The 118,346-nt window shown below is 29.6% G+C and overlaps 3 protein-coding genes across 7 annotated transcripts; 1 reads left to right on the top strand and 2 right to left on the bottom strand.

Annotated features, from left to right (window-relative positions):
* Positions 1 to 18,432: 18,432 nt before the first annotated feature.
* Positions 18,433 to 87,253, bottom strand: LOC127288270 (cohesin subunit SA-1). Of its 5 annotated transcripts, none has more exons than XM_051315627.1 (20): positions 87,063 to 87,253; positions 62,789 to 63,004; positions 59,337 to 59,503; positions 59,075 to 59,250; positions 58,807 to 58,980; positions 58,509 to 58,713; positions 58,104 to 58,433; positions 55,711 to 56,316; positions 55,260 to 55,602; positions 54,894 to 55,121; positions 54,598 to 54,811; positions 54,319 to 54,505; positions 52,812 to 53,113; positions 52,513 to 52,724; positions 52,272 to 52,435; positions 52,124 to 52,175; positions 21,680 to 21,715; positions 20,844 to 21,023; positions 19,876 to 19,960; positions 18,433 to 19,576 (listed from the first exon to the last, which is right to left on the bottom strand). In XM_051315627.1, the coding sequence occupies exons 2-20, from the start codon at positions 62,959 to 62,961 to the stop codon at positions 19,559 to 19,561; spliced, it is 3,852 nt and encodes a 1,283-aa protein (XP_051171584.1). In that variant the 5' UTR covers positions 62,962 to 63,004; positions 87,063 to 87,253; the 3' UTR covers positions 18,433 to 19,558. The 5 variants fall into 5 exon arrangements, with proteins under 5 accessions (XP_051171584.1, XP_051171581.1, XP_051171582.1 ...); XM_051315624.1 differs by having other exon boundaries at positions 52,812 to 53,116; positions 87,063 to 87,252; XM_051315625.1 differs by having other exon boundaries at positions 52,812 to 53,116; positions 62,789 to 62,986; positions 87,063 to 87,252.
* A 5,484-nt stretch (positions 87,254 to 92,737) lies between these two features.
* LOC127288263 (uncharacterized) lies at positions 92,738 to 94,156 on the top strand. Its single transcript, XM_051315617.1, has one exon. The coding sequence runs from the start codon at positions 92,738 to 92,740 to the stop codon at positions 94,154 to 94,156; it is 1,419 nt and encodes a 472-aa protein (XP_051171574.1).
* Positions 94,157 to 105,655: 11,499 nt separating this feature from the next.
* Positions 105,656 to 110,549, bottom strand: LOC127288268 (kinesin-related protein 4-like). Its single transcript, XM_051315622.1, has 8 exons — positions 107,617 to 110,549; positions 107,430 to 107,498; positions 107,089 to 107,305; positions 106,857 to 106,942; positions 106,531 to 106,753; positions 106,296 to 106,433; positions 106,020 to 106,156; positions 105,656 to 105,807 (listed from the first exon to the last, which is right to left on the bottom strand). Exons 1-8 carry the CDS (start codon positions 108,067 to 108,069, stop codon positions 105,727 to 105,729), a joined length of 1,404 nt encoding a protein of 467 aa, XP_051171579.1. The 5' UTR covers positions 108,070 to 110,549; the 3' UTR covers positions 105,656 to 105,726.
* Positions 110,550 to 118,346: the final 7,797 nt, after the last annotated feature.

Below are 118,346 nucleotides of genomic sequence, written 5' to 3'. Positions count from 1 at the left end.
GAAAAGCCATACTTCTCAAGCAATTAATATTGCACAGAATGTTGGACGGTGACGATATCCGCGATCATGTAGCTAGGTTTTTCGATGCAGTCGACAAGCTGCAAGAAATGGAAATTGAAATCAACCAAGATCTTTTGGCGATTCCCCTTTTGTATAGTTTACCTACGTCATACGAAAACTTTCGGATCGCCATCGAATCTCGCGACGAACTTCCTACACCGGAAGCGTTAAAAGTTAAAATTATCAAGGAATCGGATGCCCGTAGTAGTAAAGTGCGCGACGGTATTGAAAATGCTATGTGGGCAAATAACGGGAAATTTAAACACAAAAATAAGTGGAAACCTGGTAATTCAAGTCGCGAGAATCACGAAGAGAAACATCAATCTTCGGACACAAATCAAATGCCTTTAAAGTATAGGTGTCACAAATCTAGAAAAATCGGACATAAAATTGCAGACTGTCCGGGAAAACGAAAGGATGATGCCGAAAAAGCAGGTCACGTTGAAGAAATTTGTCATCTTATCAGTTCTGAAGAACAAGCACATCAACACGCGTTAAAAGTGAGTGAACTTCAAAGTGAAAACAAGTGGTGCTTGGACAGTGGGTGCACTTCGAACATGTGTAAAGATGAGCGGAAATTCAAAAAGATGTCGCTTTTAGAAGGTCAATCATTGAATCTCGCTAACCGCGATTCGACAGAGATTCATGCAAAGGGAACTGTACAAGTGAATATTTTGAGTAATCAAGATCAAAAGGTGTTAAAATTGGAAAACACATTGCACGTTCCTGATTTGCGTTCTAATTTGTTGTCAGTGAGTAAAATAACTGATAGCGGACATAACGTGTTATTTATAACTGAAGGTGCTTTTGTGCAAAATATCAAAGGTGAAACCAAGTGGTGCGCAGAAAGGATTGGAAACCTCTATTACGTCCGCGAAAATGTGGAGCAATCGGCATCAGCGACAATAAATCACGAAAAATCAAATTTGGAAACGTGGCACAAACGCATGGGTCACTTAAACGAACGAGATTTGAAGAAAATTATGACCGATGACTTACAAACAAAAAGATAGTAAAGAGGGAGATGCAAATTTGTTGAATTGCAAAGTTTGTTTAAAAGGTAAATTTACAAAACTTCCTTTTCCCAAGAAATCTGATCGATCGACTAAACCACTCGAAATTATTCACACCGACGTATGTGGACCGATGAGGACGGAGTCATTAGGAAAAACAAAGTATTTCGTTATTTTCATCGACGATTGCCCAAGATGGTACGAAGTACGATTTATCAGAGAAAAATTGGATGTACTGGAAGTCTTCAAACAGTACAAATCTTTAATCGAAATTCAATTTGACGCGTCTATCAAATGTGTGCAGTCTGATAACGGAACAGAGTACTGGAATAACAAATTCAACGATTTCTTGGATCAGTGAGGAATAAAACGAAGATTAACCGTTCCACATACACCCGAACAAAATGGGATTGCCGAAAGGCGAAACCGTACTTTAGTTGAGATGGCCTGATGTATGCTGCTGGAATCAAACTTGCCCTCGACATTTTGGGGAGAAGCTGTCGCCACGGCAAACTACATCAGGAACAGGAGCCCATCAAGAAGTGTTAACGGAAATACCCCGTACGAAATCTTATTTGGATCAAAACCTGACATCTCGTACTTCAAAGTTTTTGGAAGTACAGCATATGTATGGAACAAGGATCCCACGAAGGGGAAGTTTGAACCCCGATCTATGGAATGTACATTTTTAGGATACTCGGAAACATCGAAAGCCTATATATTCTGGATTCCAGAGAAACGAAAAATAATCACAGCTCGCGATGTTAAATTTTTGGACGAGTTCGAAAAATTAAACAACCACGATGATTTTATTTCGGAAAACATCCAAAGAAAATTTCAAGGACAAAAACAGACAGAAAATTCAAAAGCGAGAGAAATCGAGATCGAATATCCTATCAATAACGTTGTTATCTAACAAGACGACATACTCTCCATTTCATCATCTGAGAATGAACTTGAGGAAATCGAAGAAGAAATTCCACCTGAAGGGGAAGAAATCGAAGAAGAAATTCTACCCGAAGGAGAAGTCCAACAACCTCAAGGTCAACAAAAACGAGGTCGTGGAAGACCGAGGATTCTTCGAACTGGAGAAAGAGGAAGACCGAGAAAAATATATCAACCACCTCGCGAAGAGGAATTCGCCGGATCAGCAGAAATTGATCTTAAAGAAGCAATTTCAGGAAACGATGCAGAAGAATGGCAACTTGCTATCGACGACGAATTTCGATCTTTAATTAACAACGACACTTGGGAGCTTGTTGATTATCCACAAGATAAAAATATCATCAACTGTCGAATAGTACTCAAGAACAAATTCGGACCGGACGGAAATTTGAAACGACGAAAATCACGGCTCGTTGCGAGAGGATTTTCACAGCAGCCTGGAATTGACTTTCACGAAACGTTCATTCCGGTAGCTCGTCTTAGTTCATTTAGGATATTAACAGCTTTTGCTATTGAAAACAATCTGATTATTTATCAATTAGACATCACCACCGCGTACTTGAACGGGATAATCGAGGAAGAGATTTTCATGAATTATAATTCGACAAAGAACTTCGCAAGTTGGGATTGAAACCTCTGAACGCAGATCCATGCGTTTACGTAGCAAAACGCGGTTCTAAAATTTTGATAGTAGGAACTTATGTGGATGATGTCATCTTGATGTCTAAAAATCGAAAATGGATTGACGAAATTACTCAACAACTTCAACTTGAATTCAAAGTCAGAAATCTCGGGGAAATTTAACAGTGTTTAGGAATTGAATTTACCAGAAACAAAGATGAGATTCGACTTTCTCAGACCCGGTACGCCGAAGACATTCTACGCCAATTCGGAATGGAAAATTGCAAGGCAGTCTCATCGCCACTCAACGCAGGCACAAAACTGGTGAAACCAGAATCCCGAGACGTAGAAGACGACAAACTGCCTTATCGTTAGTTAATCAGGTCGCTTATGTACCTCGCCGTTGGAACTCGGCCCGGTATTACGTTTGCGGTCAACTCTTTAAGCCAATATAATACATGTTATTCAAAAGAACATTGGATCGCCGCTAAAAGAATTTTGCGGTACATAAAGGGGACTTTAGAATACGGAATAGTCTTCAGAAAAACAGGGGCCGAACTGCAAGGATTTGTCGATGCCGAGTGGGGATCCTGTATTGACGATCGTCGCTCTTATACGGGCTACGTGTTTATGTTCGCTGGAGCTGCAATCAGTTGGGAGTCAAGGAAGCAACGCACGGTCGCTCTCTCTAGCATGCAAGCCGAGTATATGACGTTAACCGAGGGAGCAAAGGAAGCAATTCATTTAAGGAGATTCTTAAGAGAAATTGGAGTCAACATAAAAAATCCCACTCCAATTTGGAACGATAATCAAGGAGCCCAAAAACTCGCGCAGAATGCAGCATTCCATAACCGGACAAAGCACATCAGCATTCGTCATCATTTCGTACGCGAAGTCTTAAAGAAAGGAATAATTGAAATTGGATACATCCCGACTGGCGAGATGATGGCAGACATCCTAACCAAGGGACTTGGAGGTCCTAAACATCTCGAACATGTAAAACGAATGGGGTTAAGTGTTTTGTGAGTTTCGAATTATTGTTACACACGTTTGAGGGGAAGTGTGGAAACATTTCATGTTTGAATCACCCGCGTGTTCTCTTGATATCTAGTGGTGGGGACAATCTAAATCACGTGACTTATACCGACGTTACTATAGTCGAGTTCTACTCTATAGTCTTTGTAAACCATACGCGGCAGAAGCCTTATTAATATTGTCTCTTAATCATTCATTCAATTTATGCTAATATATCTATTTTCTTTAACCTAATAACCATTGTTTCTTTTATTGAGGTTCCATATCCTCTATAATAATATATAATCACTTGATATGTGCAAGTGGTACGTATCTGTAGGTTCCCTGTGGGCAAAAAACCATGTTCGTTCTAAAACGTTTTAAGAACGTTTTTAGAGCGTTTCATGTCCACCAAATAATGTTCTGGAACACTATTTGAAGATCCATGTTTTTAAAATGTTCCAGAACATTATATGGCGGACATGAAACGTTCTAAGAACGCCCTTAAAACGTTTTTAGAACGAACATGGTTTTTTGCCTACAGGGTTTTTACTCGTCAGTTTTCACCATATTTTCAAACGCTTCCTCATTTAAACTTAATATTCTTAACTTCATTTTAAGTTCGCCGATGAGATAGTCAGACTTATACATATCATTAAAATTGAGTTTGCAAATCAGATAAAGTGATATGAGTCTAAACACCCGCATTTAATTTTTCCACCAGATTTGTCTCCAAAACATCTAAATTTTGCGAAATTTCTGGTATTGAGGCAATTTCTTTTGTTTCCATTAAGCGACTTGATGAGGAATTTTCAACAAATAAATCTGCCTCTTGAACATGTGGAATACTTTTTTCGATTAAAATTAACATGTTTGATAAGCCTAAAAAAATAATTTCTCAGTATCATAAAATTAACAGAACACAAAATCAATATATTTTATAGTAAATGTCCCCTAATTAATACAAAAGTTGAAGAAATAAATTTTTAAACATTAAAATTAGAGATGAATTTAAAAAAATTATATTTGAATTTTCTAATAACATTTTGATTATTTGCCAATATAATTTGTTGATCGTAAATAGTAAAAATTTTGAAACCAGCTAAGTGAAATATTTTTGAACTTTATTATTTCAAATTTTTATTGTCAGAAATTATTTAAAAATTCTATAATTTTTTGTTATAATGTATTAATTTAAATGAATATCTTAAAATTAATCAATCTTTTTTTATACAAATTTCACAGCTTTCATGAACACTACAATTACTGTCTCAATTGAATTGTACATAGAATCCTGGAGAAAATAATATAAAATTTAGTTATGTCTTTATTATTAACATTATTTGTTTATTTATATATTTTCTATACAAGAAACCAAAGATAACAAAAAAATATATTTTTCCTAAATAAGATTTTATGAAATTTGTAGTTTTCATTTTACATAATCTTTGTTTATAAACCAAACCTACACAAATAAACTAAAGTTAGTTGTGTTTTTATTTGAAAAATGTATAAGTTAAATGTATTGCATTGAATTTTAAATACTTAAAAATAATAATAAATTGGATATTTATTCTTTTCTTCGTCCTCTCGTGTCTCTGTAAATCCGAGGGTTTTTTTAAAAAAACACCTATACTGTATCCCATATGTTGATTCGGCACCCAATCAGGATGGTCAATATCATGGAAAGCAGCAGGTTTACCTTAAAAAATTAATAATATTAATAATTAATGTTATTATTATTATTGTTACGTACTATGATAAAGATTAATGTTTAATTTTTCTGACATTTCTCGTCGTAACCCTCGTAACAATACAATTGTTTAAAACGAATGTATAATTACAATAACACTAATATGTTATAAGTTTAATATTCAATTAATAATTACCTGTAATGAAATGTTTTGAACAAATTCGTCCATTTTTTAAATCCATCTCGGATAAATCACATTTCAAAACACGTAACCACTTTTCTCGCCGGTCATGCATCATTTTGGTTAAATCATCTGATTTTAAATTCCTAGCCACTGGCAACCGGAAAAAAGACACGAGATTGTCTCTGTATCGACTTTTACAGTCAAACACCAAACAAGAAATCGTCATTTTAGTTTACTTTATTTAAAAATAATTACTTTTTTGTAAAAATGCCATCCCAGTAAAAAAAAAGAATTAGGAGTAAGCGAAAAGAATTGGTGGTAACTTAAGCTGAATGCGGTTTGGCGAAAAAACCGAATTGGAACGTTACGGTGAATTATTTTTTTCTTACCGTGAATTCTTTTCTCTTAAACATTTGAATTGACGTTTGTTTATTCGAGTTTGCATTATAAATGAATAAGAATAAATGTTTCGAAGTCTAAAAAAGCCGATTTGGAATAAGAAATATATAATTTTTTAAAAAGAAATAAAAGTGAAATGTGATAGATTTACCGACAATTTTACCATGTGAGTACTACTCATATGGTAAATTTATCATATGAACACTACTCACTTTATAAAATCGTCGGTGAATCTGTCACACTTCGCTTTCATTTATTTTTTTTTAATTATATATTTCTTATTCCAAATCGGCTTTTTTAGACTTCGAAGCGCATAATCTGGCGCGAAAATTCAAATTATATTTTACAACTTTTTGATAATTTTCCTAATTTCACTTGTAAATTTATTGGGAAAATAGTGTTTTACAATACTATGTATATGAATTTCATATATTATCATATAATAATTAAAAATACTATAATTATAAAATTAACATATCTTAAGAAAAATTTGAGAAACGTTTTAAACTTTTTCACTAATAATTACCAATCTATAAAAGTTCACTACCAAACACCACAATTCGACCAACAATTGATACCAACAAAATTTTTTAAAAATAATTATTGCCGAAAAAGGTGCACACAGATATATGGTACGACAATCAAATAATGTTAATTTAAAAAATTAAATATTATCTCAATTTTAAATTTTTTATACCACGAGCAGACATTTTTCTTTCTGTGAAGGGGAGGAGTTTAAATCTTAATTTTTAAGGAAAAAAACTACACTTTTTATTTAGAATATAGGACTAAATAGTGTCCAAATAAAAAATTTAATTTTTTCTCCATTTTTGATTGATCCTCTGTAGAGAGGAGGAGTTTAAATCTTAATTTTCATTGTCAAAAAATCTCAATTTTTTATTGAGGGGATGGAATTTAATATTGTAAAAACTAAAAAAATTAAATTTTTCTCCATTTTTAATTTTTGAAGCCACGAATAGAAATCATTTGTTCTATAGAAGGGGGGTGTGTTTAAATCTTAATTTTTATTGGCAAAACATCTCTATTTTTTATTAAGGGGTTGGGACTAAATATTGTTTAATTAAAAATTTTATTTTCTCTCCATTTTGAATTTTTGAATCCACGAGTAGAAATCTTTCTTTCTGCAGAGAGGAGAAGTTTAAATCATAATTTTTATTGGCAACAAATCTCCATTAAATTTTTTAAATTTTCAATAATGAGTTCCATCCTCTCAATCAAAAATGGAGATTTTATGCCAATAAAAATTAAGATATAAACTTCTCCTCTCTGCAGAAAGAAAGATTTCTACTCGTGGATTCAAAAATTCCAAATGGAGAGAAAAAAAAATTTATTAAACAATATTTAGTCTCATCCCATTAATAAAAAATGGAGAATTTTTTCAAACAAAAATTAAGATTTAAACTCCTTCTCCTACAGAGAGAGCGATTTCTATTCGTGGCTTCAGAAATTAAAAATTAAGAAAAGTTTAATTTTTTTAATAATGTCTCATGTTCAATTGTAATTAATTAAATTGTCGACATTTAGTCGACTGGCGCCGGGCAACCCTGATAATATTTTTCAAATTATCTTTGAACTTTGTTTATATTCTGTTAACTTGAACCCACACAGCTTTGAACCCAGCCGCGTGTGGTGAAGGAATATTAAATTTTTAATAATAGTAAAGTAAATTATTATTTTTTATTATTAAATTATTACTATTTTTTATTATTTTTTGCTGTGAAAATTCAAGTTTTATTTATGAGTGTGACAACGAACGAGTATGGGAACTTGGGATTAAAGGTCATGATTTTCATAAAAAATAAACACAGCACGATTCCAAAATAACAAAATTACTATATTCTAGAAATAAGATAAAGTTAACATAAAGAAAATGAGTTCGCACTAATTACACATCGCACCTTTATCGTTTATAATTTCGTTCCGATTAGTACCGTCGCTCAGCGTTCTCCGTCTTCATTCCGCATGCATTACTATAATCGTAATTCATCGGTTTATTTCGTACCTTTCCGAATTTCGCACACATTCCTTCATACTCACACACAAAATTACTTTTCAAATGATCGTTCGTTATCAAGTGAAATTTTCCGTCTTTTATTTTATATAGTATTTAGAAGCAAGGTAAAAGTCTCTAAATTCAAGTCGTCTTATTTTCGTGTTGTGTTATCTTGTTTATATACCAATGAGTATGACGAGTTACATTGTCCTTGTGTTTATAAACCCAGATCCATTATTAGGAATGTGTGTTTGACGGACAACGAGTTTTAAAATGTGACGATTTATTAAATGATAAAATAAATGACCAAAGAAAATTATTAACTTGAATCCGGTAAATTAAATATAAAGAGATTATTAATTTTTTAGAGTGTGAAATAAATCACGATCCAAAGGTCAAATTTTATCGTCGATTAGAATTTTATTTTGTATTTTTTAGTAATGAATATTTTGTTGTAAATTGCTTGTATGTTGCTACAGTGAACGACTTTATTTTTTATTACTTTGTAAAGTTCTCCCGTCGAAGAAAAAGGAATTTTGGTGAAAATGTTCGAGTGAACAAATATTAGTCACTTATTGTGCCCGCAGCCACGTGTTGAGACGTTATTCCTTCACTGTGTGTGTCGACTTTATATTGCGGGCACTATACCTATATCGGATGGTTGAAAAAGTTGAAGCCACCCGGTGTAAAGATAAATTCGTGAGTGTTTTGTCGAAGGTAGTGTCAGTGCTTAATATTTGAATTTTTCCGTGCAATTAAGATGTTGCTCTGATTGTACGGATAGATTATAAATTTAATTTGGTAAATTTTGTTGTTTGAGGGTTAAGATGTTGCTCTAGCCATCACACAGATAAAATAAAATATTTTATGGTTGTTTTTCGTTTTATTAAAATTTTGACACGTTTGAGAAATTTTAAGTAAAGCATATAATTGTCGGGTGGCTTGAATTAGTATTGCCTTCCGATTGTTGTAAAAATTATATGTTATTGCAAGTTTTGTTTTATTATTATTGTGTATTTATATTATTTATATTACGTATTAACATTGAATAATTATTTATATATGTGATTTGAAATTTTGAAAATTTATATTATTGTGTTTATTAAATTGCAAACTGTTGATTTTTTTTATTATTGAAAATTTTTAGGTATATTTTCGCTGAGTGATAATCTCGATGAGAAAGGGAAACTGATTAGTTTTCTTTTAATTTTGTCGACATAATAGAAATTTTTTTTCCCCTGGTGGGGACTCCCATCATAATTGACACTATAAAAATTTTTTTTTTTGTTTTGACTTAAATACTTTGAAAATTTTTTTTCTGACTATAATTATTGACAGAACGATTGGGAGTTTTAACCGAATTTTAAGTGTATTTCTTTCTTCTAAAAGAAAAGAAAAGTAATTGAAATTATTTAAATAAAAATAAAAAAAAACTGTAATTATTTAAGTAAATAAAAAAAAAATTTTTTTTGAAAGAGTCGACAAAATAAAACTGGGTTTCTTGTCGGGTGAACAACCTACAGAATTTTCGGGTCAGTTAAGGGAGGTTTTCTTTGCTTTCTTTAACTTTCTTTATTTTTGAAAGCTTTCCTAAATAACCGATTAAATAATCAACTGACCTTCAATTATTTTTTAATGCTGAATTTTGGATTGGCTGGATGCCTGCTGTAATAAAATTTAAAAAAATAGAATTTTTATAAAGTTTTTTTTTGAGATTCGTCAATGTTTCATACGCCACCTAGGGACTCGGCCTCCGGTTGCCTTCCACAGGATGGGGCAAATAATAGTGACCTTTTAGAATTTCATGGTTTTTCAAATAATCGAGATGACCAAACTTTTGCATTAAATAATCATCCACCGGGAGTTGAAAGATTATCCTTGGAAAGTTCGACATCAGGGCTCGGAAGAGGAAGGGGACGTGGTAGAAGGTCCTTTACCCCTGAACTTCGCCCCGGGATTGATAATGATCTCTCTTTAGAAGTGGGAAATTTAAATAATAAAGTTGGAGAGTTAACCACCCAAATGAACTGTGTTCTTGAGCAATTGCATATTTTATGTAATAAAATCGGTCCGAAAGGGGAGAGATACACCCCTCGCCCCAGATGGTTGCCGCAAATAATGAGCAAGTTTCTCAAAATCCATCGGGAACAGTTGCATCAGTTAATAACGAGCAGCTCGATCCTGATTTTTTAGATCGAGACATTTTAACGAACGGGCGTCAATCCAATTTGAATCGCGAGATTTTAGACGATTCTCATGTGTTTCGTGATCGTGATGACGGATCAGTACCGAATCCACTAGCGCTGTCGGTGATCAGGAAACGAGACGAGTTCATTTCGGAAATCAAGTGATTTCTGACCAATCGTCGACTACTGATACCCCGAGATATATTCATATTGTTGTCGGTAAACCCTTGACAGATGGTCGGATCATCGACGAGGATGTTTATTTAACCGAAACTGAATATAGAGATATGACTACAGGTTCTCGCGCATTTAATACGAATAGAAGCGGTAATAATCAACAATATAATCGAACTTCCGGTTTAGACTTTAGCGAAACGTCGAGTCCACGAGTGGGTTCGTTGTTTTCAGGTCGGAATGACGAATCAAGCGAAGATGAAATGACCAATGGTGTCGATAATAGTCGTAATAAGAGAAGTAGCCGAACGAATAACGGAATAGATAACAATGGGGGCGATCCAATAAGAATTGAAAAAATTGTCGATTCATGGAAAATCTTTTTTCCTAAAACGGAAAAAGACCCCGATCAATTTTTATTAGTTCTTAAAGATCACCTCAATTATAATTATAATAAAGACTGTCCTGACCTAACGGGAAACGAATAGTGCCCTCACTAGTTATTCCTCAAGCTATTTAAGAAACGGGCACGATTGAGGAAAAATTGCTTTCCGAGAATAAGTGTCTTGAACAGTCAGACAATAACGCGAGCGTAAAAGATTTCGAGAGGTCTGAAAATCCTGAAAGGGTAAATCAGAATCCTCTTTTTCTCGAATTGTTGGATAATATAGATTCCGATTGCGAATTTGAAGATAGGGACGAAGAAGTCGAAAATATAATCTTGCAAAATGCCGAAAGTAGCCTTCAAAATGAAGTTTCGATTTTGACTTTGAGTGAGAATAACGGCGATGTCACTTGTGATCAGAAAATTAGTCACAAAGTTTCGTATAAATCGTGGAGACCAACTCTTTTACCATCTCACCTTTATTGTCGACTTTCCCAGCGAAGAATTTATGGTTCTGGTGATCCACTGACAGAACCTAAAACAACGGTTAGAATTCCGATGGAAATTATAATTTTTGGCGAAAAAATTCGGGAAATTATCGACAGCGGTAGCGAAAGATCGTTTTTAAGCAATTCTGCTTATCAGAGAGTTAAACATTTTCAAGTCGACGATTTAAAGAACGATTCTTCTTCGAACAAGGGTGTACGATTAGGCGATAAATCGGTTGTAAAATTCGAGTTAGAGTCGACGGGTTTAACAGACCTAGTAGAACATGTTATTGAATTGGACGATGAGACACCTCATCGGCAAAAACCTTATCGACGGAGCGAAATAGTACGTAAGTTTCTCGAAGAGAAAGTAGATCGGTTATTGAAAATGCGTTATATAAGACGAAGTAATAGCGATTGGGCGTTTTCCCCTGTGGTTGCCCCAAAGGCTAATGGAGGCTTGAGATTTTGTGTAAATTATCAACCACTTAACAAAAAAAACGAAAAAACCAGCCTATCCCTTACATAATATGCGATCTATTCTGTCTCAATTACAGTGCGCAAAATTTATTTCGACTCTCGATTTTAGCGAAGCCTTTCATCAAATTCCGATGGAAGAGAATAGCTGTAAGTTGACAGCTTTTGCAGTCGAGGGGAAGGGATTATTCGAGTATGTGAGAATGCCTTATGGTCTGACGGGAGCCCCTGCGACGTTTCAACGTTTAATGGATACATTGAAGCGTCGCATGCAAGAATTAATTCTTTAAAGAGGTTTACCAGGAGGTTGGATAGACCAGATTTTCACGTATCTCGATGACTGGATTATTATAAGTCAAACTTTTGACGAACACTTTGGCTTTCGAGGTTTTCCGTTAAGCGAAGTTATTAATAACTCGCGCGAAAAGTAACTTTGCTTGTAAGGAAGTAAAGTTTCTAGGATATATAGTCGATGAATTGGGAATGAGGCCAAATCCGGAAAAGATTCAGCCAATTGTCGACTTTCCCTTTCCGAAAGACCGAACACAATTGCGTCAGTTTAATAGCCTAGTGAACTGGTATCATAGACACTTAAAAAATATAGCAAGAATTCAAGGGACCTTGAATAAGCTTACGAGCGTTAAGGTTCCTTGGAAATGGACTGAAGTCGAGCAAAAGTCTTTCGAGAGTGTAAAGAAAGCTCTGGTCGAAGCTCCTCGCTTGCATGTGCCGATACCAGGTCAGCCTTTTGTTTTGTACACTGATGCAAGTGATTTTGGCTTAGGCGCCATTTTGGTACAAATCGATCCTAAAACTGGTAATGAAATTCTTATCGAAGTTTTAAGTCGAGCACTGAGGGGTGCAAAATCTTGCTAGATGGGCAATTTAGTTGTATCAACACAATATGACAGTAGAGCATCGTCGAGGTACCTTGAGTGAGACATACGATACACTTTCTCGAATGTTCAATGTCGATGTCGATCCCCTCGGGTGGGAGAAGGTAATCGAAGAAGCGGTTTAAGGTCGAATTCGATTGAACACGATTTGCGATCGGGATTGGTACGTAACAAAATTTGATTTAGTTAAAAAACATCCCGAAAGGTTCGTTAATTGGAAAATAGAAAACGCGCTCATTGACGATGAGAATCCGTAGAAAAGGGTAGTTAGACCGGACGACGTTGCTGGAGTTTTGCGTGATAATCACGATTTACCGCAAGCCGGACATCTCGGAAGAGATAAAACGCTTGATAGGATTCGACAGAATTTTTATTGGCCAGGTATGACTTTGGACGTCAGAAATTATGTCGACGAATGCGAAGTGTGCGTTAAGGTCAAATATAATCAAAATCCGGTAGAAGGAAAATTAATGACGCGAACGCTGCATTCACCTTGGTCCCAGCTGTCTGTCAGGTGTGTGAACTTGCGACCGCCACATTGAAATTTAAAAATTTTTTTTTATAGCATTCAATTGTCCACAAAAAGTCCACCTTTGTCCAACAAAAGATTTTAATTGTCCACCTTTTGTTTAAATAAAAAATGGAAAAAATAATTTTTTCAAGTCGAAAGTTTAAAAATTAGTAATTAACATTGACTAGAGCACTCATCGGTTATTTAGCGTTAATAGACGTTTGTCCAACAGGAAATTTCTTTTCTAAATAAATATAAAAAAAAAAAAAAGTTTATTTTGGGTAAAAATACTGAAATATGGCGAAATACCAATTTTACCGTTTCCACTACATTTATTGTTTGTCCACGGTAAGCTCAAATAGACAATCAAAGTTATGCCCTAATTATCAATTCATTCATTCCTTTAGACTGCAGAGATGAATGAAACTTAAATTTGATAGTATTTCACTTGTAACAAGTTTCCTAAAAATTCAAAGGTTGGACAATTAAATCCACTAGTTGGACAATTAAATTCACTAGTTGGACAATTAAAAATATACACTAAATCATTAATTTAATTATTCCTTTGCATTGCAGAGATAAAGGAAAATTAAATTTGATAGTATTTCACTTATAAAGCGTTTCCTAAAAATTCAAAGGTTGGACAATTAAATCCACTAGTTGGACAATTAAATCTACTAATTGGACAATTAAAAATATGCACTAAATCATTAATTTAATTATTCCTTTGCATTGCAGAGATAAAGGAAAATTAAATTAGATAGTATTTCACGTATAAAGCGTTTCCTAAAAATTCAAAGGTTGGACAATTAATTCCACTAGTTGTACAATGCAATCTACTAGTTGGACAATTAAAATTATGCACTAAATCATCTATTCATTTATTCCTTTAGCCTGCAGATATGAATAAAACTTAAATTTGATAGTATTTTACTTATAAAGCGTTTCCTAAAAAATCAAAGGTTGGACAATTAAATCCACTAGTTGGACAATTAAATCTACTAATTGGACAATTAAAAATATACACTAAATCATTTATTTAATTATTCCTTTGCATTGCAGAGATAAAGGAAAACTAGTATATTTAATTGTCCAACCCTAGAATTTAAAGAAATCGCGTTTCCAGTGAAAAACTATCACTTTTAACTTTTCTTCTTCTGTACGGTCAAAAAATATGGATTCATTAATGAATTTGGTATCAATTTCAATTGTCCAACTAGTACTAAGAATTGTCCAACTAGTATATTTAATTGTCCAACCCTAGAATTTAAAGAAATCGCGTTTCAAGTGGAAAACTATCAATTTCAATTTTTTTACGGTCTAAAGGAATGAATGAATTAATGTTTTGGGCCATAACTTTGATTGTCTATTTGAGCTTACCGTGGACAAACAATAAATGTAGTGGAAACGGTAAAATTGGTATTTCGCCATATTTCAGTATTTTTACCCAAAATAAACTTTTTTTTTTTTTTTTTATATTTATTTAGAAAAGAAATTTCCTGTTGGACAAACGTCTATTAACGCTAAATAACCGATGAGTGCTCTAGTCAATGTTAATTACTAATTTTTAAACTTTCGACTTGAAAAAATTATTTTTTCCATTTTTTATTTAAACAAAAGGTGGACAATTAAAATCTTTTGTTGGACAAAGGTGGACTTTTCGTGGACAATTGAATGCTATAAAAAAATTTTTAAAATTTCAAAGTGTCGGTCGCAAGTTCACACACCTCTGTCTGTCGACACGGTTCTTACTCAAACGCGAACGAAGAAGGGAAATACATGTGTCCTAGTAGTGTTGGATTTATATACAAAATGTTTAGAGTTATTTCCAATACGGGCAAAAAAGGGTAAGGCAATTGTAAAGATTCTTGATGCGTTATTTGATCGATGGGGAACTCCGAAAATGGTACTTACAGATAACAGTAAGGAGATCGTCAACGGGGAAGTAGCATCATACCTGATAGCAAGGGGAGTCAAACAAATAACAACGCCGATAAAACACCCCCAAGCTAATCCGGTCGAACGGTTTAATCGGACTGTTAAACCAATGATCGCCGCGTTCCTTAAGCATGATCATAAAGAGTGGGATGAGAATATAACGAAACTACAATTGGCCTATAATACTGTGCCACATTCGGGAACTAGAGTTTCTCCCTTTTTCTTAAATCATGGGCGGGAAGCTATTGTCAAGAGGGAATTAGATGATTCCGAGATTGATTTGAGTGAGTCGCTGAGTGACTCTGTTTCATTTTGGGTAGGTCGTATGAAAACAATTGACGAATTTCGACATAAAATTGAAAGTCGACTGAAAAAATATTCTGATGGGCGTCTTGCCACTGCAAATGCAGGTAGGTCGACTTCAGTCGAAGTTAAAGAAGGAATGTGACGCTCCACGAGAGAAGGGACCTATCTCCGAAATAATATTAGGCTTAGTTTTCATGTACGGTGCACGGAAATCTGAGCCTAATGTTATTTCGGGGATAGGTCCCTTCTCTCGTGGAGCGTCACGAATGGAGGTTTACTACCCGAATAAGAGGCTACGTAATAAAGCCGAGAATTACTCAGCGAAATTAGCCTATAAATATTTGGGACCGGTTAAAATCAGTAGAATTCTTGGTTCGTCGACGGTGGAATTGAAAAATGGTTCTGGAAAAATCATAGGAAAATATTGTATTTCCGATTGAAAGATACCCCGGAGAAGTTGTCGAAATTTGAATCTTTTTTCAGATTGAACTGTCGACATCATGAGTAGCAAGCAGAGTTCGTCCAACAGCCTACCAGCGGCCGATAGGGAAGCTGCTGGACTCCAGATGGAGAAATTAAGAATTGCTTAAGAGCGAATTACTAATATGATGGCGGCTCTTCAATCGCAATTCGGCGATGGCATTGACAACGATGAAACAACGTCGACGAGTGCTGTGGAGGTTCCTGAGTCCTCTACTAATGTCCCCGATGATCCGGATGCTGTGGCTTTGGAGTCGACTGAAAAGATAGGTGAACCATTTTTTGTCATATTGAACAATCTGCGGCGGCTGCAGATAGTCAAAATAACCGATCAGTGTCGACAATAACCTCCGTTAAAACAGAGTCGACAATTGCCAACGCGCAATCGAGGCTTTGTTGGCCTCAATATCGACCGATTCCATCGAGGAGGTGATAAGGAAGCGACCAGAACTCTTTGACGGACAGGATTTGAAAATCATCGTTCCGACGTAGTTCAAAAATTCTTCGGAATAATAATGTGGACGTTTTCCTAATCCAAAGATTTTTTTTTATATAATTTTGATATTTCATTACTTTATATTCTTTTGATTATTTTTTATAAGATTTGAAAAATTGTAATCTGAGACGACAATACGATGAAAAATCTGTATATGTTAAATGAAAAGTCGAATAAATGGAATTTGAGATTAAATTTTACAGCACATTTAGTGTCCATGAGGGATGTATCACAGGTGATCTACCTTGGATGTTATTTTATGTTTTGTTTATATATCGATTTTTTCAGAGGTTCTAGTGTATTTTAAAATTTAAAGTTCTTTTACAGATAAAATTTTCCTCATATATCGACACGTCTGAAAGGGGATAGTGTAACAGGCAGTATTTTCGCGTCTCCTTATTCGTAAAAATTTAACAAGTGTTGATAAACTTTATTGTTATTTTATAAATATTTTATTGAACCTCTAATTGATTATCGATGTATGATCCTGGCGTTGTCATGGTAACGACGCATGCGAGACCGGCGTCAAAGCAACAAGTCGCATCATGATCACTTTTGGATCGAACGCCGATACGTATACACGTTTTTCATTTTTCTAAACTTATTTTGTCGACTATTCTGTGAGAATATTATAGTGTGTGAGTCACGTAGAAATTGCCCAATTCGGGTGTTTGAAGAGTGCATCTCTCCAAAATGTAAGTAGATTTCTTGTGAAAATATATATCTTTCAGTCGACACTCTTGGTATTAAATTTTGGGTTCACACATTTTACCCCCCCTTTTTGTTCTTTTGTTTTATAATTAAATGTCTCATGTTCAATTGTAATTAATTAAATTGTCGACATTTAGTCGACTGGCGCCGGCAACCCTGATAATATTTTTGAAATTATCTTTGAACTTTGTTTAAATTCTGTTAACTTGAACCCACACAGCTTTGAACCCAGCCACGTGTGGTGAAGGAATATTAAATTTTTAATAATAGTAAAGTAAGTTATTCCTGTTTCAAGGCATACGTTGGTGATTTCTACACGGGGACCACCTTTTTTAAAAAAATCTTAAAAAAACGTGCATTTACACGAGTTTCCCCTTTTAATTATCGTAGTGTTCTATCTACGATAATTTCATCCCTTTGTTATAAAGTTGCCTTATGATAGTTTTTCCCTTTTTTTAATTATCGCAATGTTCGATTAACGATAATTTAAATACCCCTTTTATTTTATACTGTGTCACTTATTTTTTTTCATAATTTTATTGTGGTTTTTATAATAATTATGTGTGAAAACTGTAATTTGTGCTGACCACGTGTAAATTGATTTTGACCATTTAACCTGGCAAATTATTTATCAAAGAGCGCGATTTCTTTTCTTTATTTTATTGTAAATTTTTTTTGGTGTTGCGTTAATTTCAGTATAGAATACACTTAAAATAGCTTTTCGGATTAGCTCACAATCGTTAAATGTCGGGATATTAGAAAATTTTATGTAATTCTTGTGATATATTTTTTTTTAATGATCTCTTTTTAATAAATTGACAATTATTTTATCCTATATGAGAATTGTGATTTTCTCTAACTCATCCTTCTCAGTTTAAGCAAGCGGCATATTTCCCCAAATTTCTATCTAATAATTGGATTTTCGTGTATTTTTGCTATTTTGTTTATTTTGTCTGTATTCCATATTAGAATCTAGTTCTATTTATTTTATAAAATATTATTTTGTTTTATTTTTGAGAATTGTCCCAAGAAATGAGTGGCACCCAAAATATTGTTCATTTAAGTGATTTTCTTTATTTTTATAAGATTAGAAAACCATATTAATTTTTGGATATGTAATTGTAAAAACTAAAATCTGTGAATTTTATATAGTTTATTATTGTTTTTATTTAGGCTTCTATTTGTTTATTGTCATCCTGGTCTTTAACAATTTTTCTTTGTTATTATTTATTAACTTATTTTATTAAAATTTTTTATTTATAAATTCAAGTTTTGTTTTTGCTATTTAATTATATATTTTGTTTAATTAAAAAGTCTCTTACAAAGTATACCTTGTATACTAAAGTTATCTACTTGGTTCAATAAACTTTTGGTATAACAAAATTAAATCGGGATAATATCAAAGAAATTTTAACATTTTTAAGAGTTTTTTATTAAAATATTGAAAAATGGATTGAAAATGATAAATAATTATTATATCACAACCAAATAAGATAAGAATAAAAATATAAATAAATGAAATACTCCATGCTTTGATTCAAATCGTAAAAAAGCTATTTTTTAATCATTCGAGACCATACGATTATGTTAATGTATGATTGCGTTTTATAACTACAAAATAAATATTAACTATAAGATAAATTTTAAACATAAGTATAAAATCAAAATCTCTCTTTATCCTAAATTTAGTTATTAGCCCTTGGAAACTAAAACCCTGCATAAAATTTTCTGATTATAAGTATAGAAAGATTATAAGTCTAAAAAGATTTTATTTTTTTAAATCATTTAATTTAAACATTGGGGAGATTTTTATGCAGAGTTTTATTAGGCCACTGGTTAAATTAATATATATTACACATGGATACATTTATGCACCATACATTTTTCCTATGGAAAACAAGCGGACCATAACATTTTGTAACTTATTTTTGTAAAATTTAAAAATACATTTTAAAGAGAAAATAAAAATGTATTTGCGTAGAATTTTTTTTATAATTTTTGAAAGAAAATTAATACTTATGCTATATTAATAATTATGTTGGAAATCTTCTACAAGTATTATTTTTTTGCGAATTTATAATAATTTAAAGTAGTAAATATTGAGATACTTAATTATTACATATTATAGTCGAGTTAGTTTTATAAACAATAGTCGAAGATAACAGTGTTAATGTTATGAATAACTGTTGTAATTTAAAAAAATCTTTACACTAATTGTAATTGTTTACAACATACTAATAATATCTTCTGTTTTAATCATACTTAAAAAAAGTAACCTTATTAGTTTATAAAAGAAGTTAATATAATTAAACATTTTATATATATATATAAAACAAAAAAGAACAAACTAAAACGAATTCTTCGTATCCGATTGCACACATAAGGTCTATTAAAGTTTTTAAAACTTGTATTAAAGTAGTATGGAAGTTTAATTTTTATCCTAATCTTAAATCACATTTAAAAAGAGATTTTGTGCAATCAGAATTTTTTCTTTGAAGAAGAAAGCGATCGTAACTCTTTGATACAGTCAGTCTCTTGTTAGCGTGAGTGTAGAACCTTTTTTATTCTTATTCAGAATCTGACTCCTGTAGAACAAATTAAATTGTGGTTTATTAATTAATAATACGCACTTAGAGCATTTGCAAAATTCAAATTCAAACTAATTGTAATGAAAAAAAATTTCAATTCAAATACTGCAATAGAATAAATTCTCCGCATTCGCAAAAATGTACTTTTGGAAAAAGTAACTAGGATAAATGTTGAGGAACGCCACAAAAATTTTTGCAGTTCTAATGTGGGGAATATTCACATGTCCCTAAATATTTTTTTAGAATTTGCAAATAAATAAAAAAAAATTTTTTTCAATTTTTTATATATCACTTACCATATATTGACCTTGAACGTATCGGCCAGAATTTCTAGCAGTCCTTCTCAGCTCTCTAGGTTCTGATTGATCCACACTTTTTCGCCTATAGAAAAAATAATTCAATGAAAACAAATACCTACATTCTTAAAGTACAATAAAAAATAGTAGTTGAATAACAAATTTTTATTATTTTAAAATTATAAAAAAATGAACGATATATTCATCTATATATATTAAACTGAAATTTTAATTCATCTTAAATTGTTGCGCATAGTAATTTATTAAAAATTTTTTTTAATTAAATAAGATTTTTACGTAAATGGTAGTTTCTAAAAATTATTTTAAGACTCTAAAAATCCTAGTAATCTTTAATTAATGAGTGACAGATTTTTTTAAGCACTCTTATATTTGTTAAATATAAAGAGTGATTGTTTGAAACTACTTAAGTTTTACAATAAGGCTTCGTGGACAAATTACGTCACATATTTTAGGGAAGGAGTGGGTTTAGTAAAATGTGACTGATTGTGACAAAGGGAGAGGAGGGGATGGATATCTTATTTTACTATGTCACAGGGTAATCACTATACAGGGTGATTTCTATGTTCCGGACCCCCTAAAAAAATTTTTTTTCTCATTTCTTTTTCGTTTTTTAAACAAAAATAATGAAATATTCAGCATAGTGCTGAATAAAATTTAATTTACAATAATAAAAAAATATTGAAAAAACATTAAATCATTATTAAATCCCGCCAAAATTTATTTGGTTAATGGTACTCTACAGTAAAGGTAAACGCACTAAAGATTCTTAAAAGAAAATTAATTTTGAAAAAAATAATTATAGGGGTATACAAATTGTGACGTAATTTTTGGACGAAGTTTTAAAAAGAGATTTAATCTTAAAATAAATTATTTTAAGCATTCTGGATTTAAATTTAATTTGCACTTATTAAAAAATTCTTTATTTTTACATTTAAATATTAACTTACGGTCTTGGCTGAATATGTAGACTTTTAAGTCTATTATCTATGTCTTGAGGCGGATTTGATGGTGAATCTTCAATTGAATGTGTAGGGGAATTCTCATTTTCGTTTCCATGTGTATCGTTCGTTTCAAAATAATTAGATAATTTAATGCTACGTGGAAGAATTGTTTTTGACGCCGATAATCTGAAGCATAATATTGAGAATATTAGAAAAATTCCCTATAGTATATCGTAGACATTTTTTATTTGGAAAAAATTCAGTACAACTCTTTTTAATTGATATAAAAGTGATAAAAAAAATTAAGTAAATTTGAATAAAGAGAATAAAAAAGATTTAAAATTTTAACATTTTTTATAATAAGTAATTCATATCATATATCCTTATTATATTGTTAGTATTGTAATGTCTCTTCTCTTGCATTAATTAAAATTTTTTAAAACCCTTAAATATTATTTATAAATTTGTAAAGTGACTTTATATTGTAAGAAATATGTGACGTGATAATGAAGAAAGGAACCTAAAATCATGATTAAAATTTCCTTTTTACTCATGTAAAATAAAAATCAGTTTTTATTGAATATTTTGGATGTAATGAAAATTAATGGATTGTATTGAGAGTAATTCACTTTGTGTATTCTCACTTTAAAGTTTCAAAATATAACCTATTATTTTTTGCTTCTTAGGTCCCTTTCTTCAAATCGCATTAAGAAGACGATATTATAAAAATTTGAATTTAAAAATGCGAAATTTTCTTACTCTCGATCGACTCGATCAAATACAAGCACCAATTAATGGTACATAATATTATTGTATAAAAAAATAAATTAATTATTACTCACTGATTTTTTCTAGGTCCCCTTTTTTTCTTCGGCTTGCTGCAATAAGAATTTTAGTTTTGTATAATTATTCGAAAATTAAAAAACATTTTTAAGAAATACTTATTCTCATACAATAAATGCAGCAAAAACTTAGTTCCTCAAATTTTAATCGAATTTTGCAGAAGACAATACAACATAAAGTGTTTTAAGCGAATATGATGATATTTAAAAAAAATCCTCTGTATTGGATCCGCCTATTTGTATCTTTAAAATCTGATGCTAGATAAGTAATCAGCTACTTCGAAAACCCCTGAGTATCAAATTTTAAGTAAATCTGATAAATTTTTAAAAAATCTTCCGACATATTGGAACTACCATTTTTAAATAACCCTTTTGTGTCCTCGAAAAATCAAGCAATGATATTTTGTTAAAACTTATTACCTAGGAATTTTTAAGGTTACTAATTAAAAATCTGGTGTTAATTTATAAAAATTGATACACAAAATAAAGTGACCTATATCAACTGTGCGATTCCAGGTGAGATTTTGACTTTTTCGGAGTAGGTTAACCGATTGCAATGAAACTTTGGAATTTTGTTATATATAGTAAGACTAATCTTTAACGTAAATTTTAGCTTAAAATATTTGTTAGTTTACGAGAATTGCAATAATAACAAAAAATTTTAAACTGCTATATCTTCCGTTCTAATAATCGGATTGAGGTCTACTTTTTTTTAAAATGTCAAGGAAAATTAGAGGAATAAATCTCTTTCAGAACAATTTTTTATAATTTTACAACTAAAAAAATTATTAAATAATAATTGAATAAATTTCACGCGACAATCTAAAATTCAATCACTTAAACGCTAAAATGATCTTATCAGTGTTTTCTTTAATGTTCCAAAGGAATCCAATTGTAAATGCAAGTTTAACTTGGTTAATTTTAATAATTTACGAGTATAAACAATTGCGATTTCTGCTAGTTGACGTGCAGACGACATTGCGCACGCAGCATTCTCATGTAACCAGCTGACTTGATTCGTGGACTAAATTGGCTACGTGAGAATGCTGCGTGCGCAATGTCGTCTGCACGTCAACTAGCAGAAATCGCAATTGTTTATACTCGTAAATTATTAAAATTAACCAAGTTAAACTTGCATTTACAATTGGATTCCTTTGGAACATTAAAGAAAACACTGATAAGATCATTTTAGCGTTTAAGTGATTGAATTTTAGATTGTCGCGTGAAATTTATTCAATTATTATTTAATAATTTTTTTAGTTGTAAAATTATAAAAAATTGTTCTGAAAGAGATTTATTCCTCTAATTTTCCTTGACATTTTAAAAAAAAGTAGACCTCAATCCGATTATTAGAACGGAAGATATAGCAGTTTAAAATTTTTTGTTATTATTGCAATTCTCGTAAACTAACAAATATTTTAAGCTAAAATTTACGTTAAAGATTAGTCTTACTATATATAACAAAATTCCAAAGTTTCATTGCAATCGGTTAACCTACTCCGAAAAAGTCAAAATCTCACCTGGAATCGCACAACTATACAAAAATTTAAACGAACAATCCTAATGAACTTTAATATATTACTAAATAAAAAGAGATTTAAAAAAATATATCACCTTCGGATTTTCGCCATTTACAGTTAAATTTTTCAAAAAAAATTATTTTATAGAAATGGAAATATTAAAAACAATAATTTACTTTTAAAAAAACTATTTCATTTACAATTTCTAATGAATTTAAAAAAATGATACATTCTCATTACACGCTTAGAGCTCGCAATCCCGCGGGATTTCAAAATTTTCAAGTTGTCTATTTTATCACATTTCTAATACAGTGTGTTATCTTCTTATTAATTATAATTAACTAGTGCGTATCATACAGAGATTTGAATTATCGGCTCGTGGCGTTTCATGTACAATATGGATACTGTCCGACAATATTGTTATTGAATGTCATAAGCAAATGTAAATCCTCCTGTAATCATATCAAATAGTGTAAATTTTTATCATATCGTCTTGAAGAAGAAACTGATATTAAAACTGTATGGAATTATTTTGCAAAAGGCGAGACTAATGAAAATGCACAGTATCTCGATTAATTGCGAAAGATGGCTTTTCTTTTAATGTTTTCTCGAAATCATTGGATTTAAGGAAACTCTTTCTAAAAAGACTATAAACTGCCAGATTTATTCAATATAATAAGGTCAATAGTTCTTTCGCTTGCAGAATCTGTCAAAAATAATATAAGTGAGATTAATAAACTTCGAGAACAAAATCGAAAATTCTCAGTGACTTTCGATGAATGAACATCTCCGAAAAATAAAAGATACATCGCCGTTAACATTCATCGCAAAGAAAAACTTTTGAATCTTGGTTTAGTTCGAATAATTGGATTTTGTACAGCGGAATATTTCGTTAAATTAATTGAAGAACGTCTAAACCGTTTTCAACTGAAAATTAAGGATATAATTTGTATAACTGATGAAGCAAGTGTATGGTATATACAGCTTGCAATCGTTGACATTTTGTATAAGAAGAAGTCAAATGTTTAAGAAGAAGATCAGTCAGTAATTGAATTACCACTTCAACTTGAATTGTCAAACGAAGAAGACGAATTAGATTTTGAAAATGAAGATTTTAATCTTCATCGTATGTCCTTTATTGACAGAAGTGTAATTGATGTCTGATTATACAGATCTTGTTTTAAAAGTGTGAGAAGCTGTGAAAGTTTTTAGAAAGTCTTTAACAAAAAATTATCTTTTTACACAAATATGTACAGGAAGAGAGCGGTAAAAAAACTAAGACTATACGTAACCAATGCTTTAATAGATTCCAAAAATTTCTGCAGAAACGACTCCTCGATTTATAGTAGAAAAATTAAAACAGAAAACTTTTATTTTGAATGATGATTTGACCACAGTACTTTGCACAAGGGTAAAAAAACGACGCACACATTTGACCAGAATATTGTAATTTACAAAATCTAAATAAATTTGAAACTGATTCGAAAAATACAATAGACGATTCGTTTGCTATGACCAAAAAATTAGCAATTCGAAAAGAAATCAAGAATTTGTTACGTAGAGTTGCTCCGAACGAAGATAATAATTTAAATACATCAGATAAATCTACGATTTTGGAAGAGAAGCAGGACCGAGAGAAATGTACCATTTCCTTAAAAGAAGAATTAGAATTTAAATTGCAAGAAAACTATAAGGAAGCAGAGGACTCACAGTTTGCATATTCCCTAGAGGAAAAAATGTGGATATAATTTTGAAGAAAGAGACATCAAGAGATGAACAAATGTTTTTAAATAAAGATTTAGATTAGAAATCACTTTTTAAATAATTATAACAATGTACTGAATAAGGGTAATAAAATGTGTTTCGTGCCTTGGCACCGATTTTTTTGTAATTTTTCCTGAGTGGCGGTATTTATGTGCAAATGAAATTTTCATAGGGGAATTAGTTTTAAATGCAAAAATAGAAAAAGTTGATTTTCTCAAAAACAGCTAAACTGATTTTGAAGAAAAAATTATATGTTATTGCTGTCAGTAAAGCAATTAGACAAAAAATTACCAAATTTTTTTTAAAAAAGTATGAGAAAAAAAGAATAATATAATATATAAATTGTTATTTAATATGTTATTTAATAAAGTTTTTATTTTGAAAATATGTGTTTTGCAACCTTCTACTGAAAAAATTATTGAGGGAATTTTCATTCTGGAAAAACATCTCGTGACAAAGTATTTCCTTACACATTTTAAGAAGTTTTTCCAAAAATTTTCAATTAATTCTATAAAAAATAAAGAAGTTATAAGGAAAATAGTGAAAAACTATTTTTCCTTATACTGCAGCAGTAGCCATGACACCTCATGGCTTAGTTTCTTCAGGGGCATTCTTATTATATAATTCGCCCTACACTCGATCATGCTAAATAATTTGGCATACAAATTTTTGATTTTACTAACAATGAAATATTTTTGTATTCTATTTCTGTTAATAAACAAAAATACATCCAAAATACATATTAAGAATTATAATTATATTTGAAATCAGTATTTATATATTTTGAATAGGAAAAATAATAATTCAATCCTCAATTCCACTGTTTCCACAACTTTTTGTTAAAATTTTTATACGCTTTTCTCGTGATTCTGAATAATTATATATGTATTTTGGAAAATTTTAATTTTTTCAAAAACAAAATTTTAAAATAAACAAAAGTATTTTTTCTTCAATTTTAATAATATATAATAATTTTGCATCCTAAATAATACCAGAAAAAAATAATTGATTAATTTTGACAGATGAAAATTTAACCAATCTGACCCCCTTCCTTAAATATATCCTGTGAATGGAACACACTTGTAATAAATACTAATTTTAACTATGAGCTACCTCTCCAATTCTAACGAAAGTTTGGTTACTGTTTTTACAAAAGGAAGCGGATTCACAGACAAATTTTGGCGATAGTACCAAAATATTTAATCCGAAAAAAATTTTCAAAATTTTTCTACAAAATTCTTTTTTTTAATCGCTTTATTGACAGCAATAACATATAATTTTTTCATTGAAATCGGTTCAGCCGTTTTCGAAAAAATCAACTTTTTGGATTTATCCCTATAACTCCCGCATTCTAGTCCCGCGGGATTAAATTCAGTGTGGGATGCAAGCTCTATAGCGCTTCGTGGCTCTTTTTAATTACAAAATTGTAAATTGAATGTTTTATTGATATGTTTAAGTTATCGTCGAGTTAATTTTCCTTATACTGACAAAGGCAAACTTACGTTAGTTATATTTTTTAGTCATCAGGTGATATCAAAATATATAGATGTACTTACTTTATTTCTTAAAGTTACTACGTCTTTAAGGTTTCTTACAGTAAATTACTTTATGTGAAATAACTGTTTACAGAGGAATTGCAAAATTCAAAATGTGAGTTTTCATTTTTAAAAAATTTTAAAATTTATTATTTATTATATTATTTTATGTGATTTTTTTTCATTAAAAATTTTAGTTTTTAAATTATATATTCTAATAGAGAATTTTAATGTCCATATTTTTTCTTACGGACAAAATTATTAATTATTTTTTGTTTTTATGATAATCTTAAAAAACTACTTTTTTTTCGCGAGCAGAAAATTTAATTATTTTGTCTTCAACTAGTGATAAGTTTAACAATATTTGAAATTTCTAAATGAAATTTTCACTATGCTGCGCCTAGAGTCTGCTAATACATTTGACACGTGTAAAAAGTGTCGCAGTAGAAAATTAATTGTCATTTCATTAATTTAAATAGCAGCGATCTGTAAATTTTCAGAAAACTTCTTTGAACCATCCTCGAATTTTGAGTACTGATTAAATTTCGAATCATTAAAAAAAGCTCGACTCCCCAAACGTTTGAAAGTTTCAGTTCCTATTAAACGCATGCTATCACTAATTAATTTTTATAAATATTTAGGAATTTATTATCTAAATTTGGTAAGCACTGCTGGTTTGTAGATAAAACAGTGCATATTTCCTAAAAATTTCATTTAGAAATTTCAAATATTGTTAAACTTATCACTAGTTGAAGACAAAATAATTAAATTTTCTGCTCGCGAAAAAAAGTAGTTTTTTAAGATTATCACGAAAACAAAAAATAATTAATAATTTTGTCCGTAAGAAAAAATATAGGCATTAAAATTCTTTATTAGAATATATAATTTAAAAACTAAAATTTTTAATGAAAAAAAATTACCTAGGGTCCAACTAAAACGACGGTGTTTCACGCGTAAGCTCTTTTGGTCGCCGGCGGTAAAATTTCAAAGAATACTAAATAAAAATCGAAGAATGTTTATTTTTATTGGACAATTTTGAAGAAAAATTAATAAAACTCTTTTATAGAAATTATTTGTAAAAGAAATTGAATGTCATAATATGAATTCAGCGAACGAAAAATATTAAACCTAATATTAAATTGCAATTTTTAATATTATTAAATTTAATTTTTGATGAATCAATAGGGTAAATTAAGTTTTAATTATCAATTATCCTATGACAGCAATCATAAAAAAGTTACTACTCATGCAACAAAACAGTTTGTTAATAAGCTGAATATTTGATTTTGAATTAGTTCAAAAGAAAAACACAGTCATCAGCAATTCAATACTTAATCGCGTGATTTCACACAAAATATTTTTTTATCAATCACGAAATAAATAGAATATATAAGATAATTTAAAACAACTTAACTTAGTGCAATCCATTTATTTCTGCAGTTCACATAATTTAAATTGACAGATATTTTATTTACATACATAATTAAAGTAAGTTTTTTATTTAAAAAATACTAATTTAAGTGTAAGCAAGAAAAATCTGAAACGAAAATGTAACATTCAAAACATATATTTATTTAAATTTAAAAAAAGTATTTAATTTTTTGGTTAAATTCTATTGTTCTCCTTTTAATATTTACCAAGTGCACAAACTAAATAGTTTAAATTATGTAGATACAATTATATGTAAATGTATTTTATTATTTTAGCTTTTAGGTGATAAATAATTAACTATCAAAGAGATTTATAAAGTTGGATATAGGAAAAGGATTCGAATTGGATAAGAATATTTACTTTGAATATATTAACAAGGAAGTGAAGTTAAATAAAAGTGTTTAATAATTTGAGTTTATTTTGATTATATAAAGATTAGTTACAAAAGAAATCGTAGTTTTTTTTCATTTTAAAATCTTCATCAAATCGACATCAGTAATCGAGCGTCAAATATTATCGAAGGATTAAAATACAGGGTATATTAACATAATATTTCCATTTTGAAAGACTACTCAAGCAGTCATGTAGTGTTTGAAGTTATAATAATTTTATAGAATACTCTCCAAAACGCCCCTTTGCAAGAATAAGCAAAGCATGAAGATGAGCGAAGATGATTGTCGCGTAGGCACAAATGGTAAAGCACTAATAGTAACTGAAAAATTAAAGGTTTTTTGTCAAAAAGAATCTTTCCTTTACAAAAATTAAAAGAATTAGAATGATAATAGAAAACATAAAAAATCCAATCACCAAATATCTACATTGTGTAAGGATTGTTAATTTTAAATTAATTTTTTAGTCTAGCAAAAATTTTTAATTTATTTATATTGAAACAAAGAAATAATTTAATTGTAATAAATTAAAATGTAAGCTTTCGTCAAATTATCTGCTATAATTGTGGTATAAAAAGTACTTTTTTTATTTACTTTTCAATAATTCTTCAATAAAACATTAAAAATTGGTAATACTTAGTGAGACATTTTTTGTCATAAAAATGTTTCGAAAGTTCGTAATGAAACTGGAGATAATATTCGAGGAGGAATTGGTAAGTCGATTTGTCCGACTATGTTAAATAAAAAGAAAAATTAAATTCAATAAATGTAAGGAAAAACTATTAGTTTGTTGTCGGAGTCAGTAGATTTCGACTAAATATTATTTTTTGTTTATTACATTCTAAATAAGTTCGAGACTTGATTAAATTAATTACATTTTTTTCTTTCAATTTATTATGTAATTTTTTATGCCCTCGGTTTTGCCTTATTAATTAAATAAAAATGGGCAATATTTTTAACAATAATTCATTTAGAATGTCATTATCTCTCTTTTTACTAAATAATGCTTTTAATCAGTAATTAATTATATTTTAAAGAAGCCAGGCGCTCTCTAAATCGTATAAATAAAGGCCTTTATGGCCTGCCATAAATTGAATATTTCCCGAAAATTCTAGGTATTATTTAATTGTTAATTTTACAATTCAATAAACAACAGGTTATAATATTTAATCCAAGAAACCAAAGTATGGTATTTAATCAAATAGACTATTTAGTTGAGTATTTTTGTTAGTATAACAAGAATGTTTGTTTAGAACAACCAAATCAGGTAAAGATGGCTTGCTCATCGACATCGGTGTAGGGGACATTTTAGATTGCGTTCGTCAGTCTATTTCTGACATCGGTCTTATAAACTCTTTAAACTTATACACTTTTATCTTGTTCAATAATAATTATTATTTTTTAAATATTTATCGATTATTGCCTTATACTAATGGAGTTAGTTACGAATCAACTTTCACCGGTTTCAAGGAATTAAAGAGGCCAGGTAGTAAATTATCTGTTATTACATGTTTTTGAATATTTTAAAAAAATATGTATCTCCAGAAATTAGGGGTTTATATGAATAATTTTTAAACAATTTTCAGTTTATTGGGAGTCGTATAAAAACAATTGCAATAAACATATTCAAAAATTTGGAGGTAGTTAATCCTAAAGTTATGAAAAAGATGCAATTTCGCACATAAGTAAGAAAACTTCAATTAAAAAGAAATCATATGAACTGTCATTTAATTTTGTTTAATTGTGTACAAATTCAAAATAGTGTTTTTGGGATGACGTAATTTAAGGTATGCTACAGCGCTAATATACATAATAGAATAAGTATTATAATAATTAGTATACATTAGAATAGATTAAGTAGTATATACATAGGGGAGACTAAGGCAAACCGGCCATGTGGGTAATCCGGCCAGGTGTTAGTTTCTCAGAATTGGTCAAACTTTAAAATATGTCAATTATAAATTTAAAAAGACTATATTAAGAATAACTTATTTCTTCAATTTTTTAATTGTGTTTATGCAATTTTATAAACAAAAACTTTGTTTTTTCACTTCCGCTAGAAATTTTTACGAATCTGTTCATAAGCAATTTGTGAGAAAATCGTGTAATATTTATTAAAATTGTTTTGTAGGAATCTTTGTCCACTTTACGGAGATTTACGAAGTTTTACAAAGTTTACCGACAGACGTTTCTTCGTGAACGACAACAATTAGTTGAAAATATTTGTTTTATAATGAATAAGATGTTTCTTTAATTGAAATTTAATCCTATCTTATTATTTTCCTTATTAGGTATATTGTTTATTGATTTTTTGTATTTAGTGACGTTTTCCTTACAATTAATTCTCTAAACAAACAAAAATAAATAATCTGGCCGGTTTACCTCGGGGGTGAGGCAAACCGTCCAGTTTGCAATTTTTTTTTAAATTGATGCAGCAGCTAAACAATATATTTTAAGGTACAAATGTCTCTAGGAAAAAGTTGCGCAATTAGATGACCTTTCCAACAAGCTATTATAAAAGGTTTTTCATTAGTTTCTTTAGTTACTAGAGCCTTACAACTGTTAACATGTCCGGTTTGCTCCAGTCTCCCCTATGCAATAATGAAATACATATGTATATACTCATTATAAGAATATACAATTTTTTTATGAGCCAAAAAGAAAATTAAAAAAAATTTTTTTATAGATTGCTCTAACTATTAAAGTTAGTCAGGGGACCAAGACTGAGTCCTGGGGAAAGTCAGTAGAGGCAGGACATATATCAATCTCTGCAACTGATTTCAAAATTGAAAATAAAATAACAACAACGTAAACGTCTAACAAAACAACACAAACAAAAAGGGAGGAACAAAAAACAAACAAAAAAAGATATGTCTTATGACAAAAAATAAAACAATTAAACAAAACAATAAAAAAATCTAAAATTACTGAAATTAAAAATATTAATTTAAATATTTAAAAATATTTATTCAAAAACAAAATAAAAATGTACTAGAAAAAGAGGAACCTTTTCCTCTATTCGTTAAAATAAATGGTATAATTCATCCTAACATCATAAGACTTCACGATTATAAAGAATAAAAAAATTAGTGAAATTATTTTTTTAGAATTTATTTATTTTCTCTTTCTATAATAACTAGAGTTTAAAAATCTTATTCATCCTAGGTGATTTTGAATTCAGTATGTTTTTATCATAGCGTAATAAAAAATATCGTAAAAAATAAAGTATTATGATTATTATTATTTTTTCGTTCTTTATTTTTTCAAGATGCAACGTCAATCAGAAATGAATATTATGTAGTGTGTGGATATGAACGACTTCCCGACATAGTTTTAAATAATACATCATGTAAAATGAAAATAATAAATGCTGTTAATCCTTCATCGATTTAAGTAAATTTATATGATAGAAAAGAAGAACTGGAGTCGATGTAACACAAGATAAAGGAATATTATGATAGAACTGATTTATTAAGAGTAAATAGCTTGACAAATCAAATCCTGGTTGTTCCGATAAATTTTTTAGACAAGAGAGGAGGAATATGGAAGGGGATTCGTGATTTCATTTAACACATTATTTGAAAATAGTGTAATGATATATGATGTGGATGATCCTGCTCATAGATATATTATTAAAAATTGTATTTTCCACATAATACACAAATTTTTAATTGTATAAAAATTCTCTCTTAACATAGCATTAAGCGATATTTGCCCTCCAAATCTTTAATTTTGGGAATTTAGAACTAATTCTAGGTTTCATAGCTTCATTAAAAATATTACAATGATTTTTAATATTATTAAAGATTTACTGATAATCATTATGTTGGTTGGGTAAGGCTGAACCTATTGTATTCATTGGACGATTGGTTATCAGAAAGAGGACGGGCTGAGTCAAAGCCGGACTCTTGTGATTCATATATTAATTATGATGAATTAGTGAGGGAAGAAGATGTCGATGAGAAATTGAGGAGTTAATTTTTTAAATTTTTCCTCATACATTTAAATTAAATTTTTTTTTGTTTTTCTCTCTTTTTGTCAAATGAAATTTTATTTTTTTTAGTTAAACAAATTATTTTTTTATACCAACAAGATTGGTTTTCCAAAATTAACAATAAAAATTACTTGCTGAGGAAAGTCAGTTGTCAGGAGCTTTCTGATGATTTCTACCAACACAACTGATTTTCCAAAGCAGTAATATAAATTATTATTCAACAATAATATACAAATTTAAATAAATATAACACTTTAAAGTCAAGCCACGGAAAATCAATGGTCAGGAGCTTTCGAAAGATTTCTACCAACACTATTGATTGTCCAAGAGTGGTAATAAAGATTAAATCGTAATTCTTGTTTAATATTCTTAATATTCTTTCTGTGCATTGCAATAGCAGATTTACATAACAGTTTGAAAAATTAAACTAAGAGATGATCCCAACAAAGACAAATATTAATAAAATTTGGATATAATTAATTCATTTAAAATAATTATCTAGTTTGGTTTTCCAAAGATGAATCTTTTAAATTTTAATGAAAATTTAATAATTGTTGGAGTGATCAATTCGCGCTCTTAATTCAAATTGAAACTTTTATATTATATAGATGGCGTTCTTTGTCGCCTTTTAGAAACACGCCATTTTCTAATTCACACTGACACACACAGTTCAATTCTCTCACCCGAGACGTAAAATCAGACATTTCTTTGTTCTGTATAATTTCCGATTATTCTCATTGAATGTTATTTTAAATATATTTTCGCGTATCTCATGTCATCAATGCCAACCAACTCGAATAATACTTTAACAATTTATTGTTAAATTATACAGACCGACAAGATTTACTTTCCAAGAATCAGACAATACTTTTCCGTAGGTTTTATATAATAAAATAGAACTACAAATATCTAAATTTCAAATAGTTCTGCAGATTTTTGGTATAACTGAACACGAATTCGCTGTCAGATTTTAAATATCTAAAAAAAACGATTTTTTAAAAAACCGATTGTATTTTCATGTAATTTGTTACTCGAGCGTTTGTGGAGTCGCTAAATACAAATTTGATGACAGATTATCAAAAGTCAATATGGATTTAATATAGCGGACAATTTTTTTAAATATTGAAGAATTTGCCATACTCAGAAAATTGAATGAACGATTACTCAGAGACAAATGAAGATTTTTTAAATTTTCAAAATGGGGTTTAAAGGGGAAGAATAGCACTTTCATACGCAATATTGACCTTTTGAAAAAAAATTGTTTCTTGATGTTGCATCTCCTCAAATGTAATTAAAAAACGGATTTTTTGCACTATAAGGTTAGAATAACTCGAAAACCTGACATGCATGGTCAATTTTGAGGCCCAATTCGGATTCAGCACGTCGAAAACCTTCGGGAAAATGTTGTCTGATTCTTGAATAGTAAATTGAATAAAATTTTGATGGCCTGTGTTAGGGGCTGTTAACAAAATACGTAACGATTTTTTAAGAAATTTCAACCCTCCCCTCCCCCCCATGTAACGCGCAGTTACATACATTAGCGCCATTTTTTGGCTGACCGTAAAAATAGCTTGACCCCCCCTCACCCCTGGAAGCGTTACGTATTTTGTTAACAGCCCCTTATGATAAATCATTGAGATTAATTTTTTTACAAGAACAGAAAAGTTAGATTAGAAGTAGATGAAACTAACCCTTAAATTTTAATTAGGTAAAAATTGTACTATTTATTGAAAATAATTTATTTTTAATTTTTCTTTTAGATTTAAACATTCTTACTATATTTTCAAACAAGCAAAATTTTTGCAAGTGATCAAATCACAATTCCAAGGTGTGTTCATATTTATTTTTATTTATGTGTAAAAAATTAGTTAGGGATGAAGTTTATTCTATTCAGAATTAAGACAATTTAGCAAGAATTCACAATTATTTCAAATAATAAAGACTATATCGTCAGATTAATTGTTTATTTAAAAATCTAAAAAATATAATTCTTTTATTTATTAGGTAAACTACCATCTGCATAAAGCAGCTAACTGAAAATTCCCAAATGAAATTCTTTATTGTTTCCTTTGTTTAATTCCATGTGAAATCTTAGGTAAAACCTAATTATTGTTGACGGATTGAGTAAGTTACCTCGCCAGCGTCAAGATTTAATGACAAAAATGCTGTAGTATTGGACACCAAAGGTACTATAGCATCTATGCCACAAGGCGGATGAACCACAAGGGAATCGGATTTTTGTTGTTTCCACACACCCAGAGAAATGTTTTATTTGAATTAAATAAAATATATTTGACTTAAATAAAAATGGATATTTGTCTCAGAGCCTACTAAAGTTTTCTTTGTCTCAAATAAATTTTTATATTTAAATTTGAGACAAATAAATTTTTATTTGCTACAAATATATTTTATATTTAGGACAAATAAATAAAAAGTTTTGAATGTAATATATTTAATTGCAAAATTGCCTGGTATTCAGACAAATATTCTGGAATTGATATAATTAAAATTTATGATTCAAATTGAAAATCTTAAATTTTTACATTTCGTGGTTATTTTTTTGTATGTTCCGTGGATATTGTTGAAACATAACAATTTCCATTTCTCTGCGTCAATGATAAGTTCATTTGAATTCTGCTTCACATTTAAGACACAACAGGGAGAAAGGCACTCAAAATAAAAGGAAAGTGTGATTTAATTAATAAACACTCGCGAATAAAAACATTTCTTTAATTATCCTGAAATTAGTATTTGTTTTAATCAAATAATAATCAATCCTTGTACAAACAACTGCTTGGTCGCGTTAATCTGTCACCTCGTTTTCACTACGTCCGACATCTTTAAAGTTATATCGTATACAGTATTCTGCGCATGCTTGCGTTCAACTCGAATAAACTTTTATTTGAATTAAATATATTATTTATTTGCCACAAATGTACCTTTTTAAAAAGTACTAATAAAATTGTTTATTTGTAAGAAACATATACGACAATTTCAAACAAACATTTATTTATTTAATTTAAATAAAATATTTATTTGAAATAAATAAAAATGATTTAAATATACGTTTTTATTCAAAACTAATAAATTTTTTCTCTGGGTGCATATTATTGTGGAAAAAGATGAAAGTAGAGAGGATGCGTTTCAAGCCTTTCTAGTGTCAGAAGCAAAATAAGTTTGATTTCGTAGAAGACACACTCCTAGACAAAGAGACAATCAAGAAGGAACGCAAGAAATGCGTGAAGTGTAAGCAGGAGGAGGCTGAATTGCACGTTCAAAAATAACTATGAAGTTAAAACCAAGATTTTCTATCACTTGCTAGTAGTACTTGCTTTTTCAATTAATAAAATTATATTGACAAGAAAGTGATAGAATAGAGCAATCTCGTGTTAATTGCATTTGGTAGCATACTTCGAATTGTAGGTTAATAATCTAGGATCATATTCTACATATAGTATACTAATTTTTAAAGCAAAAAAATACATAGTAACATTTTTTTTTTATTTGTCTAAAATTGCAAATAGTTGAACAAACTACCGACAGAAAAACTTTGGCGGGATTTTTGAAATCAACCAATTAAAACTTAACCATAAAATTGAGATATGTTGATTTTAAAAATCTCGCTGAAATCTTTCTGTCGATAATTTGTTCGGCCATTTGCAATTTCTGACAAATAAAAATTCTGTCAAGTGAATTTTCGGTTATATAAAAATTATGTAATATGGAATATCGGTTTAATGAAAATTCTGCAAAATAATAACAAAAATTTACCCCCAGGTTAAAAAAAATTGAAGAAAACTACTCCCAAAAATTAGAATTGAAATAATTTCCCTGTAGATAGACCAAAAAATATTTTTTGACGTTATTACAAGTAATAAAATGATCAAATATTTTAATATATAGGTATGGGTCAAAATAATAACAGTTCGCCCGTGCAACCTTACACCGATCACAGCGCCAGTAGTTCGATATATTATCGCATTGCCAAAATTCATCAGGACTGCTATTTACTTTTTGTCCTACTGTTTATGTGGTGAGATGGCTTCTCAAGTGATACTTTTGAAATTAATTGACATTTTTAACATTTTTTTAAATTTAGTTATTTAAAGTAAAAATTTTTCCAATAATTGTATGGTGTCGACGTTATTGATCTAGGATATTTTACGTTATTTTATTTTAAAAGATAAAACGTCAAAGAGTTAATGTTCAACGTTCTTCACAAGTAAGTAATTGATATTATTAATTTTGTTAAATTAAAATTTTGTTGTTCGTGGAAGTCGCTTAATTGTTTATTTTTATATTTTTTATTAGGCTCATCATCTTTTCTTCCAGATCAAAAAATTATTTTATGTATTTTAGTTAAACTATTTTATTAAATATAAAAATTATTCTGTCTCAAACTGTATATTCTAGAAAACAATTTATTATTATATGAGAATTTCATTATAATTACTAATTTTTTCTTGGTTAGGAATGGTATATTTAAAAAAAATTTAATTAGTGCATTTTAGGCTTATTAAGCAACTTATATCACGGTGCTTTTTTGGCAGCAAAAATAAGTTTTTATTGATGATTCGCGTACAAAACTATAAAAAATTGACGAAATACCTCTGTCATTCTTTTGTTGTTAAACTAATTTTCTTTTCCCCACTTCTTGTAAGCATAACCTAACATAAAATGTTATTTTTATACTATTTTACTTTATGCGACAAACGTAATAGTGTCTTTTATTAAACTAAAAGAAAGTTTACAAGGTAATACACCAAAATATAGTTGTTTAAGATAGACTATTAATTTATATACTTAAATTCTTTAAGATGTTCCTTACGTATTATAAGAAGTCTGTGAACCACATTAAAAATCGTTTAAAATTATCTTAGGTTTGTTGCAAAATAAGAAATTGCTTAAAATTCAAACGATGCCAGAGGTATTCCTGGATCAAATTGATTTTCCTGAAAAAACCATTTTTTATCTTTTAGTGTATATAAATTAATAGTCTATTTTAAACAATTATATTTCGATGTATTATATTGTATACTTACTTTTAGTTTAATAAAAGATAAAATTACGTTGGCCGCATAAAGTAAAATAGTCTTAAAATGACATTTGATGTTAGGTTATGCTTACAAGAGATGGGAAATAGAAAATTAATTTTAAAACAAAAGAATGACAGCGGCATTTTGTAAATTTTTTAGTTTTGTATGCAAATCATTAATAAAAACTTATTTAGGGTGTCTACTACTTTCGTTCAACAAAATTCCCGGTTATTTCCTAATTTTTCCTGGTTTATTTTATCTTGTCAAATTTAAATTTTTTCTTGTAAGCATGAAAAAATCTACAAATATCTACGAAAATTGATTATATTTTACGAAAATAACTGTTTTTTAAGTTTATATATTTATTTTATTCTATTATATTATTCTTTTATTGTAGTCAATTCAGAAGTTTTTTTTAATCACAATTCGGAGTAAACTAACGAATTTAAATAAATCTTGGTAGTATGATACCAGGAAGCAAAAAAATAGCCATTTTTAAAAAAAGTTTTTCCAAAGAAAGTTGTTAATTTATTAAAATAAATTTTTTTCCATCGGATGATGGAAATTTCAATTCATTCCTTAAAAAAAAGATTTGATCTTATATTAAATAAATATTTTGCTTTTTTTAATTTCAGATGATCCAGTTAAAAAATATCTTGCTCACCGTAAGACACTTTTTTTAGAAAAGCAGTGGGCAAATTGTAGCAGCAGACACGAAAATCGATATTTTTTGCAAAATTAAAAATATTACTTTTACTTCAAAAGTTACAGAATCCGATGCAAAAAATCCCATTTTAATAACAATTTAATAACAACTTTCTTTTAAAAAATTGTAAAAAACCCTTTAATGTAGACCTCGAAACGAAATAACTTAAAGTTCACAATATTCCTTATTTTTCCAAATTCAATATCCATAAAGAAAATTGATGCACTCTGTGTTAACTTACTCAGTATTTTGAAAATTGTTTCTCGTTATTTATTGAAGTAAAAAATAATTTTTTAAGACAATTTAATATATTATTAAAATAATAAAACTTGATTTAAACATAAATAAGAAAAATCCCGGTTTGACGAGGAATTATAGGTTAGTAAACACCCTGCGTTATTTTTGCTGCCAAAAAAGCACCAAGTGGAGTTTTTTTCATCCTATTACCACCTAGAAACAAAATTTGCTTCGATATTTTAGTTATTTAAAAATTTTATTTACATTAATTCAGGAGCACCGCAACTAAGGTCCATAATTGGTATTTGTGTTACTTTAAATCAAACAATTTATAAATTAAAAATATTTTAATTAATCTAGCTTTTAAATATGTTTGCTTTTTCTTGAAGGAAGCTTTGCAGGCCTTTCACTTACAAAAATTTTAAAAATGTTCAAAAAAAATTTTCCTGTATATAGAAATATGTTATGTGAGATTCTCCACGGAGAAAAATGGTGCTGAGATTATAGTAAAAATTCCTATGGAATAGTAATAATTCTACTTTTCTAGTAAAAATTACTATTAATTGTGAAATTTTCTAAGCATTAGTAAATATTACTATTTCTGGTATTAAAAATGACTAATAGTAATTATTACAATAGTGTTTTTAAAAATTGCTTTAGGATTTCTAAATTTTATAACGCCATAGTAAATTTTATTAAATTGTCAGGGTTGCCAGAGTTTCAACGCGCCGAACCGCGGATAGACGGCACTGACGTAGCTCAAAAACCGCGGGAAGCTTCAAATATTTACAAATTTATAAAAACTTGTAAATAATTTTTTTTTAATAACAATTTTATATATATATATATATATATATATATATATATATATATATACGAAAAAATAGATGTAAGACTAATTTAAAAGTTACTTTTTTTTATTGCTTTTTATTATTATGCTAATAAAATTTTTATTTTTATATATTAAATAACTTTAATAAAATATATATTAAATAACTTTAATATACAGGTATCGCAGGTATTAAAATTTTTCAATAAAAACTGAAACAACATTTTAACATGAACAGGAACGTAAATTTAGAAAAACGTAGCACTGGCAACCGATGAACACTTTTCGAAGTGATTTTCAAACAAATCCACTACAAGGCGCCAATTGGTTTTTGGTCCATTTGCCTTTACTTCTTGTAAATCTTCTAAAATGTCGTCATAATTGTCCTGAGTTAAAATTTTATACTTATTAGTATCACTCACTGCACTATAAAAATCGGCCAGCCACTTATTAGAATTTTCGCTTGTCATTTTCAAAGATACGCGTTAAACGGAAAGTCGAACGAGACACTGAATAAAACTGTTCAATAAATACAAATCGCTACATACTCATTGATTAACATTTGTCTACTTAATTCTAGTTATACGCTTTGTAAACTGTTTGTTTACGTTGATACACGGCTCATTATTATTAAATTTCCAATTTGCCTAAATCGGCTTTGGCATTTCGCGAAGTGACTAGTTATTTCGCGAATTGCCTAGGTAATTTGCGAAATACCTAACATTTTCAGGAATTATCCAAGCTTCCTGGCGATTCATAGGAATTTCCAAAATGCTTAGGCAGTTCGCGAATTGCCTGGTCTTCGGGTTTTGCCGGTAATATATATATATATATATATATATATATATATATTTCTCTTTATAAACGTTTTTAGTGACAAAAGCGCAGGCGCGCAGCTGCACACGCGTCGGCATTCCCACCACCCGTCGGTGTGAAGCGCGTCGTTGTAGTGGTACGAATTACTATTTTTAATAGTAAATATCCTTACGAAATAGTAATAATTGGTCCGCTTCATAATAAAAATTGCTTCGCTACTAGTATTAATTGCTCCGGACATTTTAAATGTTACTCAGTCTTTAATAAAAGTTATTATTTCTTGAGCATTTCCCAAATTACTATTTGAAAGTAATAATTTTTAATAGAAAATGTTACAATTATTACTCTTTTGTTTCTCCGTGTGATCAAATGTCCGGATGTACTTTTGTGTGTATTGATCCTTCTTTTGTGAACACGATAACTCGAAGAGGTTTTAATGAATTTTGGGCGAAATTTGGTAGGAATATTTATCACATTAATATCTCAAAATAAACATAAGGATTTTAAAAAATACCCAAAAAAATGTTAACGTCTTTTTTTTTAAAAAGTCCTGTTTAATAAAAAAAAATTTAATTGCATAATGTAAGGTAATATATAATAAAATCTTATTCCTTAAGTCAAAACGAATCGATTGCTATATATATATATATAGAAAGTATAGAATTGTTTTAAACTTTAAGAATTAATGAAAATTAAAAAATCAAGAATTCACATTTTAGCTAAAAAAAATTTGTGTTTATTTAAAAGTATAAACAGAAAATAATTAAATTCCTTCCATTAAAACGAATTTATTAATATATATAAAGTATATGTTTTACTCAAAATAAATTTACTAGAAAGAATTTTTTTTACTAATTTTTTCTCAGAATCACCAAAAAAGTGAATTACGTTTTTTTGGATCTTGTGTCCTTCTTAATTGTTCAGATCACATATATTTATTATATGGAATAAAAATTATTGATTTATTTATTTCATATGCATTACATTTTTTTTACTAAAGAAGTATACTTTTTTATATAATTTAAATTTTTTTTATGAAATTCGAATTAAGTAATGGAAAAAATTTACTGTCAACTGGAACTTTTTTGGGATATACTTCCGAATAAGTGAGACATCCGATTTTTATAAAACTTGGTATACTAACGTATTTTGATGCGCTGATTACGAGAATGATAGTGAAAATTGGCGAATATTTGATTATCATTGTAAAAACCATTAAAAAACACCATAAAATCATAGTTTTTGCAATTAACTTCTAAAAAACGCAAAATTTCGAAAAATGATTTAGACAAAAGTTGTATGTCTTATAAATACATACATTTTATATCCTATACATTTTATATGAAAAGTGATTGGTTTTTGAAAAAAATTTTAAAAACCAAAAATACTATGATAACTAATACATAATATATCACAGTTATTGTTATACAGATTATTTGACGCGTATATAGTGTCATATGCACCATTTCTCAGGATCCAATATGATTTTTTGCACAATACTATTATTATCCCTGTCCAGTCGAAACCTTCTGATTTAAATTAAAATAATACTTTCCTGGTCTTGAAAAATTCAACTTTGTCTGCATAGCACTCATATTGACACAGATTTGTTTCTGAAAACATGGGTCGAAAGTAAAATATTTTCGCTTTAAGTGCCTCTTTCTAAAATAAAAAATCGACGCTGCAATGGTTACGTGACGTTGAACTAATCCCTAGAGAACGTTTTTGTTCAAAGCATAAGAAGAATGTGACTGTGAAAAATCATTGTTCACTTGTGGTCAGTTCGTTAGCGAAAAGAAAGGCAAATATCGGCTCTGTCATAGAGAATACGTGGTTCGAAAAATTCCACATCTCTGTGGCCTCTTGTATAATAGTGACAGATTGCATTTCGATGAAATTTGAATTTCGAGAAACAAAATTTCATCTGAAATCATTCCACATCGATTCTCTTTTTGTCGGGAAATCTGCATGATTGCTCTAGACGAGCACTTCTTACAGGAGGGTCGCATTGGAGGTCCAGGCGAAATCGACGAGTGTAAAATCGGTCAACGAAAATAAAAGGGACTTCAAGTAGTGTAGAGTGCATGGATCCTTGGAATGATCCACAGAGGAAACTCTTCCGACTGTAGGTTGATAATTTGTCCTGACAACAAACGAGATAAAAATACTTCAATAAACTTGATTAAAGAACATGTTGTTGTCAGAACAGAGACTCACATTGATTTTTAAAAGGGCTACATTGATTTGGAACAGAGGGGCTACATTCACAAAACTGAATCATTACGAGTGTAGTTTAGACTCCATTACTAGTGCCCAATCCCAAAATATAGAATCCTCTTGGAGATGGATGCGACGATCTCTCAGCAAATAAAATGTTTGCAAGTGTAATCTTGCAGATCACCTTTGTGAGTTTTTGTGGAGGCGAAGAGTTCGTAAATTAAATGCTATTGCTTTTTCACAATTAATTGCTAACATTAAACTTATCTACCCTGGCCACAAAAACTTAAAAAATGGTACTTTTCTCAATCAGCCTTTTTCAAGGCCACCAAACTATTGCGCTTTACAACGTATTATCAATTGGCCTTTTTTAATGCCACCAAATCCTTTTTATATATATGTCGGAAAATATTTATTTTCATAAAAAAATTTGTAGTAGAACTGGTAAATGTTTTCTAGACAAAAAAGTTCAAGAATTTTATGTGAATATGATGATTAATGCATGTAAGGAGAAAGTTCAAAAACAATTGTTACTTTCGAATATATTAAGCGTACACAATCTGTTTAAAATCGAAAATCCAGAGAATTTAATTGGTTCAACAAAATTTGAAGAACTTCGACTTAAAAACTGCATAACAGATGGACCAAATTATACACATAATGTTTTGGTTTGTGTTATCCATTGAAACTTCCAAATGACGTTTAATGCGGCAAACCTTACAAGAATTACAAAAGGTTAGAAACAAAACTTGTAGTAACACGAAGTACTAGTTCAATGTGACTTTACTGAAAATTACGCATACGTTGCACAAAATGCTGCGCAAGCATTTCATTAATCATGAAAAAGACTTTGGCGTTAAAGCTGAATGACATTATCGTGCAATAGCTTATGCCAAAGGAGCATGCGATGGATTAGGTGCTATTATAGAAAGGGAAGCTACGCGTGCTAGTCTTCAGGCAAAACCGACAGAAACAACTCTAAATTCCATTGCATTATTTAACTGGGTGGAAACAGAATGAAAAGACATTAAAATTTTGTATTATGATAAGCGAACGATACAAAAAACCTCCAAGACATCTTGTAAGAAGATTTTCTAAAACTCCTGATGTTAAAAAAATACAAAGTTGTCACGCATTTGTCATCCATTATAGGTTATATTGCAGCCTCCTTATTGGATTTTTCAAATTGCCACGTACTTTTTATAACTACATAAATATATACGAACAATTTCCAGGTATAACTAATTTTTTTGAATGCTCCTATTTTTGCCTATCCAGGTGACACGGTTGACGCGGAACGTCTTATTTACAATATTTATCATAATGATCCAGACAATGAGAATATGTTAAATAGACAAAAACTCAGCAATTTATTGAAGTGAAAAGCTGTTAACAATTCCCCTAATCATCCAGTAAAAATTATACAAAAAGAATTCAAAAAACGTGATATAATTATTACAACAATCAAGAGTATTCGCGCTGTTAAAAGTAAAATGTATTACGCGAGGAGAAAATTAATTCCGACATTGCCGACAATCATGGACTCGTTACATGGAAGTTTGAATGACTTTGACGTTAAAACAAACAATGACGAAAACTTTTTGTTATGTAACGACAAAATTAATAATATAATTTTATTTTCGACAGCTCAAAATTATACCTTTTTGTGTAATTTAAATACAGTTTTTGTTGACGGAAAATTTAATAGTTACCCAACACAATTTAAATAATATTTTATTTTATGGACAATTTGAAAATATGTATATTCATCTTGCTTTTTTTTGCTAAAAGATAAAAAAAACTAGAACATATAAAAAAGTTTTGAAATTTTAATATTAGAATGCAATAAAAATGAATTAAATTTCTCACCAACTGGAATTTACATTGACTTTGCTATTCACAATGCAATTCGAGTTGTTTTCCGAAATGTAATTATAAAAGGCTGTCGTTTTCATTTCAGACAAAATTTACGAAAAAAAATTCAGAATTTAAGGGGGAGTTACACCTTTGACTCGAAAAAAATTCGATTTTTTTTTTGCTTAAACGATACTTTATAATGTGTAGAATAGAAATTATATCATGCGAAGTGATTTTGAAGTTATTTTATGTCAAAAAAAATCGAAAACCGCAGAAGGTGTCCAAGAGCGCTTAGAGTGCTTTTTAGCGCTATCAACTATTTTCTCTTTTATCGTGGTTTCAATTGCGTTCTTTTAAGTTTTAATGTTTATTTTTATTTTTGGCAATGTGTAAAACAAAATTGTACCCTGGTTATAAAGGAGGCAGGTCCATTGATGTACATTCAAGTCGGAGTTCCATAAAGAAAAGGAAGCCTAAGAATAAATATTCCTTAGAAGGCGAAAGTGAAACCGTGAGTACGTCGGCGAAAAAATTGAAAATGAGTGAAAGTGATTACAAGATAAATGTTGACAATTCATTTGGATACCGTTTGATTAATTTTGTGGCAGTATTTAGTGCTATTAAACTTGACTATTGGCAGCTCGTGTTATAATTTCTGCACCGAAGCTGACGCTCTCCGGATACGCGCGGCCGAACAATCAATGACTCCGGCAGCTCACGAAGCTCGCAGACAGCTCACAGGCGCTCGAAAAGCTGAAGATGAAGCCAATATTAATGTAGAAGGCCAATTATATAGTGCAGGCATCGCAGATTAACGGTTAGTTCATTTTTTTATAAGTTTTCATATGTCAAAACTTTCAACGCGTTTTTCTCATTATGACGTCTTTCAAAACGGTGGACAGTCTAGCTCGAACAGTTTTGATCGGATTGACTTCGGCCAAAGTTTTTTTTGTTCATCATTTACTAATCCTTTAGAATACGTAGTGGATTTTTTTTGGTTTGTTTTTTTTTTGGCAATAGATTTTTTGAGAAAATTTAGCCCTAAAAACCGACTTTTTCCTTCAAACAGCTGCCAAATTCACAAAAATTAATATTTTTAAAATATCCTACGTACTCTAAAGCTAAATCTACCACAGATTCAGAAAAACTTTGAATTTTTGTTTTAGATTAAACGGTCTAACAGGAATATTGTCCACCGATTTGCTCTGCAGAGAAACAGGACCAACTTTGGCGCCCTCTATAGGCTACAAATTTAAACATTTTTTAAGTGTAAATATATTTTTGTAAACTTCAAATCATAACAAATAAAGTCCCTGAAACCAAAGTTTCTTTACTTTATTCCTGTGTCTTAAAAAAATTCTTGATAAACAGGTTCAAAAGAGACCTCAAAGGTGTAACTCCCCCTTAAATTCAGTGCGGGAATATAAAAATGAAAATTCATGAATTGGAAGATTTTTAAAATTATTTTTTGGCTCCGGCAGATATTAAAAATTGTTTTATTGAAGATCTCATGACTATCATGCCACCCCAAGGCACGCAATCCAACTTTTACCAGCCATCCCTTGGGACGCAAATCAACCAGGCGCACGCAATTCTAATTTAGCCCATTCTCATTGGTGCAGATCTGCACTTCGTTGGTTTAGAATGTTGGAATTCTCGGTAATTTCATTCAATGATCATTAAGTGTCACTAAATCAGTGGATTCACAGTGCATTAAAACTTGTAATTGACCTAATCAAGGTGTAATCTTTTATGATTTTGTTTTTTTATGTATACTACGAACCAATTAATGATTTAATGTGATTTATGAACAGTTGTGATTAAGAGAAATAGTAAATTTAATTCTACCCTAATCTTTTTTCATTCCATAAAAAACAGTCTAATTTTATCTCCACATTTGTTCATCATATCTAATTTTTTCAATTTAATTATATCATCGGACATAAAAGGTGTCTGTAAGGAAAAAAAAGTTTGCCTACGATGCCAAGAAAAATCATGTTATCCAGTGGTTTCTTAGCACCTCCTAAAACGAGAAAACTTAACCCGCAAATCGTAGCTGTTCATTTAGGGAAGATTCACCCCTTTCCACAGTGGAACCGGATAGACAAAAAGTAGCCTAAACCCCTAAATGTTTTCAAAATTGGATGAAATTTCGTACAGCAGCCAAAATGTTGTCATTTTCGGGTAGGGCGAGTAAATCAATAACCTCACGAGGAAGAGGTAACTATTTTCATTTGTTTAAACGAGAAACAAGACCGACACTTGATATAACAGAATCAGTAGTGTCCATAGATCTATAAAATAGATCTTCTAACGTATATTCTCTAGAAAACTTTCTGAAATGTTATAGTTCTTATTGCGTGCTTCGGATGCTTCTTCGCCTAAAAATTCTACAGGCAATACACTAGTACTAATAATTTCAAATCTATGAAACAAGATTTTGTGTAAGGTCGTGGGCATGTAAAACCAACTGTAATATTTTATATAAATATCAGCGGTTGAAGAGCATAGATAAATGAGAAGACAAAGCAATTAAAATGGTTTTAAAATTACAAACTAATTGCCTGTCTAATCCCAGGCACTCAGCAAAAACATCTGGATCCTCAGATGCTCGACGTGCAGTGTTACCATCGTTGGTAGTACCACTACCACCTGGTTTTGGTAGATCTACTTTGATCCCTATTTTTTCTTCTAAAGTTTTTTTGAATTTTTGCATTTTGACTTGCGTATTCAGTTTTATCTGCCGACGATCTTATCTGCCATTTTTTTAATAGTAAGTCTGTAGGATAAATTCAAGCAACATTCAAGAAACTTAATCCAGTCATGATGTGGACTTATTCCAAAGTGAAGACTCACTTTATTTGCCAAAAACGTACTATTGTTTTTATTCCTAAAGTCATTTAATTGCTTTGGTGTAGCATGACAAATAGGACATGTTTGCATCGATTTTGTGTTTGTAATAGTTGATAAAACTTTACCATCTGTTAATGTTAAACATAAATTAAAATGTCTTCGTAAGCAAACTTCTCCAATGTTAATATGTACACATTATAATTTTTCTTTTTCTATTAAACGTTTCTGTTTTAAAATAAGCTCCGAAGTTTCTTTGGCACACTTAATTGACATTGGTCGACACATTCTCTTAGATTGAGAAGCTAAGTTATTCCACAGAATAAAACCAGTTGAAGTTGTTAATCTTAATGGCTTACAGGTTGTAACAAACAAACTTCCGTCAACTCCTTTAATATTACTGTCGGCATCAACTTCTTGAGATAAAAAACGTTGTTGGTAAAGAGACTGACCGGGGCTTCCATCAAAACCCCAGGAAAAAATGAATACTGATTTAAGCATATTAGAATTTGATTTTTTTGCAGCTTCAATAATAACTTCATTTTGAAGTTGAACAACTCTTTCTGCTGTATGTCTTAAAATTGATTAAAGGTTTACTTTGGCTTCTTTTTTAGTAATTATAAAATACTCTTTAGGGGGCCTTCATTGAGCTTTAACATCTTTGATTTTATTGTAAGTGGGCCAAATATATGTTCCACTTGATTTTGTTGCTAAACGCAATTTTGTAAAAACGTTCCTTGATAAACTATTATCTAGTAAAAAAGCCCGTGCTTTTTCAGCAGATTTTGGTATTATGCAAGATGGTGAGGTTAACTGACGATTGATTTGTTTTTAATTCACGCAAACTAGAAGAATTTACAATGCTAGGATCAATATTAATTTTTTGCAATATATACTGTACACCCGCTTCTGTATCACTATCATAAGAAATATTTTCTAAAACTTCTCTCTTTGTAAATATAGACATTTTAAAATTTATTAAAAATAATAAGTACTTTTAAAACGCTTATGTTAAAATAAAAGTAAAACATTAAATCCTGTATGTAACTTTATTTTAGTACGTTTGGATATTCATAATATAAATCAATAAATGAAAAAAAAATTGTACACACAAACCTTTAATAAAACAACTCCTTGGAAGACAATTTTTTGCAAAATTTAACCATAGACAAAATAGCTGGTTCGTACCTAGAATCACATCTGAGGTAGAAAACTACCCAAAAATTTTGATTTTCTTTTTTTGAAAAGTAAAAAATGTGGATTTTTACTACAAAAAATACTGATATGTCCTTTTTTGTTTTTTTGAGATTTTAATTAATTAATTATTTAATGTTAATAAAAAATGAAATATTTATAAACAAATAAAGTTATCGTAATTCTGAAGTTACCAATTGAAAGCTGACATAAATAATAATTTAAACAATTATTTTAGCAATAAACAACCTCCAACACCTTAGGCTGAAAACTGACTTTTTAGCAATATTTTTTATTAAGAACTTTTTTGGGGGGTTAGAAAACGTCAATATTTTTTGTGGAATCAGATGGATTACTTTTCTTTTAATGCACTTTTAACAAAATGTGTGTAATATTGCATATAAGAAACATAAATGTTTGAAAGGTGTATCAAAAAATAATAGAATATTCTATGCGCATGAGCAGTCCCTTCGAAAATAGCACAGAAACAACCTTGCGTAAATAACAAGAAATCCATGCTGATTTTTTATGGCTTTCGAGCAAAACTCGTACAAGCTGTACAATATTAGAACAAGCCTTTGCGATATTAACAAATGAAGCTCATGAGAAAAGCGCACGCGTAAGTCTTGTGAGCTAATCGTAGCAGATTTCTCTCCGTGTGGCTACTGCAAAAATAAAGGTTTTGCTTCTTATAACTTCAGCATATTTGCTACTGTTACTGCAACTACTACTACTACTGTTTCAGTTTCAAACGAAACATTACCACCAAAAGAAATGGAGATGATTGATCATAATAAAGATTTTCAAAATTATTTAAATGTTTTAGTTTCAAATGAAACATTACCGCGGAAATAAATGGAGCATACAAATGATAAAATTTTTTTGATATTTGCAGTACCTTGGCAGTTTTTTAACAAGTACAAGATTAACAGTTTAACATTAAAAGCAGGATGGACTACTTTTCTTTTGACTCGCTTTTAACAAAATATGTGTTATATTGCATTTAAGAAACATAAATGTTTGAGAAGTGTATCAAAAAATAGTAGAATATTCTATGCGCGTGGTTACTGCAAAAATAAAGGTTGAGTTTCCTATAACTTCAGCATATTTGCAAAGGTAAAAGAAGGAGAAAATATATAATAAAACAACGGAACCTTCTTCTTTATAACAATTAAGAAATTACGTGAATTGCAAGAAAAGTACTTGACAGAAGTTACATTTTCTAAAAAAAATAATAGGATTTATTTAACATCTTGGATCCCATCTATTTGAAGTACCTACTGATGTTATTTGAACACCAACGAATTGATTATCTTCTACAATTGAGTTAAAAAACAAAGTTCTTTGTTACTTATCTTTTAAAAATATTTTTTGTATGGACAATTTTCTTGACGAAGAACGACCAAAATATTGGCCTCTGCTTATTCAAAATGGTTAGCATTCTACGCCGTTACATTTACTAGACATTATTACATCTAATAATAAGAAAAAAAGCTTAACATTTCATTTATTTCAATTTATTTATCAATTAAAATGCCATTCAATACGCAAAAAGCTGTATATAACAATCGTTAAGTTTCATTTTGACCCACAAACAATTGACGTATTATTGAAAAATTGAATAATATGACAACAGAATGTTATTTACAAAGTTTGTGGGATAAAATGTTATCTGACGATAAGGAAATTCATAAATTTGTCTCGCGATATATCCTTGTTCAGGTTGTTTCATCATATATGATGTATACAGCCAATCAAAAGATTGACAATTTTTCTGTCTCAGAAAAATACAAGGATATCCAAAAAAAAGTTGTACAATCAATTATTTATTCTTGTAATATTGAAAAGTGAAACAAATAAAAAAAATGAGTTCTTTCAAGTGTTAGAAAATGAAGCGTGTGGTTTATCTGTGATAGAATTAATCGAAAACTTACACTCTGAGGTTGAAAAGAATTTTGGAGCAAGTGAACAAAAAAACTAGAAAATAATTTGTCGCAAATTAATTCAGTTTTAAGTTCTGAGTTATCAGACTCAAAATCAATCCCGGAGTCTGATGAATCAGATATTTCAGATGACGATCCTAACTTTTCTATAGAAGTTTGGAAAGATCCGAAACGGCAAAATTATGATTTGCAAGATACAAAAAGGCTTAAAACTTGTAAATCACCAATTTTCATAGAAAAAGACCAAGGAAATACTAAATTTTTAAAGTTAAATAATAATTATTTGATAAAAAAACCGTGGACTGACGCTGCAGAATTTAGAGAATTAAATATCAATAATACAATTTATATATCAGGAATCCAATTAGACAAATGCGGTCTAAAATCATTGCTTCCAACAAACTATTTGGACGATAGTATCATTAACGTCTTGGCTTATTAATTTTAAAACAAAGTACTAACACAAATACATTGATATTTAATACGCAGCATGTAATTGCTATTATAAATGAAAAATATTGTGATCAGGATGCTATTAAATGGTGTAAACAAGTTCGTGCAAAAAAATATGATATTTGGCTTTTTCCAATTCATCATAGTCAACATTGGACAATGCTGATAGTCATCCCACAACAATTCTGTGTGGTTTACCTTGATAGTCTTCACAATTCACCAAGAGACACGTGGATATCTATGATTTTTCGGAATGACAAAAAAAATACTTGAAAAATTTATTGATTTTTCAACATGGACGATATTTACACCAAAAGATATTCCGAAACAAAAAGAGACAAAAAAACATTGGAAATTGTGGAGTGTACGGTTGTACGTGGGAATACATAACAGTTACAGGTATCAAAACTCAATTTCAAGAAAGTGAAATGGACAAAATCCATTCATGGGTAATGTCTTCACTAATTAAAAGTGAATCATTCTAGGACACAAAATTTTCAGACGTTATTTCACAACTAGGAAAGCCTAGGAATATACATCGATCCAAAACTCAAATGCAAAAAAAAACCTAAATAAAAGAAATGTTACGAATTCGAGCTTTTTTTGTAAATTTTGTTTAATCGATTGTATCTACAAAATGAGGTCCTACAAACACACTCACACAAATAAAAATCATTAAAATAATTTAAAACTTTTTTCTGATCCTTAAAAAGCAATTTAATCTTCCCTAAATGAACAGCTACGATTTTCGGGTTAAATTTTCTCGTTTCAAAGGGTGCTAAGGAACCACTGGATAACAATGATTTTTCTTGGCATCGTAGGCAAACTTTTTTTTCTTTCCAGACACCTGTGTCTTCTTTATTATACAAGACTCTTCCCGAATTGACATTTTTAATACACTGAAACCTTGCTGAGTTTGTTCGGTCATGCTAACCCACCGATCGGGGGCCATCGAAATGTAAACACGATTCGCGACTTTTATTCTATATGCAATTATGAATCTAAATTAGTAATGACAAACATCCAAATAAACCCTAAGCTAATATAGTGTTTTTATCAATTATATCCCTCGGTTTCATTTTTCTTAATCAAAAATTAAAGAATTGTATACCACTTGAAGTTGTGAAAAATTAGTTCAAGAAAATAAATTTTTAAAAGATTGTTTTTAAAAATTGTTAGAAAAGATATATGTTTTACGTAAATGTATATTATTTTAATAAAATGACCATAATATCATAAGAAAATATCATCATAAATAAATAAAGACACAAGCTAACGTCATAGGAGATTTGTTTTTTAATTTGTACTTAAAATTTTAAAAAAATAAAAGTATCACCATTGACCGTATTGTAAATGCAAATGTTGCTTTTCTAATTATAAAGCTTTTATACTTCTTTAAATATAATTAAGACTTTTGATAGATTTATACAAATAAATTAATTTTTACGAAAATTATATTTTTTTATTTCCATATAAATTATGTGAACTCAAATAATTTCAGGCTTGATATTCTTAATTACTTTCTTTTCTTTTGTAAAACTAATTCAACAGTAAACAAACATTTCATGCATATTTTTAAGGGAACATTTTGTTATGGAATCATTATAAGAAGAATTGCAATCCACAAAACTTATTACGCATGAAAGAAACAATTATTTTTGAAATTAACTTACCCTATAAATTCGTGGTCCGAACCGTCATCGCCATCATCAACTTCGTCTTCTTCTAAAATTTTACAAAAATTAAAATTAATAACAGATAATCTATCTTGTTATTTCGAAGAAAATCACGAAAATAATTAATGAAAATAATTTAAATTACCTGCATGATCCTTTTTGCGTCTCGTGTATGCACGTTTGCTAGTTACAGGTACTTGATCAGTATCGCCGTGTAACAAACTATTTCTATACAATAATAAAGGCTGCCAGTCTTCTGTTTTCGAGGAAGGCATTCCAGCATGAAGACGACCATCCATAAAATTTAGTCTAAAATAAATTTCAATTTGATTTTATTAATTTTTTTTTTAGTTTTATTTAATTTTTAAATGTAAAATATCACGTACACAACACGTTTATCCTGCTTAAGAAGCTTATTCGTAAATTCAGAAAGAATTTCAAGAAAGGAAAGATTTGGTGGAGGTCCCGTTGGATCTAGTTCAACACCATCAGGTGGCGTAATAGCAAAAAGAACTCCCGCTCGGTGTAGAGCAGCAATAGCTTCACGATTCTTCACAGCGTCTAGTCCAAAGGATAAAGCAAATCGTTTTGCTAATTCCTAAATTAGAGAAAAAGTACAAAAATTTATTTAACATTTTATTATTATTTATCATTTAACAGAAGAGGATTATTGAATTTTCTTTACCTTGATTGCAGTAAACTCGTCGCTATTTCTGTTAATTTTTCCTTTTTCAATAACACTTTCATTGTAAAGTATATTCAAACTGTGTTGCATTGTAAGTGCACAATTAGTTTTATTTATATCCCTCGCTTTTCCTAAAGTTGTTTTAATAATATCTCCATAATCATTGTAGTATTTTACATAATGTTTAAAAACATCTGCGGCTGCTTTCGTAGGAATCATGTTATAAACAATAAGCTTGCAATAACTCGCAAGGAAATTTCTTCTTTTATGCAGCTCTTCAATCTTTGAATGTTCATCTAATTCTTCTTTATATTTTGTACATGAAATAAATTAAGTATTTTGTAAAAATGTATTAAAAGTTGTTACGTTGCACAATTTTTCATGATTGTAATTAATTTTTTTTGTAAATAAACATAAATAAATAACTATATCGCGAATATAAAATTGTAAATAAACAATCGTTACCCAAAACCCCGAGCAATATTTTATTATCGTTATCATATTTAATTTAATGTTCAATTTGAGGGAGTATTTCCTGTCATTTCTCCGTTTCAGTCAAGTCCGAGTAATTATACATTTTTCTCGACCTTAATTAAAATCTTTGATTTATGATAAATCATAATTAAGAGAGTTGAGTTCGTCACTAAACTCTCGGAGGTTTGCAACATAAAAGACAAGGATGGAAATTATAGCAAAAGGAAGCAGAAAACTGTGTGTGTAGTTTGCTTTGGGATATATGTATACTTTTACCAGCAACTACGCTCCTGGCGTTTATTTGTCTTGGCGCAGTAACACATGTTGCCTTCATATAAATTTTTTATTAAATTCATTTTTTGTATTTTTGTAATTTACTTTTTTCATAGAATATTGTGAACTTAGAGTTTTTTTTGAAAGTAATTGAATAAACATTGTAATTAATTTATCAAGAATAGTATATTTTCTTCGGACCCCGACGCTTTATTCCTTTGTTCATGTAACCCTAACTAGCCAGCAATTTAGTATCCCCGTATTTTGAATTTTGGATGTTCAATACCGTATTTTGGAATTTCGTTCCATTTAAAATTTTTGATTTTAATTGCTTTTAAGAAAACTTCCAAGAAAGAACTGGCGCCCAACTTTTGCTGAGTTTAGCGCTACAGAGTTGAAAAAATATTGAAATTGTTTTCTCCTCAATAGTTATGGACTAAGAGACTTTGGCTTAATTTATTGATATTTTTTTAAGTTTTGTTTGTTTATAATTCTTTTGTTTATTTAATTTTGCTGGTTTATTTTCTTTCAGTTAATTATTATTGGTTATTTACAAATTTTGATAATTTGAACTTTAGTATATATTTTGTTTATTAATTTCTAGAGTAAAATATTATATTTTTATTTTTCTTTATTAAAAAATCCATTATAAAGTTTTTAAATAATGTTAATCAAGTTAACTAGCTTCTTTTTTAAAATTTCTAATCCAGTAAATATAATTGAATATATGTTTGAAAAAATGAAGATATTAAGGGCTTACCGTCTTCTTCCTCAACAAAAACGAATTCCTGTACGAAATTATTTAGCATGTTCTGCATCGCATGGTCTGGTTCGTACACTAATTCATGCATCAGAGGATTATGATTGGATAATAACTGATTACAGAACACTACCAGTAAATCACAAATGACTGTATAAGCATCTTCACGAAGAATCACTGGTATTGGCTATTAAACAGATTCGTAATCAGTGTAAAAAATCTATGGAAATTGAATTGAAAAGAAATTAAATTCTAAAAAACGATTGATTGTTTACTCACTGCATTGCAATTGTCACCACTGACAAAGTTACGCATCAATCCCATGAAAGCATTCAAACGTTCTTTCAAGCGACGACAGTCCTCTTCACCTCGAGCACCAGAATCAATTGTTTCCATGAGATGATGTTGACCCCATAAAATTGAAAAATAACAGGCAGTGATGCAATATTTAATTGCCTCTTCAGGAAGTAATCCCTTTCGGGAATCTTCAGTTCTGCAATTCAATATTTAAATATTCTTACAGTCAATATTCTTATTCTTACAGTCTACTATAAAAGTTCTTTAAAAAAACTAACTTTGAAAATGCATCTACAATGTCCTTGTAAAGCGAGTCCCATATTTCCCAAGGATTCATATTGTGACTACTGTAAAATGTAGCAACTTTTTTCAAAGATTGAGTAACGTTAAACAAATCATCTTCGTCGGGTTCTTCATTACCATCAACGGTTGTTCTGTAATCTTCAATTGTTGCCTTATATTTATTAACTATCGCATCAATTAAAGTGGAACGAGCAATATCACATCTAAAAAATAAAATGTATTTAAAATAATGATATGATTAATGTTTTTCAGATATTAATATTGAGCGATATTTTACATAATTTGAAGTTTTAAATATTCTATACAATCTAGAAACACTAAATAAAAAAAAAATTTTAAACCTTGTGAATATTGCATGACCCTCAACACACATGTACTCCAGAGTTCTTGCAGCCGTATCAAGAACTTCAGTATCATGAACCTTTTCTACTATTGTTTGTATTTTATTCAATAAAGAATTTAAATTTTGCTCTTGTCTCGATTTTGTATAAATATCCAGATCAAAATATTGTGGAATAGCTAGAAGATTTGCAAGTTTCTCCGGATCGGCACTATAATTATCCAATAATAAAGGCAACGTTTGAATAAAATGTTCGGTAAGTCTTTGTTTATCCTCTTGAACTTGTTTCAATTCTTTTACAGATAAAATTTTACGTGTTGGCCCTCGACCAACTGGCGCTTCACCTGAATGCAATAGTTTACTATTTTAAATTTAAGTCAATAAAAAAATACCTGAAGGGAGATAGAATAAGAGAAGGGAATAAAATGTAAAAAAAGAAACAAAAATCTTACCTGTAGCAGCTTGCTTTATGCAACAAACCATCAACTCGATGAGAGATGTTTCTTTTTGATTGTCTAGTGCTTCTTCTTCTGGTCCAGCTTCTTCAAGCAGCAAATCAGTCATACACTCCCAATCTTTCATCATTTGATTGGTCTCAATCAAAGAATCCACTAAATAAGCACCGTGCTCGTGAAGTTCAGATTCAATAAAAAATAATACCAAATCTCGAATTAAAGGAGTATTCGGCAAACGCTTCTTGCCACGCTTAGTTTTAATTCCAGCAAGAGCCTCCTCATCTGGAGTAAATAAACGTTCATTCAAAAATTCTCCAGCTGCTTGAGCAACTGCTCGATGCGATGAATACACAAGTTCATAAACATGTTCACAATCTTTGTCGGTAAGAATTTCACGATGATGTTTCAAAATAGAAATAACAAGCTTTACTGCTTGTACAGCTACGTCGTATTCCTTATCAAGAGTCATATTCACTATTCGATCTTTAAATTTACTTGTGAAGAGCTCTAGTTTTGTTTTCAATTCTTCTGACGCATATAATGGTTGTAATGCTTGAAGACATTTTAATCTTACTTCTCCTACTTTATCATGAAGTGTCCATCCTAAAATATTCATTTTTATTAGTAATTTTCGAAAGGGAATATTACAGAACCTTCTTTACATAAAACAGGTGAATTATTTTTCGAAAAATGGTGATAAAGACGGTCGTAACAAAGCTTAACCCAATCATTATGACACTGTTTCTACAATGTTTTCTGAGTAATTTAAGACCAAAACGAAAAAAATTGTTAGACAAATTTTTCAGAAAATTGTGTTTTTATATTTTTCAGTATATCCCCTTTTTTTCTTCTCTCAAATTAATCACGTATTTATTCCACTTTTTCCATCTTTTCAATAAATGTCAATTTTCATACTCTTCCATTAAATTAAAATTTAAGAATTACTTCTTAACAACTATTTATTTTGCAACTTTCCAAATTTCTATTTACAAGAATTTTATAAAGCAGACAATATTGAACTGAATTTTCATATACAAGAGTTTTTATTTTAGTGATTTCTTACTTAATAACCCTTTCAGTCACGCATAAAAATCGCTACAGATTCAATATCGCGGATAAAAAAATTAAAAATTACACGAATTTACTTTAAACTTGTTACTCAAGGGGTTTTGGGATCACTGATTACGAATTTCATGTTAGATTTGTGAAATTCGCACTGACCAAAACGAAAACCCCTCAAATTGCAAATTTCACAAATCTAACATGAAATTCGTAATAAGCGACCCAAAAACCTCCAAGTAACAAGTTTGAAGTAGATATGTGTGATTTTTAATTTTTGACGTCCGCCGTATTGAATTTTTTAAAAGCAGATCTCAGATTCGTAATCAACGACCGCGAAAACCCCCGAGTGACAAGTTTCAAATCAATCTGTGAGATTTTTACTTCTTTCTCCGCCACATTGGATCCGTCATTTTGAATTTCGAAAAATTCGTAAATTTTGCCAATTTTGACATGAAATTCGTAATATTCGTAGTCAACGACCCCCAAAAACTCCTGAGAAATATGTTTCTAGCGAGACCGATTATTTTTTTAATTTTTCGTTCGCCTTATTGGATGTAACTTTTCGAATTTTAAAATTTTTTGCAAATCTGATATCATATTCGTAATTTTAATTATTTTTATATTTTTTTTATTTCCATTATTTTTAATTTTAATTATATCATAATTGTTTTTAATGGAATTTATACTTACTTTCTTTCTACTTTCTTACTTCTAAAAGTCAAACTTCAAAAAAGTGAAAAAGTCATTTCCGAAAATGTCAAAATTATACTTGGTTTTTTTTTTAAATATACCTATTTAACCAATTTTTTAAATTAATGAATATTGAAAATTTGAATGGCATCTTTTCAAAATATCAAATCATTTTCAAAAATGTAAATAAATTTTTTAAAGAAATTTGTGTAAAGTATTTCAAGCATTTAAATATTATAATTTCTAAGTGAAAATCTAAAATTTTATTGCTGTAAAAAAATTAACTGATAATATTCTAAAATTTAATTATTTTAAAAAATGTTAATTTGAATTAGGCACCAATCTACCTATTTACTTTCAATAATTTTAATAAGATTCTTTGAAAATTAAGTAATTTAGAAAAATTTTTAGTTAAATTTACAATATTTACGAAAATACTTGAATATTATGCCTCAACTTATCAAATTATGCCGTATTATGCTGCTTAGGAACCTAAATTATATTTTTTAATGCTTCTGCAAATTGCAAATATCTTTGTCAATTAATATGTTTTAATACATATTTTAAAATTTATGCTTTTCTGCTCAAAGTTACTGTCTCTAAAAATTATAAAATTAGACATAAAAATTATGATTTACCTATATACTTCAAGTATGAATCATCAAGGAAATTCTGATGGAATTTTTTCATCCAAACACCAATTTCTGCCATACAAATAGCACGTATTTCAGGAAGAGTATCACGATATCGATGAACGAATACAGATTTAAACATATATGTAAGCATATTTTTGATTTCATCCATATTTTCCTCGAGTTCTTTTCGCTTAGACATGAGAGATTCAAGTCTGTCAGCTGCTCGTTTTTCTCTTGCTTTTTGTCTTTCTGCTTCATACTGTCGTTGTGTATTGTCTAAATTAATAGACACTGTTAAAGCAACATCCACCAATGCTGTCATAAGTTTCATAGCTGTGAAAATATAAAAAAATATTATTAAACTATTAAGAATTTATTTACTATAATATAATGCTTTAAATTTTTCACCTGCAAGTGTTGCAGTATGTCTGAAGGCACGCACTTGAGAATCAGAAAGACCAGTTAAAAGAGAAATTACATTATCCATAAGGAATTGATCGTAAATTATTGAATATTGACATTGACGAACCAAAATTTGAACAAACTCGCAAAAATTGGTTCGAAACTTTTTCCATTGTTGTCCTGCCATTATTAATGGATATTCTCCACTTTCCTATGAGAAGAAACAAAAATTTGAAAACAGAATAAAAAATGAGTTACTGAAAAATGAGAGATTCTTTTTAGAGAGATAATAAAAGTAGCTTACTTCATCGAATTCTTCTGTCATTTTTCGTATAATTTGTACATGTTCCATTGAAGTTTGCATATCAGATGTAATACGTCCTTTACAACCACTAGCGTTTATAAAAAATTGCATCAACATCAAGAGAGCATTTTCTCTATTAACTTTGTATTTTTCTATCCAATCGTCAACAATATTCTATTAACAATATAATTATTAGAAAAATGATTATTTATTTACATAGGAAAATATAAATAATTAAAATTAAATTGAAAATATTGTAAATGCGTACAGTAAGAGATGAACGATTGTTCTTTATAACAAAGTATAAACTAGCTTCATCTTCCAAAGACTGTGCTTGATAAACGCGTCGTCCTCGACCGCGACCTCCTCCTCTTCCTCTTGTAGATGTTGTTGGAATATAGTCTGTATCAATTTCTTTGTACTTGGGTTGTTGAATTGGACCACCTGTTATTAAAATGAGCCATAGTACCATCTCCAACAAAAATTACCATGTAAAAAAAGGTTGTGATAATAATTATTATTATATTTACCACGAAGGCGAGCACGAGTATTTCGAGTAATCCTCATATTAGCAGGAGTTACTGGAGTCATTGGTTGTTCAAATTGAGATACATTTTCAAAATTTGTAGACTGTTCTTGGTACAATGGTTGCGATAATCCAGGAGAACTGTATCCTTCAGAAGAATAATGCTCCGGTCTACATTGAAATAAAAATAGAACCAAGAATTAAAAAGGTAAGAACATTCCGTACATTAGAAAATTTTAAAAAGTGTTCCCTAGTAAATATGCCTAATAGATATTAATAAAAACGAACTAGATCTTAACAGACAGCAGATGAGATTTCTATGAGGTTTAAAATGAATTTCGATTTGATTCTGTTTTTAGAAATTATATCTGCTATCCTCTGTAAGGTTCTAATTTTTATTTGGCTTCAGAAATTTAATATGTTAGTTAGAAATCTTTAAGGAGTTAGGTGTTTCGGAAGCCCAAATATGCATATCTTTACGAATTTTTTTTTCTACTAGATAAAATGAAATATTTTATTCAAACAATTTACATATCAATAGGTCATATTTGAAGAGTAAGTTGTGAAATTTTCGTTAAGAAATATTAAAAATTTAGCCATTCGGACTTCGTCTTCTGTGACGCTTCAAAAAAAGTTATTTTGGCGTTGTTAGTATAAGCCATGACAGATTCATCAGAAATTAAAAACCAAATGTTTTCTGTTAGTAGATGCCTATAGCTCGTGTTTGAACGAAGAAAAATGAAAAAATTAAAATTTTTGGTGGTTTTTTTTAAAAATGCCATTTTATGGTGAAATTTTCACCACATTTTGCCATGTAGAATTAGTTGATGTTCAAACAAAGATAACTCATATAAAAATAAATATTTTTGAAAGATCTAAATTGAAAATTGTGAACGAGGATATGAGCTTTCATATGCATATCACGAAAAAGTCAGAAAAATTTTTGTACCGTTATAAAAAATCAAAAAGTACCCTAAAAACGGCATTTTTTCAATTTTCATGGTCAAATTTCTCGAAAACCTAGGATGATGGAGCAATTCTGATTATAGATTTGTGTTTAGCATCAAAAAACCTATAGGAATCACCCTATGTGGTCCCAGAAATAAAAAACAAGGTGTTAGATTCATGACCATTTAGCTTCCTCATCATGATACACTTATATTCAAGATTAAAAGAAGGATTACAAATAAAATAGCGATCAATTTTACAAATATTGGTAAAATGTAAACTTTATTTACATCAATCGATTCTTTTTCATGCCAGAAATACGGTTTTGACAAAATTTATTACAAATTTTCATTAAAAAATGATATAATTTATAGATTTTAAGTAAAATATAGACTTTATATAGGTTAATCAATTTGTTTTAATGCGAGAAATCAGTTTTTTGGACAAAAAAATTATATTTACAGTGTAAAAAAATTTTTCGTTAAAAAACGTATTTTCGAATTTTTAAAAAAGTGACATAAAAAAATTATGTGGATATTTTAGGAAATCCTTGTGTCTGATTTTAGGTATTGATAACTGTAATAAGCCTATCAAATTTCAGGACAATCCATCAAAGTGTATTAGAGATAATTTGTACACAAGATTTTGTGTGTCTGATGCGCCAGAATGTGATTTAAATAAAAATGAATTGGCACTTAAAAATTCTTTTTGATTATGATTCTTAGATGAATAAAAAACATTTCTCAATAGTTTTTAAAATCAGTTTACGTGCCCGATTTAAAAAAAAAAATTAGTTTTTATATAAAAAACAGTAATTTTATGGGAAATCAGAATTTATTTAATCTAATAAATACTTTAATAAATGATAAAATAATTACTTATTTTTAATTTTACATAGGGAACGTTCACATATGACGTCACGCTAATTTTCAGCTTTTTTCACCCCTACCCCCCCCCCTTTGTCACGCTCTGTCACGATTTGACAAGACCCCCTTGATAATGGACGTCACGTTCTTTAAATACCCCCCCTTTTTTTTGTTTTTTTTAAATCTTAAAAATTTTCTAAGGTATTAAAATTGTTTTTAAAGAAATAATAAATGTTAAGATTACTTAAATGTAATAAAAAGGGTTTCTGATAAAAATAATTTATTTTTTCTTGCAATTATATACTTATAAATATTTTTTGCTTAAACAAAGTTATTAAACTTAAAGTTTAATAACTCATTTTTCCAACAATGAAAATTAATTTCATTATTAAAAGTAATACTTGATTTTTAATTATTAATAATCACAGCGGAAAAGGTATCAAATTCAAAATTCTACTATAAAAGTAGTAAACATACTTCATGACATCACGAAGGAACTGAACCCCCCGTACGCCATGTCACGTTTTGTCACGTTTGACCAAGACCCCCCCCTACCCCCTAATGCGTGACGTCATATGTGAACGTTCCCATATAAATAATTATATTGCTGTAGTGTTTGTATCCGATTTTAAATAATTTAATTATAATGTTAAAAGAACTATTTTAAGAGGGACAAAATTTATTTAAGATAGTCGAATGGTCTCTGAAATTCTTTGGAAAGAAGAGACTTTTAATTATCGCCCTATAAAAACGGCACTAAACGTGAAAATGATAAACATTAATTTTAAAATACTTTCTTCTTGAAAGACGGACACTTTTTACAAAAGCAGCTAGAGATCCTTATCTTATATAAATTTCCTAAATCCTAAAGATTATACGAATCCATACAAAAACACGATTGCAAAACGAAAAGTAATATAATGACAGGTACATTACCTACTGCCGCCGTCAGATGGCAGTAGCATGCAGGGCGCACAAAGTCGCAGCTGTTATTAGATTACTGTTCTACTTTTTGTTTTGCAACCATGTTTTTCTATGGATTCGTACCATCTTTTGGATTTAGGAAATTTATAAGATGAGGATTTTGGCTGATTTTGTTAAAAGTGTTTGTGTTTCGAGAAAAAAGTATTTTAAAATGAATACTATTTCACGTTGAGAGCGATAGTTAAAACTGTCTTCTTGCTACAGAATTTCAGATACCGTTCGACACTCTTAATGCATAAATATACAAACAAAACAAGAAAATAACTTCAATGTTAATAAATTTATATGAACCCAAATCTAAAACATCTATTATTTATCTATACGCATATAAGTATACATTAAATAAATTCTGGTTCCTCATAAAACACTATTTTTATATATTTAAAACTCAATTTTTTTTAAATTTGGCACGTAACTTGATTTTAAAACCTATTGAAAAATGGTTTTTATTTATTTAAGAACCATAATCAGAAAGAATTTTTAAGTGCCAACTCATATTTATTTAAACCTCCTTCTGACGCACCGTGCGTGAAGAGAGAAAGCAAAATTAAATTTTGTTGTAGAGTGATATCTGTGCCTCGAAAAGTACAGATGCTGAGCTAAATTTCTCTTAGAATTTTATATACACAATGTAATAAAGAAATAGATTAATGCTTACGTTGGATTGTGAACTGGTGTTTGTGAAGCTTGATGGTAAGGAGTGTAAGGCGTATAAGTTGTATCTTGAGCATCACCTCCAGAATTATCATGCATTGGAGTCATTGGTGGCTCGTATTCTGGAGGTACTGGATCGTCCATGCGGATCCGCTTACCTCCTCTTCTTTGCATCATCCTCCTTTTCTTTTATATTAGTTTCCTTCACAAAAATTCAATTCTGTTGAAAATAGTAAAATTAAAATTTTAATATATATATATATACAAAAAAATGTAGTATAGTTTTTTATGTAAGTATACAACATTCCTTTTTTTTAAAAAAAATTTTTTAATTTTTGTCTGAAATGTATTTTTTATATTAATTTATTTTGTAATAGCTTTGAAAGTCCATTTTCAAGACAACTTGATTTTGAGTAATTATTGAATATTGAATATAATAATTCAATTATTATATTTACGAATATAAGCCGTATTCAGTGACATAGAAATTTCCAAAGATAAAATCGAAGACATTAAAAGTTTGTTTCGCTATTAGTCGCCAAAAGATAAAAACTTCTTTTTAAAATTATTTTAAAAAACTACTGTAAAAAAACCGGTTATTAAAAACACTGCTGTAGCAAAAAATTATTTAAAATAACTTTATTATAAATAATTTTCTTCCTTTTTATAAGGAAGAAGATAGCGTTTTTTGATAGCATCAAAAATATGGCCAAAAAATTACAAAAACCACACCAAAAAACACAAAATCTGCAAAAAATACCGAAATTTGAATTTTTTCTAGGGTAGTTTTCTACTTCAGATGTGCTTTCTAGGGTTAAATACATTTTGGTGATAACTTATCATCTTCCGGTAGCACCAATTTAAGCAGATTCTAACTTTAAGAATATTTTCTATGTACTAAATCTTCTTCTTCTTAAAACAAGAATATGTGCTAGAATTGACGTGCTGCTAGCTTGTTCGCGTCGCCATTGACTAACGAGTCGTCGTGCGCGTCGGAGTGTTTTTTTTGACAATCATAGTGAAAAATGGAAGAAGTTACCGTTTAAGTTTGTATAATTTTAGCGTAATAATTTTATCTTAATCTTATCTACGTAATTTAAGTTTTTGTGATCCCAAATTGAAAAAAATGTTCGACAATTGGTTAACATTGTCTTTAAGTATTAAAATTGTGTTCTTTTTTGAAAACTTTAATAAAAGTTATATTTTTAAAATAAAAATGCTGTACTTTTTCTTTATTTGAAATTATGTATATTTTGGTTTAAAATTGAACAGCCGGATCGTAGAAGGGCATACGCGTGAAATCCAGCGCTTTAAGTTGGCCCCTGACATGAAAAAAAAAAATTTTTTAATTTTGATTTTTGAATATTATATCCTTGTAGAGAATAAAATTACGCAACTTTTTTCTCAATAAAGTTTTTTCTTAAAGTGAATTGTTTTCAAAATAATTGCAAAAAACTTGATTTTTTTATACCGTAATATTTCATTCAATTTTATGTTCAACTCGTCATAAATCCGAAGTTTTTTGACTTTTTGACTTCAGATTTGGAGGATTTACTCATCAAAGTGTCCCAAAAGTGTTAGATGAACAATAAATAAATTAAAATAATAACTAACATTTTTATTAATTTATTTATGTTAAAGGCCAAAAAAAATTATTTAATACTTTCAAATGAAAAAAGTCTGTGACGAACTTTCGAATTGGAAAAACTTCCAGTGGAAGAATTGTTTATAATAGTTCAATAAAGTTTTTCCAAAAGGTTTTAAACTAATTTGATTAAACATTTAGAATTTATAACAGTTTTACTTTTTTGTACGCCGCGCGTGGACCGGCCGTGAGTATAGTAATAGTGGCGTGATGCTTTATATCCTGGATATTTACTTATTGTAAAGACTTTTAGTTTTTAAAAAATTATTTGAATATTTTTGAATATACATTTTTAAACAATTTTTAAAAAATATAATTTTTATTTTTTGTATGTATTATATTTTATTAATGTTTCAAATTCAATATTTATTATTTTAAAGTTTTTGATATTTTTCTCCCGCTATGTTCTTTTACCCAGTCCGTCCTCTATTTGTAAACATAAACATAGCTATTCCTATATTGTTGAGTGTCTATAGAAAATAGTTTTTACGTACAATTCGTTTTTTAAGAGTGCAATTATTTAAAAAGTATTCTAAAAAGGAAGGTTTAATTCAAAATGCATTTTGAATTCCTTCCTTTTTAGAAAGGAATTAAATTCTAAATGTTTAATCAAATTAGTTTAAAACCTTTTGGAAAAACTTTTTTGAACTATTATAAACAATTCTTCCACTGGAAGTTTTTCCAATTCGAAAGTTCGTCACAGACTTTTTTCATTTGAAAGTATTAAATAATTTTTTTTTTCCTTTAACATAAATAAATTAATAAAAATGTTAGTTATTATTTTAATTTATTTATTGTTCATCTAACACTTTTGGGACACTTTGATGAGTAAATTCTCCAAATCTGAAGTCAAAAAGTCAAAAAACTTCGGATTTATGACGAGTTGAACATAAAATTGAATGAAATATTACGGTATAAAAAATCAAGTTTTTTGCAATTATTTTGAAAACAATTCACTTTAAGAAAAAACTTTATTGAGAAAAAAGTTGCGTAATTTTATTCTCTACAAAGATATAATATTCAAAAATCAAAACTAAAAAATTTTTTTTTTTCATGTCAGGGGCCAACTTAAAGCGCTGGATTTCACGCGTATGCCCTTCTACGATCCGGCGGTTCAATTAAGTATTTACTATTCTTAAATTAAGTTTATAGTATTCTGAAAACTGCTAAAAGTATATTTCTTGATACAAGAAGAAAATATACTTATTTTAAGATTATATTCTAAGAAAATATTCTTAATATAAGAAGATTCTATTCTTAATTTAAGAATATATTCGTGGTGCCTATTTAAGTCTCGCATATTCTTAAAATAAGTTGAAAATTCTTAAAATTAGAATATCGTTTTTTCGGTGTACCTGGTTCAACCATGAATATTTTTTTTTTAATTGACTATAACTCCGAAACTTTTGGTCAAATATTTTTACAATGTTTAGCAAAAACATTGCATTTTAGTAGATCTTTCGAACCATATGCGAGAAATCTCAAAATTTGGCCTACAGGGGAAATTTTAGTAAAAAGTTAAAACTATGTCCAACCCTGACTACACTTCCTTTATTAAAGAAGCTTTAATTTTATTTAATTTTTTAAAATTTAATTTTAATTTTATTCGCGCTATATTGAAAAGCGCGCGATATTATTGCAAAAATAGATCCATTAAACGACTTAAATAAAGTGGTAGTAAGACTTGGAGGCTTTCATCTCTTGCTTAATGTCGTATTTGGCTATCATAGGGTACTATATTAGGTATGCAAGTGGACTTGAAGATTTGATAAAACTTATTTACGCAGAGAACCGTTCATAAAATCTTATCGGGTCATGCTGTTCGTGCACATATTTTGCTGCATCTTTCTTTAGTAATATTAGTTTTGGACTAATGAAGTCTTTAAACAGATCACAAATCTATTTACATTTTAATAGAAAATTCTATAACAATGTTTCACGAATTTTAAGTTTTCTTGATGGTGACGAACTAGTACTTGAACCATACCAATTTATGAATTATGTGCAAGAAAATTATACAAAAATTGAACATGCTTTCAGGTCTAGGGTTCGTATCCCCCATTGGTTAATAATTTAATTCGTAAATGTGCGGTTATTCTATAAGTAGTGTGTAATAATAATTAAAAGCATCTGTATAAAATAAACGCAGCTTATAGAAAAGTTTTATCTATATGCGGTATATACATAAAATATACCATTTTATCTCTCAAACATGAACATGGCGCTTTTAGACACCTGACGTCCGGGTGTAAAGCCAATCATTTATTCTCCCGTCTGAAAATGGTGTCCATATTTGCCCTAGGGTAAAAATGGACTCCATTTTCAAACGGCAGAACAAAAGAATGGCTTTTTCACCGGGCCGTCAGATAACCTAAAAGCGAATAAAAAATAGCGTAAGTGACATGGGTCCAAAGGCAGCTAATTGTTTACGTTGACGTTCGCTACCACGAGTCTATTATCCATTGAATATAGGTGTATCTTACTTATTTTATTAAACTGCTTTCTATTTAAATGGATAACACATCTATATTTCTATGGATTCCTTTCCCATAACTATGGATAACACAACCATATTTCTCTTGTTGCTCTAACCATTCAAAGCCAGCCATTACATATGGCTGCAGCATCCATGACTATGGATATCACATATTTTTCAATATAATATGGCTGTGATATCTACATATCTTGTAAGGAATTTTCTATGTTTGTGAGTATGGGATGACGAATGATATAAATGTATAATCGGGAACCATCGGAAATCCGAATGATTGTCGCGTCTTTTCGTCACAAATATGTAAATCACTTTCGTGAGAGTCAGTGGACGGAGAGCACGTAATCCCGATAAGCGGGGTAAGTCTTAAAGTATTAAAATATTTTGCCAATATAACACATATCATTCTTATTTATAGTTTATGTGTGTGGAGCAACATTGATATATTTTCGATCATTCTGTAAATTGAAATTGTGGAGATATTTTAAATAAGGAAAGAAATTGTGATTATTTTAACGAGATATTTTTTGACTAAACTATCTACATTAGCAAAATCCTAGGAAATTGGATTTATATTTTGACCCAAGCACCGAGTCCAATTTGGGAAATGGTCGTAGTTGGATGTCCGTAGTATAGTTTGTTTTATATAAATAATTAATTGTGTTATTAATGAAAAATTTGTGTTTGTTTGAAATCGTTTTTAAACTTGGTTTTGAGCCAGGCGTGAAATAATTGTAAGAATACGCAGTGAGGAATATACTAATAATCGTGGTTAGATACTATCGACTCTTCTCGGCCACATGTCTGACAACAAAAATTAATCCAAGCGCATCGCAAATATAAATAATCAGATCTCATGATAATTGGATATTTACTAAATTATTACCGAACACTTTCTGAATGGAAAAAGATTTTTTAACTGTGCAGATGGAATAGAGAAAAAAAATTATCTAAGGAAGTGTGATGGTCTCATAACCTTAAATTGCCGGTTGATAATCTGTGGAAAAATTTGTTATAAACATTTATACCAAAGGAAATCAGGTATTAATTTTGGAAATATTTATTCGGCCTGGCTGATTTGTACTTTTGGAGTTTGCTGTTTTTGGATTTGTGCTTAACTAGTATATGCATTCCTTCAATTTATTCTCTACATATAAATTCTTTATTTGCTTGGCTTTACTCCTGCTTAAACTTAATGGTTAAAACCATAGTCTCCATCCTGCCTGAGTGAGTATATTTTTATTTTCTTTTTTCTTGCTGATTTTGTATTTGAAAAAGGAGAAGAGAGAGGAAAAGGAGATTAAGGGAAGGGAAAAGAGATAAGGGTTGATTTTCTTTACAAATTAGCGTGTTAAGCTTGGATATGCCTTTCCTCCTTTTTTTTCTTATGCCGGGTAAATAGGAGAATTGAGCAGTCAGTCTCTTGTAATTATTAATCACTAAGTCATTGTGCGTTTTAAATTTTGGGGCTTATTAGCAAATTAAGATTTGCTTTAAAATTATTTTTTTTGTTTTGTTTAATCAGTTTGATTATTAAATAGTAATTGATATTTTGGTATTGGATGCGAAAATAGGGCTAAATTGTTTCTCTCTATTGTGTTTGTTTTGCTTACTTAAAATTTTTTTCAGATGATCCTGCTTAATACGAATAAGATGGAGTCCTTGAGGGAAGAGTCTGCCGAGGAGGGTATTCCGTCTGGAGGCTTGGAGCGGCCTGGTCACAGTAGAAACGAAATTCCTAATCCTGCGGTCACGAGTAATGTTCTGGACGCGGATATAGATCTTTTGACGGGGAATAATATTCAATCGGTTGGGAATGATACTAATTCTTTTCTTCCTTCCCCAATTAGACCATCATTTAATGCTAAGAAAAGGAACATATCTGTTAGGAATAATAATCAATCAGTGGCAACGGGCTCTTCAGATGGCTCATTTGGTCATATTTCAAAAAAACTTTTAATTCATGACAAAAATTCTTCTCGGGAAGTACGGGCTGATCGGCAACTACATCCCACGGACAATGGTGCGGAAAATTCAAGTACTCAATCTCAGTTCGAAGATGTAATTTGGAATCAACACGATCTGGAATGGAATAATAGAATTCTTCCTCCACTTTACTCCGCTTCTAGTCCTCCTCCATTTATTGTTTTAATGGAGAGCACCATTCGAGGCAAAAATGTTGGCAAATTAGACCCCATATGCGTAATTGATCTAATATCGCCTATTATTGAGGGGGGAATACAAATAACACGTAATGGGAAAAATCAGATAAAGTTTGATTGCGCAAAATGGCAAGATGCTAACGCTTTAGTTGGTGCCAAAGAACTAGTATTGGCGGGTTATATTCTTTTTATTCCAGATTCCTTTTTGAGAAAAAAGGGGTTTACTAAATGGTTCCCCACGAACAGATCAGTTAAGGATATAGTCAGGGTATGTCGAGAAGGGGACTTGGATAATATAGCTAGTATTCGTCGTATTATAGATGATAGGAACACTATTCTAGAAAAGGTAGAATTTACTTTCAATTCACCTATTGTCCCCCGTAACATTGTATTGGGCGATTTTGTTATTCCAATAACTCCTTCCTTACAGAGACCACGGAGATGCTTCCGCTGTCAGCGTTTCTGTCATGTGGCCAACCAATGTCGTTCGACCTACCCGACATATGAATTTTGTTCTGGAAGGCATTTGACTGACCTTTGTCCGAATAGTCACCTGCAACCAAAATGTAAAAATTGCAAGGATTCCCATGTGGACTCTTCATCGGAGTGCCCTGTATTTAAATTTGAATTTGGCATTTTAAAATATCGTTATATTCATAATTGCAATAGAGAAGAGGCCAAACTTCTGTTCTACGCTGAAAATCCTGACTTATTAAATAACATCGAAACTACAGGGGAAACACCTCTCCCTTCGCCGACGATCTGTCAGGGTATGACATCAGCCCAGTATTGACACTCTAGATAAGGGAAATAATCCTATACCTGATCCAGTTTTAGAAATATCGAATGCGCTGAATCAGCATCAACTGTCTCAGAAAATATCTCCTGTAAATACACTTATAAATATCAACCAGTCTCGTTCAAATTTAATTAACTCAATAAATTAGAATCTCTCTACAAAATGAACCCTTCGAAGAGTTCAATTTCTTAAAATACTAAGAGATGTATTAGTTTTATTATTGTTAATTTTAAGTCGTTATAGTTCTTCAAAACCCCTATCAATATTTTAATATTCACTGTGTTTCATAATTTGAGTCTGACTACTCAAATATAAAATCGATTAAAATAATTTGTGTTATTGTTTTGTTTACTATAAGAGGATACGGGTTGTTAAACACCTCTTACTAAATTTGTTAGATGTTTAGAAGGATTTGGCAAAATTAATCGTATTATCTTTGTTGGAGGAATATTAAACTACTATTTATTCAACTGGTTATACTAAGGATAATTAATTTTATGGTAGTTAATCCATATTAAATAATCCTTAAAAAGGGGAGAAAAGGAATAGGTTTTTATAAATTGTTCGAAGTTATTTTTGCTTTGTTTTGATTTTATATTCTTTTTGTTCTTTTTGCTTCGACTAATTAGGTATTTAGGTACTCGAGATTTATCTGTGAAGTTTTATTGATTAAATTTTGATGAAGTCAGTGATATTTGGATTAGATGGAAGTGAGAAAATAGATTGCCCGTTGTTTCTCTGGTGCTATGAATTATAACTGTAATCTGTAATTGGATTGCTGTTCCTAACTATGTCTTCAACCAATAAAACTATTAAATATAGGATTTGGAACGCCCACAGTGTGTTAAATAAACGTGCCGAAATAGAGTCGATTTTACATATTCATGAGCATGATGTCTTGGCCATTGCGGAAACTTGGCTGACTGTTGGAACTAAAGTTTGGCAAATTCCTGACTATTCCACTTATCGCTGCGATCGGCTTGATCAGCGACATGGGGGTGGGGTCTTGATCTTGGTCCGTAGCAGGTTTATTGTTGCGCCTATAAAAGTCAAACATTCTATTTTAGAATATATTGATTGTGTAGGTGTAACCATTGCTTCTGACATGGGGAAAATCCAGTTTTTCTCGGTCTATGCCCCTCCTAACGTTAAGATTCCCTCTCGAATTTGGAAACAGGTGATTGACTGTGGTATTAAAGAAAATCCCTATATTTTATGCGGTGACTTTAATGCCCACGCATGGATGTGGGGGTAACCAATTGCAATTTGATGGGAATCCAACTGAGCGAAGTTGTGGAAGAGGCAAATTTAGTCCCATTGAATGATTGTGAACCTACGTATGTTAGTGGTAGGGGTAAAGTTGGGGGAATATTGATTTAATATTTGTCTCTGCTGACCTGTGTAGACTTACATCGGCTGATGTCACCTCTGACACCTTTACTTCAGATCACTTCTTGGTTGTCGCTTGTACGGATGTCTCTGCTAAATATCAAAAGGCCTCAGTCAAAAGACTGAATACAAATAAAGTTGATTGTGCGAAATTTTCCTCTGGAATTAATTCTTGCGTGAAAATTCTGTCACAAAGACTTGAGGTTGAGGATTCCCCGGAAACGATCTATGATCAGTTGTTGACTGACATAAAAGATCAGTTGGTTATTGCAGAAGCCTATTATCCTTCAGGACTTCCTGGTCTAAGAAAATCAAAACCACTCTGGTGGGATCAATCCTGTGAGGAAGCTTTTGAAAGGCGTATATGAAGTCGATAGCGAGGTTAAATGGTTCTTGAGAAACAAGAAAAAGACTTCTTTCGTTGATTTTTGTAACTCGGTTAGTCCGGCGATGGGTTCTAAAGAGATTTGGTCAAAAAGTTAGGGCTTTCTCGTCTTCAACGCAACCCTTACGTACAGGGATTTGCAATGACCCTGACTCCGAAATTTTTAGCAAACTTCAAAGGAATTTGGTGAAAGAGGATATTCTACCTGTAGACCTTCCCCTGATTCATAGAGTTAATGATGACTCCCTACTTAATGGTCCATTCTCAAGAGCTGAATTTAAATCAGAAATGTGTTGTGGTAAAAGGGATTCCGCTCCAGGTCTAGATGTTATTTCTAATTTAATTTTGCGTCAACTACCATTGGATGCCCATAACTTGCTTTTGTCTCTTTTCAATGAGTTCTTCTTTAAGTCATCCTTTCCAACGACTTGGAGAAACACTAAAGTGGTTTTCATTCCCAAACCGGAAGGAAAGGGTTATCGTCCGATTTCTTTGACATCAGCGGTTAGCAAACTGTTTGAGCGGATGATTCAACAACGACTAGAACACTACCTAGAAAAGAAAAACAGTATTCCGATAGGTCAGTTTGAATTTCGCAAGGGGAAATCAACGATTGATTGTGTTTCCACTTTTATTACGGACATTCAGCAGGGTTTTGTCGGAGGGCATCATACTGTGGCTTTGGCCTTGGATCTCAAGGGTGCATTTAGCAATATCCTTCCTAGTGCAATTTATAGTCACCTTGTTGAACTGCGTGTTCCTGACAGATTGGTGAATTTCGTCTCGTTTATCGTTTCGTCGAAGAACTTGTTTTTCTCGGCAGATTCTTGTGATTTTAAGGTTTCGCATGTGGGTGTTCCACAGGGAGGGGTGTTATCGCCCCTGCTTTTTAACTTAGCTTTAAGTGGAATAGCCTCTGTCATTCCCTATAGAGTAAAATGGCTAATGTTTGCCGATGATCTCTTTCTATACGAGAGATCGAAAGACGTTAAAGATGCGATAGATTTGATTGAGGAAACTGTTGCGGCATTAACACCTTGGCTTGCAGAGATTGGTTTCAACATCGCTCCGGGCAAGTCACGATTAACTATTTTCTCCAAAACACGAGATAAGTTTAATGATATATACCTAAAAATAGGAAACACTAGAATTAAAAATCAGGATGACTTGATCTATCTGGGGATTCACTTAGACCGCAGATTGACTTGGTCACTGCACATAAGGAGTATAGCTCAAAATGCATCTAGAGCCATTAACATTCTGAGAGCTCTGTCAAAGATATCATGGGGAGCAAATCCTTCCTCAATGATTCTAATCTATAAGGGTTTAATCAGGGCTCACCTGGAGTGGGGTTGTCAACTCTTCGCAAATGCCAGTCGATCTAACTTGGACCTTTTAGATAAAATACAACTGGCAGCGTTGCGCGCCATATTAGGTTGCATGAAATCAACCCCTGTCGGCATCCTGCTATCTGTGATGAATGAGTCACCACTGGCCCTGAGACGCTCGATCATTGGCAAACGGCACATGCTCCGTAACCTTGTGACAGAAATTGCGAATCTAATGGCTCAGGGCAGCGATATGCGCATAATGAGGGGGATAGAAGCGATAATAATGTAAATTATATTAATCATCAAATGGAAATCATGTACGATCTAATGTGCGTGGGATTCAAAGATCAACTGAATCTGATTTTGTTGAAACCCTTTGTTGGGATGTTAAATCATCTGACGAAGATGAAAATAAAAATCAAATAATGCGTGTTGTGAGTCCAAAAATATTAATTGATATTGATGATATGGAATACGAAATGATGATGGACTCTGGTAGTGAAATAACGTGAATTTCAGAGGATTTATACAATGAATTTAAAAAAGATAAAAAATTAATTGAATTGGTTGATTGGCAATCGCAATTTAAAATGATTATAGATTTCGAGAAACATAATATGTAGAAAACAGAAATACATTAACGATTGAACAAAAATATATGATTCGAAATTTATTGTTAACGAATAGTCAGGTGTTTTCAAATTAACCGGGTTGTACCTCTACATATGAACATCAAATTTATCAATTGTCAGAAAATTTTTCTATTAAAAAATCATATCCTCGTCCTTCGATTTTGCGTCAAGCAACCAATAACGAAATTAAAAGAATGGAGAGATTAAATGTTATAGAGCGAGCGAATGCGAGATTTTGCAATCCTCTGCGAGTGGTCCAAAAAAAGGACGGGACAGTAAGAGTTTGCTTGGATGTGCGTTTTCTAAATAGAGACATTGCGTCGGATCATAAATCTAACGCACCGATGGAAGATTAAAAGGCCTACCTAAATCCTCGAAGATGATCTCCAGGTATACCCGTTATCGGCACCGCCTACTTTAATATTGTTTCTTACAAAATTATTGTTGTCCCACTTTCATATTTACATAGCTCATGGGAAAAACCTCAGCTTTCCAATGGAAAAAAAATACCCGAAGGGGTGAAAACCGAAAAATAAGGGTTGATTTTGAAAAAAGGGGTCAAAATTTTTACATTCTCATCATAATGAGAAGGTATTACATTTGGGCGATTTTGAGCATTCTCTAATTTTAGTAAATCTCGACGTTTTGAGACTTTCTGATGCCGAAAAAATGGGTCTTAAAAAAATGTCTGTCTGTATGTATGTCTGTAGACAAAATTTGGTCCGACGATAACTCGAACAAATTTTAATGAATCGACTTCAAATTTGGTATACACCTTAAGTGTACCAAAATCTCGACTGAGTTCGTTGGCCAGATGATTTCGTTGAAAAACAACAAAATAATTCAAATTTTTAGTTTTTAAAAAGTTCTAAAATTCGCATTTTTCAAAAAAAAATTTTTTTTCGAAAATTACGACTAAAAATAAACACTTCCTTCCTTTGACAATTTTTAATAGCGATTAAAACAAAAAAGTTATACCATTTTTTTATAAAAAGACAAAAAATGACAAAAATGGATGAAAAATGGGTAAAATGCAGGGCAAAATTACTTTATTTTGAGAAAATATGAGCAACTATGTATTATTTCTCTTTAAACCACCTTAAATTAACATAAATTAAAGTAACTTACTCATAAAATTATGAATTTTTTTTTTTTTTAATTTTTAATAAAAATTTATTTTTACATTCTCATCATAATGAGAAGGTATTACATTTGGGCGATTTTGAGCATTCTCCAATTTTAGTAAATCTCGACGTTTTGAGACTTTCTGATGCCGAAAAAATGGGTCTTAAAAAAATGTCTGTCTGTATGTATGTCTAGACAAAATTTGGTCCGACGATAACTCGAACAAATTTTAATGAATCGACTTCAAATTTGGTATACACCTTAAGTGTACCAAAATCTCGCATGAGTTCGTTGGCCAGATGATTTCGTTGAAAAACAACAAAATAATTCAAATTTTTAGTTTTTAAAAAGTTCTAAAATTCGCATTTTTCAAAAAAAAATTTTTTCAATTTTTTTTCGAAAATTACGACTAAAAATAAACACTTTCTTCCTTTGACAATTTTTAATAGCGATTAAAACAAAAAAGTTATACCATTTTTTTAAAAAAAGACAAAAAATGACAAAAACGGATGAAAAATGGGTAAAATGCAGGGCAAACTTACTTTATTTTGAGAAAATATGAGCAACTATGTATTATTTCTCTTTAAACCACCTTAAATTAACATAAATTAAAGTAACTTACTCATTAAATTATGAATTTTTTTTTTTTTAAATTTTTAATAAAAATTTATTTCTACATTCTCATCATAATGAGAAGGTATTACATTTGGGCGATTTTGAGCATTCTCTAATTTTAGTAAATCTCGACGTTTTGAGACTTTCTGATGCCGAAAAAATGGGTCTTAAAAAAATGTCTGTCTGTATGTATGTCTGTAGACAAAATTTGGTCCGACGATAACTCGAACAAATTTTAATGAATCGACTTCAAATTTGGTATACACCTTAAGTGTACCAAAATCTCGCCTGAGTTCGTTGGCCAGATGATTTCGTTGAAAAACAACAAAATAATTCAAATTTTTAGTTTTTAAAAAGTTCTAAAATTCGCATTTTTCAAAAAAAAATTTTTTCAATTTTTTTCGAAAATTACGACTAAAAATAAACGCTTTCTTCCTTTGACAATTTTTAATAGCGATTAAAACAAAAAAGTTATACCATTTTTTTAAAAAAAGACAAAAAATGACAAAAACGGATGAAAAATGGGTAAAATGCAGGGCAAACTTACTTTATTTTGAGAAAATATGAGCAACTATGTATTATTTCTCTTTAAACCACCTTAAATTAACATAAATTAAAGTAACTTACTCATTAAATTATGAATTTTTTTTTTTTTAAATTTTTAATAAAAATTTATTTCTACATTCTCATCATAATGAGAAGGTATTACATTTGGGCGATTTTGAGCATTCTCTAATTTTAGTAAATCTCGACGTTTTGAGACTTTCTGATGCCGAAAAAATGGGTCTTAAAAAAATGTCTGTCTGTATGTATGTCTGTAGACAAAATTTGGTCCGACGATAACTCGAACAAATTTTAATGAATCGACTTCAAATTTGGTATACACCTTAAGTGTACCAAAATCTCGCCTGAGTTCGTTGGCCAGATGATTTCGTTGAAAAACAACAAAATAATTCAAATTTTTAGTTTTTAAAAAGTTCTAAAATTCGCATTTTTCAAAAAAAAAATTTTTTCAATTTTTTTTCGAAAATTACGACTAAAAATAAACACTTTCTTCCTTTGACAATTTTTAATAGCGATTAAAACAAAAAAGTTATACCATTTTTTTAAAAAAAGACAAAAAATGACAAAAACGGATGAAAAATGGGTAAAATGCAAGGCAAAATTACTTTATTTTGAGAAAATATGAGCAACTATGTATTATTTCTCTTTAAACCACCTTGAATTAACATAAATTTAAGTAACTTACTCATTAAATTATGAATTTTTTTTTTTTTTAATTTTTAATAAAAATTTATTTTTACATTCTCATCATAATGAGAAGGTATTACATTTGGGCGATTTTGAGCATTCTCCAATTTTAGTAAATCTCGACGTTTTGAGACTTTCTGATGCCGAAAAAATGGGTCTTAAAAAAATGTCTGTCTGTATGTATGTCTAGACAAAATTTGGTCCGACGATAACTCGAACAAATTTTAATGAATCGACTTCAAATTTGGTATACACCTTAAGTGTACCAAAATCTCGCATGAGTTCGTTGGCCAGATGATTTCGTTGAAAAACAACAAAATAATTCAAATTTTTAGTTTTTAAAAAGTTCTAAAATTCGCATTTTTCAAAAAAAAATTTTTTCAATTTTTTTTCGAAAATTACGACTAAAAATAAACGCTTTCTTCCTTTGACAATTTTTAATAGCGATTAAAACAAAAAAGTTATACCATTTTTTTAAAAAAAGACAAAAAATGACAAAAACGGATGAAAAATGGGTAAAATGCAGGGCAAACTTACTTTATTTTGAGAAAATATGAGCAACTATGTATTATTTCTCTTTAAACCACCTTAAATTAACATAAATTAAAGTAACTTACTCATTAAATTATGAATTTTTTTTTTTTTAAATTTTTAATAAAAATTTATTTCTACATTCTCATCATAATGAGAAGGTATTACATTTGGGCGATTTTGAGCATTCTCTAATTTTAGTAAATCTCGACGTTTTGAGACTTTCTGATGCCGAAAAAATGGGTCTTAAAAAAATGTCTGTCTGTATGTATGTCTGTAGACAAAATTTGGTCCGACGATAACTCGAACAAATTTTAATGAATCGACTTCAAATTTGGTATACACCTTAAGTGTACCAAAATCTCGCCTGAGTTCGTTGGCCAGATGATTTCGTTGAAAAACAACAAAATAATTCAAATTTTTAGTTTTTAAAAAGTTCTAAAATTCGCATTTTTCAAAAAAAAAATTTTTTCAATTTTTTTTCGAAAATTACGACTAAAAATAAACACTTTCTTCCTTTGACAATTTTTAATAGCGATTAAAACAAAAAAGTTATACCATTTTTTTAAAAAAAGACAAAAAATGACAAAAACGGATGAAAAATGGGTAAAATGCAAGGCAAAATTACTTTATTTTGAGAAAATATGAGCAACTATGTATTATTTCTCTTTAAACCACCTTGAATTAACATAAATTTAAGTAACTTACTCATTAAATTATGATTTTTTTTTTTAATTTTTTTTTTATAAGTCCAACCATTGTTATCCATTTCCAAACATTGCAATTGTTTTATAAAAAATCCTTTATTCCAAAATAGTTTATATTGCGCTGTTTATACGAGATTTTTTTATGTTTTCGGTTACTAACTCCCTGAATCCAAATTTGAGGTAAAATTTAAAAAATTCAAAATTGCAAACCAATATGGAGGAAATTGTAAAATTGCTTCGATTTGTTCAAAATTCGGTACTGGTGGATTTTTGGCGTCTATGAATCCAAATTTAGTATCTGTTAAATCTATCCCCAAATTTGATTCATTGACCCCAAAAACCCCCTAGCACCGAATTTTGCATGAAAGGAATCAATTCTAAATTTTTCCGTCGTATGGGTAGCCATATTAGGTCCGCTATTTTAGATTTTTTTAAATCTGACCTTTTTGGATTCAATGACCCCAAAAACTTTTAATACAATTATATGATATTTCTGTGGAAACTTTTTTTTGGACCGTTTTGAGCCCACAAACGATTTTTATGCTAGATTGCTTCTATTTGTAGAATTCCAATTCTAATTTTATATTAAAAAATCTTAATTTTACTTTAGAACTAATATGACATACGTAAAGAAAATAAAAAAAGAAAATAAAAACACATTTATTGACCTATTTTCAAGGCAATTTTCGTTGAAATACATATATCATAAATTTCTAATTAAAATTCTATGTACAATCTTTTATCTAACATAACTAATCAGGAAAGAAATGATTATTAAATGCACCGTCTAGTGAATCAGGAATTTTAAGAATGCGGATTCATTATTTTAACTTTTTGAATTGGAATGTAAGATTTTAAATAAAAATTCATTTCAATGAATAATTTCCTATTAATAAAAAATGTATTGCATCTGTTCAGACAATTTTGAATTGTATCGAAAAATTTTAAGTTATATTGTCATATTTCACACAAAATTTAATAATTTTTAATAAACGAACTTTGTAAATAAATTTTACGCTGAAGTGTTAGATTTGCTGCCTTTAAAATTGAAAAGAAACATACCACTGTATCTCAACTTACAGGTAACCAGGAAGAATAGCTTGAAAAATGTAAATATGATTTAAATCAAACTCAATTAGAGATTTATTTTTAAGAATGCGAATTCAATACAGCTTCCGACTGATTCAAAAATATTAAATAGCTTTTAATTTCCTTGGTAGCTTAATTTATTTTAATGCAGAAATTTCTTTAAATGGAAAATATATATTCTTTTAATAAATTTTCTTGTACAGAAATTTGCAAAGGAAATTTAGTAACTAATGTTCCTGCACAAGTTCCTGTACAGGATCCCTGTTCCAATATCCTGCAAGTGATCCTAGTGTGATCCTGTGTAGAATTCTTAACAGGATTCCTCAGGGAACCTATAAGAATCCTATATAGTAATCTCTAGAAATCCTTTAAGGATTATTAAATACAGGAATTTTTAACTAATTGTAAGTATGTTTCAAAATTCAAGACTAAGGTTTTATTACAAGTGTTTAGGAAGTAAACTTCTTTCAAATTTTAGTGAATCTGTACGTTTTGAGACCTCTCGATGCCAAAAAAGTATGTTTTGAAATCCTGTCTGTCTGTCTGTTTGTCGTCTGTAGTCTGTCTGTGGACTCATTTTGTCCCCACGATAACTTGGACATATCTTAACGAATCGCTTTGATAGTTGGTACACGCTTTCAACATGTAAAAATGAAGCCTGAGTTCGTTGGACAGACTAATCCGCCTAAAAATTCAAAATGTATTCAAATTTTAAATTTTTAAAAATTTCAATTCTTCTTGAAAAATTTTTTTTTTAATTTTCTCTTAAAATACTCCCAAAAGTAAACTTTTTTTCTTTAACCCTTTTCGATACAGGTTAAAACAAAAAAGTTAAAAAAGTTATGTTCTATTACGTTTAAGGTAACAAAAATTTTAAATTTTTTTCGATGTATTATTTTACTCATTAATTTTTTGCGGCACAGTTTTAACCTATTTTGCCACCTTTTCTTTTAGCAACTTTCCTCTCTATAGATTTAAAGTTTTTGAAGCAGTATTCATAAAACATTTTTTCCACTATAACGAAAGCATTGTGAAGTGAAACAAAAATAATAAGTGTAGCTGGCAAAATTATAAAGAATTATAAATTAACTAAGTATAAACATTGCTATTTTTTAAGAGAAAATTCATTTCTCAACAGTCTTTTAACAAATTTAAATAAATTTTTCTACTCCTTGGTTTTTTTAGGTCGCTCATTACGATTCTGAAGTCAGTTTTTAAAAATTCAAAATGAATGGGTTAATGCATGCCTACTTTTCCTATTGTATGTTTCTAATTTTCGAGCGTGAAACGCGAGTGTCGTGATGAGAATGTTATCCTTAAAGTCAAAGTACTTTAAGAAAATGAAATTTAATTTATAAAAAACCAAAGATTTCACTTATATAAATTGTACAAAAAAATTTTTATGAATAAAAACATGAGGGCAAAACCTCATATAATAAATTTGTTAATTTAAAAATGCATTTACTTTAAAGTTCTTTTTTTTAATGTTTTTAAATTTTCAATTAATTTTTTCTTTTACTCAATTGAAATTAGTTCAAAGCGGAATATCTTATTTTAGTAAATAATTTGGTTTGTCGATTTTCGTTAATTACAAAGACCTGGCCAATCCACGGCGCAATATTAAGGAACTAAGTTTGAACAGCTACAGTGCCGTCATTCTCTTCTTTTTGCCCGATAAAAAATTTATTCTAATACCTTTAAACCTTACCTATTTCTATAATTTAATTTAACGCATTTTAATAAAGAGTATGAGTTGTTTCTAATAAATTTTTCAAAACAAGTCGATTATATGAAGATTCCCTTTTAAAATAACTACTTTTGTACTTATTTTAACTCTGTGTGTAATTAATTTTACTCTTTTTAATAAAATTAATAAAAATAATTTCTTTCTTCTTGACATTTTACTTCAAAATTAATTAAATCAACTACAAAGTCTGAAACAACTACAAAATCTCATTCTACCAAATGGATTCTTGGGTCATTCAACTACTTTCTGGTAGTATAATTAATACAATTTTCGAATGTAATTGAAAAATTTTTGAATTACACAGTGTAGTTAAAAAGTAATTAATGCTACTAGGTTTTGAATTGTAATAAACAAACAAAGCGCATAGCGCGATGCTTAAACAATGCGCGCGAAGCGCGTATCAATATCGAACCGCGAATCGGGACAAAGGTCTTTCGCGCGCCCCGGGGCGCGCTCAAACTAGCGAGCGAAGCGAGCCCCTACGCGCGAAGCGCGTGATGAGAATGTGGCCGCCCCCGCAGGGGGCTGCCGGATTTTTTTTTTTAATTTCGTATATATTTTTGAAAAGTACATGAAAAATGCATTAAAATTCATTATAGACAAATTAAAATCCATTAACTTTTGTCATAGTTATACGGATTTGAAAATGACAATGTTACCCTTAACGTCAAAACTTCAACCCCCTCTACTTTCTACAAATATTTTTTTAATGAGTTTATATTTTAGGGATTTATTACTATCATATAGGAGAACAATTTACCAAAGTATGAAGCCAATCCCAGAACATTGACTTTTTGGGCTGGGGCGATTGAAAAAGAATCTCTCATATGGGTTTTCGCAAAGATTTGTTCATAAACACTCGGATTATATGTCACCGTTCCGGGAATTGTTATCGTCAAAAAACCGATGGAATGGTCGATCATAAATGTTGCTCTCTTAATCTGAATCATAATAAGTGGGTCTCTGATTTAAAATTAGTGAAAAATTCACTGAGAAAAGTGAAAAGTGAAAAATGAATATATTCACTTTAAAATAAAATTCACAGTGAAATTTGACTGTTTTTCATTCAATCTTCACTAAAAATTAGTGAAAAGTGAGTCACTAAATTGCAATTTTGACGCAACCTTAATGTAAATTAAATTAATATTTAGTTATTTTTAACAAAAAAAATTAGTAGAAATATTACTATTTGAGTGAATGACTTTTTTGCTATCAATTTAGTTACTTTTAACTAATTCAAATTTACAGTAAAGGGCATAAATTTTGAAAAAATTATTTTGGATTCATTTTTTTTTAATAAATTGAAAATTAATTGTTATTAATTTTTATTACAGTTACATATTTAAGGTTGAATAACTCAAGTATATATAGTAGTCATAAAAGAAAATAATACTTTCAAATTAATTTTCGTACCAATAAACATTAATGAACATGAAGAAAATTAATTCCACGCATTAGTTGTTGATTTATAAAAATTTATAGATTTTCTTAAGGCAAATTCAGTATGCAATCGTGAAAAATTTGATATATACATAATCCTAACTCTGCTTCCTCATGTTCACATACACACAAATATACACTATTGAAACGTGAGCGCGGAGTTTGTGCGCATATCTTTCTTACGGCAGAGTTCGGGAATTCTTCCGGAATTGTAAACGTAGGTATTCCGAATAAGGTGATTGTAAATATTCCGGCACAAGAAACGTAATTTCTACGGGAGAATTCCTCAAATATTATGAAATAGTTCTAGACTTTTTCAGGAATTCATTTTTATTGATAAGTTTAAAGACTTACAGATACAGTTCCGGAATTCTTTCAGAACAGTTAGATAGATTTTACGTAATATTCCTGAAAAGTTATGGTTGTTTGCACAAATCCTCGATTTCAGTACAAATTCGGTAATTCTTACGAAATTTTTTTTTCCGTGTAATAACAAGCTGTCCCCATTTACCCTAAGAATTTGAAAACTCTGTGTAAATGGGGACAGCTTGTTATTATTAAACAAATTAACAAAAATGAAAAATTCAAGTGAATTTCTGTTATGGAAATCATAAGGAATAAGAAAAAAATTTTGTATGATTTTTAAGTCTGATTTCTTTGAAATGCGAGACAAAATACTGAAACAGTTTCACTTTGATTTTCAAGTTTTTAATTTATCCATGGAGCGATAACTTAAGTTCTCTTGTTGCAAATTGTCAAGATAAAAGCTTGGCAATACTCAGAACCTCTTGTAGGTAATCTGAGGTTAAAATATTGACGTTGAACTTAATTTTAAAACTGTAAATTAAGCTACAACATCAACACCTCTTGTCCCCATTTACCCCAACTGACCCAATACTTAAATTCAATTAATTATTATAAGATTTAAATCACATGGTGATTTAAATCCTCTTAATAATTATAACAACAATAAATATAATCATAAAATACTTTTAAAATTTCTTTTAGATTTTTAGAAATTAATATATTTGTATGCATGACTTATATCTACCGAATTACATTTTTTAAAGGACAAATATATTTATTATATACACATATATATAATATTATTTTAAATAATAATTTAGTAAAAAGTTTCATTTTTGAGGAATTTTTTTTATCCTTTTTGTGGTTTATCGCTGTTAACGAGAGGTCCTGATGCCAATAGAATATAAAACACGATATATAACTCAAGTGAGGGTTTATTACGTTCACAAAATACAAAAGAGAAAAATGGTAATTGAACAACGAACAGACTTGTACGAAAGGCAAAAATGTAGTGACTTATATGGTAATAAAGAACTAGAGTCTAAAAGTACACGGAAAGAAAAGGTATCGTTGTCCCAACCATAAAAATATTGTTGGTCATAATATTGTTGAGGCATCCATACATATAGCTGAAGCAGCTTTCAGTATGGATACATTGACAAAAAAGAATGGTTGTGGCAACCATATAATATTTGTACCTATGATATGGATATATCAACCATAGCTTTAGTTGAGGTAACAATATTGGTTTGAATTTTAACAATTTTGTTATCCTATCCATTTTTGAATTGCTAAGGCCCCTATAGACGCCTGCGCACCTTGTCTGCGCGGTGATGCAATATATTACGTCTATATTACTCGCATTAATTCCAAGCGTCGCGAAACGTGTATATGTCCGCAGTCCTAAACATTTTCTATAATCATTTAACAATTATATTGATCCCAGTTAATGTGTTTTTTAAGTTAAAAAATGGAAGCTGAGTGCATTGATTTCCTTAAAAAAATAGGCTTCGAAGTTGACTGCGTCCTTTTAAACAATTTACATTCACCTTTCCCAGTTATAATTTGTAAATGGGAAAATTCTTCAATGTTTGCGACACTTAGGCACTCACTATAATTATAATACTATAATAAAAGGTGCTATACGATTGTTTATTTTGTTAACGAATTTGTATTTGGCGATTATTTCAAAAAAATAAATACGTTTTTATGGGACTCAATGTTTTAAATTAATCAAAAATAACCTTATTGATAATATTAAACAAATAAAATAAACATAAATTGTAACCATATAAAATGGTTGCTTCAACAATATTAATATGGTACACTAAATAATGGTCGAAGCATCAATTAAAAATGGTTGTCACATCCATATTAGCATTTGTATGTTTTCCAAATATATGGTTCCCACAGCCATATATTCTACTTGTGCTAACAATTTAAAGCTAGCTATTTAATATGGCTGGAGCAACCGGAGGTATGGTTGGGACGTATTTTTCAATATAATATGGTTGAGACAACCAAAGGTATGGCTGTAGCAACCATTGATTTTTTTCCGTGTAAAGTTTCAAATTTTACGCAAATATGTTCATTTTTTAACCTATTATAACATTTTTCTCTGATTTTTGTATTATAATACTTAATATTTTGTATTTGATTAGAATTTACGTATGAGGCATTTTACGTGTAATGTCCTAAGTTAAAAAATTGATTTCTCCAAAAAAAGGGAAACTTGGGGAAATTGTTGTCCTACCTGATAGTAGATTTTTGGATTTTGACCTTGATTTTCTATAATTAAACATAAATTTTCTATTTTCACTAAAATCGGTGCTTTTTTTGAAATACATAATTGCAAACGAAAGCTGAGGTTCTTTCCGATCTGTATGTAAATTTTCAGAATGCTGATTTTTTTGTTTTCGAGATATTAAATATCAAAAATTTTATGTCCGCACGTGCCAGTGTTAACAGCTACCGCGGCGCGGTATAAATGGACCGCCTCGCCGCGCGCGCTGACATAAAATCTTTGATATTTAATATCTCGAGAAAAAAAAATGGGCATTCTGATAATTTATATACAGATCGGAAAAACCTAAGCTTTCGTTTGCAATTATTTATTTTAAAAAAAGCAACGATTTTAGTGAAAATAGCAAATTTATGTTTAATTATAAAAAATCTAGGTCAAAATTCAAAAATTTAAAAAAACAAAATTCACCATTGGAAAGACCATGAAGAAACCTTCAAAAAACACCTGCCAAAATTTTTTTTATTGCATTTATAGACAGAAAAAATTCAAACAGTAGGCGGTGTCAGGAAAACTGATAAAATTGACCCCTCTCTATCACCCCCAAAATTTCAAAAAAGTCAAAAATTTTTTTGGGGATATTTTACTATCAGGTAGGACAACAATTTCCCCAAGTTTCACTTTTTTTCGAGAAATCAATTTTTTAACTCAGGACATTACACGTAAAATACCTCGTATATGAAAATCACAACCTTCTTAAAAAATTAATTTTTTTTTATGTAAAATACAAAAAATATAAAAAAATAAAAAGAGGTTCAAGTTTTAAAGTTTTAGAATTAATGTAATATAAACCAACTCCTCATGTTTTACATTCAGTGTAGTGAGACCTAAACATTTTTTTAATTCATTTAATATTAAATAATAATTAATAACAAATTAAATTGATAAGTAACCTAAAATTTTATAAAAGATTTGTAATAATAATTAATTAAAAAATAAATTGATTTAAGTAACTCGAAGTCGTAAACAAAAATTTAATTTGAAAGGTGTGACATTCATTTATTAATCACTTGTTTTACAATGTTAATTATGTTACTCAAATGTAGAAAATGATATAATTAAATGCAAATTAAAAAATTATTTCTAATTGCTTCATCATAATTCCATTAAATTTTCCTCAGCTGTTTAAGTTTCAAATCCTCATTTGAATCTATTAACGACTTGACAAACTTTTGTTTTTTTATTTTTATTTAAAATAAAATATTTTAACCCTTTCACTATGAAAAACACAACGTTCGGTCGTGAACATATTACAAAATAAATAAAATATTTGTTGTATTAATTGCAAAATAAATTCTCCCATATATACAATATATACACCGAAGGGGTTAAAAAATACGTTTTTTTAACCTTTTAACACTATTTTTCTCAAAAATTAAACGTGCCTATAGAGCATTTTTATTTGCAGATTTTTATATTCAGCGTGAAAAAAATTGATCAAAAGTGATAAGAATTATACTAGTGGCAGAAAAAAATACATTTTTGTCGGACAGTGTAAAATATAAAATACGCGTTTAGTATAAGGTGGAGAAACTAAATAAAAGTAAATTTTCATAATTTAATAAAAAATTCCACAACATTTCTATGATTTCATGAATCAATTACATTTCAAAATTGAAAAAAATACATTGCTTTGAATAAAAATAACAATTATCTGACAGTAGGAAATTATTTTGGTAACATAACCTAAAATTTGATAAACATTTCTTTATGTTAACAAGTTTACCTTTATTTAAATGGAACTATTGATGAATCAAAGTTTTAAGAATAAAATTTACCAAACTTTACTAAGACAACTTTTTAGTTAAAAATAGTATTTTAATTTCAAAAAACACAAAAATATGAAGTTATACTAACATTTGTTTTGACTGCCGTTCAATGTTTCCTTGATCACAATTACACTTAAAAAATGTTCTGATCCTATGTATATTAAACATTTGGAACTTTTAGTATGTATATATTATACATACTTCATTATTCGACAGGTAATTACTGTTTAAAATTATTTAACGGGCAATAATTAATGATTTCAAAATAATAAATATTTAAAAGTATTAATTGGGTTTAGAATTGCAATTTTTTTTGCATAATTTTAAGAATTTTGAAAAAAAAAATTCACAATACCTTATCTCCAATATAGCACTATTTAAACATTAAAAAAACAAAAATAAGAATATATATATATATATGTAACGCATAAAACATACAGCATTATTTAAGCAAACTGAGAAAAACATAAGTTAAAATTGTTTACAAATTTTAAAAGTTATAAGGCAAGCCGAGAAGACCCGCCAATATTACCTGTTCTATTTTTAAAGGAATTAAACTCACCAAAATTGAAACTTATAATTGTCCGAGTTTATGAACAAAAGAAGTTAATACATAAAGTAAAAAGCACTATTTCACACAACACCACTTATTTGATTACATTTTTTTATAAACATTTAGAAAATAATACAATTTAGCATCATATAAACCTTCTTGTTCCTGAGGTTACGTTTGTACTATAATTGAACTGTGTTTACATGACTGCGTTCGAACGCTGCGTTTGCGCTAAACAATGAGGCAGAGAGAGATAGAAAGAAAGACATATAGGGTCAGCGCACAATAGCTTCAGGAAAATTGTTTGTAAAGGCCCCGTCCCATGACAACGTGAAACGCCGGCGTTAAAGCGGAAAGCATGAGAACGAAAGAGATGAACATATCTCACTATCTCTTTCGTTCTCATGTTTTCCGCTTTTACGTTGGAGATTCGCGCTGTCATGGGACGGCGCCTTAAATGAGATGTACGGAAGCTTCTACGCGCCACCACAAAACCAAGTTTATACGGAAGCCTGTATGGCTCACGAGCGTTTCGGACGCAAGTGGCGGTGTTTCGTACCACAAGTGGCACGAAGTCCGTCCAACTTGTGGCAAGTTCGTTAATTCGTGCCACTTGTTGGACAGACTCCGTGCCACTTGTGGAAAGTGGATTTTTTGAAGGGTCATTCACAAATATGACAATTCCGTTGGATCCTGTTGCTATCTGTCAGTGCTTTTCATTTCAATTTCATGTGAAGGCCAACGCACAATAGGTTCGCGAACGAGATGCATGAGATAGAAAAGGATACGAATATATCTCTGTCTTTTTCTAACTCATGTTTCACGTTCGCGAACGTCTTTCGCAAAGCTATTCTGCTTAGGCCTTAAAGAAAAAGAAATGAATTTTATAAGATATTAGTAATATTAGCATATTAGTAAATGTCATAGAACAAACTTTTTATAGTTCACACATAAACTAAGGATAGTTATTCATATTAATAAACTAAGGATTCCACTAAGAATTAAGCGGAAGTTTTTTCTTAGTTCTTTTAATTTTTCTTAGTTTAGAATAAAAATAAGATTTTTTGGTTATGTTGTCATTTTTTAATTTAAAATATATGAAGAGGATTTTATTTTTTAAAATCAAAAGTATATTTTTATGAATATTTAAGATTAATTAAGATGTCAATATCATTTGTTTACACTGAAATGTAATCTTTTACATGTATTTTCAATTAAAAAATAACAAATTCATTTTTATTCAAAATAAGAAAAATTAAAAAAACTAAGAAAAAACTTCCGCTTAATTCTTAGTGGAATCCTTAGTTTATTAATATGTATATTTACGTTTGGAAGGAGTATTTATGTGTGAACTATAAAAAGTTTGTTCGATGACATTTACTAATATGCTAATATTACTAATATCTTATAAAATTCATTTCTTCTTCTTCACATGAAATTGAAATGAAAAGCAATGACGAAATAGATAGCAACAGGATTCAACGGAATTGTCATATTTGTGAATGACCCTTCAAAAAATCCACTTTCCACAAGTGGCACGGAGTCTGTCCAACAAGTGGCACGAACTATCGAACTTGCCACAAGTTAGACGGACTTCAAGCCACTTGTGGTACGAAATACCGCCACTTGCGTCCGAGACGCTCGTGGGTAGTGTTTTAAAATTCTCGGTAAAATTGAAACCTGAGAAGGTAAAAAAGAAAATTGCGATAAATTACCGAAAAAAAGAGAATTTATGAGAATATATGAGAATATTCATTTAAGTGATTGATAATTGCCTTTTTTAAATTTAAATATGTATTTTTATAGTATGTAAGTTATAAATAAACGACCGACATGTTATTAAATGAATAATTTGAACAATGAATATAATAGACTGTAAGGGTGCAGTCCCATAGAGCAGATTAGCAGAATAGATTTCAGCCAATCAAAAGTTAGTCTCTCGCGGCAAATTTTTGCATTTCCGTTAGAGACTGTTTTTTTATTGGTCAACGTCTAATCTGCTCCATGGGACTGCACCCTAATTTTCTCTGTGTTCTTACTGACAAGATGACAGTCGGGTATATATGCCTGCACTTTTATCATTGTCTAACACGTGAGTCGTCATGGCAACATGTGTGTTAGACAAGGATAAAAGTGCAGGCATATAAATGTACCTGATTCAATATAATAATGTAATATTATATCAATATTAATATATTAATATATATATATTATATATTGTAACAAAGATATTTTTCATTATAATAATAATTGAGCTGCCGGATCAAAGAAGGGCACATAACTAATGTAATTCAAATGGGTTATGTGCCCTTCTTTGATCCGGCAGCTCAATTGTACAGTCAGGAACATATGTATGTACTTTTATCCTCGTCATACACGTTGTCATGACAACGCACGTGTCAGACAAGGATAAAAGTACAAGTAAAAATTCTCAGAGAAAAAACGATCCGGTAATTTACCGGTAAATTACCGTAATCTTCTTTCTCTTCTTGACGTAATTTACTGTCTTTAGAACACTACTCGTGGGCCGTACAGGCTTCCGTAAGTTTATGCTCGATTCATTTTAGCCTCGAAAACTAAAGAACCGTTTGTGATTTCGCTGTTTCCATGTTTTTGACGTGAAAAACCGCGAGGTGGTTCGGGTGTTCGGTCGTTCGCAGATTCGACAATTTGTCAAAAATCGTGTAACATTGTTTTTTTTGTTATATTTATAGATAAAAGTAAATAAGTTGATATTTCAATTCTTAAATTTTATGTAAGATTTTATGATGTCCGCAATTAAATAAAGTTTTTGCTTTTATTTTGAGTAGAAAATATCGTGTAATTTCGTGCGGGGTTTTTTTATTTCTAAGTAAAGTCATCCCGCCAAGAAATTGCTTTTTGACAGCCTTAGGTATTTGATAAGCATGATAAACAACGCTTCCAAATAAACAAAGTTTTATAAAGAGGGATCAGTCCAAATTATTTTGAAACATGTTGTTTTTTAATACTTAATATAATATTGAATGTAACTAACAAATTTTTGATTTTCAACAATCACTGACACATAAAATGTACAAATTTTTTACAAAAATGAATGTCTGTCTGAATTGCTAAAGTCTTTTTTATGAATTTCAGCCAATTTATAAAATTTTTTTATTATATATAGTACATGATATATTTCGTTTTGTAAATAAAAAAAAGACGCATGTACATTACTTGAAAATGAGATTCTTTTAAATTTATAAAATTTACGAATAATGCGAGATTTCATTACAAATAAAAGAAAAAGAAAATTGTAACTCTTAAGAGCTAGAAGTTACTTAACAAAAGAATTAGAATTATTATGACATATAATTACATGTGAATTCTTTTTTAGACATTTTATTTCTAAATTAATACAATAAATAACTATCAATTCACGTCAAAAACATGGAAACAGCGAAATCACAAACGGTTCTTTAGTTTTCGAGGCTAAAATGAATCGAGCATAAACTTGGTTTTGTGGTGGCGCGTAGAAGCTTCCGTAAAGATGCATGAGTTAGTAAAAGACAGATATATTTGCATCCTTTTCTATCTTATAAACAACATTCGCAAATGAAGGTGCTTTTATACCTCAAATTTCGATCAGATGAACATTATTTCTGGACCGTGAAAATGCGTGAAAAGTCATTTTCACGGCGGGTATTTTTGAATTGTTTTAAACAAAAAATGTTTTTTTAAGAAATATAATATTAAATAATTGTTTTAATATGTAAGAACACTTTAAAATAGTGATAGAAAAATGATTTGATTAAAAAATATAGCAAATTTTGCTTTAAAAAGTTTCTGCTACAAGAAAGTGTAAAATTACGATGTTTGTGAAATGGTTTGTACAGTGTACATGTTTCTTTCAGTTATTCGAAACGATTAGTAGAATTTAAATTTATTTGATAAATATTTCAACTTACCGATTTATTTTCAGCACTCATTATTTATTACAAGTTAAAAAGAAACGACATAACATAAACAAAACTCTGAGAGACACTCACAAGGAAGAAGCACTGTACAAACCATTTCACAAACATCGTCATTTTATACTTTCTTGTAGCAGAAAACGTTTTAAAGCAAAATTTGCTAAATTTTTCAATCAAATCATCTTCCTATCACTATTTTAAAGTGTTCTTACATATTAAAACAATTATTTAATATTATATTTCTTAAAAAAACATTTTTTGTTTAAAACAATTCAAAAATACCCGCCGTGAAAATGACTTTTCACGCATTTTCACGGTCCAGAAATAATGTTCATCTGATCGAAATTTGAGGTATAAAAGCACCTTGACTTTCGTAAAATACTACGAAATTTACTGAGAACTTTGGCGAGTGGGCACAATGGAATCCAACCTTGCACTTGGAGTTAGACGTATTGCAGAACACGAAGTTTAATGCCGGCAACTTTCTCAGTCGCACTTTTCCTATTATGGAGCATTTACACCTTTGGTAAAAAAAATTTTTTATTTTGATTTTCGGAAATGCAAAGATCTGATTGGTTGTCCATTATCAATCAGATTGTGAACAACCAATCAGGTTTGTGTATTTCGGAAAATTCAAAAATAAAAAATTTTTTTACCAAAGGTGTAAATGCTCCGTTAGGCTGTGTCAGTTCATCGAGATATTTCGAGTTCATGATATAACGTCAGAAGGGGGACTCCGTTCCAATCTGTCTAAGTGTTCAGACGTGTTTGTAAACACGTCATTTACAGTGTAATAAATAGTCAGTTCGAAGGACATAGTGCTTATAATAAATTCAATATATGAAATAACTCAGGATACACATTGTTATAATATGGTTGTCGAATGTTCTAAATAATCCCCGAGGGTTCATCATAAAAAAAGGATTAATCAAAGTAAGAGATTTTTGTCAATATATTCAATAAAAATCACATAAGGATTAGTTGAGCTGAAATCACTTTTGAGCACGTGCTTCGCAATTAAATGCTTCCTATTCTTCCTTTTCCTTTAATTGCTTTCATAGTTAAAACAGACAGTTTTATATTTAAATAGTAACTTTACAGTTTACTTGCATAAAATAAAAATTAATAATCTTAAATTTAATTGTTTGTATTAATAAGGATTACTTATTGTGGATTTAGCTAAAATATTTATACAATATGAATTTTTGCTAAAGAATTAATTTTATTCATTCCTGTATTTTCTATTGCAATAATTGATCAGTTTTTGTTTTAAATTAATTTTATTTGATATTGAATATTAAATGTTTGAACATGCACGTGGGATGATTGGATTAGGGTTAGAATAAAGTAAACAAACGGTTTTGATTGTTCGATGCTAGGCCTATTGTGATGAAAATAAACAAATAATGGGAAGGCAATCACTCGAAGGTTTTTAGAATAGATAATTAATACAATTATTTTAGTTTTAAATCGATATTTCTCTTTATTGAATAAATAATAATAATAAGAAATATATTTGAAGGTTTTTGCCTTGGGAAAATTGATTTTGACTTTGATCTAAGTGTGTGTTTGATTTGAGCATGTTATATTAAAATTCTGATTCTTAAAATAAAAGATAAAAGAGGGAATGTAAGAGGAAGAAGGAAAGAATTTGATTGGTTAATAATAATAATAAATAAATTAAACCTAATTTCAAACATTATTTTATTTGTTGAATTCTTTATTGTTTTTTTTCTTCCTGAGAGGGTTATGAAAAAGGCTATTAAATCTTCGGCAGGTTCTATTTCACGAGATTTCGATTTGAATAGTTTTTCATCAGTGTCTACTGATTCCTTATCACTGATATCATCGGATATTAGATTGCTCACTATGAATCATTTGCAGAACAATTTGGATGAACAATTGCGAAATTCCAGACAAAATGAAGGGGATCAGATTATTTCAGCAGATGAGTTCCTTATATGGAACAATGCGGAAAACCTACCATCTCCACTTTTTCCACCAAATTCATTGCCTCCATATATTGTATTGATGGAAAGTCTGAACCAATCTCTTAATATAGGTAAATTGAATCCTATAGCTGTTGCCGATCTGATACATAGTGTCATTAAAGGCAATAGATTAATCCAAAGAAGTGGCATCAACAGAGTCAAGATTACTTGCGATAGTTTGGATGATGCTAATGTGTTGCTTGGTTCATCTGAACTTATTGAGAATAAATATAGGGTTTACATTCCTAAATCTTTGAAATTCGTGAAGGGTATGGTTAGGGAAGTGGACTGTTCCTTATCAGCAAACAATATTGCTGACAGGATGAACCGGGAAAGTCTTAAAAATCTGGTATCAATTAAGCGTCGCATTACTTATGATAATCATATGCTTGATATTATTGAATTGACTTATTTAGGTTCAAAATTGCCGTCGACAGTTCAACTTTCGTATTTTGAATTCGCTGTTGTCCCGATTGTTCCTCGCCCAGTACGTTGTTATAAATGTCAGAGATATAGGCATGTGGAAACGCAATGTAGATCGAGATATTTCCGATGCGAATACTGCCTGGAATCTCATGAATCCAAGGATTGTCATAATAAACTTAGATCTGTCATATGTTGCAATTGTAACGGCCCTCATTCTGCTGCCTCGGTTGAGTGTCCGAGGTATATAAAAGAAAAAGTAATAATGCAAATACGTCTAGATCATGGTATAGGGTACCAGGAGGCTGAAGCTAAATTTAACGAAAATTTATCTGAAGCTGAATCGGACGCGCAAGAAAGTACAATTAGAGACATAAATAACACCGATACATCACATCCTATGGATTTATCATTAAATTCTGTTAGCTCGCATGATTCTCATCACGAAGAGGAAGGAGATCAATCACAAATTTCAGAATTCGATGATACGCAAATAGAGAATAAAAATATTAGAAGTATTACGCGTTCTAGGTCTGAAGAAAAAATAACTCACAATATTCTATTGCAACAACCAAAATTTGTTCCTCCTGGATATGGTCAATTCTTTTTGAACTCTATGGGACATGATCAAATGAGTTTTGAGTCTAACTCCCCAAGTCATTCAAGGACCAAACCAGGAGCTACTAGCTCCCCCCTTGATGAACTTAATGAAGCTAAAAGAAAGCGTTTGGAAGACACTAATTCAACTTCATGATGTAATGGTAGAATTAGTTATTAATTCCAAAATTTTATGTCAATTAAATTTAAATATATGTTTATAGTGAATTCTGTAAAAATGAATATAGAAACTTAGAAAATTAACTTGAAATTTAGAATTTAGAAAACTAGAAAATTAAATTGAAAAGGTATAAAAATTGGTTTGATTTGATAGCAAAAACCGAATGCTATAGTTAAGAGATTTTGTATTTATGGTTATTGTTGAAAAAGTGTAAGGCGGATTTTAATTCTGTTATTATTAGTTTTACTACAAATTTAATAGTTAATTTAATAAAGATAATTATAAATAAGTAAAAAAATTTTTTACTGGTCTAAAATGGCTGATTTCCAGGAATAAAAAGTCGATCTAGAGTAGCAGCTAAATTCCTTGCGATATAGTTATTTGTTTAGACGGATATGCAGGAATGAATATTTTAATAGAATAACTTTCTCTAAATTAAAATGATTTTAAAATTGCGTATTATTAACTGGAATGCACATAGTCTGGTAAATAAGAAAACAGAACTAGAGCAATTGATTCAACAAAATCGCCCGCAAATAGTATGCGTCACGGAAACCTGGCTCAAACCAGAACATAAATTTTCAATTTATGGATTTAACGTATATCGACAGGATAGATTAGTTGGTAGGGGAGGTGGAGTCATGATTATGACTGAAAGGGATCTTGTCACTTCTTCTTTGGATCTGAAGTTTTCTGATAGCAGAGATTTCTATCAAACGGAAATCTGTGGAGTGGGAATACATACTCCTCTGGGTATTACGGAATTAATAGTGGTTTATTCTCCAATAAACTCGAACCCAGAACTGTTGAGCTGGCAAGAATTGTTATCTTCATCGGAGTCGGAAAATCACAGATTGGTCTGTGGTGATTTTAATGCGCATTCTCCTAGTTGGGGGGCTAATCATGCAAATAATAAGGGGAATTTGTTAGCACAGGCTATGGACTTAACTGACAGTTTACCGATTAATGATCGTCTACCTACTTACATTCCTAGATCAGGGGATGTAAGTAACAATCTAGATTTAGTTTTCGTTCCTATGAATATGATAGGGAATTTCGGCTTTAAATTAGCTAGTGATTCTTTCGGTTCAGACCATATACCAGTAATTGTTGACTTTTATGTTAGACCAGAGTTGATTGATACGGGTTCCACTAGGTTTAAAGTTCGGGGAGTCGATTGGACACAATTCATAAACACACTAGAGGAAGAATTTAGAGTTTTGTTTAGTGAATTGGATTGTGCAGAACCTGATTTACTATATGAACGATCAATAGAGGTGATTCATCGAAATTTGGTTGATAGTGGAGCAATCCGTCCAGGGGGTAGAAAGGGTAAAAGGAAGCCTCAACCATTGTGGTGGAACGAACTGTGTTATTCCTTGGTAAGCGAACGATCTGAGGCTATGAAACAATACTTAGCTGATCAGACCGAGGAAAATTTGGTTGAATTCAAGAGAGTGACTAATAGGATAAAAAGAAAACTGAGGAAAATTAAAACAGATTCATTTAAAAGTTACTGTGAAAACTTAAATTTTTCCAAAGGTATTCAGAATGTCTGGAAGTCAGTCAAGGGTCTTATTTCCAAAAACCAGGCAACTTCTAACAGTACATATACTGATCCAAATAATCCTGCTCTCCTAGAACTCCAGAATGGTCTTGTCAAAGAATATATTCCACTTAGGACACACATCTTACTTCCTGTAACAGAACCTGAACATCCGATGAATGTTGAGTTTAGTATGACAGAATTTCAGTCAGCTTTAGAAATTTCTAACTCAAAATCGGCTCCAGGTATGGATTCAATTACATTTGATATTATTAAGCGATTGCCGGCTAATGTCAAAAAATTTTATTTACAGCTATTCAATAAGATGTTTTATCTAGGAAATTTTCCGGAGTCTTGGAGGGACACTTTAGTGAGATTTATCCCCAAAGGAGGGGGAGGTTTTAGACCTATTTCGCTCACTTCTTGCTTTTCTAAATTGTTCGAACGTCTAGTCAACAGAAGGTTGGAGCATCTGTCGGAGTCACGGGACTGGCTGCCGTGTTTTCAGTTTGGTTTCAGGAGGGGAAGATCGGCTGTTGATGCGGTATCCTGTCTAGTCTCTGATATTTATCGGTCATTTGGAGAAAAAAAGAACATGGTTGCTCTTGCCTTGGATATCAAGGGGGCGTTTAGCTGTATTTATCCAGATAAAATAATCCAAGAAATGATTGACCTGGATGTTCCTGGTAGGTTGATAAATTTTGTAAGTTTTTTAATTACCAAGAAGAATCTTCATTTTTCTCTTGATAGAAACAAGGTTAGGTATTCAGGAGTGGGGTTACCACAGGGTGGTGTTCTTTCACCTTTTCTGTTTAGCTTGGCGTTAAGAAAAATAGAGAGATGTTTGGGTCGAGATACAAAGATTCTTATGTTTGCGGATGATATTTTTGTTTATGTTGTGGATGAAAATGTTGATAGTGCAAAGGCGATGATAGTGCAATCATTTAATTCGGTGTCTAGTTGGTTACTGGAATTCAGTTTGGAAATATCAATTCCTAAAACCCAATTTATTATATTTACAAAGAGTACGAAGGTAGCCGCTTCTGAACAGTCCATAATATTAGATCATCAGATTCTAAAGGCTAGTAAGAAAGTTAAGTATTTGGGAATTATATTGGACCACAAATTGTTGTGGAATCATCATATAAATTATCTGATTTCAAGAATTTCTAGGGCAAACAACGTAATAAAAGTTTTGGCAAAGGTTTCATCAGGTCCATCACCGGAAGTTTTGCGAGTTGTCTGTAAGGGATTAATGGAGGCAATTGGCAATTGGGGAGTTTCACTGTTTTGGAAGGCGGCTCAGACTCATTTGAAAGGGTTGGATAAGGCTATATTTTCTTCTATTAGGGTGGCTACTGGCCTTCTGATGTCTACTCCAATTGCGATATTGCTGTCCGAGTTTGGTTTCATACATCCCGGCCTGGTTAGGGCAGAAAGAGCCCAGCAGACGGTTTTGCGTAATGCACAGTGGCAGTTCCACCCTACTCTGACGAGCTTAAAGTCATTGAGTCGAGATTTGGACGGTTTTCCATTGAAGTTGCCTAGGGAAAGCCTGGGAGTATTGTGTTCGTATTGGGCGGCTGAAGGGCTTATGGATATGATGTGGCCAACAGAGCGAGCATCTTATTTTGATCTGGACTGGTCAAGTATTCAGTTCGGTGAGCAGGCAGACTCAATTACAGGTCTTCTGTGGAAGGAGGATCAGAATCCAGAAATACCTTTCCTGGAATGTATTAACGAAGAATGCGGAAACAATTTGCTCATATATACTGATGCTTCACTAAATCCAGGCACGCTCAGGTCGGCCATCGCATTTTATATTCCCGAAATGAACATTCAGTATGGAGTTAGGGTATCATCCTTCCATACGGTCAAGTCATTGGAATTATTGGCTATGCTCGCTGCGGCGCAATTTTCAAGGACTTTTGAGTTAAAGAACATACTATTGATTTCAGATTCTAGGAATGCGGTTTCTGAAATGGGCAAACCCTTGTTGGGGAATTATAAGGTTTCAAGGATCGTCCAAGAACTAAAATTAACATTTGAATTGTATCGCAATCAGGGTTTAGGTGAGGTAAAAATATTATGGATACCTAGCCATAGCGGAATTACTGGCAATGACAGAGCGGATTATTTGGCAAGAACAGCTACTGAGTTTCCAACAGTTGCAAGAAATAAAGTAGATTACGCTGATCTTAAATTATCAATCAAGAAGGATATTGAGTTTTGGGGTGTTCTTTGTTGGCCATTTGGTTCTATTGCGGATTCTAGTAATATATATTATGAATTTGTTAATGTCAAAACTGCTAGGCCATGGTTTAAGAACCTTAAAATCTGCCGAAGAATGGTATGTCTAATTAATAGAATTAGGTCAGGTCATTTTCTCACGGCAGAATACTTTCAGAGATTCAATTGGAATGTTACTTTTGATTGCCTTTGCGGATTTGAATATATGGATATAAGACACCTTCTATGTGATTGTCCTCTTTACAGGCGCGGTAGAGATCGTTTCTTAAGATTCTTATCGGAGACTAATACAACGACAAATGATCCAGTCTTTAATTTAAGAGAGACCGCCCTCTCTATGAGAAATGGTACAGTAACTGAAGTTCAAAAATTTTTCTCACAGACAAAATTAAATTTGTAAAAAGGCGGGATTGTCTAATTGATCATCCGCACGGCTGGCTATGCTTTTTATGTAAATATTGTTTAATCTAATTTCTAAAAATAAAATAAAGGAAAAGAGAAGAAAAATAAATAAAAATAAAAGTAACAATAGTAATAGTAATGGGGATAGTGGTAATGGTAGTAATAATAATTTAATAAATATAAACGAATTAAAATATAAGTTTAGTTATAAAGTTAATCTTTCACAGGTTTTGTTTTTTATTAAGCTTTTGCTTATGGCTTTGCTCTATCAAATGTGTAACTAACTAATTGTTAGTCAAAATAAATGAAATTTTTAGGCTGTCTTCCTTTCCTTTAGATTCTAAATAACTCCTTACCTATGCATTCATTTTAAATTGGAAGGCTCTCTATTGGACATCATTTATTTGGAACTTGTGGAGTGAGCTTAATATAACATACTGCACAATTATGCTACACGTCTTCAAATCTAAAAAACGGAATGCAAGTCACAGGATGTAAAATATACAAAAGTCTACAATCTATATAAATTTTTTCATGGCTATTTGACCCTCGGGGACAAGAGGCCAATAAACATAACCAACCAACCAACCTAACGTCAGAAGCCTGGGGGGACAAAAAACAGACGACACAATGTTATTCTTATGGGGAAGAAAATTTGTTTCCACTTTCATCAGTTTTATTTATAATTTAAACATGGAAAACGCTTGTTGACATATAATAAAATTAAAATGTATGTTGATAATTAATTTTGTTATATATTTGATTCAATTGCATTTATAGATTCTCTCAATTCGTGATAATATATAAATTTTGAGGTTAGGGGTTTATATTTTATCACGAATTCAGAGAATCTATCAACGCAATTGAATCAAATATATAACAAAATTAATTATCAACACACATTTTAATCTTATTATATGTCAACAAGCGTTTTCCATGTTTAAAGTATGAATAAAATTGATGAAAGTGGAAACTAATTTTCTTCCCCATAAGAATAACATTGTGTCGTCTTTTTGTTATCCCTCCAGGCCTCTGACGTCATATCTTGAACTCGAAATATCTCGATGAACTGACACAGCCTAATTAGTTAGAGAGAGACACGTATATTACACTGCTGTAACGCTGTGCAGTTACCAACCATCGAGTTGGGTAACTTGACGTATTTTATCTTAATAAATAATTATAATAATATTTCATTTTATTTATTTAAGCACTAAGACATAGTTATTAGTTCCCAATTGACAGAGAGAGAGAGAGAGAGAGAGAGAGAGAGAGAGAAGGAAGGAAAAGCGAATTGACTGGATAAGAATAAAAGTATATATGTGTAGTATATGCATAAGAATATGTTTATGGGTATATTTGTGTATATGTATATATGTGAGTTAGTATGAAATTCGATAAAATGAGTATGTGTATATATGTATATATATTGAGAGACATGAGAAAGAGAGAGATAAAAATAATGATAAGGAAATGATAAGATTTAAGAGGTACTTTGGAAGGGTTTTCTGCAGTTTCCCCTATCCTCTGAAAGGTTGTTCAGGTGAATGCGAGTACCTATTTAGAAATCGGCTGCAGACGTTAAAAGGGCATAAGAAATAATGTATTTAAGGTCCTTTTACAATGAATCTGAGTTCTTCTTTTTAAACATTTTTAATTTGTAAATAATTAATTATTATTTGATCAAACTTTGATAGAAGGGTTAAAATTTGTCAAAATGAAGTTCTTTCTTTTTACGATCAATAAATACAAGGTCAAAAACTACTGTTAGATTTAAGGAATTACTTTAACTAGATGAGTCATCTCAAGAACACCTGCATATTCCAAGGTCAGAGGTAGAAGGTTATGTATGACTCATGCAGTTTGTAAATGTCAAGGACACTCTTTAAAATACGCAAACAAGAACATGACTCGTAATGCGTATTTTAGTACAAAAACTGCGTTTTATGAACACCTGCAAGCACACCTGCATCTATGATCAAAATAGAGAAGAAAAATTGGACAGATCAAAACCAAGAACTTGACTCTCATTGGTGGCATTATTCCGAGTGAATCATTTCTCTGAAACAGGATTGGCTGGGATCATAGACCCAAGATCGGGAGAAGAGTAGGAATACTCCTATAAAAGAATGAGGACCGAGAACAGAATTCAGAAGAAGAAGAAGAAGAAGAAGGAAAAAAAAAGAAGACTAAAGGCGCTTATACAGATGACTCCGAGTTGCTCGATAATTCACGGTTTTCGTAGCAAACAATATTCTAAGTTAATATTGCATAGTGAAATGTCTTGAGAGAATCTTAGAAAGATTTAATTTAATAGAACTCAGATTCAGTTAATTACTGAATACAACAATTAGTGATTTTATATGAAATTTAATTGTGTTTTGTTTTTATATTTAATTCCTCTCAATAATTTAATACTTTAGGATTTTAATGAGATTCGGACTCAATTAATAAAACTGTAGTGAAGTTAAAGAATTGGTATAAACAATTAACATTCTTAATAAGTGAACTATTTAAAATGTTTGTACTAATTGTGTTGTGAAAACACCTTTAAACCAACCTTTTGTTGTTCCTACACTGCTCCATCTATAAAATAAATCATATTCCTACGGAAGCCTGTACGGCTCACAAGCGTCTCGGACGCAAGTGGCACGAAGTCCGTCCAACTTGTGGCAAGTTCGTTAGTTCGTGCCACTTGTTGGACAGACTCCGTGCCACTTGTGGAAAGTGGATTTTTTTGAAGGGTCATTCACAAATATGACAATTCCGTTGGAGCCTGTTGCCGTCTATTTCGTCAGTGCTTTTCATTTCAAGTATAATTTCATCCCGGCAAGTACGTTTAATGTCTTTGAATAAAAATGAATTTGTTATTTTTTAATTGAAAATACTTGTAAAAGATTACATTTCAGTGTGAACAAATGATATTGACATCTTTATTAATCTTAAATATTCATAAAAATATACTTTTGATTTTAAAAAATAAAATCCTCTTCATGTATTTTAAATTAAAAAATGACAACTAACTAAAAAATCTTATTTTTATTCTAAACTAAGAAAAATTTTAAAAACTAAGAAAAAACTTCCGCTTAATTCTTAGTGGAATCCTTAGTTTATTAATATGAATAACTATCCTTAGTTTATGTGTGAACTATAAAAAGTTTGTTCTATGACATTTACTAATATGCTAATATTACTAATATCTTATAAAATTCATTTCTTCTTCTTCACATGAAATTGAAATGAAAAGCACTGACGAAATAGATAGCAACATGATTCAACGGAATTGTCATATTTGTGAATGACCCTTCAAAAAATCCACTTTCCACAAGTGGCACGAACTAACGAACTTGCCACAAGTTGGACGGACTTCGTGCCACTTGCGTCCGAGACGCTCGTGAGCCGTACAGGCTTCCGTATATTCCTGATCATTCAGTTTTGTGTGGCACGAAGTCCGTCCAACTTGTGGCAAGTTCGTTAGTTCGTGCCACTTGTGGAAAGTGGATTTTTTGAAGGGTCATTCACAAATACGACAATTCCGTTGGATCCTGTTGCCGTCTATTTCGTCAGTGCTTTTCATTTCAATTTCATGTGAAGAAGAAGAAATGAATTTTATAAGATATTAGCATATTAGTAAATGTCATCGAACAAACTTTTTATAGTTCACACATAAATACTCATTCCAAACGTAAATACACATATTAATAAACTAAGGATTCCACTAAGAATTAAGCGGAAGTTTTTTCTTAGTTTAGAATAAAAATAAGATTTTTTAGTTAGTTGTCATTTTTTAATTTAAAATACATGAAGAGGATTTTATTTTTTAAAATCAAAAGTATATTTTTATGAATATTTAAGACACGGAGTAATAATAAGGAGACTGCACTCCGCTTCAGATTGTGAGCCAAATGTCTGCCTTCGTTCACGGATAGTAATCGCCTTGTAAAATTGTACGCAAGCGCAGTGCGCACGTTCCATCTTCGTCGCTCTTTAAAGAACGATGAGAGAGATAATCTTTGTGTGACAAAGTCTCTTAAATGTCAATAAATAGGGTTATGTTGTAGTGTTGTCAAAAGCAAGTGACATTAATAAAAGAAGTAGAAAATAATAATAAAAAGGACTTCGTAGTAATAAAATTAAGAAAGGAAAAGTAAGTACATTTTATCATGGAATTACAAAAAAATCGTTATAAACGGGGTGATGAGTGAACATTAAAAAGCAGATTGTTTACATGGACACAAATTGATAATTTATGAATAGAATGCGATATTAATTTTTTTTCTTATTGTTCGAAAAATAATGCAAACCGATGTTATAAATAAAGACACGTTATTCGTGAAGGGAAATAGAAAACGCGTTATTCATTTGAAACATTTTATAACCTAATTTTCGTAATAATTGTCATTTATTTTAAGTTCATATCAGTTATTAAAATTAAGTATTTATAAGATAAATTTAATTTAGCATTATATGCACATTATTTATTACAATAAATAAATAAATAAAAATTATGTTATCATAAATTATCAATTTGTGTCCATGTAAACAATCTGCTTTTTAATGTTCACTCATCACCCCGTTTATAACGATTTTTTTGTAATTCCATGATAAAATGTACTTACTTTTCCTTTCTTAATTTTATTACTACGAAGTCCTTTTTATTATTATTTTCTACTTCTTTTATTAATGTCACTTGCTTTTGACAACACTACAACATAACCCTATTTATTGACATTTAAGAGACTTTGTCACACAAAGATTATCTCTCTCATCGTTCTTTAAAGAGCGACGAAGATGGAACGTGCGCACTGCGCTTGCGTACAATTTTACAAGGCGATTACTATCCGTGAACGAAGGCAGACATTTGGCTTAACTTTCCACTGCTGAAAGCATTGCAGTGCAGTCTCCTTATTATTACTCCATGATTTAAGATTAATAAAGATGTCAATATCATTTGTTTACACTGAAATGTAGGGTAAGTGTACTAATTACGGCGAGTGCACCAATTACGGCGCGTTCATAAAAAATAACTATTATTACTATTATATTTAATATAACTGTTGCCAAATGATTAAAAAAAATTATTTCAATCTTTTTTTGATACAAATACTTATAAAGATGCACATTTAAACAATTATTAATTTAATTATTTGAGATCAAATTTTTTTCCGCGCCGCAATTGAAACATTTTTAAGATTTCCATTGGCTTCAATTTCGGCGGGCAAAGTATCTTCAAAATACACGTAATTTTGGTCACCGAAATTGATACACCGACACTGATACAAACTCGCCGCAATAGAAAATTACGGTATTAGTTTTAATTTCTCATATTTGTTTAAATAATCGATTTTTATAGAGTTAAATTTTTTTTTAATATCTTAATAACATAAGCTTTAAGTTTAATAAGTCTTAAATTGAGTTTATACAATAGAAATGTCGAATTTTCTATTTCGAAGGTGTTTTGACTCGAATCTCGCCGCAATTAGTGCATTTACCCTAATCTTTTACATGTATTTTCAATTAAAAAATAACAAATTCATTTTTATTCAAAAACATAAAATGGACTTGCCCGGATGAAATTATACTTGAAATGAAAAGCACTGACGAAATAGATAGCAACAGGATCCAACGGAATTGTCATATTTGTGAATGACCCTTCAAGGAGCTTCTACAATAGCTCCCTTTGGCAACTCCAAGTCCAAGTCGGTTGGAGTTGGTTGCGCACGCATGGTGTTGCCAACTGTCACCGAGTTGAAAATGAAAAAAAAAATTGTGCGTGATCTCGTGCTCACGAAATAGTTGAGGTTATGTACCTTTGAAGCTGTAAACACGCTGTAAAGTTTAATAAATTATTTGTTGTTGTTGCTGTTGATGTTTCCGCCGTCTCATTGTTTTTAAAGGGAAGAAAAATATAAATTAAATTAAATTTTTCTTTTATAAATAACAAAATTTTTTTCCCCGAATAATACACAGGCATGCAATGAATTTAATATTTGTAATATGTAAATATAGTAATAAAGAAATATACAATAAATGAGATGAACTGTCAACACAAAATTTTTTTTATGTTTTTTATTGACATTATAATAAAAGTTTTTTATCATTTTGATTTCACAATATATTAAAAAGGTATTGTCATGAACATAACCTTACAATATTTTTACATTTTATCACATGAGAAGAGCGTAATCATAAAATGGAATAATTACCCTGCTGGAAGTAAAGTTATAAAAAGATATAGAAAAAAGGGAATAGGAAGAGATTAAAAGTTATATTGTTTTGGAGATGCAGAATGGATACTTAAAAGAGATAGACTTTTCCTATCTCTTTCTATCGCTCCATTTATCTTTTTAAATGAATATACAGCGATAGAAAGATATAGAAAAAAAGGAATAGGAAGAGATAAAAAGCAATAATGTTTTGGAGATGCAGAATGGATACTTCAAAGCGATAGAAGTTTTATATCTCTTTCTATATCTCTTTCTACATCCTTTTTTCTATCTCTTTCTATATCCTTCTATATCTTTCTACATCCTTTTTTCTATCTCTTTCTATATCCTTCTATATCTTTTTTTATCTTTTTCTATATCCTTTTTTCTATCTCTTTTAATATCTATTTTTATATCCTTTTTTTATCTCTTTCTATATCTCCTTTTATATCCTATTTTCTATCTCTTCCTATATCTCTTTTTATATCCTTTTTTCTATCTCTTTCTATATCTTTCTATATCCTATTTTCTATCTCTTTTAATATATATTTTTATATCCTTTTTTTATCTCTTTCTATATCTCCTTTTATATCCTATTTTCTATCTCTTTCTATATCCCTTTTTATATCCTTTTTTCTATCTCTTTCTATATCTTTCTATATCCTATTTTCTATCTCTTTTAATATCTATTTTTATATCCTTTTTTTATCTCTTTCTATATCTTTCTATATCCTATTTTCTATCTCTTTCTATATCTCTTTCTATATCTCTTTTTATATTCCGTTTTCTTCTTTTTTCTATATTCTATTTTCTATATTTTTCTATCTCTTTTCTTATCTCTTTAAATGAATATCCAGCGATAGAAAGATACAGAAAAAAGGTGATATAAAGAGATAAATAGGTATTTTCTTTTGTAGATACAGAATGGATACTTAAAAACGATAGATGATTTCAATATCTTTTCATCTCCTTTTTTATGTCTTATCTTTTAAATTTTAATTTATTAAATAACAATTTATTAAAATAATTTAAAAATCTGTTGCATGTTAGGTTGTAGAAAAACATAATTGATTTACTTTTTGCACTTATTTATTATTAAATAATTTGTACATAAATCTTAATATAAAAATTATTTTTTAGAATTAAATTTCATTAAACTGCAGCACTTTTTCCTGAATAGACAAAATTTGTGGTCTTTCCCTCATTACTGCAACATTATTAATCTGCACAAAATGAAAAAAATAAATAAGAAAACTTAAAATCAATTTCATATAGTGAAAAAACTGAAATATTCTTAAAAATTGATTTGTTGAATTAAAAAAATTATCATTATTCAAAAATTTATGAAAAAACATATAAACAAAAATATTATGTTTATTATCTTTTACTATATATTAATTAACTCTATATATAATACAAATATAAAACATTTTACCAGTAAATTGTCATCCAATTCATGAGGTGCTCCTTCATTTTCCTCACAGCTTTGTTGGTCCTCAATCTCTACAAGGTTCTCAATATGTAATGGATTGTCATTGATTACAGAGTCCTCCTCCGCAGAAATCAGAACTTCTATAAAATATATTTATCTTTTCATTAAAATGTGTTAATTATTTAAATTTGAATAGTTAAAGATTTCTGTTAAAAAACTGGACTTTAAGGTTTTACTGTATATTAATACATAGTAAATACATGTATAATTAAAACTCACTAGTAAATCTTTCGCAGTGCCGTTGTCTCAACTTCGTAATATACTGGCTAATAGTAGTCGGAACATCATTTTTAAAAACTTGTATCGACACCTTATCGTATGGCGGTGTGCATTGTTTAGCCCAATTTTCGAAAGATTCTGAAAAATTAAGTTCAACATGTTAAATATAAAACTAAAGTAACATTTACTTTTTTTTCTTACTTTGACATACTTTAACCTAAATACTGTAACTTACCTTGTATAGCACATATTTTTTGGGGATCGAGGCGTGGACGTGCCATAGAATTAGTTTTTCTAGTTCTATTAGACACCTTTCCAGTAACGCTACTGTTTATAAGCGTTTGGAACCCGAAACATGCTTCAGCTAATTTATTTATATAAATTTTTGGTGACTTTGAAGAAAGTGCCACTACATCATATTTACATTGGTCTATCCAAATATTGTTGCCTAGATGTACCTGGAATAAAAAATAAGTAAAAAAATTTAATTTTATTGAATTGAAACATTTTTTGTTATAAAGTGAAAGAGAGTTCTTCGAGTACGACGTAAATATTAAGTACCTTGTTCTTTTTTATTGCCCCAACTTTTTCAAAAGTTCGCTTTCCAGAAGCTTCGGCAGTTCTAATTTCAATATCCTCAACATTTTCTGCAAATAATAAAAATAAGCATTAACTTCAGTAAAAGAAATCAAAATATTTTTTAAATTCTACAAATAATGACTGTCAAATAATATTTTATTAAATATTTTAAAATTTGTAGTTTGTTAAATATGAAATACTATTAAATACATACTATCCAATTCATCTAATCTTGAAAGTAGTTTATTTTGAAGACCAACATTTCGGCGATTTAAATCATGTATTTCTGCATCTTTTGTTTTTAATGTATTTTTCAAATCTTCTATTTCTTCATACTGCTTTTCCACTTTCTTTTTCAATATAGACATCTGTTCTGTTAATCTTCTAATGTCACTTGAGTAATCATCATTCTCGTAACAGGACAATTTTCTCTATTTTTATTTAAAGGAAAAGTATTAATTTTTGCAATACACAATTAAAGAAAAATTTATATTTTCAAGTTCATCAAGTATAGATTCAAGTTATTGTAGAAGAATTTTTACATTTAAAATTTACCTTTTTCATTTCTCCCATAGTTGAATTTTCAGTGTTGGTTCGTTTGAAAGCAATCATTTTCGCTAGTTTCTGTAAAATATAAATAAAGAATTAATTAAATATTGTGAATTTCAAAGAATAAAAAAAATTGTGAAACATATTTGATTCTAAATGAACCTTCGTATATTTATAGAAAATAATAACTTACATTATTTTGTACCAAGTTATCATCATCTTGAAAGCCATTGTTATCTTCATGATCATTATCATCATCATCATCATTATCATCATCATCATCATCATCATCATTACCATCATCATCCTCAAAGTCATCCACGTCATCGTCAGTAGAATTAGGATTAAAATTATTATTACTTATAATTTTGGTGTAATTGTTGGTCGTAGTTTCTTTTCTCGTGTTAATATATTTTCCTTGCATTTTGTTAACTTTCGACTGAATAAGCTGAGACATTTCTTCTGTCGGACTTTTGAGGACACGTTTCACATTTTTTCCAGAATTGTCCCTTTTATTTGACTTTTCAGTCTCAGATTCAGATGATGATGGTGGAATGCCTATGCTAATTGGAGGATATTTTAATCTCTCCGTTTTCATTTTCTCCAAGGCTTCTTTCTTCGTATCTGGAATATGCAGCGTTTTCATAATAAAAATTTGACATGTACATACTTATGAAATAAGCAGAAAAATTGAAAGTTAGATATACAATTAACTGTACAACCTTCTTGTTATGTGTAATATTGTCTAATACTCTATAATACCTCTGTATTAGCCTATAATAATTGGTGATAAGTGTAATATAAGTAATACTTTTTATACTGCGATGCTATCCTCACAGCCCGGGATATCCGCAGAACATTTTAACCCCTTCACAGCCCAGTGAAAATAAAGTTTTCATGTCATAAATGTTCAAAAAAATTTTTTTAAATAAAACATCGTATTGTATGTTTTCAAGGTCGCTGAATTCGAATTTTCTGTAAAAAATTAAAAATTAAAAATAGCGGCTAAAAAATTTAAAAGTCAATTTATCTGACTAAAAATTTTCAATTTTTTTATCGCCATTTTTTATTTTTTATTTTCTACCAAAAATTCGGATTCTGCGACCCTGAAAACCCCCGACTAGAGGAGATCAGGTGACTTCACTGCAAAAAGAAGTATCTTAATATAAGATGTTTTACTAGTCATTTTTAAGAAGTTTTGGTAGTAACTTTTTATTTATTTGAAATATCTTAGTTTAAGATGTTAATAGTATCTTTGCCAAAGTGCTTAATATATTTTTGATGAAAAAAATTTTGAGGTTAACTATGGCCTCTTATGTAAGATGCTTAATGTATATTATATTTTAGTAACTTCAAATTCTGACGTATCTTACAATTTACAAGCATCTATTTTCTAAGCAGCATATGACTCCACACATATCTTAATTCAAGTTACTTATAGAAACTTATCTACGTAACTTACATTTTAAGATGGAAGAAATATTTTAATTCTTGTTAAAACGCAAAAAGCATCTTAAATATTAATAAGATACTTTACAAAATATCTTTTTTAAGATGGAAGATACCATTTTTCCATATTACATCTTATTGTAAGATACTTATTGTAGATATATTTTTGCAGTGTTGGCTCACTTTTCACTCTTTGCTGTGTAACTCACTCATTTTTGCTTTTTTAAAAAAGTTATTATATAGAGAACTTGCTGTAACATCTCAGCTTTAATTTAAAAAAAAGAATGTTCCAATATTTTCACTCATTTTTGCTTTTTTAAAAAAGTTATTATATAGAGAACTTGCTGTAACATCTCAGCTTTAATTTAAAAAAAAGAATGTTCCAATAGTTTTCTTTTTATAACACTTTGTTTGAAGCTTTGCTTGGCGCAGAAAAGAAATTAATTAAATTATATGATTTAAATTTTAAACAATATAAAACTTAACAAAATAAGTCTTGCACTCTAATTTTACAATAAAATTATTATCAAAATGAGCAAATTTCATATAACTTCATTTAATCATTTTATTAATAAACGAAATTTTCAGACATGTACAAGTTCTTGTACATGTTTATCAATGAACATGTACATTTTCTTGTACATGTTCAAGTAATGTTCTTGAACAAGTTCAGCATCCGGAATTGAGACATGTTCTTGTACCAGAACTTGTACAAGATCCTGGACAAGAAAATATACTTGTACAAGAAAATGTACATGTTCTTATACATATTTTTTGTTCAGGTTTCATGTATCAGTACTTTTACATGAACACGTTTATGTTCTTGTACAAGAACATTTGTTTAAAAATGTTTTTGGAAAAATTTGAAATTTTAAAAAGTTATAATTATTAAGACTCTTCACTTATGCATGCTAAAAATTATTGCTCAGCTGTAAAGGCTTAAGAAAACTACTGCGCAGCATTTAAAGTTTTTAATTTAAAAAACATAAATGAACATGTACATCTAATCCCGAATGTACATTTGATATATTTGCTAATTTTTTTTTATAAAAACCGTTAATATAAACAATTTTTTTTTTGTTTTCTTAATAACAAATGTTAATTTAAAAATTTTTTTGGTCGCTATTTTGAAACTGCCATTTTGAATTTTTTATTTTCGACCAAAGTTTTGTATTCAGCGACCCCCAAAACCCCTTTTTTCGATGCCGCTATGGCACAGTTACAGTGAAGAGTATTATTGTGATTCTGAAGCTACTCTCTAAATCTGAATTAGTTAAAAATAACTAATTAATAGTAGAATCTTACTAATTCAAAAAGCAAAAAGTGAGTCACTAATAATTAGTAAAAACTTACTAATTCAAATAGTTATTTTGGTTTAACTAATTCAATTAGTAACTTTTTAATGCGGCTCCCGGAGGCGCAAATTACTAATTGATTAGTTAAAACTACTAATTGTTTACTAATTCATTAGTCATTATACAATTTTACCGCCAAATCGTAAATAATCAATAAAAATTTATCAACTTATTCATACTAAAATTTTAAATTTGAAAAGTCGAGTTTCAAAGATAAAATTTTTCGCATGTAGTTTCTTCATGATTGTATAAAAAATATTTTATTTTTAAAAGTTCATTTTCATGGGTTAAATTGCATAATATTGGCAAAATTCATATAAAATTTTTTACGTTCTGGTGGTTCATTTGATATATTATTTCCGATTTTTTTTGAGTAAAGATTTTATTAAAATGTTTACTTTATAGTAATTTATTAATTTACTTAAAGACAGTTTAGATACACATACATAGTTACTTTTGGTGAAATAAAATTAATAAAAAAATTTTAACGGTTAGTTTATATCAAAAAATTTTTTGAAAAATAAATAATTTCAAAAGTAATATTTAAAGCACCAAACAAAATATTTTGAACATAGTACAAGCTATAGTATCACATAATACTTCAAAAAAACAGAACAATAATTTAAAAATAATAAATGCTTTCAAAAATAGTATTTTAAGCATCAAACAAAGTATTTTGAATAGATTACAAGCTATAGTTTCACATAATACTAAAAAAAAAAAAAAAAATATTTTAAAAAAAAACCCATGGAAGATGACATACGTCATATAAATAATAGAGGTTACATTCAACTGACTAATTCAATTAGTAACTCGGGTGTAATAACTAATAAAATTAGTTAATTTGATTACTATTTTAAATTAGTAATGTTCAAATACTAATTTTTTACTATTTTATTAGTAAAACTTCCAAAAAAAACTAATTCATTAGTTGAAATTTAATTTACTAAATGAATTAGTTAATTTTTTACTAATTCAGATTTAGAGAGTACTAATTAAAAGCTGACGTAATTTCTTATCCAAAGAGCCTAAATATGAACTATTTTGAATTAGAGGATTTTTTATAAACTATAGCAATGTTAGCTAATTGATAATTAACAATCTACTAATCCCAAATATTTCATATAAGTTTGAAATAAATTTTTTTTTATTTTCATGGGCACCCTAACCTCCACTCTACCGGCCGGGACCAAGCTCGTACCCCGAGTGAAGTATGCATCGCGGGGGGCCTAAGTGTCGTTTTAGATACTATTTTATAACTCTTAATGAGTTTTTTACAAAAATTATAAAATTTTTAAATATTAACATTTAAACATTTTTTTTGACATATTCAAATTCTTCGGAATTTCATGGTTACGAGCATATGTTCTTCCAGTTAAAAATGTTAATATTTAATATTTTTATAATTTTCGTTGAATGGGCATTTTTTTATATTAAAAATTATTATTTATAAAAAAAATGTAATACGTACATTTTAATGATCTCGTAAATAAATGGCTAGCTAAAAAGAATTTGACAAAATTATGAAAGATAGTCGTAATTAGTGCTCAAAAAAAATAAGTTTTAAAAAAGTCGTAGATGCAATTGCAAATTGATGTCATATTTGTCGAGAAATACATCATATATACCTATATACAAATTATAAATTAATAAATTCTTTCAAAATTATAAAACTTTTAGATATTAACATTTTTAATTAAAACAATATATGCTCGTAATCGTTATATTCCAAGGAATGTAAATATGTTAAAAAAATATATTTAAAAATTTTATAATATTTTGGAAAAACTCATTCAGTCATAAACAGAAAATGTGGGAGGGGTATGGTTCGGCCGGTATACCACTTCCCCTCAAGGGAGTGAAACGGTTACCACCCATGAGGACATCGACCGAAAAAGTATTCTTAAAATGTAATAAATTATTAAAGTATTTCAAACTAATTCAGTATTTAGTGTGAACAAAGGTAACACTCCCATAATAAAGATGAAAAAGATCTTTTATAACAAGTTGTAGATTGTTTATTCAAGGAAAAAAGGAAAAACCCATACCCTTAATGTCCTAAAATTTATTAGACCACGCTAACCCAATACTTCTTTGACAAATTGGTTGAAAGTATAATGTGTAAAGCACGACTACCCCAATAGACAAATATCCCTTTAAATTAAACACCACTGTAATAAAACATTACCTGAGAAAAATGTTCACAAAAACCTCAGAATAAATAGCACAAAAATATGGAATATACTACGATAACAAACAATGAAAAATACAAATATGTGTTGAGAATGCTTCAAGTATAATGAAAGTATTAAAACTAAATTAAAAATGGCCCCGCCATTTGCACTAAACATCGTTTGATATAATTTACAAATTACACATTCAGGCCTCGGATTATACGACTTTTTTCAACTTACTTTAATAAGATGCGACTTTTTTTACATTTTTTTTACAAAGTGTCGATTTTGAGAAAACTAAATAAAATGCTAGTAAAATGAGAACTTTTTGTTTTAATCTATAGTTTTAATTCAATAATTGTTAAAAAATTTAATAATTTATTATTTTCAAAAAGGTTTATCTAAAATAATTTAATAAATTACTTTTAATTCTATAAAACTTAAAAATTGTCTAAAATTTAATAAAATCTTTAAAAATCCAATTATTTTTTAAAATTTCAACTGTAACTCTTGCGCATTTTAATTAGTTTTAATAAATTTAATATTTCTTTTAAAATTATTTTAAAATGTTTGAAATAAAAAACCTAAAATTGAATTCTTATTTTAAAAAATGTGAATTTTATTTCATATTCAGAATACTTGAAACACATAGCTTGGATGCTGTGGATAATGGTCATAAAATGTAATTTGAGATTGAGAAGTAAAAGAAGACGTACGATGTTATGTTTTCAGAAATCTTAAAATATGTTTTAAAACATTTTCCTTTATTTTTAAACATTTTTTTTCTAATTTTACATACTGAAAGGGATTTTATGAATTTTTCTCTTAATTATTTTTCTAAAACCAACTGTTTTTAAGTTATTAACATTATTTATTAAAAATTTAAACCTTTAAATATGAATATTAAATTTTTTTTATTTCTACACATTTTTTCTCATTACAAATTTTTTTTGGAAATCAATTGTTGTTAAGTTATTAACATTATTTAAAAAATAAAAAACTATAGAATAAATATAAATATTTAGGATCATAGTTGGTGTAAATATGAACAAACCTTCATGAAGTTGGCGTTGACGCTCAGCGTCGAAAATTATTTTTACAGGATCAAAAATATCAAATTATTTTTTTAAAAATATATTTTCGGTCCAAATAATACCTTAAGAAATACTTTTCAAGGTATTATGTGGCCCCAAAACGTTTTTAAAAATGATTTGATATTTTTTGACCCATGAAAAATAATTTTCGACTCATGAGCGTCGACGCCAACTTCAGGGAGATAGGGACAAGAGGTGTTGGTGCTTAATTTACAATTTTAAAATGAAGTTCAACGTCAATATTTTAACCTCAGATCACCTTCATGAGGTTCTGAGTAATACCGCAAGTATTTTGTCTCGCATTTAAAAGAAAATAGACTTAAAAATATCATACAACAATTTTTTCTTATTCCTTATATGACACCCATAACAGAAATTCACTTGAATTTTTTATTTTTGTCAATTTAGTTAATATTTACAAGCTGTCCCCATTTACCCTGAGTTTTCAAATTTTTGGGGTAAATGGGGACAGCTTGTTATTATTAACCAAATTGAAAAAATCAAAAATTCAAGAGAATTTCTGTTATGGAAGTCATAAAGAATAAGAAACAATTTTTATACGATTTTTAATTCTGTTTTTTTCAAATGCGAGACAAAATACTGAAATACAAAAAAAATTCAATTAGTTCAACTATTATATATCTACTACAAATTTTTTTCAAGTTTTTTTATCCCTTAATACAGTAATATACTTAAGGAAATTTTTTTTCTTAAACGTTCCTTTAGAAACTATGCTGTCCCCATTTACCCAAATTTTTTTAAATTTTCTAAATCTTGGGGTAAATGGGTAAAATCTTGTTTAAATTTTTTTATGCTGCGTAAAATTAATCCTGGAAATGTAACTAAAAACTTAAAAAAATAAACCCGCAAATATTACCTTTTAAAGGAAGAAACTTACGTAATTTGTGAAAAATAGGGATTTTCTCCCCAATTACCCCAATTGACCCTATAGACTACATAAAAGCACTTACTTGTTACAAAGATAATAAAGGCAGGACATTTTCCTTTCGTAGCACATTTAATAAAATAAAGTTTTTTATTATCAACGTTTACACGTTCAGGATCAAATTTGCTTTTCACATCTCTTACACTTATCACTTCTAAATCTTCGTGTCCTGCACAAGGTCGAGAATATTTGACACACGCAAACATGTTTAAATAAAACACATACACAATTTTTAACAACACGAAAAACTGGTACGAAAACTTAAAAAAGTTGTTTAAATTTTTACGAAAGTTTCCCGCGCTGTATTTCTTAATAGATACATACAAATAGATATATAGATATAACTAAGGGAGATTTGTGTCCTCTGCTGTCCTATACCTCCACACGGAGAAGTGTTGTTCCCCTTCTACTCTTTCACGGCTGCGCAGTTGCAGTATTTTACATTTTTTACCCGCGTAGAAAACAGACATCTCTCTCTATTTAAAAAAATTTATATTCTCTGCTTTTGCTCTTTACGATTTCAATTTTCAAAGTTTGGAAAAAACATGGATGAAAAAAATCAACTTTTTTCTGTTTTTTCACTTCTGATAATCCAAATAATATTGTTAGGTTACCCAAGTGTCCGCCTCATGTAACTGTAACTCTATTACTGTAATATTATACAGCAATATTACTGTAATAATACAACTGTAATATTACACGCTTATTTCAAATACATAACAATTTCAAATTTTTTTATGATAAAAAATACTGTAATGTTACTGTAATATTACAGTAATATTACCATGAGGCGGACATTTTAATATTACAGTAATAATACCGGGAAACATTACTGTAATATTACGTGCTAATTTGGTATACACATTGTCTGATATTAATATTTTTGCATAATGTTTGCCGAAAATTGAAATAATTTTGAGATTATGCATTTTAAGGTGCGTATAAATGTCCCATAAAAGTCATTAGATAGAATGTTCATTTGACAGAATTTCTTTTATTTAGACTAATTTTTTCATTTTTCGAATTATCATTTGAGTTACTTTCTTTGTCAACGAAATTTTATTTAACATAATTTTAGGTATCGAATTTTTATTTGACATAATTTTTATTTTAACAAATTTCTTTTTATCCACCTTTTGTTCAAAAGAATTATTATTTAAACCAATTTTATTTTATCAGAATTCTCATTCAACAGAATTTTCGTTATTCGAATTGTTTAATGTCAGAATTTTTAATTTATCGAATAGAATTCTTAAAACAGCGAATTTTGGATGAAAAAAACTCAAATAAAAATTATGAGTACTTAAAATTATGTCAAATAAAAATTCGGTACCTAAAAATTAAATAAAATTTCGTTAATAAAGAAAGTAACTCAAATGCTAATTCGAAAAATGAAAGAAATTCATACAGACGAAAATTCTAGCTAATGATTTTTATGTGATATTCATGCGCCCCCATTTTAAAGTTGATGGTTTATTATATGTTTTGGACAGAATTGATAAAAATAGATTTAATTCATTCTTGCGCAGCTGTAAAGGCTTAAGAAAACTACTGCGCAGCCTTTAAAGTTTTTAATTTTTAATTTAAAAGAACATGTTCCACATCTGGTACAAGAAAATGTACATGAAACCTGCACAAAAAAATATGTACAAGAACATGTACATTTTCTTGCACAAGTATATTTTCTTGTCCAGGACCTTGTACAAGTTCTGGTACAAGAACTTTAATTGATTAAAATGTATTTACATTTAAACAATTCCTAAGCACGTAATATTACACTGAAAAAAATTTATCCGAAATCTTCAACCATCTTTGGGTAGTTAAGTGAAAAGAAGTTAAAACAATTACTTTCTTAGTTAGTTTAACAATGTTTGTGTAGTTAATTTCACTATTTCTTAAGTAGTTAAAAATTAGTAGTACAATTAACTTAAAAATGTAGTTAGAATTTAAAACTAACTACAAAATCTTATTATATCAACTACATTCTTAGTTATTTTAACTACTTTTTAGTAGTTAATACAACTTTTAAAATTGAGTTGAGGACCTATTGTACTATATAGGGTAGTTAAAAAGTAGTCAAATCTACTACTTATTTTTTTGAGTGTACAGTAATTTACAGTTGTAAATTATAGAAAAGACCTAATATTCTATTTAATTTCAGAGATTTTATCTAAAGGATACAAATTAGATAATTGCAAATTTATTAAGTGGATTAATCTTAAGTATAGGATTGTCCTCTCATATTAAGAGTATATCCTTTTAAGCCGTATTTTATATTGAAAAATATTAATAAGCCAAGAATTTTAACTAACATTGAATAGTTAACTGGAACTTAATTAAAGTAACTACATTTTTAGTTAGATTAACTCTGTATGTGTATCCTCTCAAAACAAAAATATTTGTTATTCGGTGCATTTTATATTCTATAAATATGCCGAATATTTTCTGTAAAGAACATACATATCGAAAAGAGTATAAATAAAAAATCGCTTTTCGCTTGGCTGGATATTTTAAAGCAACATGGTTAAAAAAATTGTCCATGTCGAAATAAATGTTTTATGTGGTCTTTGGACGACAATTTGTATTGTTAGTAAAGATCCGTATTTTCTCCTTCGGAAAGGTTCGTTACATCTGGTTTGGCTTAAGCCATAAAACGGCTCGTTTTATGAGTTTTCCGGTCCCTTTTTTCTAATAAACTTTTTCAAACAAAAAGTTTGTTCAGTTTTTCTTAAGGAAATTTTAGTATGTGTTGACATCTTAAAAGAGAAACATCTCATTGAAGCGTCTTAACAAGTAAGTTAATATTATTACATTCTACAATTGAAACTCGTGTTATTTTTTGAGAAAAAATTGCATAATTTTCAGTTTGGCAAATTGCATCTGAAAGCATGTTGTCTCACATTTAAAATGATTTTTTAAAAATTATTGTACGATAATTCTCGTCGAAGATATGGTCTTTTGTTAAAAAACAATACTTTTTGGAAATTGGTAATAACTTAAGAACAGTTAATTTCAGAAAAATTTCCTTTTTGTAATTAGAAAAAAAATGTTAAAAAATAAATTTTTCTTGTGAACCATACGTTGAGATTTATATTTTTAATGAACAACATTAAAATTTTTTTTATTTTCAAACATTTTTTACAAATTTTACACAAAAGAAAAACATTCTTCTAAAACCAAATATTCATAAGTTATTATATTACCAAAATAGCACGTAATATTACAGTTATATTATAATGTCCGCCTTATGGTAATATTAGAGAAACATTACAGTAATATTACAGTAATATTACAGTAATATTAGAGCAATATTACTGTAATATTTCAGTAATATTACACGCTTATTTGAAATATATTAAAATTTTAATTATTTTTTACGATAAAGCAGGAAAGATAAGAATTAACCCAAGTAGCACGTAATATTACAGTAATATTAAAATGTCCGCCTCATGGTAATATTACAGTAACTGTAGTAATATTACACGTTTATTTGAAATACATAAAAATTTCAAAGTTTTTTATAATAAAACACAAAAAGATAAGAATTAATCAATCAAATATTTTTAAGCGTTTTTTGAAATTTTTTGTAATATTACTGTAATATTACCGGTTAATATTGCTGTAATATTACAGTAATATTACCATGAGGTGGACTTTTTAATATTAATATTAATAATATTACGTAATATTACGTGCTACTTGGAAATCAGACAAGTATTTTTAAGTTTTCAAAAAAGCATTTTAATGCAGAGAAAACATGTTTTCAAATGCAATTTGACAAATTATTATGCGATTTTTTCTCGAAAAATGACAAAAGTTTGAAATTTTCGGTGCACATGAATATTGCCTAATTGACATGTGACCAAAATGTCATTTAACCGAAACACATATAAGGGGCCATCCAT

This window comes from Leptopilina boulardi, unplaced genomic scaffold (genome assembly GCF_019393585.1).
Source record: "Leptopilina boulardi isolate dan_hultmark-lab unplaced genomic scaffold, ZJU_Lbou_2.1 LbouV2_382, whole genome shotgun sequence".
In the NCBI taxonomy this organism is placed as follows: Eukaryota; Metazoa; Arthropoda; class Insecta; order Hymenoptera; family Figitidae; genus Leptopilina; species Leptopilina boulardi.
Note: the sequence above shows the minus strand (reverse complement) of the source record. Positions and strands in the feature narration are given on the sequence as shown.

What these genes read in the sequence shown, in the direction of transcription:
- LOC127288270 (XM_051315624.1), bottom strand. Translation starts at nt 62,961, where the DNA reads ATGATGCAAAGAAGAGGAGGTAAGCGGATCCGCATGGACGATCCAGTA. An exon ending in ACAATCGTTCATCTCTTACT is followed by an intron (nt 58,981 to 59,074) that starts GTACGCATTTAC and finishes TATTGTTAATAG; the next exon opens with AATATTGTTGACGATTGGAT. An exon ending in GTGGTGACAATTGCAATGCA is followed by an intron (nt 54,506 to 54,597) that starts GTGAGTAAACAA and finishes TCTGTTTAATAG; the next exon opens with CCAATACCAGTGATTCTTCG.
- LOC127288263 (XM_051315617.1), top strand. Translation starts at nt 92,738, where the DNA reads ATGAAAAAGGCTATTAAATCTTCGGCAGGTTCTATTTCACGAGATTTC.
- LOC127288268 (XM_051315622.1), bottom strand. Translation starts at nt 108,069, where the DNA reads ATGAAAACGCTGCATATTCCAGATACGAAGAAAGAAGCCTTGGAGAAA. An exon ending in AAGATTAGATGAATTGGATA is followed by an intron (nt 106,943 to 107,088) that starts GTATGTATTTAA and finishes TATTATTTGCAG; the next exon opens with AAAATGTTGAGGATATTGAA. An exon ending in GGGCAATAAAAAAGAACAAG is followed by an intron (nt 106,754 to 106,856) that starts GTACTTAATATT and finishes TTTTTATTCCAG; the next exon opens with GTACATCTAGGCAACAATAT.